At 42.9% G+C, this 144,179-nt stretch overlaps 2 protein-coding genes and 5 long non-coding RNA genes across 7 annotated transcripts in view; 6 read left to right on the top strand and 1 right to left on the bottom strand.

The window, feature by feature from the left end:
* The window catches only part of LOC139579779 (scavenger receptor cysteine-rich domain-containing protein DMBT1-like), a 260,129-nt gene extending 254,428 nt beyond the window's left edge, over positions 1–5,701 (top strand). Inside the window, exons 5-7 of the mRNA XM_071408600.1 lie at positions 4,927–5,247; positions 5,351–5,439; positions 5,567–5,701. Coding sequence (XP_071264701.1) covers positions 4,927–5,247; positions 5,351–5,439; positions 5,567–5,701 — 545 coding nt within the window. The remainder of the gene's footprint in view (positions 1–4,926; positions 5,248–5,350; positions 5,440–5,566) is intronic.
* On the top strand, positions 1,778–3,561 carry LOC139577766 (uncharacterized). The gene is made up of 3 exons (XR_011675400.1): positions 1,778–2,453; positions 2,685–2,993; positions 3,422–3,561. It is a non-coding gene; the product is annotated as an uncharacterized lncRNA (long non-coding RNA).
* A 33,445-nt stretch (positions 5,702–39,146) lies between the features above and the next one.
* On the top strand, positions 39,147–41,956 carry LOC139577751 (uncharacterized). The gene is made up of 3 exons (XR_011675384.1): positions 39,147–40,702; positions 40,934–41,233; positions 41,657–41,956. It is a non-coding gene; the product is annotated as an uncharacterized lncRNA (long non-coding RNA).
* A 129-nt stretch (positions 41,957–42,085) lies between these two features.
* On the top strand, positions 42,086–101,167 carry LOC139579778 (uncharacterized). Its single transcript, XM_071408599.1, has 10 exons — positions 42,086–42,366; positions 43,117–43,437; positions 90,336–90,656; positions 92,567–92,596; positions 92,828–93,130; positions 93,559–93,864; positions 93,990–94,118; positions 100,393–100,713; positions 100,817–100,905; positions 101,033–101,167. The coding sequence occupies exons 1-10, from the start codon at positions 42,327–42,329 to the stop codon at positions 101,165–101,167; spliced, it is 1,995 nt and encodes a 664-aa protein (XP_071264700.1). The 5' UTR covers positions 42,086–42,326.
* Positions 101,168–106,402: 5,235 nt separating this feature from the next.
* LOC139577745 (uncharacterized) lies at positions 106,403–112,123 on the bottom strand. Its single transcript, XR_011675378.1, has 2 exons — positions 111,325–112,123; positions 106,403–107,819 (listed from the first exon to the last, which is right to left on the bottom strand). It is a non-coding gene; the product is annotated as an uncharacterized lncRNA (long non-coding RNA).
* A 7,606-nt stretch (positions 112,124–119,729) lies between these two features.
* Positions 119,730–121,760, top strand: LOC139577758 (uncharacterized). The gene is made up of 3 exons (XR_011675392.1): positions 119,730–120,653; positions 120,885–121,190; positions 121,500–121,760. It is a non-coding gene; the product is annotated as an uncharacterized lncRNA (long non-coding RNA).
* Positions 121,761–125,808: 4,048 nt separating this feature from the next.
* Positions 125,809–126,953, top strand: LOC139577769 (uncharacterized). Its single transcript, XR_011675403.1, has 3 exons — positions 125,809–125,843; positions 126,075–126,377; positions 126,806–126,953. It is a non-coding gene; the product is annotated as an uncharacterized lncRNA (long non-coding RNA).
* The last annotated feature ends 17,226 nt before the right edge of the window (positions 126,954–144,179 follow it).

Genomic DNA, 144,179 nt, shown 5'->3' with positions numbered 1-144,179 from the left:
AAATGTGTTAAACTGGTACCGGGAGACCTTCAGACGAGTCTTGTAAAGCTTGTGGGCGTCCTAGATCAAACCAACCTGTACGTGTTCCTGAGAGACTCACCTTTCCATAGTGGGGTCATGTTAGTGTGTCCTAGATCAATACAACCTGTACGTGTTCCTGAGAGACTCACCTTTCCATAGTGGGGTCATGTTAGTGTGTCCTAGATCAATACAACCTGTACGTGTTCCTGAGAGACTCACCTTTCCATAGTGGGGTCATGTTAGTGTGTCCTAGATCAATACAACCTGTACGTGTTCCTGAGAGACTCACCTTTCCATAGTGGGGTCATGTTAGTGTGTCCTAGATCAATACAACCTGTACGTGTTCCTGAGAGACTCACCTTTCCATAGTGGGGTCATGTTAGTGTGTAGTCCAAACGGTTCTGACACTACAGACAGAAGTTGGCAGATTGACTGTACGACTTCAGACGATGCTTGAAATGGAAGAATATAACTTACTGTATCCTATATAATGTAACAATGACAATAATCCCTTCATATATACTGTAGTTGAAGGTTATTTTAGTGTCATAAAAAGTGTTCATTAAAACAAATCAGGATGTTTGGTGGATGGATTCAATGTAGATGTTCTGTTGTGTATCGAGGGGTTTATATGAGAGTGGGAGAGGAGGAGAGGGTGAGAAGAGGGGTGAGAAGAGGAGAAGAATGGGGCAGAAGAGGAAAAGGGGAGAAAAGGAGCGTGGGGAGAAGAGGAGCGTGGGGAGAAGAGGAGAGGGGGAGAAGAGAGGGCCACAAGAGGAGAAGAGAGGGTGAGAAGAGAGGGGGAGAAGAGGAGAGGAGAGGGAAGAAGTGGAGAGGAGGGGGAGAAGAGGGGAGAAGGGAGGAGAGGGGGAGAAGAGAGGGGCAGAAGAGGAGAAGAGAGGGGGAGAAGAGTAGAAGAGAGGGGGAGAAGAGAGGGGGTGAAGTGGAGAGCGGGAGAAGAGAGGGGGAAGAGTGGAGAGGAAGGATTATAGGATAAGAGGAGGGGAGAAGAGGAGATGGGGAGAAGAGGAGAGTGGGGAGGTGGGAGAAGAGGAGAGGAAAGGGGGAGAAGAGAAGAGGGGGAGAAGACTGGAAAGTGTGAGGAGAGGAGAGGGGGAGAAGAGGAGAGTTGGAGGGAGAGGGGAAGAAGAGTAGAGGAGAGGGGAGAATAGGAAAGGGGGGGAAGAGAGAGGCAGAAGAGAGAGGCAGAAGAGGAGAGGAGAGAGGTAGATGAGAAGAAGAGAGGGGGAGAAGAGGAGATGAGAGCGGGAGAAGAGTGGTGGGAGAAGGGGGAGAAGAGAGTGAGAGAAGGGGGGAGAAGAGGAGAGGGGTAAAAGAGTGGGGGAGAAGATGAGAGGAGAGGGGGACAAGAGGAAAGGGGAGAGAATTTGACAATCTGACTTGGAAAGGTGGCATCCTATGATGTTGCCATGTTGAAAGTCACTGATCTCTTCATTATGAACATTCTACTGCCAATGTTTGTCTATGGAGATTGCATGGCTGAGCATTTGATTTTATACATCTGTCAGGAAGGGGTGTGGCTGAAATAGAATCCACTAATTTGAAGGGGTGTCCACATACAATCAATCACTAATCAATCACATTTATTTATTTACTTCTTACATCAGGTGATGTCACAAAGTGTTGTACAGAAACCTAAAACCCAAGATGTTCAAATGTTCATAGATGACCAGCAGGGTCAAATAATAATAATCACAGTGTTGCAACAGGTCAGCACCTCAGGAGTTAATGTCAGTTGGCTTTTCATAGCCGATCATTCAGAGTATCTCTACCGCTCCTGCTGTCTCTAGAGAGTTGAAAACAGCAGGTCTGGGACAGGAAGCACGTCCGGTGAACAGGTCAGGGTTCCAGAGCCGCAGGCAGAACAGTTGAAACTGGAGCAGCAGCACGGCCAGGTGCGGACAGCATTTGAAGGGGTGTCCACATACTTTTGTATATATAGTGTTTGTACACATGGGTGTTGTTGCACCATACCAACGATAAGCCTGTCTTCCCCATCACATCATGAAAGGTCATGTTGATGTTCATTTAACCTCTGTCTCTCTCTTCCTCTGACTCCTCCCTTTCTCCTCTGTCTCTCTCTTCCTCTGACTCCTCCCTTTCTCCTCTGTCTCTCTCTTTCTCTGACTCCTCCCTTTCTCCTCTGTCTCTCTCTTCCTCTGACTCCTCCCTTTCTCCTCTGTCTCTCTCTTCCTCTGACTCCTCCCTTTGTCCTCTGTCTCTCTCTTCCTCTGACTCCTCCCTTTGTCCTCTGTCTCTCTCTTCCTCTGACTCCTCCCTTTCTCCTCTGTCTCTCTCTTCCTCTGACTCCTCCCTTTCTCCTCTGTCTCTCTCTTCCTCTGACTCCTCTCTTTCTCCTCTGTCTCTCTCTTTCTCCTCAGATCTCCAGGCTCAAAGCGTCAGTCCACCAGGTAGGTAGAGTATAAATCTACAGAGATTATAGCAGTTCAATATTAGTCAACTTTATTATCCCACATGGAGAAATTCATGTGTCCATACAAACCATTCTAAAACCCAATAACAAGTAGTGTTTTATGGAACTACTAATACTTGTCAACCACAAAGCATTACTGCTGTTAGAATAACAGAATCACTGTCATCATCTGTCCTCACCACTGTGTTTTCCTCTCTGCTGTTTACAGCTGAAGACTCAGTCAGACTGGTGGATGGGATCACTTCCTGTTCTGGGAAAGTGGAAGTCTTCCACAGAGGAGAGTGGTCAGGTCTATGTACTGATTGGTGGAGCATGAGAGAGACTAAGGTTGTGTGTAGAGAGCTGGACTGTGGGAATCCTGTAGCTGAATCTAGAGGACCTCTGATTGAAGATGGAAGAAGACGAGGATTCTTTCTTTATAGTTGTCGGGGAAATGAGTCATTTTTTAGACAGTGTGACATCAGAGGAGACTCTGGTTACTGTTATGGTGGATATTATCGTCATGTGATCTGTTCAGGTAAGAGACTGGTCATATTGAGAGATTTATTTATACATTAGACAATATTACCATGTATCATGTTTTATGTGTTTTAATTTCATTTAAATAGAGGGAGAGATGTCAGATGTATTTAAACATTATATTTGTGTTTGTCATATTGGTTTATGGGAGATGTTCATGGGCAGATCATTGTAGTTCAGATGGTACTGAAGTGAAGCTGCCTGATGGATGTCCAGCTGTTTATTTTCTATAAAGTGAAGTGAACTTATTCCTGTCTCCTGCCTGCATTATTCCCAACCCGATCCTGAGTGACTAAGAACCCATTTCTACCTCTTACAGTATCAAACATAGCAAACTACAATCTTTTATCCAACATATTTGTGTTTAGTCCTTGACAGTGTCATCAACAATACTGATTGAATGTTCATCCAACTCTTTTTCTCCAGAGTCTGTGCGGCTTGTGGATGGAGCTGGTCTCTGCTCTGGGAGAGTGGAGGTGAAGTCCAATCAGTCCTGGGCCTCAGTGTGTGAAGCTGACTTTGACCGGCAGGATGCAGAGGTAGTCTGTGGGGAGCTTGGCTGTAGGGCTCCTGCAGCTCTACAGGGGGGGCTCTATGGAGGAGGTGAGGGTCAGACTTGGGATAAAGAGTTCCATTGTAAAGGCAATGAGTCCCTTCTCCTGGACTGTGACACCTCAGACAGAGAAAACAACACCTGCCTACCTGGTAATGCTGTTGGACTCACCTGCTCAGGTAAGAAACAGTTTGTCACTCAATCAACATTGTTTCTCACCTGGAGTGAAGAATATGAGAGACAATATAGGTGTGTTTTAGTGAGTAAATAGTAAGATTACTGTCTCTCTCTTTTTCTTTTTTCAGAGCCTGATGATGTGAGGCTGGTGGGAGGAGGCAGTCGCTGTGCTGGTGGAGTGGAGTGGTACGACCAGGGAGAGTGGAGGACAGTGGGAACTCCATACAAGAAACATGAGAGTGTAGCTGCAGTAGTGTGTAGACAGCTGGGTTGTGGCTCCACTGTTTCAGTAATACCTGGAATCACCACTAGAGGGTTTGGAGTTTCCTGTTATGGGTCTGAGTCTTCACTGAGGGAGTGTTACAGAAGTTATCTCCTTCCTGTACTCACAGTGATCTGCTCAGGTAATAACAAGATACACTATACGGTTTTGTGGATTCGGCTATTTCAGCCACACATGTTGCTGACAGGTGTATGAAATTGAGAACACATGCAATCTCCATAGACAAACATTGGCAGTAAAATGTTCCTACTGAAGATCTGTGACTTTCAACGTGGCAAGTCTAGGAGCAACAACGGCTCAGCCGTGAAGTGGTAGACAACACAAGCTGACAGAACGGACCGCGGAGTGTTGAACCACGTAGAGCGTAAAAATAATCCTCTGTTGTAAAACTCACTGCTGAGTTCCACATACTTTTGTCCATGTATTATATCTCCTTCCTGGACTCACAGTGATCTGCTCAGGAAATAACAACATATTATAATTATATTCAACTGATTTCCTTCATTCATACAACTTCCTCTGCACCTCTCATGATGACTGTTTAGCTTGTCAGTCTGCTTTGCAAAATAGATCACTTAGTCAAGTAGGAATCAAATACAACTTAAATATCCCAGAATGCTTTTGTATTTGAGTGTTATCTCAGTGAACGTCTCTACTCACTACCACTGTCACATGTCATGTTATTGTCATATCTAAATGAGGAAAGTAGTTGAGGAGCTACGTTTTCTTTTTCTCTCCTCTTGTTCCAGATGTCCTGCTTAAGCCTGATATCAACATATGTTGTCTCAGTGACTGTAGGCCCACTACTCATGTTGCCCTGTGAGGGAGGGTGGCTAGCACTGTTACATGCTGATGTTATTGTCATATCTACAGGAAACTAGTTGAAGAGGTTTTTCTTCTTCTCTTTTATTGTTACAGATCTCCTGGTCCAGCCTGATATCTCCCTGACTGACTCAATGGGAGGGGTCTCCAGGGGCCACCAGGGGCCCGAGATGTTCAGGGGCTACAGCTTCACCATCACCTGCTCCACTCAGCCACAGTACCCAGGAGGCTCCTTCCTCCTCACGTTCACCGGCTCCAACAGAACACAGACCCAGACAGCTGTCAATCACTCTGCTGCCTTCCTCTTCCCTGCTGCAGATGACTCCCACCAAGGGAACTACAGCTGTGTTTATGACAATTATGTTTTCTCTCATAACTTCTCCTCTGAGAGTGAGCTCCTCTCCCTCACCATCACAGGTAACTGAACATGAACCAGACTTATAACTTTGTCATTGACAGATTTCCTACAGATCTATGTGATGATGATCAGTCCCCTCATCAAAGGTGTTTCTGTTTGCAGCCTCTCCTCTGCCAGCCTTCATCATCAGACACGTTGTAGTGCTGCTGCTCCTACTGACAGCCATCACCACCTCCTACCTGTACTACAAGGTAAAGACATTTACTCAGACGTTACAAGTCATTTAAACTAGAGGGAGAGGGTGAGGGGGAGAGGGAGGGAGAGAGAATGGAGATTCTAGAGAGTAAATGTCTGACTGTTGGTGCTGTGTCTCCCTAGCCCACCAGGAGGCAGAAGAGAGTGAACAGGGTGAGCAGCATGGATCTTGATGTCAATGCCATGGAGATGGTCTCTCTGAGCTCCAGAGCTGAAGCTGGACCGGGAGAGGAGAGAGCAGCCCAGGGGACGGAGTAGGAGTAGAATGAAGCTGACCCTACATGCTGATCTTAGGTCAGTTTTGTGTTTTAAATCGATGGTCAGCAGTGGACTGGTGTTTAAAATGTGGTGACAAACCTGAAGTGGATCTAATTTTAATAACAAGTTCAGAATTAGTTTATCTTTCTAGAACCTTGGAAGAAATCTAAAAGGAGTGACTGCAACCACCATTATGCCTTTTAGTTTGGTTTTTACCACCAGAGAAACATGGGGTTCTGGATAACATGGGGTTCTGGGTAACATGGGTTTGGGGTAACATGGGGTTTGGGGTAACATGGGGTTTGGGGTAACATGGGGTTTGGGGTAACATGGGGTTTGGGGTAACATGGGGTTCTGGGTAACATGGGGTTTGGTAACATTGGGTTTTGGGTAACATGGGGTTTTGCGTAACATGGGGTTTTGGGTAACATGGGGTTTTGGGTAACACGGGGTTTTAGTAACATGGGGTTTTGGGTAACATGGGGTTCAGGGTAACATGAGGTTTTGGCTAACATGGGGTTTGGGGTAACATGGGGTTCTGGTAACATGGGGTTTTGGTAACATGAGGTTTTGGGTAACATGGGGTTCTGGGTAACATGGGGTTCTGGGTAACATGGGGTTCAGGGTAACATGGGGTTTGGGGTAACATGGGGTTCTGGTAACATGGGGTTCTGGTAACATGGGGTTTTGGTAACATGAGGTTTTGGGTAACATGGGGTTCTGGTAACATGGGGTTTTAATTATTTTAAGCGAGTAGCTCAATTACGTCTGTTTTGTGTTCCAGAATGTATTGATTTTTGCTTTTGTCTTTATGTCTATCTCATTTAGTGTCTCTTGGATTCTTTATCTTATTTAGTGTCTCTTAGATTCTTTATCTTATTTAGTGTCTCTTAGATTCTTTATCTTATTTAGTGTCTCTTAGATTCTTTGTCTTATTTAGTGTCTCTTAGATTCTTAATCTTATTTAGTGTCTCTTAGATTCTTTATCTTATTTAGTGTCTCTTAGATTCTTTATCTTATTTAGTGTGTCTTAGATTCTTTGTCTTATTTAGTGTCTCTTAGATTCTTTATCTTATTTAGTGTCTCTTAGATTCTTTATCTTATTTAGTGTCTCTTAGATTCTTTGTCTTATTTAGTGTCTCTTAGATTCTTTATCTTATTTAGTGTCTCTTAGAATCTTTATCTTATTTAGTGTCTCTTAGATTCTTTATCTTATTTAGTGTCTCTTAGATTCTTTATCTTATTTAGTGTCTCTTAGATTCTTTATCTTATTTAGTGTCTCTTAGATTCTTTATCTTATTTAGTGTCTCTTAGATTCTTTATCTTATTTAGTGTCTCTTAGATTCTTTATCTTATTTAGTGTCTCTTAGATTCTTTATCTTATTTAGTGTCTCTTAGATTCTTTATCTTAGTGTCTCCATTATTAGTTCATGTATTATTATAATCATCTGTTCATTCTTTGTATTTTGAAACATTTTTTAATAAAGGGGTTTGTTGTTGTTGTTTACCTCTCATGATGTTATTGATTATAAATGTTATGATATTGATTATGAAGTAGATTATCGTTATGATGTTGTTAGTAGTATATAGATAATGATGTTATTGATTATAAATGTTATGATATTGATTATGATGTAGATTATTGTTATGATGTTGTTAGTAGTATATAGATAATGATGTTATTGATTATAAATGTTATGATGTAGATTATTGTCATGATGTTGCTCTCTAAACTGCCATGTAATCAACTGAATGCTTTTAATAAAATTACAGGCTGTCAGTCTTCTGTGATTTAACTATTAGACAGACTACAACACAGTATGAATTAACCTCCTGTTCAGTAGGATAATAGTAGACCAACCCAAGCTGTACTGTTCAGTAGGATAATAGTAGACCAACCCAAGCTGTACTGTTCAGTAGGATAATAGTAGACCAACCCAAGCTGTACTGTTCAGTAGGGTAATAGTAGACCAACCCAAGCTGAACTGTTCAGTAGGATAATAGTAGACCAACCCAAGCTGTACTGTTCAGTAGGATAATAGTAGACCAACCCAAGCTGTACTGTTCAGTAGGGTAATAGTAGACCAACCCAAGCTGTACTGGTCAGTAGGATAATAGTAGACCAACCCAAGCTGTACTGTTCAGTAGGATAATAGTAGACCAACCCAAGCTGTACTGTTCAGTAGGATAATAGTAGACCAACCCAAGCTGTACTGTTCAGTAGGATAATAGTAGACCAACCCAAGCTGTACTGTTCAGTAGGGTAATAGTAGACCAACCCAAGCTGAACTGTTCAGTAGGATAATAGTAGACCAACCCAAGCTGTACTGTTCAGTAGGATAATAGTAGACCAACCCAAGCTGTACTGTTCAGTAGGGTAATAGTAGACCAACCCAAGCTGTACTGTTCAGTAGGATAATAGTAGACCAACCCAAGCTGTACTGTTCAGTAGGATAATAGTAGACCAACCCAAGCTGTACTGGTCAGTAGGATAATAGTAGACCAACCCAAGCTGTACTGGTCAGTAGGATAATAGTAGACCAACCCAAGCTGTACTGTTCAGACTTTTTTTTTACAGAAAAACAATGCAATTGTTCTAAGTCCATAACAATATTTAAACCAATCAGGAGACCACTTTTGAGGTTTGGGGAAAATCTAAGAAATTTACATTTTTGACCCTAACCCCTTTAATTCAAGTGTGCAGGAACCTAGCACTATTGTTGGATTAGCAGTGTTTCTTTCGTGCAGGAACCTAGCACTATTGTTGGATTAGCAGTGTTAATATAGTACAGAAATCTTATGTTTATTTGACTCTGATGATAAAGAAATAGAAAATATTCCTGTAAAGGACTGTGTTAAATATTTAGGAATACATCTGTCAAAAAACCACAGTCAGACAACATATGAATTTCTCTCCTAAAATTAAGAAAACCAAAAATATATTTAATAATTGTCTACAAAGACATCTTTCTATACTTGGGAGAGTACTTCTGTCCAAGGCAGAGGGACTGTCTGGTTTTGTGTACCCCTCATCTTTGTTTGTAAATCCTGCTACTTGTAAAGAGATCAACAAGACCTTTCTTGACTTCATCTGGAAAAATAAGTCTCACAAACGGAAGAAGTCAGTCCTCTGTAATAAAAGACCTGAAGGAGGTCTGGAAGTGTTGGACTTTGTGACGTAAATAACACTTTCAAGATCAACTGGTTGACAAGATGTTTGATCAATACTGATTCAATATGGTATTTCATTCCAAATAATGTGTTTCATAAGGTGGGAGGTCTTCAATTTTTACTGAAATGTCATTATATTCCTGAAAGATTACCCGCTAAATTGGCTAGGTTTCAACAACAAGCTTTAAGGCCTGGAAAATATGTTTCCTACACAATTTTTCCCCACATAAAGCTCTTTTGTGGAATAATTCAGACATAACTGTCAGGAATAAGTCATTGTTCTACCCCAACTGGCATGAGAGGAATATTGACTTTGTTCTTGATGTTTTTGACAACAGAGGTAATATTCTTACATATGAACAATTTATAACAATGAAAGAGTTTCCAATTCCTTTCAGTGTTTATTTCTGTGATCAAAGCCGTTCCCAGTGGTCTAACTACACTCATGAAAACTCATCTTAGCTTTGGTAATGATCACAAAGTTTATCCAGAACTCAGATTGGAAGGCGTGGGCTTACTTGAGAAATCTTGTTGTAATAAATATATAAGACAAATTCTTCATTCACAAAACCAACTTCCACCGAGAGGAAAATGTTTCTGGAACATGCTTATTATTCCTGACATTGTCTGGAAAAATGCCTGGTTAAGGCCTTACAAATATTGTATACCAAACAAAGTTAAGGAAGCGCACTTTAAAATTTTACATAAGATACTGTATATCCATGTAATTCTATGATATCCAAATTTGTGGCTGTTGATGATATCTGCGTTTTCTGTGAAGAAAAGGTGAGAATCTGAGAATCTTTAATGTAAATTTGTGTCAGAATTTTGGGAAAACCTTGCAAAATACTTATTTACCATTATGAACACAACCCATGTTTTTGACATGAAAGATATAATATGTTACTATTGCAATGATAACAAGACCATTGAAATGATTGTTCTTTTTTTTTTTTATTCTTGTTGCCAAATACTTTATACACAAACAAAAATTCCAAAATTCTATACCAAAATTACACATTGAATTTAACTATTTTATTAAAACATTAATCCTAGTGAATAACAACAACAATAACATCTTCCTGAATCATTATATATTTTTTCAGAGTGATTACAACTACACTAGAATAGTTCATTATTTATATTTTTTGTATGTTTTAGTATTTTCTCGTTAATACCTGTGTTCTGTTCTGTATGATGTAACAATGTAAATTGTAGATCTGCATTTTGAATAAAAAAATATATAAATCAAATCAAATATAAAAAGAGGCACTTCTGCTGCGTCTCTTTCTGCTGACTGGAGTGGGCAACGCAGTTGAGGAACCAAAAGTTTATTTTCATTTATTTCAGAAAAGTGTAATATTATATTAAGTCGTTCAAAGAGAAGCATGTGTTGATTGATTCGTGTTTAATGAGTGATAATTTAAAACAAACTTTAGACCCACTACATATTTACATTGAACCATAGTTCTGACATGGATCATTTTGACCCCAGAGCCATATCTTTTATCAGAGCCAAAATGTGCTTTATTCCATTTTTCATGATTTGTCAATCAACTTGTTCTTAATACATCTAAATCATGGTTTAGTGTTTCTGTATCAATATGGACTTTTAACAAATTCAAATCCTTTGTATTCCTACTACAATGTTAAAACATTCTACATTGTGACATCATTCAAACATTCTACATTGTGACATCATTTCATTGATATCATGAAACAACTACTTCATGGATGTATTTTCTGATGTTTGATCAGAGATCTTTTATCAGAGTATCTCTTGTGACATTGATCACAGCTATGAGATTTCTCTCCTGTGTGTGTTCTCTGGTGTGATACCAGGCTGCTTGACTGAGTAAAACTCTTCCCACATTGATTACAGCTATAAGATTTCTCTCCTGTGTGTGTTCTCTGGTGTATAGTCAGATGGCTAGATGTAACAAATCTCTTCCCACATTGATCACAGCTATAAGGTTTCACTCCTGTGTGTGCTCTCAGATGTACTATCAGCCAGCTTGAGTGATTAAACCTCTTCCCACATTGAGTACAGTTAAAATGTTTCTCTACTATGTGTATTTTCTGGTGTGATTTTAAATCTGAACTAACAAAACTCTTTCCGCAGTCAGAGCAGTGGTAAGGTTTCTCTCCGTGTGCAGCTTGAGTGTGTAAAACTCTTCCCACATTGATCACAGCTATAAGGTTTCTCTTCAGTGTGTGCTCTCAGATGTACTATCAGGAAGCTTGAGTGAGTAAAAATATTCCCACATTGATCACAGCTATAAGGTTTCTCTCCAGTGTGAATTTTCATGTGTACTTTTAGTGATTCTGATCTTAAGTAACTCTTCCCACAATCAAAACAGTGGTGAGATTTCTCTCCTGTGTGTACTCGCTGGTGTATTTTAAGTTCTGATGAAGATTTGCAACCTTTCCCTGGTGTATTTTAAGTTCTGATGAAGATTTGCAACCTTTCCCACAGTCAGAGCAGTGAGATTTCTCTCCTGTGTGTACTCGCTGGTGTATTTTAAGTTCTGATGAAGATTTGCAACCTTTCCCACAGTCAGAGCAGTGAGATTTCTTCCCTGTGGGTCTCCTCTGGTGTTTCTTGAGGTGTTCTGATCGGGAGGGACTCTTCTCTGCCTCGTTAGCATCATGACGTTGAGGCTCCCCAGAGGATCCACGATAGTCACGTCTCTCTTCTGTGTGAACAACAAGTCAGACAGATGGTTAAAGGCCCACAACAGCAGAAATCCACTGTAAAAGGTGATGCCAACAGCGTAGCCATGATGTTGTACAACAATTGCCGTCTGTAATGAATGTTAAAATTACTTGACAATTGTCTTAAGACAGTCAAGTGAGCAACAATAGTCATATTTAGTCTTTTTTTTCACATTAGTAGTAACATCAATGATTTTAGGCTAGAAAAAAGTAAAAGTTGTTGAAATCCTAAGCAGTGTGCCAGATGACTTTTGGTCTCCAATATAGGCCCCTTTCTGTGTTTTCTAAAATTGCAACAAGGGCGATGCACATGCAATTTGGTTGCAGAAACACCTCCCTGATAATGCAGAAACCACTAGTTATGGATGTTGTATATCTGCCTGGAGCAAAAAAGGTGAGCAAAGATTTTAGTTTTTCCACAATATATTCTGAATATTATAACACACTATCAGTGCAAGATCAGGAGTGCTACTCAAGGAAACCCACATTAAGCTCTGTGTCTATTCACTAATTCACCCCCGTGGGGGAAAACTCAGGGGAGTTCTCATAGGCTGACAGCAGATATAGCCTCCATTTCCAGGTTGCTTATGAGTGCATTTCACACTACTTTGGATTATAATTGTAAGGTTCATTTGAATGTCCTGATTAATATAATGTTTATGTTTTTGTCGAAAATGTACTACTTTGTATTTAAAAACGACTTCAACCAGTAAAATGTTCTTTGGCTATTATTCTAAAATGGATGACATTTTTTTTTAAATGCTCTATCTTCAGACAATACCCCATAATGACATCACAATACCCCATAATGACATCACACCAAAATAGTACCCCATAACAGTGAATAAAGTTTAGAAATGCTTGCTTACCAGGGAACTTTTGGCTAAACCAACTATATCATACTACGACCAATAAGCATACTACAAACTCAATGTACGACACAAATAGTACAGTTAGTATGAGTATTCCAACACAGCTCAGGTCTCTGGGCTGCCATTTTGTTTCTGTTTAAAACCTAGGTTGCCCCTTTAAAAAAGCCACACAACAAACAACCAATCTGCAGTTGAAACAATAACAAAGCTGTCATTATTTTTTTACTCCAATGTTTAGAAACAAATTTCAGATTTCCCCTTTAACACCACACACATCAGTCCCACAACTGCCTCTGTTTTTAACACAGTAACGGTACCTAAAGTTGAAGTCGAAAGTTTACATACACCTTAGCCAAATACATTTAATCTCATCACAATTCCTGACATTTAATCCTAGTAAAAATTCCCTGTCTTAGGTCTGTTAGGATCACCACTTTATTTTAAGAATGTGAAATGTCAAAATAATGGTAGAGAGAATGATTTATTTCAGCTTTTATGTCATCAAATTCCCAGTGGGTCAGAAGTTTACATACACTCAATTAGTATTTGGTAGCATTGCCTTAAAATTGTTTAACTTGGGTCAAACGTGTCGGGTAGCCTTCCACAAGCTTCCCACAATAAGTTGGGTGCATTTTGGCCCATTCCTCCTGACAGAGCTGGTGTAACTGTGTCAGGTTTGTAGGCCTCCTTGCTCGCACTCACTTTTTCAGTTCTGCCCACAAATTTCTATACGATTGAGGTCAGGGCTTTGTGAGGGCCACTCCAATACCTTGACTTTGTTGTCCTTAAGCCATTTTGCCACAACTTTGGAAGTATGCTTGGGGTCATTGTCCATTTGGAAGACCCATTTGCGACCAAGCTTTAACTTCCTGACTGATGTCTTGAGATTTTGCTTCAATATATCCACATAATTTCCCCACCTCATGATGCCATCTATTTTGTGATGTGCACTACTCTCTCCTGCAGCAAAACACCCCCACAACATGATGCTGCCACCGCCATGCTTCACGGTTGGGATGGTGAGCTTTGGTTTGCAAGCCTCTCCCTTTTTCTTCCAAACATAATGATGGTCATTATGGCCAAACAGTTCTATATTTGTTTCATCAGACCAGAGGACATTTCTCCAAAAAGTACGATTCACTGATGTGGCCATCAACGTCCTCCTTCACATCTGACTCCTGATGATCAACCTCCTCCTTCACATCTGACTCCTGATGATCAACCTCCTCCTTCACATCTGACTCCTGATGATCAACCTCCTCTTTCACATCTGACTCCAGTGATCAATACAGAGCGTCTTCTTTTTTGGGGGGGAATCCCGATGGACGTCATCGAATAGGTCGTCATCACGACCACCAACAAGTTGATTGTCATTCAGGTTATCAATAGGAAGAGCATCAGCAATATGTCCTGTCTGGTAACTTGTCTCGTTCAATGGATTTACATTGGCAGGTGCACAGGGAGAAACCCCATTACAAAAACTCAGTCGATCTCAAACTGCGGAAAAACTTTTGGAAGTCTTTATCAAAGTCTGTGTCCTGTGATGTTGAGTCAAATGAAAGTCCCTTATTATACAAGAGACATAATCCACAGATTCTACAGCACAACGGCAGAGTCATGTCTTCAGTGTAAAACTAACAATGACTCAATAATCCTTCTGGGAATGTTATGACGTCATAAAGTTATGGGCGGAGTTAGAAAGGTGGCTGTCAGAAGTATTACAATGTAAAGGTAGTTTTAATCTGTCTGTCTGCATATTTAAAGACATGGCATTTGAGGGTGCAGTGAGATACCCCAGAGTTGGACAATACTTTTCTCATCAATCATCTTCTATACTAAAAAGTGGAAGTGAACCAATCCTCTGTAATCAACGCAATAGAAAGGTCCAATGCTTTATTATCTAAATATGTAAAGTGCTGGGCGATGGAGAGAAATAAAATGGTGCAGTTTGAGGCCATGTGGTGGAGAGTGATGCTGGAGATGGAGGTGTGTTCTAGTGGGTCTGGACAGGTGTGATGTAGTTAATGGAGATGGGGGTGTGTTCTAGTGGGTCTGGGCAGGTGTGATGTAGTTAATGGAGATGGGGGTGTGTTCTAGTGGGTCTGGGCAGGTATGATGTAGTTAATGGAGATGGGGGTGTGTTCTAGTGGGTCTGGGCAGGTGTGATGTAGTTAATGGAGATGGGGGTGTGTTCTAGTGGGTCTGGGCAGGTGTGATGTAGTTAATGGAGATGGGGGTGTGTTCTAGTGGGTCTGGGCAGGTGTGATGTAGTTAATGGAGATGGAGGTGTGTTCTAGTGGGTCTGGGCAGGTGTGATGTAGTTAATGGAGATGGGGGTGTGTTCTAGTGGGTCTGGGCAGGTGTGATGTAGTTAATGGAGATGGGGGTGTGTTCTAGTGGGTCTGGGCAGGTGTGATGTAGTTAATGGAGATGGGGGTGTGTTCTAGTGGGTCTGGGCAGGTGTGATGTAGTTAATGGAGATGGGGGTGTGTTCTAGTGGGTCTGGGCAGGTGTGATGTAGTTAATGGAGATGGGGGTGTGTTCTAGTGGGTCTGGGCAGGTGTGATGTAGTTAATGGAGATGGAGGTGTGTTCTAGTGGGTCTGGACAGGTGTGATGTAGTTAATGGAGATGGAGGTGTGTTCTAGTGGGTCTGGGCAGGTGTGATGTAGTTAATGGAGATGGAGGTGTGTTCTAGTGGGTCTGGGCAGGTGTGATGTAGTTAATGGAGATGGAGGTGTGTTCTAGTGGGTCTGGACAGGTGTGATGTAGTTAATGGAGATGGGGGTGTGTTCTAGTGGGTCTGGGCAGGTGTGATGTAGTTAATGGAGATGGGGGTGTGTTCTAGTGGGTCTGGGCAGGTGTGATGTAGTTAATGGAGATGGGGGTGTGTTCTAGTGGGTCTGGGCAGGTGTGATGTAGTTAATGGAGATGGAGGTGTGTTCTAGTGGGTCTGGACAGGTGTGATGTAGTTAATGGAGATGGAGGTGTGTTCTAGTGGGTCTGGGCAGGTGTGATGTAGTTAATGGAGATGGAGGTGTGTTCTAGTGGGTCTGGGCAGGTGTGATGTAGTTAATGGAGATGGGGGTGTGTTCTAGTGGGTCTGGGCAGGTGTGATGTAGTTAATGGAGATGGGGGTGTGTTCTAGTGGGTCTGGGCAGGTGTGATGTAGTTAATGGAGATGGGGGTGTGTTCTAGTGGGTCTGGGCAGGTGTGATGTAGTTAATGGAGATGGGGGTGTGTTCTAGTGGGTCTGGGCAGGTGTGATGTAGTTAATGGAGATGGGGGTGTGTTCTAGTGGGTCTGGGCAGGTGTGATGTAGTTAATGGAGATGGAGGTGTGTTCAGTTGGGTCTGGGCAGGTGTGATGTAGTTAATGGAGATGGAGGTGTGTTCTAGTGGGTCTGGGCAGGTGTGATGTAGTTAATGGAGATGGAGGTGTGTTCTAGTGGGTCTGGGCAGGTGTGATGTAGTTAATGGAGATGGGGGTGTGTTCTAGTGGGTCTGGGCAGGTGTGATGTAGTTAATGGAGATGGAGGTGTGTTTTAGTGGGTCTGGGCAGGTGTGATGTAGTTAATGGAGATGGGGGTGTGTTCTAGTGGGTCTGGGCAGGTGTGATGTAGTTAATGGAGATGGGGGTGTGTTCTAGTGGGTCTGGGTAGGTGTGATGTAGTTAATGGAGATGGAGGTGTGTTCAGTTGGGTCTGGGCAGGTGTGATGTAGTTAATGGAGATGGGGGTGTGTTCTAGTGGGTCTGGGCAGGTGTGATGTAGTTAATGGAGATGGGGGTGTGTTTTAGTGGGTCTGGGCAGGTGTGATGTAGTTAATGGAGATGGAGGTGTGTTTTAGTGGGTCTGGGCAGGTGTGATGTAGTTAATGGAGATGGGGGTGTGTTCTAGTGGGTCTGGGCAGGTGTGATGTAGTTAATGGAGATGGGGGTGTGTTCTAGTGGGTCTGGGCAGGTGTGATGTAGTTAATGGAGATGGAGGTGTGTTTTAGTGGGTCTGGGCAGGTGTGATGTAGTTAATGGAGATGGGGGTGTGTTCTAGTGGGTCTGGGCAGGTGTGATGTAGTTAATGGAGATGGGGGTGTGTTCTAGTGGGTCTGGGTAGGTGTGATGTAGTTAATGGAGATGGAGGTGTGTTCAGTTGGGTCTGGGCAGGTGTGATGTAGTTAATGGAGATGGAGGTGTGTTCTAGTGGGTCTGGGCAGGTGTGATGTAGTTAATGGAGATGGGGGTGTGTTCTAGTGGGTCTGGGCAGGTGTGATGTAGTTAATGGAGATGGGGGTGTGTTCTAGTGGGTCTGGGCAGGTGTGATGTAGTTAATGGAGATGGGGGTGTGTTCTAGTGGGTCTGGGCAGGTGTGATGTAGTTAATGGAGATGGAGGTGTGTTCTAGTGGGTCTGGACAGGTGTGACGTAGTTAATGGAGATGGAGGTGTGTTCTAGTGGGTCTGGGCAGGTGTGATGTAGTTAATGGAGATGGAGGTGTGTTCTAGTGGGTCTGGGCAGGTGTGATGTAGTTAATGGAGATGGAGGTGTGTTCTAGTGGGTCTGGACAGGTGTGATGTAGTTAATGGAGATGGGGGTGTGTTCTAGTGGGTCTGGGCAGGTGTGATGTAGTTAATGGAGATGGGGGTGTGTTCTAGTGGGTCTGGGCAGGTGTGATGTAGTTAATGGAGATGGGGGTGTGTTCTAGTGGGTCTGGGCAGGTGTGATGTAGTTAATGGAGATGGAGGTGTGTTCTAGTGGGTCTGGACAGGTGTGATGTAGTTAATGGAGATGGAGGTGTGTTCTAGTGGGTCTGGGCAGGTGTGATGTAGTTAATGGAGATGGAGGTGTGTTCTAGTGGGTCTGGGCAGGTGTGATGTAGTTAATGGAGATGGGGGTGTGTTCTAGTGGGTCTGGGCAGGTGTGATGTAGTTAATGGAGATGGGGGTGTGTTCTAGTGGGTCTGGGCAGGTGTGATGTAGTTAATGGAGATGGGGGTGTGTTCTAGTGGGTCTGGGCAGGTGTGATGTAGTTAATGGAGATGGGGGTGTGTTCTAGTGGGTCTGGGCAGGTGTGATGTAGTTAATGGAGATGGGGGTGTGTTCTAGTGGGTCTGGGCAGGTGTGATGTAGTTAATGGAGATGGAGGTGTGTTCAGTTGGGTCTGGGCAGGTGTGATGTAGTTAATGGAGATGGAGGTGTGTTCTAGTGGGTCTGGGCAGGTGTGATGTAGTTAATGGAGATGGAGGTGTGTTCTAGTGGGTCTGGGCAGGTGTGATGTAGTTAATGGAGATGGGGGTGTGTTCTAGTGGGTCTGGGCAGGTGTGATGTAGTTAATGGAGATGGGGGTGTGTTCTAGTGGGTCTGGGCAGGTGTGATGTAGTTAATGGAGATGGAGGTGTGTTCTAGTGGGTCTGGGCAGGTGTGATGTAGTTAATGGAGATGGAGGTGTGTTCTAGTGGGTCTGGGCAGGTGTGATGTAGTTAATGGAGATGGAGGTGTGTTTTAGTGGGTCTGGGCAGGTGTGATGTAGTTAATGGAGATGGGGGTGTGTTCTAGTGGGTCTGGGCAGGTGTGATGTAGTTAATGGAGATGGGGGTGTGTTCTAGTGGGTCTGGGTAGGTGTGATGTAGTTAATGGAGATGGAGGTGTGTTCAGTTGGGTCTGGGCAGGTGTGATGTAGTTAATGGAGATGGGGGTGTGTTCTAGTGGGTCTGGGCAGGTGTGATGTAGTTAATGGAGATGGAGGTGTGTTCTAGTGGGTCTGGGCAGGTGTGATGTAGTTAATGGAGATGGAGGTGTGTTCTAGTGGGTCTGGGCAGGTGTGATGTAGTTAATGGAGATGGGGGTGTGTTCTAGTGGGTCTGGGCAGGTGTGATGTAGTTAATGGAGATGGGGGTGTGTTCTAGTGGGTCTGGGCAGGTGTGATGTAGTTAATGGAGATGGGGGTGTGTTCTAGTGGGTCTGGGTAGGTGTGATGTAGTTAATGGAGATGGAGGTGTGTTCAGTTGGGTCTGGGCAGGTGTGATGTAGTTAATGGAGATGGGGGTGTGTTCTAGTGGGTCTGGGCAGGTGTGATGTAGTTAATGGAGATGGAGGTGTGTTCTAGTGGGGTCTGGGCAGGTGTGATGTAGTTAATGGAGATGGGGGTGTGTTCTAGTGGGTCTGGGCAGGTGTGATGTAGTTAATGGAGATGGAGGTGTGTTCTAGTGGGTCTGGGCAGGTGTGATGTAGTTAATGGAGATGGAGGTGTGTTCTAGTGGGTCTGGGCAGGTGTGATGTAGTTAATGGAGATGGAGGTGTGTTCTAGTGGGTCTGGGCAGGTGTGATGTAGTTAATGGAGATGGGGGTGTGTTCTAGTGGGTCTGGGCAGGTGTGATGTAGTTAATGGAGATGGAGGTGTGTTCTAGTGGATCTGTGCAGGTGTGATGTAGTTAATGGAGATGGAGGTGTGTTCTAGTGGGTCTGGGCAGGTGTGATGTAGTTAATGGAGATGGAGGTGTGTTCTAGTGGGTCTGGGCAGGTGTGATGTAGTTAATGGAGATGGAGGTGTGTTCTAGTGGGTCTGGGCAGGTGTGATGTAGTTAATGGAGATGGAGGTGTGTTCTAGTGGGTCTGGACAGGTGTGATGTAGTTAATGGAGATGGGGGTGTGTTCTAGTGGGTCTGGGCAGGTGTGATGTAGTTAATGGAGATGGGGGTGTGTTCTAGTGGGTCTGGGCAGGTGTGATGTAGTTAATGGAGATGGGGGTGTGTTCTAGTGGGTCGGGGCAGGTGTGATGTAGTTAATGGAGATGGGGGTGTGTTCTAGTGGGTCTGGGCAGGTGTGATGTAGTTAATGGAGATGGAGGTGTGTTCTAGTGGGTCTGGGCAGGTGTGATGTAGTTAATGGAGATGGAGGTGTGTTCTAGTGGGTCTGGGCAGGTGTGATGTAGTTAATGGAGATGGAGGTGTGTTCTAGTGGGTCTGGGCAGGTGTGATGTAGTTAATGGAGATGGGGGTGTGTTCTAGTGGGTCTGGGCAGGTGTGATGTAGTTAATGGAGATGGGGGTGTGTTCTAGTGGGTCTGGGCAGGTGTGATGTAGTTAATGGAGATGGGGGTGTGTTCTAGTGGGTCTGGGCAGGTGTGATGTAGTTAATGGAGATGGGGGTGTGTTCTAGTGGGTCTGGGCAGGTGTGATGTAGTTAATGGAGATGGGGGTGTGTTCTAGTGGGTCTGGGCAGGTGTGATGTAGTTAATGGAGATGGGGGTGTGTTCTAGTGGGTCTGGGCAGGTGTGATGTAGTTAATGGAGATGGGGGTGTGTTCTAGTGGGTCTGGGCAGGTGTGATGTAGTTAATGGAGATGGGGGTGTGTTCTAGTGGGTCTGGGCAGGTGTGATGTAGTTAATGGAGATGGAGGTGTGTTCTAGTGGGTCTGGGCAGGTGTGATGTAGTTAATGGAGATGGAGGTGTGTTCTAGTGGGTCTGGGCAGGTGTGATGTAGTTAATGGAGATGGAGGTGTGTTCTAGTGGGTCTGGGCAGGTGTGATGTAGTTAATGGAGATGGAGGTGTGTTCTAGTGGGTCTGGGCAGGTGTGATGTAGTTAATGGAGATGGGGGTGTGTTCTAGTGGGTCTGGGCAGGTGTGATGTAGTTAATGGAGATGGAGGTGTGTTCTAGTGGGTCTGGGCAGGTGTGATGTAGTTAATGGAGATGGGGGTGTGTTCTATTGGGTCTGGGCAGGTGTGATGTAGTTAATGGAGATGGAGGTGTGTTCTAGTGGGTCTGGGCAGGTGTGATGTAGTTAATGGAGATGGGGGTGTGTTCTAGTGGGTCTGGGCAGGTGTGATGTAGTTAATGGAGATGGGGGTGTGTTCTAGTGGGTCTGGGCAGGTGTGATGTAGTTAATGGAGATGGAGGTGTGTTCTAGTGGGTCTGGGCAGGTGTGATGTAGTTAATGGAGATGGGGGTGTGTTCTAGTGGGTCTGGGCAGGTGTGATGTAGTTAATGGAGATGGAGGTGTGTTCTAGTGGGTCTGGGCAGGTGTGATGTAGTTAATGGAGATGGGGGTGTGTTCTAGTGGGTCTGTGCTGGTGTGATGTAGTTAATGGAGATGGGGGTGTGTTCTAGTGGGTCTGGGCAGGTGTGATGTAGTTAATGGAGATGGGGGTGTGTTCTAGTGGGTCTGGGCAGGTGTGATGTAGTAAATATTTGTAGGATGTTGTCATTTGTATAGTTTATAAAATATCAAATGAAAAATATTTTGATTTGTTTAACACTTTTTTGGTTACTACATAATTCCATATGTGTCATTTCAGAGAATTGATGTCTTCGCTATTATTCTACATTGTAGAAAATAGTAAAAATAAAGAAAAACCCTTGAATGAGTAGGTGTCCTAACTTTTGACTGGTACCATTATTTTCTCATGCAAATACAGTAGATTGTATCCAATTGGTTTTATCTCTCTAGGTCATGCCAGTAGGTTACAGTAGGTTGTATCTCTCTAGGTCATGCCAGTAGGTTACTGTAGTTTGTATCTCTCTAGGTCATGCCAGTAGGTTACAGTAGATTGTATTCAAGTGGTTTTAACTCTGAAATTCATGCCAGTAGGTTACTGTAGTTTGTATCTCTCTAGGTCATGCCAGTAGGTTACTGTAGGTTGTAACTCTCTTGGTCATGCCAGTAGGTTACTGTAAGTTGTATCTCTCTTGGTCATGCCAGTAGGTTACTGTAAGTTGTATCTCTCTTGGTCATGCCAGTAGGTTACTGTAAGTTGTATCTCTCTTGGTCATGCCAGTAGGTTAGTGTAAGTTCTATCTTTCTTGGTCATGCCAGTAGGTTACTCTAGTTTGTATCTCTCTTGGTCATGCCAGTAGGTTACTGTAGGTTGTAACTCTCTTGGTCATGCCAGTAGGTTACTGTAAGTTGTATCTCTCTTGGTCATGCTAGTAGGTTACTGTAAGATGTATCTCTCTTGGTCATGCCAGTAGGTTACTGTAGGTTGTAACTCTCTTGGTCATGCCAGTAGGTTACTGTAAGTTGTATCTCTCTAGGTCATGCCAGTAGGTTACTGTAAGTTGTATCTCTCTAGGTCATGCCAGTAGGTTACTGTAAGTTGTATCTCTCTTGGTCATGCCAGTAGGTTACTGTAAGTTGTATCTCTCTTGGTCATGCCAGTAGGTTAGTGTAAGTTCTATCTCTCTTGGTCATGCCAGTAGGTTACTGTAGTTTGTATCTCTCTAGGTCATGCCAGTAGGTTACTGTAAGTTGTATCTCTCTTGGTCATGCCAGTAGGTTACTGTAAGTTGTATCTCTCTTGGTCATGCCAGTAGGTTAGTGTAAGTTCTATCTTTCTTGGTCATGCCAGTAGGTTACTGTAGGTTGTATCTCTCTTGGTCATGCCAGTAGGTTAGTGTAAGTTCTATCTTTCTTGGTCATGCCAGTAGGTTACTGTAAGTTGTATCTCTCTTGGTCATGCCAGTTGGTTACAGTAGGTTGTATCTCTCTTGGTCATGCCAGTAGGTTACTGTAAGTTGTATCTCTCTTGGTCATGCCAGTAGGTTAGTGTAAGTTCTATCTTTCTTGGTCATGCCAGTAGGTTACTGTAGGTTGTATCTCTCTTGGTCATGCCAGTAGGTTAGTGTAAGTTCTATCTTTCTTGGTCATGCCAGTAGGTTACTGTAAGTTGTATCTCTCTTGGTCATGCCAGTAGGTTACAGTAGGTTGTATCCAAGTGGAAACAATTATTTACCCAATGTGGAAAGTGTTGAATTTGGTCAACAACAAAATGAATGGCTTATTTGCTACATGAGGTTTACTTGATCTACAGAAGCGTCGTAATTCTTTAATCGTTATGTGGACACGTGACATACCGACAACTTTGATCAAAAACACTATAGGAGTTGTCTCCAGATCGCTATGCATATTCATGCTAGTAGCTTAGCATCTCTCTCCATTGAATACAGGCGGTTGACGACAACAACCCTCATAGAATATAAACAATAGATAACAATAATAATAAGATCCACCAATCCAAAGAAAGGATAGGCGGGAGCTAGACAACCCACAGTGTTGCTTTGTGGACAACGACTCCGCTTGTTAGGGCAGAGACTTATTGTCAGTATATCCATAATCGTTGGTGTAGCCAACCCAACTCTCGCATGGCACTATTGGGGGGCACTGTGTGTAGTAAATCATAACTACATTAAAATCACTACATGCCGTGGCCCCCAGATAGACCCTTCTCAAATATATATGTTAAGTCACTTTTTGAAAACGGAACGGAGAAAACAAGGGGTAGCTTGCTCTCTACGTCGTCTGATTCTAGACATATCAGTCATCATCCTAGGCCCTCCCTTGATGAGGTATTGACGAGACAACTCCGAATACCCAAAGTGAAAACCAAATTGAAGGTGGTACTTACTGATGTAAATCAGATCTCCTACCTCCACCTCTTCATCTTTCAATGTGACAGAAATCTCCCCTTCCTTCTTCACGTCAAAAACGGCATCCTCTTTCTCATCCTCCTCTTTCACTGTGCACACTTCTTCCTCTTTCACTGTAACAGCCTCGCCCTCAATTTATTTTTTAACGGTGACATCCTCCTCTTCCTTCTCCTCTTTCACGACAATGTTCAGCCCCAGAGCTTCTTTCTCCGTCCAGCAGACCTCTTCTTCTTTACCAGGAGGGGAGAAGCTTATTGACCTCATGGTCGGTTAGCTAGCTAGCTATCATTAGCGACTAAGCTAGTGCTAATTTAACCAGCCAGCTACTATATCTGACTAATAAAAAATAACGGCATATTAAATTAAATAGGTTAACAAGTACATACGATAGAAGTGTGTCTAAAACACAGCAGCTAATATACACCGAAAGCGTAAAAACAGCTTGAATCTTTCGGCTACGTTGGCTAGCAAGCTACCGAGGTGGTTGAATTGTTGTTTTTGAAGAACCGTCCACTACATTATACGTCACGATAGCATCATCGCCTGAACGACGCAAATCGCCGTCAGCTGACTGGAGTGGGAAACGCAGTTGAGGAAAATATTATTTTAAATGGATTTCATTAAATAATACTATTATATTGAGACATACAAAGACAGGAATGTGTTGATTGATTAGTGCGAATACATTTTATTTTACTACAGCACATTTAAGGCAGTTTCATTAAGTCAAACTAAACCTAAATAAGTAGCCAGCTACTGTCAGTCTATACTGCTCCAACATGGTGTAACAATACATCATGTAGATGTATATAATGAACAGACTAGGTCTATACTGCTCCTACAGGGTGTAACAATACATCATGTAGATGTATATAATGAACAGACTAGGTCTATACTGCTCCTACATGGTGTAACAATACATCATGTAGATGTATATAATGAACAGACTAGGTCTACACTGCTCCTACATGGTGTAACAATACATCATGTAGATGTACATAATGAACAGACTAGGTCTATACTGCTCCTACATGGTGTAACAATACATCATGTAGATGTATATAATGAACAGACTAGGTCTATACTGCTCCTACATGGTGTAACAATACATCATGTAGATGTATATAATGAACAGACTAGGTCTACACTGCTCCTACATGGTGTAACAATACATCATGTAGATGTATATAATGAACAGACTACATTTACATTTACATTTAAGTCATTTAGCAGACGCTCTTATCCAGAGCGACTTACAAATTGGACTAGGTCTATACTGCTCCTACACGGTGTAACAATACATCATGTAGATGTACATAATCAACAGACTAGGTCTATACTGCTCCTACATGGTGTAACAATACATCATGTAGATGTATATAATGAACAGACTAGGTCTATACTGCTCCTACAGGGTGTAACAATACATCATGTAGATGTATATAATGAACAGACTAGGTCTACACTGCTCCTACATGGTGTAACAATACATCATGTAGATGTATATAATGAACAGACTAGGTCTATACTGCTCCTACATGGTGTAACAATACATCATGTAGATGTATATAATGAACAGATTAGGTCTATACTGCTCCTACATGGTGTAACAATACATCATGTAGATGTATATAATGAACAGACTAGGTCTATACTGCTCCAACATGGTGTAACAATACAGCATGTAGATGTATATAATGAACAGACTAGGTCTATACTGCTCCTACATGGTGTAACAATACATCATGTAGATGTATATAATGAACAGACTAGGTCTATACTGCTCCTACATGGTGTAACAATACATCATGTAGATGTATATAATGAACAGACTAGGTCTATACTGCTCCTACATGGTGTAACAATACATCATGTAGATGTACACTACCGTTCAAAAGTTTGGGGTCACTTAGAAATGTCCTTGTTTTTGAAAGAAAATCAATTTTTTTGTCCATTAAAATAACATCAAATTGATCAGAAATACAGTGTAGATATTGTTAATGTTGTAAATGACTATTGCAGCTGAAAACGGCTGATTGTTTTATGGAATATCTACATAGACGTACAGAGGCCCATTATCAGCAACCATCACTCCTGTGTTACAATGGCATGTTGTGTTAGCTAATCCAAGTTTATCATTTTAAAATGCTAATTGATCATTAGAAAACCCTTTTGCAATAATGATAGCACAGCTGAAAACTGTTGTGCTGATTAAACAAAGCTTTTGTAAACAGTGTGCAGGTCTTCTTGTTCTTTAACAAAGCTTTTTTAACAATCAGGCAGTAGAACAACAATAATCATCACCTACATTTACATTTTACATTTAAGTCATTTAGCAGACGCTCTTATCCAGAGCGACTTACAAATTGGAAAGTTCATACATATTCATCCTGGTCCCCCCGTGGGGAATGAACCCACAACCCTGGCGTTGCAAGCGCCATGCTCTACCAACTGAGCCACACGGGACCTCTTGACCAATCTTGACCAATCTTCCCTCCCCTTAACATTCAGACCCTGTCAGTGTGCCAGGTGGTAATTTTGTTTGATTCAGACCCTGTCAGTGTGCCAGGTGGACATTGGGTTTGATTCAGACCCTGTCAGTGTGCCAGGTGGTCATTGGGTTTGATTCAGACCCTGCCAGCATGGCCAGAAATGTATTCCAAGGTCAGTAACTTATAACCACGGAATCACCGCAGACCTTTCATGCCTAAAAACACCTAAGTATTAGATTTACTGCATCAGCAAATCTAATTTTGTCACTGCATAAGACACCATTCACAATGATGGCTGAGGTACGTGTAAAACATGAAATATTATTTCCTCATTGTAAAAAATGTCCCGCTCCTTTAAAACATATTTGTAATGGCAAGGCTTTAGCTCAGTGGGCTGTTCCATTGTTGAGGAAAGCAGGGGGGGTGTTGTGAGTAACAGAACTGCCTGAGATGTAGGGGAAGGGAAGCTGTTCCATTGTTGAGGAAAGCAGGGGGGGTGTTGTGAGTAACAGAACTGCCTGAGATGTAGGGGAAGGGAAGCTGTTCCATTGTTGAGGAAAGCAGGGGGAGTGTTGTGAGTAACAGAACTGCCTGAGATGTAGGGGAAGGGAAGCTGCTCACTGATTGGCTGTAGGGACAAGGGTCCCTCCAAAAATCTACCACTAATAGGCCAAGCCTCCACAGACTCTGAGGCTGTGATAGCAGCAACGGGGGGACCAACAAAATGGTTGACGAGCAGGTGTCCACATACTTTTGTTGATTTAGTGTATATACTGCAGACAGACAGACAGACAGACAGACAGACAGACAGACAGACAGACAGACAGACAGACAGACAGACAGACAGACAGACAGACAGACAGACAGAAGTACTAGTCACCCCTCCACTCTCTCCATGAGTCCATGCCCCAGACAGACAGACAGACAGACAGACAGACAGACCAGACCAGACCAGACCAGACCAGACAGAACTACTAGTCACCCCTCCACTCTCTCCCTGAGTCCAGGCCCCAGACAGACAGACAGACAGACAGAACTACTAGTCACCCCTCCACTCTCTCCCTGAGTCCATGCCACAGACAGACAGACAGACAGACCAGACAGACAGACAGACAGACAGACAGACAGACAGACAGACAGACAGACAGACAGACAGACAGACAGACAGACAGACAGACAGACAGAAGTACTCGTCACCCCTCCACTCTCTCCATGAGTCCATGCCCCAGACAGACAGACAGACAGACAGACAGACAGACAGACAGACAGACAGACAGAACTACTAGTCACCCCTCCACTCTCTCCCTGAGTCCATCCCAGAGACAGACAGACAGACAGACAGAACTACTAGTCACCCCTCCACTCTCTCCCTGAGTCCAGGCCCCAGACAGACAGACAGACAGAACTACTAGTCACCCCTCCACTCTCTCCCTGAGTCCAGGCCCCAGACAGACAGAACAGCAACAGCGTCAGAACTATAGCAGTCTTCATTCTGAAATGACTCTGGTCTTCTTCAGAAGTAGTGCAGTAGTCTACAGGGTTCAGAACTCACCTTTTTAAACACTTCTTATCACTCATATCATGAGGTTTCACATGTGTTTGGTTACATAGTGTCCAATGTTCTTCTTAGTGATAAAACAGCAAACATTAAGAGTGTTTACTTATCAGACCCACATATATAATAAATATACTATAATATACTATATTCATATGCTTTTAGTAATACACATGAATCATATCATGTATGCAGGTCATGTGTTGTTTTGAGCCAGCAGTAAAAACACACTGACAGGACAGTTCCTCTTATGGCCACTAGGTGATAATCTGGTGACACAGACGCAGGACTGTAGACTAGAATTATCCAATTAGACTAGAATTAAACCAATTATCCCTCCTTTCTCCTAAAGTGTGCACTTGTTCCCTTCACTGAAATGACTGGTAAACTAAATATAGTGGAAACGCCCACTTGATAACAGAAGGTAGAGTCCTCTGAGTGGAACGGTGGGAGACAAACAGTACCTCCTCTCCCTTTCTCCCATCCTCCTCTTCTCTCCTCTCCTCTCCGATTTCTCCCATCCTCCTCTTCTCTCTCTCCTCTTTTCTCCCCCTCTCCTCCCTCTCCTCTCCCTTTCTCCCATCCTCCTCTTCTCTCTCTCCTCTTTTCTCCCCCTCTCCTCCCTCTCCTCTCCTCCTTCCTCTCCCCTTCATCTTTTATTCACAGACTTCTCACCGGTGATGTCATCATAACCAGTAACCTGTTCCTCTCTTGGCCCAGTCCAGCCTGACCCTGACATATAGCATCAGGCCTGTAGAGTTGACTTGGGTAACAGGCCTCTAGCTTCTACACCACATCCCCCCTTCTCCTGCTCTAACATAAGACCTCATCAGTACTCATTTTGGGTGCTGGTACTGTTTATATTGAGGTGCTGGAACATTAAGCCAATATTCTATAAGAGGTGAACTCAAGCAGTAGAAAGTTAGAGGTGATATTATAGGACACACTATGTGAACTTTTCTGCTCTGTCAGCAGTTTCCTGTGGAGTTTTTCAGTTTGCTGTAGTGTGTTCAACCACTGATCTAAGATAAGATGCTAAGAAGTTTATCTCACATCATTGACCTAACGAACTAATGACATAGAAGTCATATAGCCGAGCAGTATTTTCCACTCTTCAGTCCAAACCTTATGACAGTGACTTGTATATGTCAGTGGAGCCCCAGTTAGATACAGATATGATACCTGCAGTGATACTGACCATCCTTTTCTGGAGCACAGGTAGGATGCTGATATACACTTGTGACAGTTACTGAGATATGTTTTGATATTGTAAGATATATTACCATTTGCAGGGCTAGTAAAAGAACATGCAACTGGAAGCAGACAGTAAAAATGTGTCTCAAAGCAGGACAATGATGTGATCACCTGTAAATGTACTTTACTGTAGCCTAACTGTCCATCTGGGGACAGGCACTAATGTCAGTTAAGTTGTGATGGTGTCATGCATCTGACTGCTGTATATTCAGTGTGTCAATGATTGATTGTATCTGTCTCTATGTAAATGAATGAGAGTATATATTATATTGGTGTTATGTTAGAGTAGGAGAAGGGAGGGGTGTAGATGATAGAGGTCTATGAGCTGAGTCAAAATCAACAGGTCAAACACTATATGTCACAAAGAGAGAGAGAAAGAGAGAGAGCAAGAGAGAGCGAGAGAGAGAGAGATGAAAGAGAGAGGGGTGTGGAGAAATGTTTGTGGAGGAGGAGAGATAGAAGGGGAGGGGAGATAGGAGGATAGGGGAGAAAGGGTAGGGGAGAGAGAATGGGAGGGGAGGGGAGAAAGGACGGTAGGAGAGAGAGGAGGGTAGGAGAGAGAAAATGGTAGAGGAGAGAGCAGCGGAGGGGAGAGAGGAGTGTAGAGGAGAGAGGAGGGTAGGGGAGAGCGAGAAGTGCAGAGGAGAGAGGAGGTTAGGGGGTAGAGGGTAGGGAAGAGAGAAGGGGAGGGGAGAGAGGAGGGTAGGGGATAGAGTAGGGTGGAGGAGATAGGAGGGTAGAGAGAGAGGATTCAAGAGGAGAGAGGTGTGTAGGGGAGAGAGAGTTGTGGACGAGAGAGGATGGTAGGATAGTGAGATGGGTAGAGGAGAGATGAGGTTAGGGGGGAGAGAAGGGTAAAAGAGAGGAAGGAAGATAGAGTGAAAAGGGTATAGCAAAGAGTATTGTATGGGAGAGAGAAGGGTAGGGAGAGAGGATTTGAGAGGAGAGAGGATGAAGGGGAGAGAGAGATTTGTGAGGGAGAAAGGAGTGTTGATGTGAGAGAAGGGGAGGGGAGAGAGGAGTGTAGGGGAGAGAGAAGGGTGGAGGTGAGAGGAGGGTAGGGAGAGAGGAGGGTAGGGGAGAGAGTAGTGGAGAGAGATTTGTGAAGGAGAGAGGAGGGTAGGGGAGAGTGAGTAGTGGAGTAGAGAGAAACAGTAAAGGAAGGGAGATATATTTTGACTTCACACCAGTGATGTCATCCTACCCAGTAAACTTTTACGCTATTGGCCCAGCTCAGCTTGACCTCTGACCTCTGGAACTGAACTATTGAGAAAGTAACAGAAAGCTGATGTATTAAATGAGATATACTGTAAACTCATCTGCAAAGAGAGCTTCACATGGAAGGGGGATGTGTGTTCACGTGGGTGTTGTTGCACAATACCAATGATAAGCCTGTCTTCCCCATCACATCATGGAAGATCATGTTATGTTCATTTCTTATCTCCCTCAACAATCACAAACAGTTAACATTAAAAACATAAAACATTCAAAAGATAAATTATATATAAAATAAAATGTTAACAATATACAACAACAAAAAACACCCCACAAGGGCCCTCTCAGCCAGTCGGCTCCACTAGGACCCTCTCAGTCAGTCGGCTCCACAAGGGCCCTCTCAGACAACCGGCTCCACTAGGACCCTCTCAGTCAGTCGGCTCCACTAGGACCCTCTCAGTCAGTCGGCTCCACTAGATCCCTATCTGTCAGGTGGTTCCACTATGGCCCTATCAGTCAGCCGGCTTCACTAGGGCCCTCTCAGACTGCCGTCTCCACTAGGGCCCTATCAGACTGCCGTCTCCACTAGGGCCCTCCCAGGCAGCCAGCTCCATCAGAACATTCCAAGACAACCGGCTCCACTAGGGCCCTCTCAGTCAGCCGGCTCCACTAGGGCCCTCTCAGCCAGCCGGCTCCACTAGGGCCCATTCAGCCAGCTGGCTCCACTAGGGCCCTCTCAGCCAGCCGGCTCCACTAGGGCCCTCTCAGCCAGCCGGCTCCACTAGGGGCCTTTCTGTCAGCTGGCTCCACTAGGGCCCTCTCTGTCAGCTGGCTCCACTAGGGCCCTCTCTGTCAGCTGGCTCCACTAGGGCCCTCTCTGTCAGCTGGCTCCACTAGGACCCTCTCAGTCAGACGGCTCCACTATGTCCCTCTCAGACTGCCGGCTCCACTAGGGCCCTCTCAGTCAGTCGGCTCCACTATGTCCCTCCCAGCCAACCGGCTCCACTTGGGCCCATTCAGCCAGCTGGCTCCACTAGGGCCCTCTCAGCCAGCCGGCTCCACTAGGGCCCTCTCAGCCAGCCGGCTCCACTAGGGCCCTCTCAGCCAGCCGGCTCCACTAGGGCCCTCTCAGCCAGCCGTCTCCACTAGGGCCCTCTCAACCAGCAGGCTCCACTAGGGCCCTCTCAACCAGCAGGCTCCCCAAGGGCCCTCTCAGACAGCTGGCTCCACTAGGGCCCTCTCAGTCAGCCGGCTCCACTAGGGCCCTTTCTGTCAGCCGGCTCCACTAGGGCCCTCTCAGACAACCGTCTCTAGAGCCCTCTCAGTCAGCCGGCTCCACTAGGGCCCTCTCAGCCAGCCGGCTCCACTAGGGCCCTCTCAGCCAGCCGTCTCCACTAGGGCCCTCTCAGCCAGCCGGCTCCACTAGGGCCCTCTCAGCCAGCCGGCTCCACTAGGACCCTCTCAGCCAGCTGGCTCCAATCGAGCCCTCTATTTCAACCGGCTCCAGCAAGGCCTTCTCAGACAGCAGCCTCCACTAGGACCCTCTCAGCCAACCGGCTCCACTTGGGCCCATTCAGCCAGCTGGCTCCACTTGGGCCCTCTCAGCCAACCGGCTCCACTTGGGCCCATTCAGCCAGCTGGCTCCACTAGGACCCTCTCAGTCAGTCGGCTCCACTAGGACCCTCTCAGTCAGTCGGCTCCACTAGGACCCTCTCAGCCAGTCGGCTCCACTAGGACCCTCTCGGCCAGCTGCAGTTGTGATTGTAGCACGTAAATGTTTGTGAGGGCAACAACAACAACAACAAATGTGGGATGCAATCCAGCAAAGTCAGTACACAACAAAACACTAAACAATACATGAATTGCACTATACCAGTGCTACACCTGGCTGTCAGCGGAGCCTTGTCTGGCAGCGAAACAGTTCATTCAACCTCATTTACTGCCTTTTAGAAAAAAATTGCTTATATGGCTGACTTGCTAAAACAAATGTGGTTTCTACTGACAATTGAGATGCCCAAATGATGGCATATGGGGACTACAGGCGGATAAGAGGTAATCCGTCGATTAAGACATTAATGAGCATTCAACATTGGCCGTGCTGTCAATCCAATATGATTTCTGCTGCGCTCAAAACAACTCAGAACTGTGAAATCTGACTTCAGTGAGTTCAAGACAACTGGGAACTCTGGAAATAACGAGCTCCGACTGGGAAAATATAAGTTTTGAACGGTCAAGTCGGGAATTCGGGCCTCTTTCTAGAGTTACTACCTGACGTCATCATGAGCCGACCTTCAAGACATCTGAGTTGTCAGTTGTCTTGAAAGCACCATAAACACAGAGAATGCCAGACTTTGATGACAACATTTGCCCACCGTCACGTTGGTAGATGGGGCAAAACATTTCAAACTACTTATGTAATACAATGTTAGGTATTTTTCTAACGTAAATAATCGATTAAATTGAAGACGGGATGATTTGTGATCGATACAGGAGGAAAACAAACTGTAGCATGCTTTCTGGTCAAGCGCCTCTATCGAACAGTACACTTCAAGTTACCCTCGTTCAAGATGGCCGTACTTCTTCATTACACAAAGGAAAAACCTCAACCAATTTCTAAAGACTGGTGACATCCAGTGGAAGCGCTAGGAACTGCAAGAAGGTCCCTTAGAAATCTGGATTCCCAATGAAAACCCATTGAAAAGAGAGTGACCTAAAAAAAAAAATCTGAATGGTTTGTCCTCAGGGTTTCGCCTGCTAAATAAGTTCTGTTATACTCACAGACATGATGCAAACAGTTTTAGAAACTTCAGAGTGTTTTCTATCCAAATCTACTAATAATATGCATATCTTATCTTCTGGGGATGAGTAGCACGCAGTTGAATTTGGGCATGCATTTCATCCGGATGTGAAAATACTGTCACCAAGAAGTTAAAGGAAAAAGCTTCTTGCAGTTCGTTGTGTGCAATCACAGTTCTGGTGTCCAGAAGTTATTTTTAGTCATAAGAGACGGTGGCAGCAACATTATGTTCGAAGTAGAGTCGCAATTCAACGGCTCAGACACGAGACATACGTGGCAGGGTCTACAGTCAATCACGGACTACAAAAAGAAAACCAGCCCAGTCGCGGACACCAATGTCTTGCTCCCAGACAAACTAAACAACTTCTTTGCTCGCTATGAGGACAAGACAGTGCCAGTGACATGGCCCGCGAACAAAACCTACGGGCTCTCCTTCACCGCAGCCAACGTGAGTAAAACATTTAAACATGTTAACACTCGCAAGGCTGCCGGCCCAGACGGCATCCCTACCCATGTCCTCAGAGCATGCGCAGACCACCTGGCTGGTGTGTTTACGGACATATTCAATCAATCCCTATCCCTGTCTGCTATCCCCACGTGCAAGAGGGTCACCATTGTTCCTGTTCCCAAGAAAGCTAAAGTAACTGAGCTAAACGAATATCGCACCGTAGCACTCACTTCCGTCTTTATGAAGTGCTTTGAGAAACTAGTCAAGGATCATATCACCTCCAGCCTACCTGACACCCTAGACCCACTCCAATTTGCTTACCGCCCCAATAGGTATTCGCAATCACTCTGCACACTGCCCTAACCCATCTGGACAAGAGGAATACCTATGTAAGAATGCTGTTCATCAATTACAGCTCAGCATTTAACACCATAGTACCCTCCAAACTCGTCATTCAGCTCGAGACCCTGGGACCCTCCCGCCCTGTGCAACTGGGTCCTGGACTTTCTGACGGGCCGCCCCCAGGTGGTGAGGATAGGAAACAACATCTCCACCCCGCTGATCCTCAACACTGGGGCCCCACAAGGGTGCGTTCTCAGCCCTCTCCTGAGCTCACTGTTCACCCATGACTGCGTGGCCATGCACACCTCCAACTCAATCATCAAGTTTGCAGACGACACTACAGTGGTAGGCTTGATTACCAACAATGACGAGACGGCCTACAGGGAGGAGGTGAGGGCCCTCGGAGTATGGTGTCAGGAAAATAACCTCAAACTCAACGTCAACAAAACAAAGGAGATGATCGTGGACTTCAGGAAACAACAGAGGGAGCACGCCCCTATCCACATCGACGGGACAGTAGTGGAGAAGGTGAACAGTTTTAAGTTCCTCAGCGTACATTTCATGGACAAACTGAAATGGTCTACCCACACAGACAGCGTGTGGGTAGAGGCTGAAGAAATTTGGAATGTCACCAAAAACACTCACACACAGATGCACAATCGAGAGCATCCTGTCGGGCTATATCACCGCCTGGTACGGAAACTGCTCCGCCCACAACCGTAAGGGGCAAACTACCTGCCCTCCAGGACACCTACACCACCCGATGTCACAGGAAGGCCTGCCTGTTCACTCCGCTATCAACCAGAAGGCGAGGTCAGTACAGGTGCATCAAAGTTAGGACCGAGAGACTGAAAAACAGCTTCTATCTCAAGGCCATCAGACTGTTAAACAGCCATCACAAACATTCAGTGGCTGCTGCCAACATACAGACTCAATCTCTAGCCACTTGAATAATTAATAATTGGAGGTAATACATGTATTACTAGTCACTTAAACAATGCCACTTAATGTAATGTTTACATACCATACATTACTCATCGCATATGTATATACTGTACTCTATACCATCTACTGCATATTGCCTATGCTGTTCGGCCATCGCTCATCCATATATTTATATGTACATATTCTTAATCATTCCTTTACACCTGTGTGTATAAGGTAGTTGTTGTGAAATTGTTAGATTACTGCAAGGTCGGAACTAGAAGCACAAGCATTTCGCTACACTTGCATTAACATCTGCTAACCATGTGAATGTGACAAATGCAATTTGATTTGATTTGAGTAGGTTAAAAAATAAGTTACAAACAACGCAAAAAAATAAATAAATGGTTACGGGCAGGTAAAATGTCAGCCATCCTCTTCGGTGCCATCTTTTGTGTCAAAAAAAACGCGCCTATTTTTCCTCGAAGGTACGTAATTTCACAATTGCAATGCTATACGATACTAAAAAGAGCAAGTTAATTTTCTCACATCTCAGAAAAGATATGTAAATGTATACTTTTAGTTGACTAAATTCATGGTAATGATGGGTTTTTGAGCTGACGCCCAATAGAATCCCATTCACTCCTTGAAGTAGAGCACTCCTTGACCGAGAATCACCCAGAATGCACCGCGTGGCCCGTTGACGTTATATGGGCAACGTTTCCCTTCTCCTCAAAACTACATCTGTTATGTTAGACTCCACTCTGTGAGGCACATCGATCTGCAGGTTGAAATTGCAGATTTCAAAATTGATAGTGCAGTTTGTTTAGGTGATTTAACAGCTAGCTAGCTACTTCACATGCTGATATTGTTTTTAGTATTATTGTGTGTTGCTACGTTTGCTAGCTAGCTAGCCCATAGAGAGAGCATTGCATTGTATTATTGTGTGTTGCTACGTTTGCTAGCTAGCTAGCCCATAGAGAGAGCATTGCATGGTATTGTAATGACCCGGCTGGGTCATAAAGGGAAAAGAGACGGACTCTAGGTGTGCAGGTCAGAACACAGGTTTATTCATAAACTGGGCTATTGTTCCGGCCACAACCCACGCCGCTAAATGCCGAACGTACACAATGTTACCCTGTCGGGTTAAGAGTCACTCTCATAGGAACAGATCAAGGCCCGAACAGAAGAGAAAGAACAATGAGACAGTAATCCCTATTTATGCATTTCCAAATCCCGCGGTATTACCCATCATACCCCCCCAACCTTTCCATCTGTCCTGACATATTTAACCCCTGCTAGTAGCCATGAGAACCATAACACACCCACAAACACAGAACACAATACCGGGTCGTTACAGTATTATTGTTTGTTTATACGTTTGCTAGCTAGCTAGCCCTTAGAGAGAGTATTGCATGGTATTATTGTGTGTTGCTACGTTTGCTAGCCAGCTAGCCCTTAGAGAGAGCATTGCATTGTTATTGTGTAGTCGACTTGAGCTGCAACAGATTTCCAGAACAGTTTTCAATGTTGCTACCAATCTTATTATAACACCAAAATGAAACATTTGTTTTAAAAAATTGTTATCACACATTAGTGTTATTGAACACTGTAAAGTAAAGGAATGCGTGGCTTTCTGTGGATTTTTACATTAATGTGTAGATTTTCATTTTGTATATCATGATTTTATTCATTCTTTTCGGTTTGTCGTTATGCGTCCTTGTCGATTGAAGGCCTAATTAATTATTTTGATGTGTGCCTTTTATTTCAATACATATACAGGATTTATCTGGCATAGTTTATATTCACAGTCAGCTGCTTTATGCTCTGGTTACTTACACATTGGTGTGGGTATTTGAAGTCAGCATTGAAGTGTGTATAATTCATCTATTTCATTGTACTGTTCCACCAGTAGAATAAATGAGTCAATGTAGCCTCTGTATGATGAGGTTGGCTAAATGGGGTGTGTAGAAATGGATGTACGTTGTACATCCATTCCGCAGACCTTTAAACCTAATATAAACCTACTATTTGTCACGTTCCTGACCTATTTATGTTAGTTTTTGTGTGTTAGTTGGTCAGGACGTGAGGTTGGGTGGGCATTCTATGTTTTCTGTTTCTGTGTTGGTTTTGGGTTGCCTGGTATGGCTCTTAATTAGAGGCAGGTGTTTGGCGTTCCTCTAATTAAGAGTCATATTTAGGTAGGCGTTGTCACAGTGTTCGTTGTGGGTGATTGTCTCCTGTGTCTGTGTTATGTCTTACACCATACGGGATTATTTCGGTTGTTCGTTTCGTTTCGATGTCGTCTGTTACCTGTACGTAAGTTTATGTTTAGTTATGTAAGTTTATGTTCAGGTCTCGTCAATGTCGTTTTGTTATTTTGTAGTTTGGAAAGTGTTTTGTTTCGTTTCGTGTGCCATCGTAATTTATAATAAAGATGGCTTATTTCCCTGAGCCTGCGTTTTGGTCTGAAGATCCTTCTCTCCTCACCTCTTCCGAGGATGAGGAGAGCGTCACCCGTTACAGAATCACCCACCAAGCTAAGACCAAGCGGCAAAGGGAAACTAAACAGAGTAAGGGACAGGAGAGAAAGGATTTCTGGACATGGGAGCAAATAATGAATGGAGAAGGTCCCTGGGCTAAGGCAGGAGAAAATCGCCGTCCCAAAGCTGAGCTGGAGGCACGGAGGAGAGCAGAGGCTACCGGGGAGAGGAACCGGAGCTATGAGGGAACGCGTCTGGCACGGAAGCCAAAAAAGCCCGTGAGTAATTCCCAAAAATTTCTTGGGGGGGGGCTAGGAGATAGTGGGCCAAGGGCAGGTAGGAGACCTGCGCCCACTTCCCAGGCTTACCGTGGAGAGCGGGAGTACGGGCAGGCGCCGTGTTACGCAGTAGAGCGCACGGTGTCTCCTGTACGAGTGCATAGCCCAGTGCGGGTTATTCCACCTCCCCGCACTGGTAGGGCTAGATTGAGTATTGAGCCAGGTGTCATGAGGCCGGCTCAACGCGTCTGGTCTCCAGTGCGTCTCCTCGGGCCGGCATACATGGCACCTGCCTTACGCATGGTTTCCCCGGTTCGCTTACATAGCCCGGTGCGGGTTATTCCACCTCCCCGCACTGGTCGGGCAACCGGGAGTATTCAACCAGGTAAGGTTGGGCAAGCTCAATGCTCAAGAGTGCCAGTACGCCTCCACGGTCCGGTATTTCCGGCACCACCTCCCCGCCCCAGCCTAGTACCTACAGTGTCTACACTACGCACTAGGCTACCAGTGCGTATCCTGAGCCCTGTTCCTCCTCCACGCACTCTCCCTATAGTGCGTGTATCCAGTTCGGTGCCTCCAGTTCCGGCCCCACGCACTAAGCCACCTGTGCGTCTCCTAAGTCCTGTACACACTGTCACTTCTCCCCGTACTAGTCCTGAGGTGCGTGCCCTCAGCCCGGTGCCACCAGTGCCGGTACCACGCACCAGGTATAGAGTACGCTTTGAGAGTTCAGTGTGCCCTGTCCCTGCTCCCCGCACTAGTAGGAAGGTGCTTATCATTAGCACGGTGCCTCCAGTTCCGGCACCACGCACCAGGTCTACAGTGCGCCGTATCCGGCCAGAGCCATCCGTCTCACCAGCGCCATCTGAGCCATCCGTCTCCCCAGCGCCATCTGAGCCATCCGTCTCCCCAGCGCCATCTGAGCCATCCGTCTCCCCAGCGCCATCTGAGCCATCCGTCTCCCCAGCGCCATCTGAGCCATCCGTCTCCCCAGCGCCATCTGAGCCATCCGTCTCCCCGGAGCCTGCAAAGCCGCCCGTCTGCCATGAGCCTGCAAAGCCGCCCGTCTGCCATGAGCCTACAGAGCCATCCGCCAGACAGGAGCCGCTAGAGCCGTCAGCCAGACAGGAGCCGCTAGAGCCGCCCGCCAGACAGGATCTGCCAGAGCCGCCAACTAGACAGGATCTGCCAGAGCCGCCAACCAGACAGGATCTGCCAGAGCCGCCAACCAGACAGGATCTGCCAGAGCCGCCAACCAGACAGGATCTGCCAGAGCCGCCAATCAGACAGGATCTGCCAGAGCCGTCAGAGAGCCATGAGCAGCCAGAGCCGTCAGAGAGCCATGAGCAGCCAGAGCCGTCAGAGAGCCATGAGCAGCCAGAGCCGTCAGAGAGCCATGAGCAGCCAGAGCCGTCAGAGAGCCATGAGCAGCCAGAGCCGTCAGAGAGCCATGAGCGTCGAGAGCCGTCAGAGAGCCATGAGCGTCGAGAGCCGTCAGCCTGCCATGAGCGTCGAGAGCCGTCAGCCTGCCATGAGCGTCGAGAGCCGTCAGCCAGCCATGAGCATCGAGATTCGTCAGTCAGCCATGAGCTGCCCTTCAGCCTGAAAAGGCTGGATACCCAGAACTGCCCATCAGTCCAGAGCTGTCTCTCTGTCCGGAGCTGCCTTTCAGTCCGGAGTTGCCCCTCTATCCTAATCTCCCTCTCTATCTTCATCTATCTCTATATTCTTATCTATCCCTCTTTCTTGATTTATCTCTCTGTCCCGGGGTTGTCCCTATTAGATATGTTGTTAAGGGAATTTTGTGGGGGTCAAAAGAGGGTGGACATTCTTGGAGGGAGGAAGTTAGGATGGATTATGGTGGGGTGGGAACCGCGCCCCGAGCCTGAACCACCACCGTGGTTAGATGCCCACCCAGACCCTCCCCTAGATTTTGTGCTGGTGCGTCCGGAGTTCGCACCTTGTGGGGGGGGTACTGTCACGTTCCTGACCTATTTATGTTAGTTTTTGTGTGTTAGTTGGTCAGGACGTGAGGTTGGGTGGGCATTCTATGTTTTCTGTTTCTGTGTTGGTTTTGGGTTGCCTGGTATGGCTCTTAATTAGAGGCAGGTGTTTGGCGTTCCTCTAATTAAGAGTCATATTTAGGTAGGCGTTGTCACAGTGTTCGTTGTGGGTGATTGTCTCCTGTGTCTGTGTTATGTCTTACACCATACGGGATTATTTCGGTTGTTCGTTTCGTTTCGATGTCGTCTGTTACCTGTACGTAAGTTTATGTTTAGTTATGTAAGTTTATGTTCAGGTCTCGTCAATGTCGTTTTGTTATTTTGTAGTTTGGAAAGTGTTTTGTTTCGTTTCGTGTGCCATCGTAATTTATAATAAAGATGGCTTATTTCCCTGAGCCTGCGTTTTGGTCTGAAGATCCTTCTCTCCTCACCTCTTCCGAGGATGAGGAGAGCGTCACCCGTTACACTATTGCAGTGATAATTCATGTCTGGGGGCATTTTTGTTAATTTTGCATTTCTCCAAATAGTATTATAGAGTTTTTAAGTACAGTAAATTATCTGGTGGGGGGATTTCTACACACCCCATTTAGCCATACCCTAGGTTTAGCTGTATTTCTACACATCCCATTTAGCCATACCCTAGGTTTAGCTGTATTTCTACACACCCCATTTAGCCATACCCTAGGTTTAGCTGTATTTCTACACACCCCATTTAGCCATACCCTAGGTTTAGCTGTATTTCTACACACCCCATTTAGCCATACCCTAGGTTTAGCTGTATTTATACACACCCCATTTAGTCATACCCTAGGTTTAGCTGTATTTCTACACACCCCATTTAGTCATACCCTAGGTTTAGCTGTATTTCTACACACCCCATTTAGCCATACCCTAGGTTTAGCTGTATTTCTACACACCCCATTTAGCCATACTCTAGGTTTAGCTGTATTTATACACACCCCATTTAGCCATACCCTAGGTTTAGCTGTATTTCTACACACCCCATTTAGCCATAACCTAGGTTTAGCTGTATTTATACACACCCCATTTAGCCATACCCTAGGATTAGCTGTATTTCTACACACCCCATTTAGCCATACCCTAGGTTTAGCTGTATTTCTATACACCCCATTTAGCCATACCCTAGGTTTAGCTGTATTTATACACACCCCATTTAGCCATACCCTAGGTTTAGCTGTATTTCTATACACCCCATTTAGCCATACCCTAGGTTTAACTGTATTTCTACACACCACAAACTACTTTGTGTGGCTATTGGATGAGGGGAGATGGAGAGAGAGGGAGATATCAACAGAGATGGGGCTGACAGACTAACATGCAGTCAACTCAATATCTTTTCATAACTGACTTCTCACCAGTGATGTCATCACAATCAGTAACCTTTTCCACTCTTGGATCAGCTCAGCTTGACCCTGTCCTATGAAATTAATGATTTAAAAAACAGAGGAAAGCAAGTGTAATAAATGATATATAAACTAATCTGCGTCAATACATTAACCTTTCCATGGAAGAGGAATGTATGGGCAGACATTTGACAAACTGACTTGTTGGAAGGTGGCATCCTTCGATGGTGCCATGTTGAAAGTCACTGAGATCTTCATTAAGGCCGTTCTACTGATAATGTTTGTCTATGGAGATTGCATGGCTGAGTGCTTGATTTAATACATCTGTCAGGAAGGGGTGTGGCTGAAATAGAATCCACTAATTTGAAGGGGTGTCCACATACTTTTGTATATATAGTGTATGTACACGTGGGTGTTGTTGCGCCATACCAACGATAAGCCTGTCTTCCCATCACATCATGAAAGGTCATGTTGATGTTCATTTAACCTCTGTCTCTCTCTTCCTCTGACTCCTCCCTTTCTCCTCTGTCTCTCTCTTCCTCTGACTCCTCCCTTTCTCCTCTGACTCCTCTGCCTCTATCTTCCTCTGTCTCCTCCCTTTCTCCTTTGTTTCTCTCTGTCTCTTTCTCTCTCTTTCTCCTCAGATCTCCAGGCTCAAAGCGTCAGTCCACCAGGTAGGTAGAGTATAAATCTACAGTGATTATAGCAGTTCAATATTAGTCAACTTTATTATCACACATGGAGAAATTCATGTGTCCAAACACACCATTCTAAAACCCAATAACAAGTATTGTTTTATGGAACTACTAATACTTGTCAACCACAAAGCATTACTGCTGTTAGAATAACAGAATCACTGTCACCATCTGTCCTCACCACTGTGTTTTCCTCTCTGCTGTTTACAGCTGCAGGATCAGTCAGACTGGTGAATGGGACCAGTTCCTGTTCTGGGACAGTGGAAGTCTTCTACAGAGGAGAGTGGTCAGGTCTATGTTCTAGGTGGTGGAGAGTGATAAGAGATGTTAAGGTGTGTAGACAGCTGGACTGTGGGGATGTTGTAGCTGAATCTAGAGGACCTCTGGTTGAAGATGGAAGAGTCACACTATTGAGATGTGATGGAGATGAGTCTTCTGTTAGACAGTGTGACATCACAGGAGGACCTGGTTTCTGTAATGGTGGATATTATCATCATGTGACCTGTTCAGGTAAGAGACTGGTCCTATTGAGAGATTTATTTGTAGATTAGACATTATTACCATGTATCATATTTTATGTGTTTTTAATTTAAATAGAGGGAGAGATGTCAGATGTATTTAAACATTTATTTGTGTTTGTCATATTGGTTTATGGGAGATGTTCATGGGCAGATCATTGTAGTTCAGATGGTACTGAAGTGAAGCTGCCTGATGGATGTCCAGCTGTTTATTTTCTATAAAGTGAAGTGAACTTATTCCTGTCTCCTGCCTGCATTATTCCCAACCCTATCCTGAGTGACTAAGAACCCATTTCTACCCCTTGCAGAATCAAACATAGTAAACTACAATCTTTTATCCAACATATTTGTGTTTAGTCCTTGACAGTGTCATCAACAAAACTGATTGAATGTTCAACCAACTCTTTTTCTCCAGAGTCTGTGCGTCTTGTGGATGGAGCTGGTCTCTGCTCTGGGAGAGTGGAGGTGAAGTCCAATCAGTCCTGGGCCTCAGTGTGTGAAGCTGACTTTGACTGGCAGGATGCAGAGGTAGTCTGTGGGGAGTTTGGCTGTGGGGCTCCTGCAGCTCTACAGGGGGGGCTCTATGGAGGAGGTGAGGGTCAGACCTGGGATAAAGAGTTCCAGTGTAAAGGCAAAGAGTCCCTTCTCCTGGACTGTGACACCTCAGACAGAGAAAACAACACCTGCCTACCTGGTAATGCTGTTGGACTCACCTGCTCAGGTAAGAAACAGTTTGTCACTCAATCAACATTGTTTCTCACCTGGAGTGAAGAATATGAGAGACAATATAGGTGTGTTTTAGTGAGAAAATAGTAAGATTACTGTCTCTCTCTTTTCTTTTCTCAGAGCCTGATGATGTGAGGCTGGTGGGAGGAGGCAGTCGCTGTGCTGGTGGAGTGGAGTGGTACGACCAGGGAGAGTGGAGGACTGTGGGAACTGAGGACGAGGACCAGGAGTATGTAGCTGCAGTAGTGTGTAGACAGCTGGGTTGTGGCTCCACTGTTTCAGTAATACCTGGAAACACCACCAGAGGGTTTGGAGTTTCCTGTTCTGGGTCTGAGTCTTCACTGAGGGAGTGTTCCAGAATGTATTATCTCCTTCCTGGACTCACAGTGATCTGCTCAGGTAATAACAAGACACACTATGTGGCCAAAAGTATGTGGACATGTGTGGATTCTGCTATTTCAGCCACACTCATTGCTGACAGGTTTATACAATTGAGCACACAGCCATGCAATCTCCATAGACAAACATTGCCAGTAGATTGGACTTACTGAAGATCTCAGTGACTTAAAGTGGCACGTCTAGGAGCAACAACGGCTCAGCCGTGAAGTGGTAGACAACACAAGCTGACAGAACGGACCACCGAGTGTTGAACCACGTAGAGCGTAAAAATAATCCTCTGTTGTAAAACTCACTGCTGAGTTCCACATACTTTAGTCCATGTATTATATCTCCTTCCTGGACTCACAGTGATCTGCTCAGGAAATATCAACATATTATAATTATATTCAACTGATTTCCTTCATTCATACAACTTCCTTCATTCAAATGCAACTTAAATATCCCAGAATGCTTTTGAATTTGAGTGTTATCTCAGTGAACGTCTCTACTCACTACCACTGTCACATGTCATGTTATTGTCATATCTAAATGAGGAAAGTAGTTGAGGAGCTACGTTTTCTTTTTCTCTCCTCTTGTTCCAGATGTCCCGCTTAAGCCTGATATCAACATATGTTGTCTCAGTGACTGTAGGCCCACTACTCATGTTGCCCTGTGAGGGAGGGTGGCTAGCACTGTTACATGCTGATGTTATTGTCATATCTATAGGAAACTAGTTGAAGAGGTTTTTCTTCTTCTCTTTTATTGTTACAGATCTCCTGGTCCAGCCTGATATCTCCTTGACTGACTCAATGGGAGGGGTCTCCAGGGGCCACCAGGGGCCCGAGGTGTTCAGGGGCTACAGCTTCACCATCACCTGCTCCACTCAGCCACAGTACCCAGGAGGCTCCTTCCTCCTCACGTTCACCGGCTCCAACAGAACACAGACCCAGCCAGCTGTCAATCACTCTGCTGCCTTCCTCTTCCCTGCTGCAGATGACTCCCACCAAGGGACCTACAGCTGTGTTTATGACAATTATGTTTTCTCTCATAACTTCTCCTCTGAGAGTGAGCTCCTCTTCCTCACCATCACAGGTAACTGAACATGAACCAGACTTATAACTTTGTCATTGACAGATTTCCCACAGATCTATGTGATGATGATCAGTCCCCTCATCAAAGGTGTTTCTGTTTGCAGCCTCTCCTCTGCCAGCCTTCATCATCAGACACGTTGTAGTGCTGCTGCTCCTACTGACAGCCATCACCACCTCCTACCTGTACTACAAGGTAAAGACATTTACTCAGACGTTACAAGTCATTTAAACTAGAGGGAGAGGGAGAGGGTGAGGGGGAGGGAGAGAGAATGGAGATACTAGAGAGTAAATGTCTGACTGTTGGTGCTGTGTCTCACTAGCCCACCAGGAGGCAGAAGAGAGTGAACAGGGTGAGCAGCATGGATCTTTATGTCAATGCCATGGAGATGGTCTCTCTGAGCTCCAGAGCTGAAGCTGGACCGGGAGAGGAGAGAGCAGCCCAGGGGACGGAGTAGGAGTAGAATGAAGCTGATCCTACATGCTGATCTTAGGTCAGTTTTGTGTTTTAAATCGATGGTCAGCAGTGGACTGGTGTTTAAAATGTGGTGACAAACCTGAAGTGGTTCTAATTTTAATAACAAGTTCTGAATTATTTTATCTTTCTAGAACCTTGGAAGAAATCTAAAAGGAGTGACTGCAACCACCATTATTCCTTTTAGTTTGGTTTTTACCACCAGGGTAACATGGGGTTCTGGGTAACATGGGGTTTTGGGTAACATGGGTTTTGAGTAACATGGGGTTCTGGGTAACGTGGGGTTCTGGGTAACATGGGCTTTTGGGTAACATGGGGTTCTGGGTAACATGGGGTTCTGGGTAACATGGGGTTTTGGGTAACATGGGGTTCTGGGTAACATGGGGTTCTGGTAACATGGGGTTCTGGGTAACATGGGGTTCCGGGTAACATGGGGTTTGAGTAACATGGGGTTCTGGGTAACATGGGGTTCTGAGTAACATGGGGTTCTGGGTAACATGGGGTTTTGGGTAACATGGGGTTTTGGGTAACATGGGGTTTTGGGTAACATGGGGTTTTGGGTAATATGGGGGTTTTGGTAACATGGGGTTTTGGTAACATGGGTTTTGATTATTTTAAGCGAGTAGCTCAATTACGTCTGTTTTGTGATCCAGAATGTATTGCTTCTTGCTTTTGTCTTCATGTCTTTATCTTATTTAGTGTCTCTTAGATGCTTTGTCTTATTTAGTGTCTCTTAGATTCTTTATCTTATTTAGTGTCTCTTAGATTTTTTATCTTATTTAGTGTCTCTTAGATTCTTTATCTTATCTAGTGTCTCTTAGATTCTTTATCTTATTTAGTGTCTCTTAGATTCTTTGTCTTATTTAGTGTCTCTTAGATTCTTTATCTTATTTAGTGTCTCTTAGATTCTTTATCTTATTTAGTGTCTCTTAGATTCTTTATCTTATCTAGTGTCTCTTTGTAACAGTCCTGACCTGTTTTATGTTGTTTTTATGTGTTTATGGTCAGGGCATGTGTTTTGGGTGGGCAGTCTATGTTATTCGTTTCTATGTTGGTTTTGGTTTGCCTGGTATGGCTCTTGATTAGAGGCAGGTGGTTTGCGTTTTTCTCTAATCAAGAGTCATATTTAGGTAGGGCATTCTCACTGTTTGTTGGTGGGTGATTGTCTCCTGTGATGTCTTTCGTCGTTGTCGATGTGTTTTCACTTTCGGAGCTGTTTGGCTGTTCGTGTGTTCGATGTATTCACAACCTGCTGCGCCTTGGTTCGATCACTATTCCTCCTCTTCGTATGAAGAGAGAGAGGAGGAGGACTGCCGTTACACTTAGATTCTTTATCTTGAAGTGTCTCCATTATTAGTCCAGGTATTATTAAAATCATCTGTTCATTCTTTGTATTTTGAAAAAAATAATAATAAAGGGTTTGTTGTTGTTTACCTCTCATGATGTTGATTATAAATGTTATGATATTGATTATGATGTAGATTATTGTTATGATGTTGTTAGTAGTATAGAGATAATGATGTTTTTGATTATAAATGTTATGATATTGATTATGATGTAGATTATTGTTATGATGTTGTTAGTAGTATAGAGATAATTATGTTATTGATTATAATTGTTATGAGATTTATTATTATGTAGATTTTTGTTAAGATGCTCTTTCAACTGCCATGTAATCAACTGAATGCTTTTAATAAAATAACAGGCTGTCAGTCTGTGTGATTCCCCTCTTGGACAGACTACAACATACAGTATGAATTAACTGAGATCAGTCTGTATGATTCCCCTCTTGGACAGACTACAACATACAGTATGAATTAACTGAGATCAGTCTTGTGTGATTCCCCTCTTGGACAGACTACAACATACAGTATGAATTAACTGAGATCAGTCTGTGTGATTCCCCTCTTGGACAGACTACAACATACAGTATGAATTAACTGAGATCAGTCTGTGTGATTCCCCTCTTGGACAGACTACAACATACAGTATGAATTAACTGAGATCAGTCTGTGTGATTCCCCTCTTGGACAGACTACAACATACAGTATGAATTAACTGGTCATACATTTGGCAGGAGGTTAGGAAGTGCATCTCAGTTTCCACCTCATTTTGTGGGCTGTGTGCACATAGCCTGTCTTCTCTTGAGAGCCAGGCACCCACCTGTATATAGTCTTGCTATTGTTATTTTACTATTGCTCTTTAATTACTTTTTACTCTTTAATTACTTGTTACAGGCCAACATAAGCTGTACTGTTCAGTAGGATAATAGTAGACCAACCCAAGCTGTACTGTTCAGTAGGATAATAGTAGACCAACCCAAGCTGTACTGGTCAGTAGGATAATAGTAGACCAACCTAAGCTGTATTGTTCAGTAGAATAATAGTATACCAACCCAAGCTGTATTGTTCAGTAGGATAATAGTAGACCAACCCAAGCTGTACTGTTCAGTAGGATAATAGTAGACCAACCCAAGCTGTACTGTTCAGTAGGATAATAGTAGACCAACCCAAGCTGTACTGTTCAGTAGGATAATAGTAGACCAACCCAAGCTGTACTGTTCAGTAGGATAATAGTTGGCCAACCCAAACTGTACTGTTCAGTAGGATAATAGTAGACCAACCCAAGCTGTACTGTTCAGTTGGATAATAGTAGACCAACCCAAGCTGTACTGGTCAGTAGGATAATAGTAGACCAACCCAAGCTGTACTGTTCAGTAGGATAATAGTAGACCAACCCAAGCTGTACTGTTCAGTAGGATAATAGTAGACCAACCCAAGCTGTACTGGTCAGTAGCATAATAGTAGACAAACCCAAGCTGAACTGTTCAGTAGGATAATAGTAGACCAACCCAAGCTATACTGTTCAGTAGGATAATAGAAGGCCAACCCAAGCTGTACTGGTCAGTAGGATAATAGTAGACCAACCCAAGCTGTACTGTTCAGTAGGATAATAGTAGACCAACCCAAGCTGTACTGTTCAGTAGGATAATAGTAGACCAACCCAAGCTGTACTGTTCAGTAGGATAATAGTAGACAAACCTAAGCTGTACTGTTCAGTAGGATAATAGTAGACCAACCCAAGCTGTACTGGTCAGTAGGATAATAGTAGACCAACCCAAGCTTTACTGTACAGTAGGATAATAGTAGGATAATAGTAGACCAACCCAAGCTGTACTGTTCAGTAGGATAATAGTAGACCAACCCAAGCTGTACTGTTCAGTAGGATAATAGTAGACCAACCCAAGCTGTACTGTTCAGTAGGATAATAGTAGGACAATAGTAGACCAACCCAAGCTGTACTGTTCAGTAGGATAATAGTAGACCAACCCAAGCTGTACTGTTCAGTAGGATAATAGTAGACCAACCCAAGCTGTACTGTTCAGTAGGATACTAGTAGGATAATAGTAGACCAACCCAAGCTGTACTGTTCAGTAGGATAATAGTAGACCAACCCAAGCTGTACTGTTCAGTAGGATAATAGTAGACCTACCTTAGCTGTACTGTTCAGTAGGATAATAGTAGGCCAACTCAAACTGTACTGTTCAGTAGGATAATAGTAGACCAACCCAAGCTGTACTGGTCAGTAGGATAATAGTAGACCTACCTTAGCTGTACTGTTCAGTAGGATAATAGTAGGCCAACTCAAGCTGTACTGTTCAGTAGGATAATAGTAGACCAACCCAAGCTGTACTGTTCAGTAGGATAATAGTAGACCAACCCAGCTGTACTGTTCAGTAGGATAATAGTAGACCAACCCAAGCTGTACTGTTCAGTAGGATAATAGTAGGCCTTTTATTAAAACAGAGAAACTGAGTCACAAATTCACAGGTTTCATATTTTTATTTTTTTTCTAGGTTTTTGTTCTCAAATTCAGACGTTTTTAAACTTAATGGTTTGAAACCTGGACGTTTTTCTACATGCTGTATTATGAGGCATGTCTTACCTTGCTTCAAAGTAGCGTTTTGCCAAAATCCCAATGGTTTTCTTTAAACTATGTTTCATTATCTGTCAGGCAAAGACATTATCCTAAATAATCACATTATCAACACATGATAGTTGTTGTATCTTTAAACCCTCCTCTTTCTAACTGATATTTCCATCTCTGTCCATGAAACCTCTTCCATGGGCCCTGTGCATTTTAGAACACGGTTTTCCCCCAAACTGCATGCTGGAACATTCAGGAGTAGGAACATTCAGGAGAAGGAACATTCAGGAGTAGGAACATTCAGGAGTAGGAACATTCAGGAGTAGGAACATTCAGGAGTAGGTCTACTGCCATGTGGACATTGCTGCTCCTACAATGTCAAGACATAATAGTTAATCGCCATTTGAAGCTAAACATTCTGATCTGTTCCATCAGCCCTATTAATTGATATGACGTAAACCTCCACTACAATACTTTGATATGTATCAGTGGGGATTAAGAAGTGAGTTACACAATGCCCACTGAAAAACAAGTGGTTAAACAGAGTATACCTGAGTATACCCTCCACTACACCACTGGTGTAGGCTACATTTAAAGAAATATACCTTTAATAAAATACAAATATATGTTATTGGAATTAGTCAATATAGTCTGTAAAATGTAAATGGGTCTCTTGTGCTGGACAACGTGTTTAATACAGACTACTGATGACTCCTTACTCAACCCACTCCATTCACTGTAATGCAACACACAGTATATGGGATACTTATTGACTAATAGAGAGAAAGCTCTTCTACCTGTCTCAGCTAAGGTGGGATGGAAATACTCAGTAGGGTCTCTACTAACCAGATATGGTTGGTTTTGGAGTAGAGACGGGTAGGTGCACCTGATTCAGCTGCCCTGCGCCCAGGAAAAGCCCTACTGTTGTCATTCTGAAGCATTTCATGTGTCTGAATGTACAAACTGCCTCCCTGTTGGACCAGAGAGCAAATCAAGTGCACTATAGTTTTACCGCTGGCCAATGGGATGGCTCAGATAACCGTAACACCATAAAACAAAGGTTTAAAACCAGGACAAGGGGAAACTGTCAACAATACAGCAAACTAGTAGCGACTAGTAGCGAAAGGTTGCCAGATCAAATCCCCGAGCTGACAAGGTAAAAACTTGTTGTTCTTTCCCTGAACAAGGCAGTTAACCGACTGTTTCTAGAACGTCATTGAAAATAAGAATTTGTTCTTTACTGACCTGCCTAGTTAAATAAAGGTTAAAACAACCTACTCAGTCAACACTGTCAACACTTTGTATTCAACACTGTCAACACTGTCAACACTTTGTATTCAACACTGTCAACACTTTGTATTCAACACTGTCAACACTTTGTATTCAACACGTTTAGAAGGTATAAAATGAGCGTTCTTCCTGTTTCCTCTCAGCGCTACAACAATGAGCAGGAAAGTGTCTCTACAGGCTTGTGTTGTTGTTATTAGCGTCTTGGTTATTTTTAATATGGAGGAATATTAACTTTCTCTGTTCATAGCAGTAACATGAATTTGTTCCTGAGGCAGAAATAATGAGGTGAGACTGGAGTTTCTCCATCAGATGGAAGACTGTGTGTCTTTATGGTCAGAGTCACTGGAGGAAAGGAACAGAGGAGGGATGTTGAGAGGAGGACCCTCAGTCTGCTGCTCTCTCCGTCCTCTGAGACTGACCATCAGATGCAGGCCCCATCAGCCCTGTAAAATAAAAATAAAAAAGTTAATTATTTAAATGTATGCTCACTCAGCTGTGCCTCACAAGTAATACAACTATTACCGGTGTAATCATATAGCCTACCTCAACTTTAAAATATGGCATAGTCATAGTAACCAGGAGTGGTATGGTGTTGATATCATGTAGTCATAGTAACCAGGAGTGGTATGGTGTTGATATGGTGTAGTCATAGTAACCAGGAGTGGTATGGTGTTGATATGGTGCAGTCATAGTAACCAGGAGTGGTATGGTGTTGATATGGTGCAGTCATAGTAACCAGGAGTGGTATGGTGTTGATATCATGTAGTCATAGTAACCAGGAGTGGTATGGTGTTGATATCATGTAGTCATAGTAACCAGGAGTGGTATGGTGTTGATATCATGTAGTCATAGTAACCAGGAGTGGTATGGTGTTGATATGGTGTAGTCATAGTAACCAGGAGTGGTATGGTGTTGATATCATGTAGTCATAGTAACCAGGAGTGGTATGGTGTTGATATCATGTAGTCATAGTAACCAGGAGTGGTATGGTGTTGATATGGTGCAGTCATAGTAACCAGGAGTGGTATGGTGTTGATATGGTGCAGTCATAGTAACCAGGAGTGGTATGGTGTTGATATGGTGTAGTCATAGTAACCAGGAGTGGTATGGTGTCGATATCATGTAGTCATAGTAACCAGGAGTGGTATGGTGTTGATATGGTGCAGTCATAGTAACCAGGAGTGGCATGGTGTTGATATGGTGCAGTCATAGTAACCAGGAGTGGTATGGTGTTGATATGGTGTAGTCATAGTAACCAGGAGTGGTATGGTGTTGATATGGTGCAGTCATAGTAACCAGGAGTGGTATGGTGTTGATATGGTGCAGTCAAAGTGACCAGGAGTGGTATGGTGTTGATATGGTGCAGTCATAGTAACCAGGAGTGGTATGGTGTTGATATGGTGCAGTCAAAGTAACCAGGAGTGGTATGGTGTTGATATGGTGCAGTCATGGTAACCAGGAGTGGTATGGTGTTGATATGGTGCAGTCAAAGTAACCAGGAGTGGTATGGTGTTGATATGGTGCAGTCAAAGTAACCAGGAGTGGTATGGTGTTGATATGGTGCAGTCAAAGTAACCAGGAGTGGTATGGTGTTGATATGGTGCAGTCATAGTAACCAGGAGTGGTATGGTGTTGATATGGTGTAGTCATAGTAACCAGGAGTGGTATGGTGTTGATATGGTGCAGTCAAAGTCAAGGTATCAATATCTTAGACATAAAATTCCAGTAGTAGTTAATGGACGTCTCTTGACCCCTATGGAGAATGTAGCTGTTTATCTGTATTATTGACCCCTATGGAGAATGTATCTGTTTATCTGTATTATTGACCTCTATGGAGAATGTAGCTGTTTATCTGTATTATTGACCTCTATGGAGAATGTAGCTGTTTATCTGTATTATTGACCTCTATGGAGAATGTAGCTGTTTGTCTGTATTATTGACCCCTATGGAGAATGTAGCTGTTTATCTGTATTATTGACCCCTATGGAGAATGTAGCTGTTTATCTGTATTATTGACCTCTATGGAGAATGTAGCTGTTTATCTGTATTATTGACCCCTATGGAGAATGTAGCTGTTTATCTGTATTATTGACCCCTATGGAGAATGTATCTGTTTATCTGTATTATTGACCCCTATGGAGAATGTAGCTGTTTATCTGTATTATTGACCCCTATGGAGAATGTAGCTGTTTATCTGTATTATTGACCCCTATGGAGAATGTAGCTGTTTATCTGTATTATTGACCCCTATGGAGAATGTAGCTGTTTATCTGTATTATTGACCCCTATGGAGAATGTATCTGTTTATCTGTATTATTGACCCCTATGGAGAATGTAGCTGTTTATCTGTATTATTGACCCCTATGGAGAATGTAGCTGTTTATCTGTATTATTGACCCCTATGGAGAATGTAGCTTTTTATCTGTATTATTGACTCCTATGGAGAATGTAGCTGTTTATCTGTATTATTGACCCCTATGGAAAATGTATCTGTTTATCTGTATTATTGACCCCTATGGAGAATGTAGCTGTTTATCTGTATTATTGACCCCTATGGAGAATGTAGCTGTTTATCTGTATTATTGACCCCTATGGAGAATGTAGCTGTTTATCTGTATTATTGACCCCTATGGAGAATGTAGCTGTTTATCTGTATTATTGACCCCTATGGAGAATGTAGCTGTTTATCTGTATTATTGACCCCTATGGAGAATGTAGCTGTTTATCTGTATTATTGACCCCTATGTAGAATGTAGCTGTTTATCTGTATTATTGACCCCTATGGAGAATGTAGCTGTTTATCTGTATTATTGACCCCTATGGAGAATGTATCTGTTTATCTGTATTATTGACCCCTATGGAGAATGTAGCTGTTTATCTGTATTATTGACCCCTATGGAGAATGTAGCTGTTTATCTGTATTATTGACCCCTATGGAGAATGTAGCTGTTTATCTGTATTATTGACCCCTATGGAGAATGTAGCTGTTTATCTGTATTATTGACCCCTATGGAGAATGTAGCTGTTTATCTGTATTATTGACCCCTATGGAGAATGTAGCTGTTTATCTGTATTATTGACCCCTATGGAGAATGTAGCTGTTTATCTGTATTATTGACCCCTATGGAGAATGTAGCTGTTTATCTGTATTATTGACCCCTATGGAGAATGTAGCTGTTTATCTGTATTATTGACCCCTATGGAGAATGTAGCTGTTTATCTGTATTATTGACCCCTATGTAGAATGTAGCTGTTTATCTGTATTATTGACCCCTATGGAGAATGTAGCTGTTTATCTGTATTATTGACCCCTATGGAGAATGTATCTGTTTATCTGTATTATTGACCCCTATGGAGAATGTAGCTGTTTATCTGTATTATTGACCCCTATGGAGAATGTAGCTGTTTATCTGTATTATTGACCCCTATGGAGAATGTAGCTGTTTATCTGTATTATTGACCCCTATGGAGAATGTAGCTGTTTATCTGTATTATTGACCCCTATGGAGAATGTAGCTGTTTATCTGTATTATTGACCCCTATGGAGAATGTAGCTGTTTATCTGTATTATTGACCCCTATGGAGAATGTAGCTGTTTATCTGTATTATTGACCCCTATGGAGAATGTAGCTGTTTATCTGTATTATTGACCCCTATGGAGAATGTAGCTGTTTATCTGTATTATTGACCTCTATGGAGAATGTAGCTGTTTATCTGTATTATTGACCCCTATGGAGAATGTAGCTGTTTATCTGTATTATTGACCTCTATGGAGAATGTAGCTGTTTATCTGTATTATTGACCTCTATGGAGAATGTAGCTGTTTATCTGTATTATTGACCTCTATGGAGAATGTAGCTGTTTATCTGTATTATTGACCCCTATGGAGAATGTAGCTGTTTATCTGTATTATTGACCTCTATGGAGAATGTAGCTGTTTATCTGTATTATTGACCGCTATGGAGAATGTAGCTATTTATCTGTATTATTGACCCCTATGGAGAATGTATCTGTTTATCTGTATTATTGACCTCTATGGAGAATGTAGCTGTTTATCTGTATTATTGACCCCTATGGAGAATGTATCTGTTTATCTGTATTATTGACCTCTATGGAGAATGTAGCTGTTTATCTGTATTATTGACCCCTATGGAGAATGTAGCTGTTTATCTGTATTATTGACCTCTATGGAGAATGTAGCTGTTTATCTGTATTATTGACCCCTATGGAGAATGTAGCTGTTTATCTGTATTATTGACCCCTATGGAGAATGTAGCTGTTTATCTGTATTATTGACCCCTATGGAGAATGTAGCTGTTTATCTGTATTATTGACCTCTATGGAGAATGTAGCTGTTTATCTGTATTATTGACCTCTATGGAGAATGTAGCTGTTTATCTGTATTATTGACCTCTATGGAGAATGTAGCTGTTTATCTGTATTATTGACCCCTATGGAGAATGTAGCTGTTTATCTGTATTATTGACCCCTATGGAGAATGTAGCTGTTTGTCTGTATTATTGACCCCTATGGAGAATGTAGCTGTTTGTCTGTATTATTGACCCCTATGGAGAATGTAGCTGTTTATCTGTATTATTGACCTCTATGGAGAATGTAGCTGTTTGTCTGTATTATTGACCCCTATGGAGAATGTAGCTGTTTATCTGTATTATTGACCTCTATGGAGAATGTAGCTGTTTATCTGTATTATTGACCCCTATGGAGAATGTATCTGTTTATCTGTATTATTGACCTCTATGGAGAATGTAGCTGTTTGTCTGTATTATTGACCCCTATGGAGAATGTAGATGTTTATCTGTATTATTGACCCCTATGGAGAATGTAGCTGTTTATCTGTATTATTGACCCCTATGGAGAATGTATCTGTTTATCTGTATTATTGACCCCTATGGAGAATGTAGCTGTTTATCTGTATTATTGACCTCTATGGAGAATGTAGCTGTTTATCTGTATTATTGACACCTATGGAGAATGTATCTGTTTATCTGTATTATTGACCTCTATGGAGAATGTAGCTGTTTATCTGTATTATTGACCCCTATGGAGAATGTAGCTGTTTATCTGTATTATTGACCCCTATGGAGAATGTAGCTGTTTATCTGTATTATTGACCCCTATGGAGAATGTAGCTGTTTATCTGTATTATTGACCCCTATGGAGAATGTAGCTGTTTATCTGTATTACTGACCCCTATGGAGAATGTATCTGTTTATCTGTATTATTGACCTCTATGGAGAATGTAGCTGTTTATCTGTATTATTGACCTCTATGGAGAATGTAGCTGTTTATCTGTATTATTGACCCCTATGGAGAATGTAGCTGTTTATCTGTATTATTGACCCCTATGGAGAATGTAGCTGTTTATCTGTATTATTGACCCCTATGGAGACTGTAGCTGTTTATCTGTATTATTGACCTCTATGGAGAATGTAGCTGTTTATCTGTATTATTGACCTCTATGGAGAATGTAGCTGTTTATCTGTATTATTGAACTCTATGGAGAACGTAGCTGTTTATCTGTATTATTGACCCCTATGGAGAAAGTAGCTGTTTATCTGTATTATTGACCCCTATGGAGAATGTAGCTGTTTATCTGTATTATTGACCTCTATGGAGAATGTAGCTGTTTATCTGTATTATTGACCCCTATGGAGAATGTAGCTGTTTATCTGTATTATTGACCTCTATGGAGAATGTAGCTGTTTATCTGTATTATTGACCTCTATGGAGAATGTATCTGTTTATCTGTATTATTGACCCCTATGGAGAATGTAGCTGTTTATCTGTATTATTGACCTCTATGGAGAATGTAGCTGTTTATCTGTATTATTGACCTCTATGGAGAATGTATCTGTTTATCTGTATTATTGACCCCTATGGAGAATGTAGCTGTTTATCTGTATTATTGACCCCTATGGAGAATGTAGCTGTTTATCTGTATTATTGACCCCTATGGAGAATGTAGCTGTTTATCTGTATTATTGACCCCTATGGAGAATGTATCTGTTTATCTGTATTATTGACCTCTATGGAGAATGTAGCTGTTTATCTGTATTATTGACCCCTATGGAGAATGTATCTGTTTATCTGTATTATTGACCCCTATGGAGAATGTAGCTGTTTATCTGTATTATTGACCCCTATGGAGAATGTAGCTGTTTATCTGTATTATTGACCTCTATGGAGAATGTAGCTGTTTATCTGTATTATTGACCCCTATGGAGAATGTAGCTGTTTATCTGTATTATTGACCCCTATGGAGAATGTAGCTGTTTATCTGTATTATTGACCCCTATGGAGAATGTAGCTGTTTATCTGTATTATTGACCCCTATGGAGAATGTAGCTGTTTATCTGTATTATTGACCCCTATGGAGAATGTAGCTGTTTATCTGTATTATTGACCTCTATGGAGAATGTAGCTGTTTATCTGTATTATTGACCCCTATGGAGAATGTAGCTGTTTTTCTGTATTATTGACCTCTATGGAGAATGTAGCTGTTTATCTGTATTATTGACCCCTATGGAGAATGTAGCTGTTTATCTGTATTATTGACCCCTATGGAGAATGTAGCTGTTTATCTGTATTATTGACCCCTATGGAGAATGTAGCTGTTTATCTGTATTATTGACCTCTATGGAGAATGTAGCTGTTTATCTGTATTATTGACCTCTATGGAGAATGTAGCTGTTTATCTGTATTATTGACCTCTATGGAGAATGTAGCTGTTTATCTGTATTATTGACCCCTATGGAGAATGTAGCTGTTTATCTGTATTATTGACCCCTATGGAGAATGTAGCGGTTTATCTGTATTATTGATCTCTATGGAGAATGTAGCTGTTTATCTGTATTATTGACCCCTATGGAGAATGTAGCTGTTTATCTGTATTATTGACCCCTATGGAGAATGTAGCTGTTTATCTGTATTGGTGTTTGATGAGTATTTACCACTCTATGTAAAGCTGGGATATACAAGATACGCCATAAGAGCGTTTGTGTAAAAAGTGTAAGAAGTTTGTCTGTGTCAAGTGTTTTCAGACTGAAGGAATATGTTCTAGAAGAGTCTGTGAATGTAAAATGTTGTAACTGTGGTAGGGATCATATTTCTGAATTCCCAGAATGCCCTGTTAGGGTGAAAGAGGTTGAGGAGTCAAGGATCAGGGCTGTACAACAAGTCTCCCATGTGGAGGTGGTGAAGAGAGTTGAAGGGAAAAGAGGCCAGTTCTGAAGAAGAGATGGAGGTGGATGTACCACAACCAGTTGTAAATGTTATACGTCAATCAAGTGTTCTGGATGCACTTATTGTGGAAAAGGAGGATTTTGTAGCATTTACAGCCACAGTTATTCATTGTACTGGACATTATTATAACTGCAGCCGATAAGTTTTTGTGCCTCCAAGACTTATGGCAGAAGCACTTCAAGGACTACTGTCACCAGGAAATGTCCCTCCATCACATGATCCTTCTGAGCCTGTGTAGGACCTGATTAAAATAGAAAAGCAGGCAGATTTTGTTTAATTAACAAATTCAATACAAACTATCTTGTTATTTTAGTTTGATTAAGTTAAATGTTTATCTTGTTTGGAGACGTATTGTCCACCTGAACAGTAGGTGGCGGAAGGCACATATAATTGTTGCGAACGCAATTATACCACAGAAGAAGAAGCTCGTTTCCGTATTCCAGCAAACCCGAAAGTTACAGAGACGGAGAGGAACAGAAACAATCAAACAGAGCGCTACTCCAAAACATAGATAAGTACAATAAACGTCACATGAATCAAACATGAATGATTGTCTGTTTATTCCTTATACCATATTGTTACTGAAGGAAGGTAAGAAAAATGTGTGTATTGTATGAACTGAGATCGCTAAATGAACTGTGTCGACACACATTGTTAACGGAGCTGAAAACGGAGCAGGGAGGGGTGTGTTAGTTTACCAAATGCTGTCCGCGGCCAGTGACTGACTTCTCCGTCAAACGGTGATAATGTATTGGGCATGTAACTTACTCAGGGGCGAAAATCTGATATCAACCTTGGAGGGGACAATTACATTACATTTTCTCAAGAGCAATTCCTGAGGGGGACACCAAAAGTAGTGCTGTAACACATAGCCTACGTTGTAATATGTTAAATGTATATTGAGGAACCATAATTCCTACAACTGAATAATTGATAGGTACAGTAGTTAACTGAAGGGTTTAACCAACTTGTTCAAATGTTTAAATCATTATAATACTACTACTAATAATAGTTATAGCAGTGCTCCTTACCAGTCCAGTATGTATGCAGGTATTCGGACTTACAACTAGCAATATCAAGAAAGGCCAGTAGGTAACAATGGTACTGTACACTGTATGGGTGCAGTTTTCATAAATACAATGAACATGGTGTGATCTCATCTAAAAGAGTCTCCATTGAGAACCATCACAAAGTTAGTCTCCGTATTGAATTGACCTTTTAATTTTACTTTTTCTGATACATTTATATAGTCATTAAATGTGCCACTGGCCTGAGTCTACTACAATATCTTTACAAGAACAAAAAGCTTAAAATAAGTACAGTTCTAAAAGCAAAATAACTACTTCAATGAAAAACCCAAATAAATCAAACAAAATATCCTTCAGTCAGTGTCTCAACTCTTCAAACAGCAGCTATGGACAAGTATGTCGCACAAAGTATGCAATTTTAAATAAAATAACATGAAATAAATAATTTGTAAGTGTACTGTCATGTACTAAAAACTACTCTCCTCTAGGCTGCTTAGTACCCGCTCATACTGCCCTAGCACAGCTCTAATAGCAGTATTCCGCACAGTCCACCTTGTTGGACATAGGGGTTTCCGGGTGGGCAGATGTGTTTCTTTGGACGTGGCAATTGATTCAAACATGCTCTTAAACCTTCCTGACTGGCCATAGAGGACACCTAACTGATGGACCCAAGAAAGGGAATCCCGGATCAGTGGGGAGGCTGAGCAGCAAGCCTGTGTAATCAGATTTACACAGTGTGCTCCACAATCGACATAGAGGGCTAATGGCTGCTGCCTTCTCACAATTGCCTGTGCACCTGTGTATTTTCCTGCCATGTTTGAGGCACCATCGTAACTCTGCCCACGTAAGCCAGACATGGGCAAATTGAGCCTCAACAACACTTCAGTTGCCACTTTCGCAATGCCCTCGCCTGTTGTCTCCGACACCCTGTATAGCCCAATAAACTCCTCGTGAGGGACAAGGTCATGGTCAACATAATGCAAAAAGACACTGTCCTGTTCAGCACCAGAGACATCTTGAGTACCATCAACAATTAATGGAAATTGTACAATCGGAAGAGACCTAATCTCAGCTGCAATGCCTCGAATGATTGTATTGGCCATGATGTTCAGAATTTCATTCTGTGCTTTGGGGCCTCTTGAAACGTCAACACTCTGTTGGCAAGAGTTTGCGGTTCAAAAATTGTGGGTGTGGCTGATATGGTTTTGTGCCATCACTGAGGTAACTGGACAATGCTGTGCCACTGTCCCCTATACTGGTGCTGCTGGCAACAAGGGTGACACCTGGTCCTGCCGTGGCTGTGACATTGTTCTCTGAAGTCTCTCTCCCTGGCTCTTTCCCTTTCACCACCCTCACTGACTCAGTCTGTCTCCTAGAAAAGAAATAAGGTGTTTGCCGTACTCCTAACTACCGGTACCCAAAACTACACAATTAATCACAACAGCAATACCATTGCCGTAAACAAATCTTAGTTTAGTCATCAGTTTAAGTTGAGAGCGGGGGTATCCATGGCATTTTCCAATTATGTCCCTATTTTACAAGTCAAAAAAATTGAGAACCTTTCATAATGTTGCCAAACAAAGACTCAACAAACTTACCTGAGACTCCCTGTCTCTGCCAATCTGTCCCTGCATATCTGTCCCCAACTCTGCTGTCTGTGTGCCATCTGTTGCCTGCTCTGCCTAACGACATCATTGTGAAACTTTTCCATTAGCATTTCACTTCTTTCTTATGAACATTTTATCAACTCGTCTTTGAGATATTAGGCTACTAGAGTTCTTACTATGCGTTTTGGTGTACTGAAAAATACTGCCATTTTTCTACCTGGCTGGCTGGCCGGTCTAGCTGCACACACACACATTTACACAACATATGCTACAACCTTTTCTAATTCTAGTTTGTTTCATATTGGCTGGCTTCCAACAATAGCTGAATTTGTAAAGCTAGCGAGCACCAATTCCGTTTCTGTGGTGTTTGCTATAATCTAAAAAATTAAAAAATAAAAAGTGAAATAAAATAAATTTAAAAAAGTTCACCAGCGACAATTTAGCTTTTGCGACGAGACCATTAAATATATTTAAGACAATGGTATAAGAGAGTGTAGTTCTGTTCAGTTTGGACTTCAGTTTATCGCTAACCTTATCACAGGGACTTTGAAGCACTACAGCTGAATGATGATCTTGGAATAAAATGACGATAGCAAAGATTCCATCTTTGACGACGCCACATAAATGGAATAGGTACTAGCTAGCTTGATAGTTAATGTTTGCTTTAGTTTGCGCGCTAGCTCTGCAAATTCAGCTAGTGTGTGAACCCTGCCAACATAAAAATGTAAACATTACTATGGCGCGATTGACTGGATTAACCTCACGTCAGTTACGTACATTGAGTGCCTTTCGGACAGTAGATACGAACCCTCTATTACCTTGCCAGCTAAAGAACTGGCAGTGGATCAAACCATTGTGAGGCAAAGGGCGGGGGGGTCGCAATCTTTTGAAACTTAAAAAGGCGCTATTAAGTGTCTATAATCAGCACAACTGCTTTCATTGCTTATTATTAATATTATTGAAATTACATAGTTATGTTTACAGTGATAGATTGGGGGGGACAAATCATATTTTTCCCAGGATGGGGGGGTCGTGTCCCCCCCGTCCCCCCTGGGATTTCCGCCTATGAACTTACTGCACAAAACTCATTGCTACAGTACTGTTTTTAATTGGTTAATGTTGCATAGGCGTACGTGTTAAGTCATGTTAAAAGGAAAAGCTGATTGGTAGATCTCGGCTTGCATTTTGACTCCATTTTTGGTGACCACTGTTCTAGAGTTTCCCCTGTTAACACCATCACTGTTCTAGAGTTTCCCCTGTTAACACCATCACTGTTCTAGAGTTTCCCCTGTTAACACCATCACTGTTCTAGAGTTTCCCCTGTTAACACCATCACTGTTCTAGAGTTTCCCTGTTAACACCATCACTGTTCTAGAGTTTTCCCTGTTAACACAATCAAATCAAATCAAATCAAATCAAATTTTATTAGTCACATACACATGGTTAGCAGATGTTAATGCGAGTGTAGCGAAATGCTTGTGCTTCTAGTTCCGACAATGCAGTAATAACCAACAGTAATCTAACCTAACAATTCCACGCTACTACCTTACACACACACACAAGTGTGAAGGGATAAAGAATATGTACATAAAGATATATGGATGAGTGGTGGTACAGAACGGCATGGCAGATGCAGTAGATGGTATAGAGTACGGTATATACATATGAGATGAGTACTGTAGGGTATGTAAACATAAAGTGGCATAGTTTAAAGTGGCTAGTGGTACATGTATTGCATAAAGATGGCAAGATGCAGTAGATGATATAGAGTACAGTATATACATATGAGATGGGTAATGTAGGGTATGTAAACATTGTATTAAGTGGCATTGCTTAAAGTGGCTAGTGGTACATTTTTACATAATTTCCATCAATTCCCATTTTTAAAGTGGCTGGAGTTGAGTCAGTATGTTGGCAGCGGCCGCTAAATGTTAGTGGTGGCTGTTTAACAGTCTGATGGCCTTGAGATAGAAGCTGTTTTTCAGTCTCTCGGTCCCTGCTTTGATGCACCTGTACTGACCTCGCCTTCTGGATGATAGCGGGGTGAACAGGCAGTGGCTTGGGTGGTTGTTGTCCTTGATGATCTTTATGGCCTTCCTGTGACATCGGGTGGTGTAGGTGTCCTGGAGGGCAGGTAGTTTGCCCCTGGTGATGCGTTCTGCAGACCTCACTACCCTCTGGAGAGCCTTACGGTTGTGGGCGGAGCAGTTGCCGTACCAGGCGGTGATACAGCCCGACAGGATGCTCTCGATTGTGCATCTGTAGAAGTTTGTGAGTGCTTTTGGTGACAAGCCGAATTTCTTCAGCCTCCTGAGGTTGAAGAGGCGCTGCTGCGCCTTCTTCACAACGCTGTCTGTGTGGGTGGACCAATTCAGTTTGTCCGTGATGTGTACACCGAGGAACTTAAAACTTTCCACCTTCTCCACTACTGACCCGTCGATGTGGATAGGGGGGTGCTCCCTCTGCTGTTTCCTGAAGTCCACAATCATCTCCTTTGTTTTGTTGACGTTGAGTATGAGGTTATTTTCCTGACACCACACTCCGAGGGCCCTCACCTCCTCCCTGTAGGCCGTCTCGTCGTTGTTGGTGATCAAGCCTACCACTGTAGTGTCATCCGCAAACTTGATGATCGAGTTGGAGGCGTGCATGGCCACGCAGTCGTGGGTGAACAGGGAGTACAGGAGAGGGCTCAGAACGCACCCTTGTGGGGCCCCAGTGTTGAGGATCAGCGGGGTGGAGATGTTGTTACCTACCCTCACCACCTGGGGGCGGCCCGTCAGGAAGTCCAGGACCCAGTTGCACAGGGCGGGGTCGAGACCCAGGGTCTCGAGCTTGATGACGAGTTTGGAGGGTACTATGGTGTTAAATGCTGAGCTGTAATCGATGAACGTGTCCCTTTACTGTTTCAAATGGGATCAATGGAATATTATCCATTTTCACTGCAACAAACCAAAACAAACCCAACTACGTAAGAGATGTTGTAGACAGAACGCATCGGAGTAGGATTCTATTACATTGACACGACTCATCCCGTACTCTACACAGACCGGGGCGGCAGAACCAATCAGAGCTGCAGTAGGCCTACATGCAAATAGAACATTACCATATTTTTTATTTATCTCCTTTGCTAGTTAGTGAGTTATTAGCCCAGTTATAGATCATCTGTAGTCAGCAATAGGGGAGTGATTACTTCCTACAAACCATGTACATTTCTAGACTCTGAAAATCGTCAGGAAAATAGTTTTTTGTTTTGTCTTAAAGGGGCAGTGTTGTATTTTGGGACACCTTCGTAAACTTGCATCAAACACAACAGCATTTTCAGTCACCTCCTTGTCTGAAGGAGAAGTGGACAAACAGGATAATGTCAAGCCCTGCATGTTTCTTTCAAAAGTCTCATGGAATGTAGGTCTACGTTGAACACCACACATTGGCTGCTACTGTAGGCTGAACGATAGAACAGCTATTTCCATGTTAAAATGTTATGGGATGTATTTTATCCATTGTTTTTGATGGTAGGTCACTCTGGTAGATCTACATTATGATCAAATAGCCACAGTAGCCTACTTGTCCACTGTTAACTGTAACTTAAAGGGGGTACAGCCTCTGTGTTCACAGTAAACACACCCTGGAAGTTGCACAGAATTTTCACAACATTAAAAGTTTGAGCTCAGCAGACCTGAAACCTGCTCAGTGACGGAGAAAGTTAGAGGGAACATTGGTGATGGTGTCATGCATCTGACTGTTGTATATTCAGTGTGTCAATGATTGATTGTATCTGTCTCTATGTAAATTAATGAGAGTATATATTATATATTATATTGGTCTTATGTTAGATCAGGAGGAGGGGGGGGGGGGGGGGGTCAATGCTAGATGTCTGTGACCTGAGTCAAGATCAACAGGCCTGATTCTATATGTCAGGAAGAGAGAGGGAGAGGAGTAGAGAGAGGAGGGGATGGGGAGGAGAGAGGAAGGGTGAGAGAGGAGGAGGGGGGGTGTAGAAGCTAGAAGTCTGTCATCTGATTCAAGCTCTATAGGCCTGATGCTATATGTCAGGAAGAGAGAGAGAACAGGACAGCATCACAATTAGACCCAACTAAATCATGAAAAAACTAAAATATAATTACTTGACACATTGGAAAGAATTAACAAAAAAACAGAGCAAACTAGAATGCTATTTGGCCCTAAACAGAGAGTACACAGTGGCAGAATACCTGACCACTGTGACTGACCCAAACTTAAAGAAAGCTTTGACTATGTACAGACACAGTGAGCACAGCCAGCAAGATGTGTGACCTGTTGCCACAAGAAAAGGGCAACCAGTGAAGAACAAACACCATTGTAATACAACCCATATTTTTATTTTTATTTTCCCTTTTGTACTTTAACCACTTGCACATCGTTACAACACTGTATATATACATAATATGACATTTGAAATGTCTTTATTCTTTGGGAACTTCTGTGAGTGCAATGTTTACTGTTCATTTACATTTACATTTACATTTAAGTCATTTAGCAGACGCTCTTATCCAGAGCGACTTACAAATTGGTGCATTCACCTCATTTTTATTGTTTAGTTCACTTTTGTATATTAACTAGTTAACTTGCTTTGGCAATGGTAACATATGTTTCCCATGCCAATAAAGCCCCTTGAATTGAATTGAGAATGAGAGAGAGGAGCAGAGAGAGAGGAGGGGGTGTGGAGGACGAGAGATAAGGGGAGGAGAGGGAGGGAGGTTTGAAGGAGATAAGATCAGAGGGAGGGAGGTTTGAAGGAGATAAGATCAGAGAGAGAGGGGGGGAGGTTTAAAGGAGAGGGGGGGAGATAAGGGGAGGAGAGGGAGGGAGGTTTGAAGGAGATAAGATCAGAGAGAGAGGGGGGGAGATAAGGGGAGGAGAGGGAGGGAGATTTGAAGGAGATAAGGCTGACAGACTAACATGCAGTCAACTGAATATCTTTTCATTACTGACTTCTCACCAGTGATGTCATCATAACCAGTTGTGATGTCATCATAACTAGTAACCTTTTCCACTCTCCGCTATTGGCTCAGCTCAGCTTGACCTCTGACCTATGGAACTGAACGATTGAGAAAACAAAAATAGATGAAAGCAAATATATTAAATGATATATAATCTCCTCTGCAGAGAGATGTTCACCTTTCCACATTGTGACTTTTGTGGTGAGGTCTTGTTGAGAAATGTCACACCATTTCTCAGTGCTCAATGTCTCAACACTGTTTCTCAAAGGAAACACAACCATTTGTCCTGTTCGTCTCTCACAGTTTAGTTCAGTCTACTGCTAAATAACAGGATATGGAGAAACAGCATTTGGCTGTGAGTCCAGAACCATGAGTCAGTCATGTAGACAAAGGGGAAGTGTTCTAGGAGAGGGAGCAAGTCTCATCAGTACATCATGTGACTTTAGTTAAATACAGAGATACACTGGATAAACATTATAACAGACTAATTAAATACATAAATACACTAGATAAACATTATAACAGACTAATTAAATACATAGATACACTGGATAAACATTATTACAGACTAATTAAATACATAGATACACTGGATAAACATTATAACAGACTAATTAAATACATAAATACACTAGATAAACATTATAACAGACTAATTAAATACATAGATACACTGGATAAACATTATTACAGACTAATTAAATACATAGATACACTGGATAAACATTATTACAGACTAATTAAATACATAGATACACTAGATAAACATTATTACAGACTAATTAAATACATAGATACACTGGATAAACATTATTACAGACTAATTAAATACAGAGATACACTAGATAAACATTATAACTACTATAATTAAATATATAGCTACATTATTACAGACATTAATTAAATACATAGATACACTAGATAAACACTATACCATACTATAATTAAATATATATATACATTATTACAGACTTTAATTAAATATATAGATACGTTATTACAGACTTTAATTAAATACATAGATACATTATTACAGACATTAGTTAAATACATAGATACATTATTACAGACTAATTAAATACATAGATACACTAGATAAACAATATTACAGACTAATTAAATACATAGATACATTATAACAGACTAATTAAATACATAGATACACTAGATAAACATTATTACAGACTAATTAAATACATAGATACACTAGATAAACATTATTACAGACTAATTAAATACATAGATACACTAGATAAACATTATTACAGACTAATTAAATACATAGATACACTAGATAAACAATATTACAGACTAATTAAATACATAGATAAATTATTACAGACTAATTAAATACATAGCTACACTAGATAAACAATATTACAGACTAATTAAATACATAGATAAATTATTACAGACTAATTAAATACATAGCTACACTAGATAAACATTTGACAGGGGAGGAGGGAGGAAGAGAGCAACTGGGGGAGACAGGGGAGAAGGAAGGAAGAGAGCAAATGGGGGAGACAGGGGAGAAGGGGAAGAGACAGGGGAGAAGGGAGGAAGAGAGCAACTGGGGGAGACAGGGGAGGAGGGAGAGAGAGGGTGAGGAACATAGTGTGTAAAAGGTGACGTTGACAGCAAGAGGGTTCAACCGTCTAGCGTTACCACAGCTCACACTATTCTCTGATCCGTTCTCCATGTTTCCACATAGCTGATTTCCTGCAGATAATGAAAAACTGGGAAAAACAGGATGTGTCACACCCAAATGGCCCTTGGCTGTACGCCCAGACTTATCACACAAGTAAAGAGGTGAACTCAAGCAGTAGAACGTTAGAGGTGATATTATAGGACACACTATGTGTAACTTTGCTGCTCTGTCAGCAGTTTCCTGTGGAGTTTTTCTAATGTCAGTGTTTCCTGTAGGTAGGTGGGTTTAACTGATCTTATCTGCTTAAAAGTTTGTCACTTCATAGAAGTAAGGAAGTAATGCGATAGAAGTCATAAAGCCTAGCAGTATTTCTCACTCTTCAAGACAGTAGACTTGTTTCGCTCAGTGGAGCCCCAGTTAGAGACAGACATGATACCTGCTATGAAATTGATGATTATGTTCTGGAGCACAGGTAGGATGCTGTTATACTGATATATACTTGTGACAGTTACTGAGCTGTGTTTTAACATTGTAAGATATATTATAATTTGCAGGGCTAGTAAAATAACATGCAACTGGAAGCAAAGAGTACAAATGTGTCTCAAAGCAGGAAAATTATGTGATCACCTGTAAATTAATTTATTGTAGCATAATTGTCCATCTGGGACAGGCACTAATGTACAGTGTATTCCGAAAGTATTCAGACCCCTTGAATTTTTCCACATTTTGTTACAGCCTTACTTTAAAATTGATTGCATTATTTATTTTTCTCATCAATCTACACACAGTACCCCATAAAGACAAAGCAAAAACATGTTTTTAGAATTGTTCATATTTATAACACATCAAAAACAGAAATACCTTATTCACATAAGTTTTCAGACCCTTTGCTATGAGACTCGAAATTGAGGTTGGGTTCATCCTGTTTCCAGTGATCATCCTTGAGATGTTTCTACAACTTGATTGGAGTCCACTTGTGGTAAATTCAATTGATTGGACATGATTTGGAAATGTACACACCTGTCTGTATAAAAGTGGATAGAGTCAAAGTAACAAAGACTGTTATGCAGTGGTGTAAAGTACTTAAGTAAAAATACTTGAAAGTACTACTTAAGTAGTTTTTTGGGTGTCTGTACTTTACTTTTTATATTTTTGACAACTTTTACTTCACTACATTCATAAAGAAAATTATGTACTTTTAATCCATACATTTTCCCTGACACCCAAAAGTATTTGTTACATTTTGAATGCTTAGCAGGACAAGGGTCTAATTCATACTTATCAAGAGAACATTCTGTCACGTTCTGACCTTTATTTTCCTTTGTTTTGTCTTTAGTTAGTATGGTCAGGGCGTGAGTTGGGGTGGGCAGTCTATGTTATGTGTTTCTATGTTTAGGGTTGTCATTTGGCCTAGTATGGTTCTCAATCAGCATTGTCTCTGATTGGGAACCATATTTAGGTTGCCTGTCTTCACTGTTGGTTTGTGGGTGTTTGGTTCCTGTGTCTGTGTTCGTGCCACATGGGACTGTTTCGGTTAGGTTACTTTGTTATTTTGTATTTTTTTGTCGTGTTCAGTGGATTATATTAAAACATGGACACTTACCACTCTGCGTCTTGGTCCGATCCCTGCTACACCTCCTCTTCAGACGAAGAAGAGGATGACAGCCGTTACACATTCCTGGTCATCCCTACTGCCTCTGATCTTGCAGACTGACTAATCACATGCTTTTTTTGAAAATGATCTCTGAATGTTGGAATGTGCCATTGACTATCTGTAAATAAAATAGAAAATGTGGCTGTCTGCTTAATATAAGGCATTTTAAATTATTTGTACTTGTACTTTTACTTTTGATACTTAACTATATTTAAAACCAAATACTTTTAGACGTTTAACTTCACTAGGGTGGGGGCAGCATTTGGAATTTTGGATGGAAAGCGTGCCCAAAGTAAACTGCCTGCTACTCAGGCCCAGAAGCTAGGATATGCATATAATTGGTAGATTCGAATGGAAAACCCTCTAAAGTTTCCAAAACTGTTAAAATAATGTCTGTGAGTATAACAGAACTGATATGGCAGGTGAAAACCTGAGGAAAATCCATCCAGGAAGTACTATTATTTTGAAAGACTGTTTTTCCATTGAAAGCCTATCCACCATACAAAGACTTGGGACCCAGTTCACGATCCCTATGGCTTCCACTACATGTGCCCAGTCGTTAGGTATTGTTTCAGACTTTTACTCTGAAAAATGAGGGAGATACAGTACTTTCAATGAGAGGACAGTGGAAATTTTCCAGACATGAGTCCAGTGCGCGATTGGGAGCGCGCCTTTCTTGTTTCTCCTTTTCTATTGACAAAGCTTTTGTCCGGTTGAAATATTATTGATTATTTATGACAAAAACAACCTGAGGATTGATTTTAAACATCGTTTGACATGTTTCTACAAACTTTTATTGTACTTTTTTGATTTTTCGTCTGTCTGTTGTGACCGCGCTTTGTTCCAATGGATTGCTGAACAAAACGCACCAACAAAACTGAGGTTTTTGGACATAAAGAGGGACATTTTTGAACAAAACAAACATTTATTGTGTAACATGGAGTCTTCGGAGTGCAACCTATGAAGATCATCAAATGTAAGTGATACATTTTATCGCTATTTCTGACTTTTGTTACTCCTCTTCTTGGCAGCTAACTGTTTGCAATGATTTGTCTGCTGGGCGCTGTTCTCAGATAATCTCATGGTTTGCTTTCGCCGTAAAGCCTTTTTGAAATCTGACACAGCGGTTGGATTAACAAAAAGTTTATCTTTAAGCTGGTGTATAACATTTGTATCTTTTATCTATGTTTATTATGAGAATTTCTGTTTTGTTGAGTTTCACGCTCTGCAATTTCACCGGATGTTGTTTGAGACAGTGGATTATTGAACAAAACGCGCTAACAAAACAGAGGTTTTTGGATATAAACATGGACTTTATCGAACAAAACAAACATTTATTGAGTAAATGGGAGTCTTGTGAGTGCAAACATATGAAGATCATCAAAGGTAAGTGATTAATTTTATCACTATTTCTGACTTGTGTAACTCCTCTACTTGGCTTGTTACGGTTTGTAATGATTTGTCTGCTGTGCTCTGCGTGGTATGCTTTCGCCGTAAAGCCTTTTTGAAATCTGACACCGTGGTTGGATTAACAAGAAGTTTATATTTAAAACACTTGTATGTTTTATACATTTTTATAATGAGTATTTCTGTTTTTGAATTTGGCGCTCTGCAATTTCACTGGATGTTGGCCAGGTGGGACGCTAGCGTCCCACAGACCCCTAGAGAGGTTTTTAATCATGTAGTGTTTTACTGGGTGACTGTCACTTTTACTTGAGTCATGTTCTTTACTTTACTCAGGACAGGGTACTTTTCCCCCCACTGGTGGTATGGTGTTGATATCATGTGTATCTATAGAGAAAAGAGCATGAGTGGTAGTTCTCAGCTTGAATTTAGACTCAAAGTGAAACCTTACAGTTAGATCTCAGGCTTGTATCTTGACTCAAAGGTTGGTGACCACTGTTCTAGAGTTTTCCCTGTTAACACCATCACTGTTCTAGAGTTTCCCCTGTTAACACCATCACTGTTCTAGAGTTTCCCCTGTTAACACCATCACTGTTCTAGAGTTTCCCCTGTTAACACCATCACTGTTCTAGAGTTTCCCCTGTTAACACCATCACTGTTCTAGAGTTTCCCCTGTTAACACCATCACTGTTCTAGAGTTTCCCCTGTTAACACCATCACTGTTCTAGAGTTTCCCCTGTTAACACCATCACTGTTCTAGAGTTTCCCCTGTTAACACCATCACTGTTCTAGAGTTTCCCCTGTTAACACCATCACTGTTCTAGAGTTTCCCCTGTTAACACCATCACTGTTCTAGAGTTTCGCCTGTTAACACCATCACTGTTCTAGAGTTTCCCCTGTTAACACCATCACTGTTCTAGAGTTTTCCCTGTTAACACCATCACTGTTCTAGAGTTTCCCCTGTTAACACCATCACTGTTCTAGAGTTTCCCCTGTTAACACCATCACTGTTCTAGAGTTTCCCCTGTTAACACCATCACTGTTCTAGAGATTTCCCTGTTAACACCATCACTGTTCTAGAGTTTCCCCTGTTAACACCATCAACGTGTCCCTTTACTGTGGTAAATGTGATCAATGGAATATTATCCACTTTCACTGCAACAAAGCGAAACAAACCCAACTATGTAAGAGATGTTATAGACAGAACGCATCGGAGTAGGATTCTATTACATTGACACGACTCATCCCGTACTCTACACAGACCGGGGCGGCAGAACCAATCAGAGCTGCAGTAGGCCTACATGCAAATAGACCAGTGCATATATGGATCAGGTAACTGGATTGTTTACAGCTGTGGTCGGGACTAGATGTTGTTTGAGTTCAAAGTGAGAGCTGCATGTGGGCACATTTTGTTCATCTCCTTTGCTAGTTAGTGAGTTATTATCCCAGTTATAGATCATTTGTAGTCAGCAATAGGGGAGTGATTACTTCCTACAAACTGTGTACATTTCTAGACTCTTTGAAAATCAGTCAGGTAAATAGCTTTTTTTCTCTTAAAGGGGCAGTGTTTCATTTTGGGACACCTTCGTAAGCTTGCATCAAACACAACAGCATTTTCAGTCACCTCCTTGTCTGAAGGAGAAGTGGATGAACAGGTTAATGTCAAGCCCTACATGTTTCTTTCAAAAGTCTCATGGAATGTAGGTCTACGTTGAACACCACACATTCCTGCTACTGTAGGCTGAATGATATAACAGCTGTTTCCATGTTAAATATTATGAGACGTATTTTATCTATAGTTTTTGATGGTAGGTCACTCTGGTAGATCTACATTATGATCAAATAGCCACAGTAGCCACTTGGCCACTGTTAATCAGGACAACAGTTTTCAGCTGTGCTAACATTCTTGAAAAAGGGTTTTGTAATGTCGTGGATAATCGGTTCAAAACATAACACTTACAAGAACTTGTAAATTCAAATAGACTTTTAATACAATGTATCACAATACGTGTCAGTCCGCGGAAAGACCACCTTTCCTAAGCCCTGGCTCTGTTTTTATACACATACAGTATATCAGTCCATTACATATGCACATTAAGTTACTTCTCATACATCATGTGTTACCATTGTCTTTCATTTTCAGGCTTTCTGCTTGTTCGTGCCCCATAACGCCTGTATCCGCTCTTGATTAGATTACAATGGTGCCAGGACCTTCTCAGTGTCCTAATATAAATATGTATTATGCCTATAGTCCATCTGTTGGTCATTTGGCCCCCTCTTTTGTATGTCCCTCTGACCTTGGAATTTCCAGCTTGTCTATGCACTTATGGCCTTTCTTTATTTTCCTGTCCTCTACAATAGACAATGTACTTTAAGCTTACCTAAGCCTTTATAATGGCTTAGTTTCCTGTTTTTACCAGCCTGTATCCATTCACTACTACAGTAATGATCAATTAGCCTTTTAAAATGATAAACTTGGATTAGCTAACATAACGTGCCATTGGAACACAGGAGTGATGGTTGCTGATAATGGGCCTCTGAACACCTGTGTAGATATTCCAAAAAGAATCTGCCGTTTCCAGCTACAATAGTCATTTACAACATTATCAATGTCTACACTGTATTTCTGATCAATTTGATGTTATTTTAATGGACAACAAATGTGCTTCTCTTTCAACAACAAAGACATTTCAAAGTGACCCCAAACTTTAGAACGACAGTGTTTTTCTGCTTTTTACTTTTAATAAATTACCAAAAATGTCTAAATACCTGTTTTGCTTTGTCATTATGGGGTATTGTGTGTAGATTGATGAGGATTGTTTTTAAATTAATATTAGAATAAGACTGTAACGTAACAAAATGTGGAAAAAGACAAGGGGTCTGAATACTTTCCTAATGCACTGTATGTACATGAAGGCAGGGTAAAGTGTCTAGACATCAGGATAGATAATAATAAGGTATTTGAGGTAGATATGTACATGAAGGCAGGGTAAAGTGACTAGACATCAGGATAGATAATAATAAGGTATTTGAGGTAGATATGTACATGAAGGCAGGGTAAAGTGACTAGACATCAGGATAGATAATAATAAGGTATTTGAGGTCGATATGTACATGAAGGCAGGGTAAAGTGACTAGACATCACGATAGATAATAATAAGGTATTTGAGGTAGATATGTACATGAAGGCAGGGTAAAGTGACTAGACATCAGGATAGATAATAATAAGGTATTTGAGGTAGATATGTACATGAAGGCAGGGTAAAGTGACTAGACATCAGGATAGATAATAATAAGGTATTTGAGGTAGATATGTACATGAAGGCAGGGTAAAGTGACTAGACATCAGGATAGATAATAATAAGGTATTTGAGGTAGATATGTACATGAAGGCAGGGTAAAGTGACTAGACATCAGGATAGATAATAATAAAGTATTTGAGGTAGGTATGTACATGAAGGCAGGGTAAAGTGGCATATATTGAATGTAAAATATGTGTGTGTTTAGTCTTGTCACGTCCTGACCAGAGTTCTTATGTGTTGTGCTTGTTTTAGTGTTGGTCAGGACGTGAGCTGGGTGGGCATTCTATGTTGTGTGTCTAGTTTGTCTGTTTCTGTGTTCGGCCTAATATGGTTCTCAATCAGAGGCAGCTGTCAATCGTTGTCCCTGATTGAGAATCATATATAGGTGGCTTGTTTTGTGTTGGGGATTTGTGGGTGGTTGTTTCCCGTGTCAGTGTTTGTGCCACACGGGACTGTGACGGTTGGTTCGTTTGTTGTTTTGTATTTTGTCTAGTTTTTGTGTTATTAAATCATGGAAACTTATCACGCTGCATATTGGTCCTCCCATCCTTCTCGCCTCTCCTCGTCCGATGAGGAGGACGACTTAGACTGCCGTTACAGAACCACCCACCAAACCCGGACCAAGCAGCGTGGCAATGGGCAGCAGTGACAGCAGCAGCGGTACCAGGAGGAATGGACATGGGAGGAAATTCTAGACGGTAAAGGACCCTGGGCAGAGCCAGAGGAGTGTCGCCGCCCCAAAGCGGAGCTGGAGGCAGCAAAAGCGGAGAGGCGGCATTATGAGGCGCTAGCATGGCAGAGCGGCTGGAAGCCCGAGAGGCTCACCCAAAAATTTATTGGGGGGGGGGGGTTAAAGGGGAGTGTGGCGAAGTCAGGTAGGAGACCTGCGCCAACTTCCCGGGCTTACCGTGGAGTGAGAGGACGTCGTACTGGTCAGGCACCGTGTTATGCGGTGGAGCGCACGGTGTCCCCAGTATGCGTGCTTAGCCCAGTGCGGGCTATTCCACCTCGCCGCACTGGCCGGGCTAGGTTGGGCATCGAGCCGGGTGCCATGAAGCCGGCTCAACGCATCTGGTCTCCAGTGCGTCTCCTCGGGCCGGTGTACATGGCACCAGCCTTACGTATGGTGTCCCCGGTTCGCCAGCATAGCCCAGTGCGGGCTATTCCACCTCGCCGCACTGGCAGGGCTACGGGGAACACTCAACCAGGTAAGGTTGGGCAGGCTCGGTGCTCACGAGCTCGTGTACTCCTTCACGGTCCGGTATATCCGGCGCCACCTTCCCGCCCCAGCCCAGTACCACCAGTGCCTACACCACGCACCAGGCTTCCTGTGCGTCTCCAGAACTCTGTTCCTCCTCCACGCACTCTCCCTATGGTGCGTGTCTCCAACCCAGTACCTCCAGTGCCGGTACCACGCACCAGGCCTACTGTGCACCTCAGCAGGTCAGAGTCGGCCGTCTGTCCAACGCCGCCTGCACTGCCTGCCTGCCCAGCGCCGCCTGCACTGCCTGCCTGCCCAGCGCCGTCTGTACTGCTCGTCTACCTAGCGCCGTCTGAGCTGCCTGCCAGCCCAGCGCCGTCTGAGCCATCCGTCTGCCCAGCGCCATCTGAGCCATCCGTCTGCCCAGCGCCGTCTGAGCTGCCTGCCTGCCCAGCGCCATCTGAGCCATCCGTCTGCCCAGCGCCATCTGAGCCATCCGTCTGCCCAGCGCCATCTGAGCCATCCGTCTGTCCCGAGCCTTCAGAGCCGCCCGTCTGTCCCGAGCCATTAGAGCCGTCCGGTCAGTCAGGAGCTGCCAGAGCCGCCAGCCAGTCAGGAGCTGCCAGAGCCGCCAGCCAGTCAGGAGCTGCCAGAGCCGCCAGCCAGTCAGGAGCTGCCAGAGCCGCCAGCCAGTCAGGAGCTGCCAGAGCCGCCAGTCAGTCAGGAGCTGCCAGAGCCGCCAGCCAGTCAGGAGCTGCCAGAACCGCCAGCCAGTCAGGAGCTGCCCTCCAGTCATGAGCTGCCCTCCAGTCATGAGCTGCCTTCCAGTCATGAGCTGCCCTCCAGTCATGAGCTGCCCTCCAGTCATGAGCTGTCCTCCAGTCATGAGCTGCCGTCCAGTCATGAGCTGCCCTCCAGTCATGAGCTGTCCTCCAGTCATGAGCTGCCCTCCAGTCATGAGCTGCCCTCCAGTCATGAGCTGTCCTCCAGTCATGAGCTGCCGTCCAGTCATGAGCTGCCCTCCAGTCATGAGCTGTCCTCCAGTCATGAGCTGCCTTCCAGTCATGAGCTGCCCTCCAGTCATGAGCTGCCCTCCAGTCATGAGCTGCCCTCCAGTCATGAGCTGCCTTCTAGTCATGAGCTGCCCTCCAGTCATGAGCTGCCCTCCAGTCATGAGCTGCCTTCCAGTCATGAGCTGCCTTCCAGTCATGAGCTGCCCTCCAGTCATGAGCTGCCCCTCAGCCCGGAGCTGCCCCTCAGTCCGGAGCTGCCATTAGTCCGGAGCTGCCCTTCAGTCCAGAGCTGCCTCTCTGTCCGGAGCTGCCCTTCAGTCCGGAGTTGCCCCTCTGTCCTGAGCTACCTCTATGTCCTGAGCTACCTCTCTGTCCTGAGCTACCTCTCTGTCCTGAGCTGTCTCCTAAATCTAGGGGGGACCTTTGTGAAGGTTCCTAGACCAGGGTCGAGGGCGAGGGTCGCCACTCAAAGGACGCTAAGGAGGGGGACAAAGACAATGGTGGAGTGGTGTCCTCGTCCTGCGCCGGAGCCGCCACCGCGGACAGATGCCCACCCAGACCCTCCCCTTGAGTTTTAGGGGTGCGTTCGGAGTCCGCACCTCAGGAGGGGGGTACTGTCACGTCCTGACCAGAGTTCTTATGTGTTGTGCTTGTTTTAGTGTTGGTCAGGACGTGAGCTGGGTGGGCATTCTATGTTGTGTGTCTAGTTTGTCTGTTTCTGTGTTCAGCCTAATATGGTTCTCAATCAGAGGCAGCTGTCAATCGTTGTCCCTGATTGAGAATCATATATAGGTGGCTTGTTTTGTGTTGGGGATTTGTGGGTGGTTGTTTCCTGTGTCAGTGTTTGTGCCACACGGGACTGTGACGGTTGGTTCGTTTGTTGTTTTGTATTTTGTCTAGTTTTTGTGTTATTAAATCATGGAAACTTATCACGCTGCATATTGGTCATCCGATCCTTCTCGCCTCTCCTCGTCCGATGAGGAGGACAACTTAGACTGCCGTTACAAGTCTATGTAATTTCTGAGTGTTTATATAGTGTGTATGTGTAGTCTGGTGAGTGTTTATATAGTGTGTATGTGTAGTCTAGTGAGTGTTTATATAGTGTGTATGTGTAGTCTAGTGAGTGTTTATATAGTGTGTATGTGTAGTCTAGTGAGTGTTTATATAGTGTGTATGTGTAGTCTTGTGAGTGTTTGTGGTGTCAGTGCAGACAGTCCAGGTAACCATTAATGAACTATTTAACAGTCTTATGGCTCATCTGTGAAGTGGTAGGTCACACAGAACGGGACCACAGAGTGATGAACGCTTAAAAATGGTCTGTCCTCGGTTGCAACACTCACTAAACTCACTACCAAGTTTCAAACTGAAGAGGAGAGGGGAGAGAATAGGAGAGGGGAGAGAATAGGAGAGGGGAGAGAATAGGAGAGGGGAGAGAAGAGGAGAGGGGAGAGGGGAGAGGAGGAGAAGAGGAGAGGAGGAGAGTGGGAGAAGAGGAGAAGAGGAGGAGAGGGGGAGAAGAGGAGAGTGGGAGAAGAGGAGAAGAGGGGGAGAAGAGAATAGGAGAAGGGGAGAAGAGGAGAGGGGTGAGAAGAGGAAAGGGGGAGAAGATTGAGGTGGAGGAGAGGAGAGGGGAAGAAGTAAAGGGGAAAGGGAGAGAAGGAGAAGAAAGTGGGAGAAGAGAGGGGGAGAAGAGGAGAAGAGAGAGGGGAGAAGAGGAGAGGGGAGAAGAGGAGAAGAGGGGGAGAAGAGGAGAGGGGGAGAAGAGGAGAGTGGGAGAAGAGGAGAAGAGGGGGAGAAGAGAATAGGAGAGGGGTGAGAAGAAGAAAGGGGGGGAGAAGAGAAGGGGGAGAAGAGAAGATGACAGAGGGAGAATATTAAAGGGAGAAAATAGGAGATGGGGAAAAGGGGAGAAGGGGAGAAGGGGGATAAGAGGAGAGGGGGAGGAGAGGAGAGGGGGAGAAGTGGAGAAGAGAGTGGAAGAAGAGAAGAGGGGGAGAAGATTAAAGGGGGAGAAGATTAAAGGGGGAGAAGATTAAAGGGGGAGAAGAGGAGAGGGCGAGAAGAGGAGAGGGCGAGAAGAGGAGAGGGGGAGAAGTGGAGATGAGGAGAGGGGGAGAAGAGAAGAGGGGAGAAGAGAAGATGAGAGGGGGAGAAGAGGGAAGGGTGAGAAGAGGAGAGGGGCAGAAGAGGAGAAGAGAGGGGGAGGAGAAGAGAGGGGGGAGAAGAGGAGAAGAGAGGGGGAGGAGAAGAGGAGAGGGGGAGAAGAGGAGAGGGGGGAGAAGAGAAGAGGTGAGGAGGAGAAGATGAGAAGAGAGTGTTGGGGAGAAAAGGAGAGGACAATTGGGGAGAACAGTAGAAGTGGAGAGGGGGAGAAGAAGAGAGAGGGGAGGAGAGGGGAGAAGAGGAGAAGAAAGGGAGAGGAGGAGAAGAAAGGAGGAGAAGAGAGGTGTAGAAGAGGAGAGGTGGAGAGGGGGAGAAGAGGAGAGGGGAGGGGGAGAAGAGGAGAGGGGAGGGGGAGAAGAGGAGAGGGGAGGGGGAGAAGAGGAGAGGAGGAGAGGAGTAGAAGGGGAGAGGAGGTACTGTTTGTCTCCCACCGTTCCACTCAGAGGACTCTACCTTCTGTTATCAAGTGGGCGTTTCCACTATATTTAGTGTACCAGTCATTTCAGTGAAGGGAACAAGTGCACACTTTAGGAGAAAGGAGAGATAATTGGGGCAATGCTTCTTTCTAGTCTACAGTCCTGTGTCTGTGACACCAGATTATCACCTAGTGGCCATAAGAGGAACTGTCCTGTCAGTGTGTTTTTACTGCTGCCTCAAAACAACACATGACCTGCATAAATGATATGATTCATGTGTGAGTACTAAAAGCATATGAATATAGTATATTATAGTATATTTATTATATATGTGGGTCTGATAAGTAAACACTCTTAATGTTTGCTGTTTTATCACACAGAAGAACATTGGACACTATGTAACCAAACACATGTGAAACCTCATGATGTGAGTGATAAGAAGTGTTTAAAAAGGTGAGTTCTGAACCCTGTAGACTACTGCACTACTTCTGAAGAAGACCAGAGTCATTTCAGAATGAAGACTGCTATAGTTCTGACGGTGTTGCTGTTCTGTCTGTCTGGGGCCTGGACTCAGGGAGAGAGTGGAGGGGTGACTAGTAGTTCTGTCTGTCTGTCTGTCTGGGGCCTGGACTCAGGGAGAGAGTGGAGGGGTGACTAGTAGTTCTGTCTGTCTGTCTAGGGCATGGACTCAGGGAGAGAGTGGAGGGGTGACTAGTAGGTCTGTCTGTCTGTCTGTCTGGGGCCTGGACTCAGGGAGAGAGTGGAGGGGTGACTAGTAGTTCTGTCTGTCTGTCTGTCTGGGGCCTGGACTCAGGGAGAGAGTGGAGGGGTGACTAGTAGTTCTGTCTGTCTGTCTGTCTGGGGCCTGGACTCAGGGAGAGAGTGGAGGGGTGACTAGTAGTTCTGTCTGTCTGTCTGTCTGTCTGTCTGGGGCCTGGACTCAGGGAGAGACTGGAGGGGTGACTAGTAGTTCTGTCTGTCTGTCTGTCTGTCTGTCTGGGGCCTGGACTCAGGGAGAGAGTGGAGGGGTGACTAGTAGTTCTGTCTGTCTGGGGCCTGGACTCAGGGAGAGAGTGGAGGGGTGACTAGTAGTTCTGTCTGTCTGTCTGGGGCCTGGACTCAGGGAGAGAGTGGAGGGGTGACTAGTAGTTCTGTCTGTCTGTCTGTCTGTCTGTCTGGGGCCTGGACTCAGGGAGAGACTGGAGGGGTGACTAGTAGTTCTGTCTGTCTGTCTGTCTGTCTGTCTGTCTGTCTGTCTGTCTGTCTGTCTGTCTGTCTGTCTGTCTGTCTGTCTGTCTGTCTGTCTGTCTGTCTGTCTGTCTGTCTGTCTGTCTGTCTGTCTGTCTGTCTGTCTGCCAGCCAGCCAGCCAGCCAGCTGCAGAATATACACTAAATCACCAAAAGTTTGTGGACACCTGCTGTTCAAACATCTCAATACAAAATCATGGGTATTAATATGGAGTTGGTCCCCCCTTTCTGCTATAACAGCCTCCAGTCTTCTGGGAAGGTTTTCCACTAGATGTTGGAACATTGCTGCTGGGACTTGCTTCCTCTGACTCCTCCCTTTCTCCTCTGTCTCTGTCTTCCTCTGACTCCTCCCTTTCTCCTCTGTCTCTCTCTTCCTCTGACTCCTCCCTTTCTCCTCTGTCTCTCTCTTCCTCTGACTCCTCCCTTTCTCCTCTGTCTCTCTCTTCCTCTGACTCCTCCCTTTCTCCTCTGTCTCTCTCTTCCTCTGACTCCTCCCTTTCTCCTCTGTCTCTCTCTTCCTCTGACTCCTCCCTTTCTCCTCTGTCTCTCTCTTCCTCTGACTCCTCCCTTTCTCCTCTGTCTCTCTCTTCCTCTGACTCCTCCCTTTCTCCTCTCTCTCTCTTCCTCTGACTCCTCTCTTTCTCCTCTGTCTCTCTCTTCCTCTGTCTCTCTCTTTCTCCTCAGATCTCCAGGCTCAAAGCGTCAGTCCACCAGGTAGGTAGAGTATAAATCTACAGTGATTATAGCAGTTCAATATTGGTCAACTTTATTATCCCACATGGAGAAATTCATGTGTCCATACAAACCATTCTAAAACCCAATAACAAGTAGTGTTTAATGGAACTACTAATACTTGTCAACCACAAAGCATTACTGCTGTTAGAATAACAGAATCACTGTCATCATCTGTCCTCACCACTGTGTTTTCCTCTCTGCTGTTTACAGCTGAATACTCAGTCAGACTGGTGGATGGGACCACTTCCTGTTCTGGGACAGTGGAAGTCTTCTACAGAGGAGAGTGGTTGGGTCTATGTCCTAGTTGGTGGAGCATAATGAAAGAGGCCAAGGTTGTGTGTAGACAGCTGGACTGTGGGAATCCTGAAGCTGAATCTATTGGACCTCTGGTTAAGGATGGAAGAAGAAGAGGATTCTTTCTTTATAGTTGTAGTGGACATGAGTCATTTTTTAGACAGTGTGACATCAGAGGAGGACCTGGTTACTGTTTTGGTGAATATTATCTTCATGTGATCTGTTCAGGTAAGAGACTGGTCATATTGCGAGATTTATTTGTACATTATACATTATTATCATGTATCATGTTTTATGTGTTTTTATTTCATTTAAAGAGAGGGAGATATGTCAGATGTGTTTAAACATTATATTTGTGTTTGTCATATTGGTTTATGGGAGATGTTCATGGGCAGATCATTGTAGTTCAGATGGTACTGAAGTGAAGCTGCCTGATGGATGTCCAGCTGTTTATTTTCTATAAAGTGAAGTGAACTTATTCCTGTCTCCTGCCTGCATTATTCCCAACCCGATCCTGAGTGACTAAGAACCCATTTCTACCTCTTACAGTATCAAACATAGCAAACTACAATCTTTTATCCAACATATTTGTGTTTAGTCCTTGACAGTGTCATCAACAAAACTGATTGAATGTTCAACCAACTCTTTTTCTCCAGAGTCTGTGCGGCTTGTGGATGGAGCTGGTCTCTGCTCTGGGAGAGTGGAGGTGAAGTCCAATCAGTCCTGGGCCTCAGTGTGTGAAGCTGACTTTGACCGGCAGGATGCAGAGGTAGTCTGTGGGGAGCTTGGCTGTGGGGCTCCTGCAGCTCTACAGGGGGGGCTCTATGGAGGAGGTGAGGGTCAGACCTGGGATAAAGAGTTCCAGTGTAAAGGCAAAGAGTCCATTCTCCTGGACTGTGACACATCAGACAGAAAACACAACATCTGCCTACCTGGTAATGCTGTTGGACTCACCTGCTCAGGTAAGAAACAGTTTGTCACTCAATCAACATTGTTTCTCACCTGGAGTGAAGAATATGAGAGACAATATAGGTGTGTTTTAGTGAGAAAATAGTAAGATTACTGTGTCTCTCTTTTCTTTTCTCAGAGCCTGATGATGTGAGGCTGGTGGGAGGAGGCAGTCGCTGTGCTGGTGGAGTGGAGTGGTACGACCAGGGAGAGTGGAGGACTGTGGGAGCTCTCTCTGACGTGAAGGCTATAGCTGCAGTAGTGTGTAGACAGCTGGGTTGTGGCTCCACTGTTTCAATACTACCTGGAAACACCACTAGAGGGTTTGGAGTTATCTGTTCTGGGTCTGAGTCTTCACTGAGGGAGTGTTACAGAAGCTATGATCTCCTTGCTGGACTCACAGTGATCTGCTCAGGTAATAACAAGATATTATAATTATATTCAACTGATTTCCTTCATTCATACAACTTCCTCTGCACCTCTCATGATTAATGTTTAGCTTGTAAATCTGCTTTACTAAATAGATCAATCAGTCAAGTAGGAATCAAATACAAGTTAAATATCCCAGAATGCTTTTGTATTTGAGTGTTATCTCAGTGAACGTCTCTACTCACTACCACTGTCACATGTCATGTTATTGTCAAGATACACTATTGTCAGGACCCGGTTACGAACTCCGGTCTCCGGTGTGAGAAACAGTCACTTAGTAAACTGAGCCATTAATAGTCGGCAGAACCCAGAAGATGAGGCAGACACAGCAGTACTTGAGACGGTGATTTAATAAAGTAAAAAGGAATATAAATCCACAACGTCAAAAGTAATTCCAAGAGAAAAAATGTATATCCTCCAAGACACAAGGAAAATCCACAAAGTGGTAAGAACAGCAGGGAAAAACAAACCTCAAAAGAATAATCAAAAATAAACAAGAACAAAACCAGAGTACCTCAAGAAAATCCAACTGGAGAAACAAAAGTTCACAGCATGGCTGGGGCTGGGTGCTAACATACAAACACAGAGCAAAGAACTGAGGAACACTAAGGGTTTAAATACACTCAAGGGAAATGAGGCACAGGTGCAAATAATAACCGGAACAAGGGAAAAAACAAAAGAGTCAAAAAAGCACAATGGGGGCATCTAGTGACCAAAACCTGAACAATCCTGGCCAAATCCTGACAGAAGCCTCCCCTAGGAACGGCTCCTGATGTTCCTACCAGCCTTCTCAGGGTGGAGGACCCTGAACTGACGAATGAGGTCAGGGTCCAGTATGTCTTTGGCAGGAACCCAGGAGCGCTCCTCGGAACCGTAGCCTTCCCAGTCCACCAGATACTGCCAGGACCGCTGCACCCGGAGGAGGAGGTCTGCCTGCCGGGATAAGGGGAGAAAAAACAACAGGTTTTAATAAAGAAATGTGAAACGTGGGATTAATCTTAAGGGATCTGGGTAAGTGCAGGCGATAAGTAACGGGATTCACTCTCCTGGCAACCTTAAAGGGACCGATGTATTTCTGGGACAGCTTGCGAGACTCCACCCGTAGCGGTAAGTTCTTTGTTGAGAGCCAGACTCTCTGGCCGAGGCGCAGGGTAGGCCCGGGACGGCGACGTCTGTTGGCTTGTCGTTGGTACCGCTGTGAGGAACGCAGAAGATTAAGACTTTTGAATTTGCAGACGTGTTGCTGTGCGTTTTGTTGCCAACTTTACTTTGCTAGCTTTGCTTTGCTAGCTGACAACTTTACGTTTATACTTTTAGTTTTTCCATCACAACTTTTTTCCCTCATTCAACTTTTTCACTCCGGACGCTTTATCTGGACATGGTTCTTCAGCACCTTCAACAGCCGAAGCTAAGTAGTAACTTTAACATGATGTCTTCTAACTGCATTCGCTGTACTCATAATATACAGGAGAATGATCGCCTAACGGCGAGGATAGCTGTGCTGCAAGCCCAGCTTCAGACGCAATCGTTAGGCAAGGGTAATTTCAGTGTAGGAAAGGGTGAAACAGCGTCTGTGCCACCAGTAAGTACAGATAGTAACGTTATTATAAATCCCCCCGCACTGTCCCCGCAGCCGGACAATTTTCTCATGGCTTCTGGAGGGAAATGTTGTTGGAATGCTCAACCGGTGTCGCTCATTCAGCCGACAGAAACTTTCAACCGGTTTTCCCCATTGAGTAGCGAGTCGGAGTCTGAGGCCGAGTCTTCTCTTGTCTCTACTCCTCCCGTTACGGGGTCTGAGACGCCGAAGGCTCCCACCATTAGCTCTGACAAATTGAAAACCCTAGTCATTGGCGACTCCATTACCCGCAGTATTAGACTTAAAACGAATCACCCAGCGATCATACACTGTTTACCAGGGGGCAGGGCTACCGACGTTAAGGCTAATCTGAAGATGGTGCTGGCTAAAGCTAAAACTGGCGAGTGTAGAGAGTATAGAGATATTGTTATCCACGTCGGCACCAACGATGTTAGGATGAAACAGTCAGAGGTCACCAAGCGCAACATAGCTTCAGCCTGTAAATCAGCTAGAAAGATGTGTCGGCATCGAGTAATTGTCTCTGGCCCTCTCCCAGTTAGGGGGAGTGACGAGCTCTACAGCAGAGTCTCACAACTCAATCGCTGGTTGAAAACTGTTTTCTGCCCCTCCCAAAAGATAGAATTTGTAGATAATTGGCCCTCTTTCTGGGACTCACCCACAAACAGGACCAAGCCTGACCTGCTGAGGAGTGACGGACTCCATCCTAGCTGGAGGGGTGCTCTCATCTTATCTACAAACATAGATAGGGCTCTAACTCCACTAGCTCCACAATGAAATAGGGTGCAGGCCAGGCAGCAGGCTGTTAGCCAACCTGCCAGCTTAGTGGAGTCTGCCAATAGCACAGTCAGTGTAGTCAGCTCAGCCATCCCCATTGAGACTGTGTCTGTGCCTCGACCTAGGTTGGGCAAAACTAAACATGGCGGTGTTCGCCTTAGCAATCTCATTAGGATAAAGACCTCTTCCATTCCTGCCATTATTGAAAGAGATTGTGATACCTCACATCTCAAAATAGGGTTACTTAATGTTAGATCCCTCACTTCAAAGGCAGTTATAGTCAATGAACTAATCACTGATCATAATCTTGATGTGATTGGCCTGACTGAAACATGGCTTAAGCCTGATGAATTTACTGTGTTAAATGAGGCCTCACCTCCTGGTTACACTAGTGACCATATCCCCCGTGCATCCCGCAAAGGCGGAGGTGTTGCTAACATTTACGATAGCAAATTTCAATTTACAAAAAAAAAAATGACGTTTTCGTCTTTTGAGCTTCTAGTCATGAAATCTATGCAGCCTACTCAATCACTTTTTATAGCCACTGTTTATAGGCCTCCTGGGCCATATACAGCGGTCCTCTCTGAGTTCCCTGAATTCCTATCAGACCTTGTAGTCATAGCAGATCATATTCTAATTTTTGGTGATTTTAATATTCATATGGAGAAGTCCACAGACCCACTCCAAAAGTCTTTCGGAGCCATCATCGACTCAGTGGGTTTTGTCCAACATGTCTCTGGACCTACTCACTGCCACAGTCATACTCTGGACTTAGTTTTGTCCCATGGAATAAATGTTGTAGATCTTAATGTTTTTCCTCATAATCCTGGACTGTCGGACCACCATTTTATTACGTTTGCAATCGCAACAAATAATCTGCTCAGACCCCAACCAAGGAGCATCAAAAGTCGTGCTATAAATTCTCAGACAACACAAATATTCCTTGATGCCCTTCCAGACTCCTTCTGCCTACCCATGGACGTCAGAGGACAAAAATCAGTTAACCACCTAACTGAGGAACTCAATTTAACCTTGCGCAATACCCTAGATGCAGTTGCACCCCTAAAAACGAAAAACATTTGTCATAAGAAACTAGCTCCCTGGTATACAGAAAATACCCGAGCTTTGAAGCAAGCTTCCAGAAAATTGGAACGGAAATGGCGCCACACCAAACTGGAAGTCTTCCGACTAGCTTGGAAAGACAGTACCGTGCAGTACCGAAGAGCCCTCACTGCTGCTCGATCATCCTACTTTTCCAACTTAATTGAGGAAAATAAGAACAATCCAAAATTTCTTTTTGATACTGTTGCAAAGCTAACTAAAAAGCAGCATTCCCCAAGAGAGGATGGCTTTCACTTCAGCAGTAATAAATTCATGAACTTCTTTGAGGAAAAGTTAATGATCATTAGAAAGCAAATTATGGACTCCTCTTTAAATCTGCGTATTCCTCCAAAGCTCAATTGTCCTGAGTCTGCACAACTCTGCCAGGACCTAGGATCAAGGGAGACACTCAAGTGTTTTAGTACTATATCTCTTGACACAATGATGAAAATAATCATGGCCTCTAAACCTTCTAGCTGCATACTGGATCCTATTCCTACTAAACTACTGAAAGAGCTGCTTCCTGTGCTTGGCCCGCATATGTTGAACATAATAAACGGCTCTCTATCCACCGGATGTGTACCAAACTCACTAAAAGTGGCAGTAATAAAGCCTCTCTTGAAAAAGCCAAACCTTGACCCGGAAAATATAAAAAACTATCGGCCTATATCGAATCTTCCATTCCTGCACAGCAACTCACTGCCTTCCTGAAGACAAACAATGTATACGAAATGCTTCAGTCTGGTTTTAGACCCCATCATAGCACTGAGACTGCACTTGTGAAGGTGGTAAATGACCTTTTAATGGCGTCAGACCGAGGCTCTGCATCTGTCCTCGTGCTACTAGACCTTAGTGCTGCCTTTGACACCATCGATCACCACATTCTTTTGGAGAGACTGGAAACCCAAATTGGTCTACACGGACAAGTTCTGGCCTGGTTTAGATCTTACCTGTCGGAAAGATATCAGTTTGTCTCTGTGAATGGTTTGTCCTCTGACAAATCAACTGTACATTTCGGTGTTCCTCAAGGTTCTGTTTTAGGACCACTATTGTTTTCACTATATATTTTACCTCTTGGGGATGTTGTTCGAAAACATAATGTTAACTTTCACTGCTATGCGGATGACACACAGCTGTACATTTCAATGAAACATGGTGAAGCCTCAAAATTGCCCTCGCTAGAAGCCTGTGTTTCAGACATAAGGAAGTGGATGGCTGCAAACTTTCTACTTTTAAACTCGGACAAAACAGAGATGCTTGTTCTAGGTCCCAAGAAACAAAGAGATCTTCTGTTAAATCTGACAATTAATCTTGATGGTTGTAAAGTCGTCTCAAATAAAACTGTGAAGGACCTCGGCGTTACTCTTGACCCTGATCTCTCTTTTGACGAACATATCAAGACTGTTTCAAGGACAGCTTTTTTCCATCTACGTAACATTGCAAAAACCAGAAATTTTCTGTCCAAAAATGATGCAGAAAAATTTATCCATGCATTTGTTACTTCTAGGTTAGACTACTGCAATGCTCTACTTTCCGGCTACCCGGATAAAGCACTAAATAAACTTCAGTTAGTGCTAAATACGGCTGCTAGAATCCTGACTAGAACCAAGAAATTTGATCATATTACTCCAGTGCTAGCCTCCCTACACTGGCTTCCTGTTAAGGCAAGGGCTGATTTCAAGGTTTTACTGTTAACCTATAAAGCGTTACATGGGCTTGCTCCTACCTATCTTTCCGAGTTGGTCCTGCCGTACATACCTACACGTACGCTACGGTCACAAGACGCAGGCCTCCTAATTGTCCCTAGAATTTCTAAGCAAACAGCGGGAGGCAGGGCTTTCTCCTATAGATCTCCATTTTTATGGAATAGTCTGCCTACCCATGTGAGAGACGCAGACTCGGTCTCAACCTTTAAGTCTTTACTGAAGACTTATCTCTTCAGTAGGTCATATGATTGAGTGTAGTCTGGCCCAGGAGTGTGAAGGTGAACGGAAAGGCTCTGGAGCAACGAACCGCCCTTGCTGTCTCTGCCTGGCCGGTTCCCCTCTCTCCACTGGGATTCTCTGCCCCTAACCCTATTACAGGGGCTGAGTCACTGGCTTACTGGTGCTCTTTCATGCCGTCCCTAGGAGGGGTGCGTCACTTGAGTGGGTTGAGTTACTGACGTGATCTTCCTGTCTGGGTTGGCGCCCCCCCCTTGGTTTGTGCTGTGGTGGAGATCTTTGTGGGCTATACTCGGCCTTGTCTCAGGATTGTAAGTTGGTGGTTGAAGATATCCCTCTAGTGGTGTGGGGGCTGTGCTTTGGCAGAGTGGGTGGGGTTATATCCTTCCTGTTTGGCCCTGTCCGGGGGTATCATCGGATGGGGCCACAGTGTCTCCTGACCCCTCCTGTCTCAGCCTCCAGTATTTATGCTGCAGTAGTTTATGTGTCGGGGGGCTAGGGTCAGTTGGTTATACCTGGAGTACTTCTCCTATCTTATCCAGTGTCCTGTGTGAATTTAAGTATGCTCTCTCTAATTCTCTCGTTCTCTCTTTCTTTCTCTCTCTCGGAGAACCTGAGCCCTAGGACCATACGTCACGGCAAACCGGGCATGATGACTCCTTGCTGTCCCCAGTCCACCTGGCCTTGCTGCTGTTCCAGTTTCAACTGTTCTGCCTGCTGTTATGGAACCCCTACCTGTTCAACTCTTAATGATCGGCTATGAAAAGCCAACTGACTTTTATTCCTGATTATTATTTGACCATGCTTGTCATTTATGAACATTTTGAAAATCTTGGCTCTCTCTAATTCTCTCCTTCTCTCTTTCTTTCTCTCTCTCGGAGGACCGGAGCCCTAGGACCATACGTCAGGACTACCGGGCATGATGACTCCTTGCTGTCCCCAGTCCGCCTGGCCCTGCTGCTATTCCAGTTTCAACTGTTCTGCCTGCGGTTATGGAACCCCTACCTGTCCCAGACCTGCTGTTTTCAATTCTTAATGATCGGCTATGAAAAGCCAACTGACATTTATTCCTGATTATTATTTGACCATGCTTGTCATTTATGAACATTTTGAAAATCTTGGCTCTCTCTAATTCTCTCCTTCTCTCTTTCTTTCTCTCTCTCGGAGGACCTGAGCCCTGGGACCGTGCGTCGGGGCTGCCGGGCGTGATGGCTCCTTGCTGTCCCCAGTCCACCTGGCCTTGCTGCTATTCCAGTTTCAGCTGTTCTGCCTGCGGTTATGGAACCGCCACCTGTCCTGGACCTGCTATTTTCAACTCTTGATGATCGGCTATGAAAAGCCAACTGAAAATTATTCATGATTATTATTTGACCATGCTTGTCACTTATGAACATTTTGAACATCTTGGCCATGTTCTGTTATAATCTCCACCCGGCACAGCCAGAAGAGGACTGGCCACCCCTCATAGCCTGGTTCCTCTCTAGGTTTCTTCCTAGGTTTTGGCCTTTCTAGGGAGTTTTTCCTAGCCACCGTGCTTCTACACCTGCATTGCTTGCTGTTTGGGGTTTTAGGCTGGGTGTCTGTACAGCACTTCGAGATATTAGCTGATGTACGAAGGGCTATATAAAATAAACTTTATTTGATTTGATTTTACAGCGAAAACACATTATAACGTTATATTAGCTTACCACAATAGCAAACATCACAACAGCATTGATTCAAGCAAAAACATAGCGATAAGTATAAGCCACCAAAAGATATTAATTTTTTCACTAACCTTCTCAGAATTCTTCAGATGACAATCCTATAACATCATATTACACAATGCATATAGAGTTTGTTCGAAAATGTGCATATTTAGCGGCACAAATCGTGGTTATACAATGAGAATAGTGGCCAAAACTTAGAGCAACCTGCCCGGCGCCATCTTGGAGAAGCACCTATTCTAATCGAAAACTATTCATAAACTTGACTAGAAAATACAAGTTGGACAGCAAATGAAAGATAAATTAGTTCTTAATGCAACCGCTGTGTTAGATTTTTAAAATTAACGTTACTGCGCAATACAGCGTGCGCTAAAGCGAGACCGCACCATAATTCATGGCGGAATTATTATTTGACATTTGTCAACATAAGTACGAATTAACAGCATAAAGACTGCTTACTATTAGCTGAGCTTCCATCAGAATCTTGGGCAAGGTGTCCTTTCTCCAGAACAATCGTCTTTGGGTTGAAAGATGTCCTCTTGTCCTGTCGAAATAGCAGCCAACGATAGCCACCCACTGGAGAGGTGTCCAACTCGTGAAAGCGCGTCACAAAGAAATCCAGGAAAATCGCAATAAACTGCTATAAGTCGGTTTAAATTAACTACCTTATGAAGTTTTTAAGACAAAAAACAAATGAAATCAGAGCCGGAGATAAAGAACTGCTAAACCGAAAGCTTTTGAAGAAGCCATGCCGGTGTCCCTGCTGCGTCAGGCGCCTCGTCGAAAAGGTCGATACTTCCGTTCCAAGAGGTTTTATACTCCCCCAGATGGTGCTATCCGCTCCATTCAAAGTCTCACCGCTTACTGACATCTAGGGGAAGGCGTATGCAGTGCATGTAGCCCCATACCTTATAAGGGAATTTATAAACCGACCCTGGAACAGAGACCTCAATTTCAGAAATCTCACTTCTTGACAGGAAGTGAGCTGCAGAATGACTTCTGTTTCACTCAGAGAAATAATTCAAACAGTTTTAGAAACTAGAGAGTGTTTTCTATCCAATAGTAATAATAATATGCATATTGTACGAGCAAGAATTGAGTATGAAGCAGTTTAATTTGGTAACAATATTTTCCAAAGTGGAAACAGCACCCCCTAGATTGACAAAAGGTTAACTGCCACGGGCACTTGAATCTGATGTACTGGGGCAGGAGCGGTTGCCGGGGGAAGTCGATTAGATATCTGCTTTATGGAAGTCAGCATCTACGACAGAAGTTGAGAATGTCTACCCATTAAGGCCTCAGAGCAGCTTCGTGGCGTTGGACAGTCCCCTCGTGGTGGGACAGCATGGAAAAAAGGTCCTGGGTACTGGCTGCCTCTGGGTTCATTTTGTTGGCTCTGTGTTTCTGTCAGGACCCGGTTACGAACTCGGGTCTCCGGTGTGAGAAACAGTCACTTAGTAAACTGAGCCATTAATAGTCGGCAGAACCCAGAAGATGAGGCAGACACAGCAGTACTTGAGACGGTGATTTAATAAAGTAAAAAGGAATATAAATCCACAACGTCAAAAGTAATTCCAAGAGAACAAATGTATATCCTCCAAGACACAAGGAAAATCCACAAACTGGTAAGAACAGCAGGGAAAAACAAACCTCAAAAGAATAATCAAAAATAAACAAGAACAAAACCAGAGTACCTCAAGAAAATCCAACTGGAGAAACAAAAGTTCACAGCATGGCTGGGGCTGGGTGCTAACATACAAACACAGAGCAAAGAACTGAGGAACACTAAGGGTTTAAATACTTTCAAGGGAAATGAGGCACAGGTGCAAATAATAACTGGAACAAGGGAAAAAACAAATGAGTCAAAAAAGCACAATGGGGGCATCTAGTGACCAAAACCTGAACAATCCTGGCCAAATCCTGACACACTATATTGCCAAAAGTAAGTGGACTTTAGTGGATTCGGCTTTTTCAGTCACACCTGTTGCTGACAGGTGTATAAAATCAAGCACACAGCCATGCAATCTCCATAGACAAACCTTGACAGTAGAATGTTCTTACTGAAGAGCTCAGTGACTTTCAACGTGTCAAGTCTAGGAGCAACAACGGCTCAGCCGTGAAGTGGTAGACAACACAAGCTCACAGAACGGACCGCCGAGTGTTGAACCACGTAGAGCGTAAAAATAATCCTCTGTTGTAAAACTCACTGCTGAGTTCCACATACTTTTGTCCATGTATTATATCTCCTTCCTGGACTCACAGTGATCTGCTCAGGAAATATCAACATATTATAATTATATTCAACTGATTTCCTTCATTCATACAACTTCCTCTGCACCTCACATGATGACTGTTTAACTTGTCAGTCTGCTTTGCAAAATAGATCACTCAGTCAAGTAGGAATGAATTACAAGTTAAATATCCCAGAATGCTTTTGTATTTGAGTGTTAATTCAGTGTACGTCTCTACTCACTACCACTGTCACATGTCATGTTATTGTCATATCTAAATGAGGAAAGTAGTTGAGGAGCTACGTTTTCTTTTTCTCTCCTCTTGTTCCAGATGTCCATGCTTAAGCCTGATATCAACATATGTTGTCTCAGTGACTGTAGGCCCACTACTCATGTTGCCCTGTGAGGGAGGGTGGCTGGCACTGTTACATGCTGATGTTATTGTCATATCTATAGGAAACTAGTTGAAGAGGTTTTTCTTCTTCTCTTTTATTTACATTTACATTTAGTTTTATTGTTACAGATCTCCTGGTCCAGCCTGATATCTCCCTGACTGACTCAATGGGAGGGGTCTCCAGGGGCCACCAGGGGCCCGAGGTGTTCAGGGGCTACAGCTTCACCATCACCTGCTCCACTCAGCCACAGTACCCAGGAGGCTCCTTCCTCCTCACGTTCACCGGCTCCAACAGAACCCAGACCCAGCCAGCTGTCAATCACTCTGCTGCCTTCCTCTTCCCTGCTGCAGATGACTCCCACCAAGGGAACTACAGCTGTGTTTATGACAGTTATGTTTTCTCTCATAACTTCTCCTCTGAGAGTGAGCTCCTCTCCCTCACCATCACAGGTAACTGAACATGAACCAGACTTATAACTTTGTCATTGACAGATTTCCCACAGATCTATGTGATGATGATCAGTCCCCTCATCAAAGGTGTTTCTGTTTGTAGCCTCTCCTTTACCAGCCTCTCACGATGACTGTATAGCTTAGGGAGAGGGAGAGGGAGAGGGAGAGGGAGAGGGAGAGGGTTGAGGATAGGATAGGAGAGGAGGAGAAGGGGAGAGGAGGTACTGTTTGTCTCCCACCGTTCCACTCAGAGGACTCTACTTTCTGTTATCAAGTGGGCGTTTCCACCATATTTAGTGTACCAGTCATTTCAGTGAAGGGAAGGGAACAAGTGTACACTTTAGGAGAAAGGAGAGATAATTGAGACAATGCTTCTCTTTAGTCTTCAGTCCTGCGTCTGTGACACCAGATTACCACCTAGTGGCCATAAGAGGAACTGTCCTGTCAGTGTGTTTTTACTGCTGGCTCAAAACAACACATGACCTCCAAACAGGATATGATTCATGTGTGAGTACTAAAAGCATATGAAGATAGTATATTATAGTATATTTATTATATATGTGGGTCTGATAAGTAAACACTCTTAATGTTTGCTGTTTTATCACTCAGAAGAACATTGGACACTATGTAACCAAACACATGTGAAACCTCATGATGTGAGTGATAAGAAGTGTTTAAAAAGGTGAGTTCTGAACCCTGTAGACTACTGCACTACTTCTGAAGAAGACCAGAGTCATTTCAGAATGAAGACTGCTATAGTTCTGACGGTGTTGCTGTTCTGTCTGTCTGGGGCCTGGACTCGGGGAGAGAGTGGAGGGGTGACTAGTAGTTCTGTCTGTCTGTCTGTCTGGGGCCTGGACTCAGGGAGAGAGTGGAGGGGTGACTAGTAGGTCTGTCTGTCTGTCTAGGGCATGGACTCAGGGAGAGAGTGGAGGGGTGACTAGTAGTTCTGTCTGTCTGTCTGTCTGTCTGTCTGTCTGTCTGTCTGTCTGTCTGTCTGTCTGTCTGTCTGTCTGTCTGTCTGTCTGTCTGTCTGTCTGTCTGCCAGCCAGCCAGCCAGCCAGCTGCAGAATATACACTAAATCACCAAAAGTTTGTGGACACCTGCTGTTCAAACATCTCAATACAAAATCATGGGTATTAATATGGAGTTGGTCCCCCCTTTCTGCTATAACAGCCTCCAGTCTTCTGGGAAGGCTTTCCACTAGATGTTGGAACATTGCTGCTATAACAGCCTCCACTCTTCTGGGAAGGTTTTCCACTAGATGTTGGAACATTGCTGCAGGGACTTGCTTCCATTCAGCCACAAGAGCATTAGTGAGGTCGGGCGATTCGACCTGACTCGAAGTCGGCGTTCCAATTCATCCCAAAGGTGTTCGATGGAGTTGAGGTCAGGGCTTTGTGAAGTTTTACCACACAATTTGAAGGGGTGTCCACATACTTTTGTATATATAGTGTATGTACACATGTGTGTTGTTGCACCATACCAACGATAAGCCTGTCTTCCCATCACATCATGAAAGGTCATGTTGATGTTCATTTCTCCTCTGTCTCTCTCTTCCTCTGACTCCTCCCTTTCTCCTCTGTCTCTCTCTTCCTCTGACTCCTCCCTTTCTCCTCTGTCTCTCTCTTCCTCTGACTCCTCCCTTTCTCCTCTGTCTCTCTCTTCCTCTGACTCCTCCCTTTCTCCTCTGTCTCTCTCTTCCTCTGACTCCTCCCTTTCTCCTCTGTCTCTCTCTTCCTCTGACTCCTCCCTTTCTCCTCTATCTCTCTCTTCCTCTGACTCCTCCCTTTCTCCTCTGTCTCTCTCTTCCTCTGACTCCTCCCTTTCTCCTCTGTCTCTCTCTTCCTCTGACTCCTCCCTTTCTCCTCTGTCTCTCTCTTCCTCTGACTCCTCCCTTTCTCCTCAGATTTCCAGGCTCAAAGTGTCAGTCCACCAGGTAGGTAGAGTATAAATCTACAGTGATTATAGCAGTTCAATATTAGTCAACTTTATTATCCCACACGGAGAAATTCATGTGTCCATACAAACCATTCTAAAACCAAATTACTAGTAGTGTTTTATGGAACTACTAATACTTGTCAACCACAAATCATTACTGCTGTTAGAATAACAGAATCACTGTCATCATCTGTCCTCACCACTGTGTTTTCCTCTCTGCTGTTTACAGCTGAACTCTCAGTCAGACTGGTGGATGGAACCACTTCCTGTTCTGGGACAGTGGAAGTCTTCTACAGAGGAGAGTGGTCAGGTCTATGTTCTAGGTGGTGGAGAATGATAGAGACTAAGGTTGTGTGTAGAGAGTTGGACTGTGGGAATCCTGTAGCTGAATCTAGAGGACCTCTGGTTGAAGAGGGAAGAAGAGGAGTCACACTAAGTTGTGATGGACATGAGTCTTCTATTCGACAGTGTGACATCATAGAAGAACTTGGTGTCTGTGATGGTGGATATTATCATCGTGTGACCTGTTCAGGTAAGAGACTGGTCATATTGAGAGATGTATTTGTACATTATACAATATTACCATGTATCATGTTTTATGTGTTTTTATTTCATTTAAATAGAGGGAGAGATGTCAGATGTATTTAAACATTATATTTGTGTTTGTCATATTGGTTTATGGGAGATGTTCATGGGCAGATCATTGTAGTTCAGATGGTACTGAAGTGAAGCTGCCTGATGGATGTCCAGCTGTTTATTTTCTATAAAGTGAAGTGAACTTATTCCTGTCTCCTGCCTGCATTATTCCCAACCTGATCCTGAGTGACTAAGAACCCATTTCTACCTCTTACAGTATCAAACATAGCAAACTACAATCTTTTATCCAACATATTTGTGTTTAGTCCTTGACAGTGTCATCAACAAAACTGATTGAATGTTCAACCAACTCTTTTTCTCCAGAGTCTGTGCGGCTTGTGGATGGAGCTGGTCTCTGCTCTGGGAGAGTGGAGGTGAAGTCCAATCAGTCCTGGGCCTCAGTGTGTGAAGCTGACTTTGACCGGCAGGATGCAGAGGTAGTCTGTGGGGAGCTTGGCTGTGGGGCTCCTGCAGCTCTACAGGGGGGGCTCTATGGAGGAGGTGAGGGTCAGACCTGGGATAAAGAGTTCCAGTGTAAAGGCAAAGAGTCCCTTCTCCTGGACTGTGACACCTCAGACAGAAAACACAACACCTGCCTACCTGGTAATGCTGTTGGACTCACCTGCTCAGGTAAGAAACAGTTTGTCACTCAATCAACATTGTTTCTCACCCGGAGTGAAGCATATGAGAGACACTATAGGTGTGTTTTATTGAGAAAATAGTAAGATTACTGTCTCTCTCTTTTCTTTTCTCAGAGCCTGATGATGTGAGGCTGGTGGGAGGAGGCAGTCGCTGTGCTGGTGGAGTGGAGTGGTACGACCAGGGAGAGTGGAGGATTGTGGGAGTTGATATCTGGTACCAGGAGGATATAGCTGCAGTAGTGTGTAGACAGCTGGGTTGTGGCTCCACTGTTTCAGTACTTCCTGGAAACACCACTAGAGGGTTTGGAGTTTCCTGTTTTGGGTCTGAGTCTTCACTGAGGGAGTGTTCCCGAAGTTATGATCTCCTTCCTGGACTCACAGTGATCTGCTCAGGTAATAACAACATATTATAATTATATTCAACTGATTTCCTTCATTCATACAATTATCTGACTTATAGATTGTCTGTCTGCTTTGCAAAATAGATCACTCAGTCAAGAAGGAATCAAATACAACTGAAATATCCCAGAATGCTTTTGTATTTGAGTGTCATCTCAGTGAACGTCTCTACTCACTACCACTGTCACATGTCATGTTATTGTCATATCTAAATGAGGAAAGTAGTTGAGGAGCTACGTTATCTTTTTCTCTACTCTTGTTCCAGATGTCCTGCTTAAGCCTGCTTTCAACATATGTTGTCTCAGTGACTGTAGGCCCACTACTCATGTTGCCCTGTGAGGGAGGGTGGCTAGCACTGTTACATGCTGATGTTATTGTCATATCTATAGGAAACTAGTTGAAGAAGTTTTTCTTCTTCTCTTTTGTTGTTATAAAATATAATGGCGCCTGAAGACATGGCAGCAGTTTTACGGGCGACTAACCAGTTGTACTCTTATGAGGGGGTGTTTTTGTTATTTGTAACTTACTTTGTACATAATGTTTCTGCCACCATCTCTTACGGCAAGAAAGATCTTCTGGACATCAGGACAGCGATCACTCATCTCTGATTAGACTGAGATTTTTTCTTCAACAAGCAGAAAGCACAGGATATACTGCAACACCCGACAAGGCCGACATCCCCATTATTGGCAATAGAAAGAGACGCAGGTACAGAGGACACCGAGGTAACTCGTAAGGATCCGCAGAAGGCGAGTGGGAAAGCTCCCGTTACCGTTAATATTATTCGCCAACATACAATCACGGGACAAAAAATTAGACGACGTACGAACACGAATATCCAACTGCACATCAATAACTGTAACATCTTATGTTTCACGGAATCGTGGCTGAATGATGATATGGATACTCAGATAGCAGGATATACGCTGCACCGGCTAGATAGAACAGCACACTCCGGTAAGACGAGGGGGGCGGTCTGTGCATATCTGTGAACAACAGCTGGTGCACGAAATCTAAGGAAGTCTCTAGATTTTGCTCGCCTGAAGTAGAGTATCTTATGATAAACTGTAGACCACATTGTTTGCCAAGAGAGTTTTCATCTATACTCTTCGTGGCTGTTTATTTACCACTACAGACGGATGCTGGTACTAAGACCGCACTCAGTCAGCTGTATAAGGAAAAGAGCAAACAAGGAAACCACTCACCCAGAGGCGGCGCTCCTAGTGGCCGGAGACTTTAATGCAGGGAAACTTAAATCAGTTTTACCTAATTTCTATCAACATGTTAAATGCGCAACCAGAGTGAAAAAAATCTAGATCACCTCTACTCCAGACACAGAGACACATACAAAGCTCTCCCTCGCCCTCCATTTGGTAAATCTGACCACAATACTATCCTCCTGATTCCTGCTTACAAGCTAAAATTAAAGCAGGAAGCACCAGTGACTCGGGTTTTTAAAAAAGTGGTCAGATGAAGCAGATGCTAAACTACAGGACTGTTTTGCTATCACAGACTGGAACATGTTCCGGGATTCTTCCGATTGCATTGAGGAGTACACCACATCATTCACTGGCTTTATAAATATCTTCATCAGGGACATCATCCCCACAGTAGCTGTACGTACATACCCCAACCAGAAGCCATGAATTACAGGCAGCATTCGCACTGAGCTAAAGTGTAGAGCTGCCACTTTCAAGGTGCTGGACTCTAACCCGGAAGCTGATAAGAAATCCTGCTATGCCTCCGACGAACCATCAAACAGGCAAAACGCCAATACAGGGCTAAGACTGAATCGTACTACACCAGCTCCAACGCAGGGCTTGTGGCAGGGCTTGCAAACTATTACAGACTACAAAGGAAGCACAGCCACGAGCTTCCCAGTGAGACGAGCCAAATCGCTTCTGTGCTCGCTTCGAGGCAAGCAACACTGAGGCATGCATGAGAGCACCAGCTGTTCTGGATGACTGTGTGATCACGCTCTAGTCGATGTGAGTAAGACATTTAAACAGGTCAACATTCACAAGGCCACAGGGCCAGACAGATTACCAGGACGTGTGCTCTATGCTTGTGCTGACCAACTGGCAGGTGTCTTCACTGACATTTTCAACATGTACCTGATTGAGTCTGTAATGCCAACATGATTCAAGCAGACCACCATAGTCCCTGTGCCCAAGAAGACTAAGGCAACCTGCCTAAATGACTACAGACCCGTAGCACTCAAATCCGTAGCCATGAAGTGCTTTGAAAGGTTGGTCATGGCTCACATCAACACCATTATCCCAGAAACCCTAGACCCACTCCAATTTGCATACCGCCCAAACAGATCCACAGATGATGGAATCTCTATTACACTTAACACTGCCCTTTCCCACCTGGACAAAAGGAACACCTACGTGTGGTGGTACAGGTGGTGAGGGTAGGTAGCAACACATCTGCCACGCTGATCCTCAACACTGGAGCCCCTCAGGGGTGCGTGCTCAGTCCCCTCCTGTACTCCCTGTTCACCCACGACTGCGTGGCCAGGCACGACTCCAACACCATCATTAAGTTTGCAGACGACAGAGACAACGACAAGCCTATAGGGAGGACGTCAGAGACCTGGCCGGGTGGTGTCAGAATAACAACCTGTCCCTCAACGTAACCAAGACTAAGGATATGATTGTGGACTAAAGGAAAAGGAGGACCGAGCACGCCCCCATTCTCATCGACGGTGCTGTAGTGGAGCTGGTTGAGAGCTTCAAGTTCCTTGGTGTCCACATCACCAACAAACTAGAATGGTCCAAACACACCAAGACAGTCGTAAAGAGGGCACGACAAAACCTATTCCCACTCAGGAAACTAAAAAAGATTTGGCATGGGTCCTCAGATCCTCAAAAGGTTCTACAGCTGCAACATCGAGAGCATCCTGACTGGTTGCATCACTACCTGGTATGGTAACTGCTCAGGTTCCGACCGCATGGCCCTACAGAGGGTAGTGCGAGTACGGCCCAGTACATCACTGGGGCTAAGCTGCACGGTGTCAGAGGAAGGCCCTAAACAATAATCAAAGACCCAGCCACCCCAGTCATAGACTGTTCTCTCTACCACCGCACGGCAAGCGTTACCGGAGGGCCAAGTCTAGGACCAAAAGGCTTATCAACAGTTTTTACCCCCAATCCGTAAGACTCCTGAACAGGTCATCAAATGGATACCCGGACTTTTACGCTGCTGGTACTTTCTGTTTATCATATGTGCATAGTCACCTTAACCTGTCTGACCCCCCCGTTCCGCTAGCGGAACTCCGCCCACATTCCACTGAAAAGGAAGAGCGGCAAATTCAAAAAAACAAAAATTTGAAATATTTAACTTTCACACATTAACAAGTCCAATACAGCATTTGAAAGATAAACATCTTGTGAATTCAGCCAACATGTCCGATTTTTAAAATGTTTTACAGAGAAAACACCACATATATTTATGTTAGCTCACCACCAAATACAAAAGACAGACAGACACAGCAACGGTAGCATGCAGGTAGCATGCACAAGCCAACCTAACTAACCTAGAACCAACCTAAATAACCTAGAAAAAACTACCTCAGATGACAGTCCTATAACATGTTACACAATAAATCTATGTTTTGTTTGAAAAATGTGCATATTTTAGCTATAAATCAGTTTTACATTACTGCTACCATCATAGCTACAGTCAGAAATCGCATGGGAGTAGCCAGAGTAAATACAGACACCAACGTCAACTACCTAATTACTCATCATAAAACATTTCAGGCAAATATATGGTGGATAGCGAATGAAAGACAAATATCTTGTGAATATAGCCAATATTTCCGATTTTTGAAGTGTTTTACAGCGAAAACACAATATATCGTTATATTAGCTTACTACAATAGCTAGCACACAGCAGCATTGATTCTAGTCAAACGGTAGCATAGCACAGTTCGACAGATATATGAAAAAGCATCCCAAATTGGGTCCTTATCTTTGTTGATCTCCCATCAGAATGTTCTCCAAGGGGTCCTTTGTTCAGAAACGTCTTTATTTCGATCCAGAACGAACGATTTCCCTCTTGAATTAGCAAGCACACTGGCCGTGCGATGCTAACCTCTCATTCTTGAACCAAATCTTGCGTCGCATCACGTCTAAAGTCCAGAATAAAATTCAATAATATAATTAAACTATATTGAAAAAACATACTTTAGGATGATATTGTGACATGTATCAAATAAAATCGAAGCCAGAGATCATATTCACCTTTAACAAGGTTCTTCCATGAGCCGAGTACAGGTCCAACTTCGCTTCCAGGAAAAAATATAAAGTGCGCACGTCTCAGTCCAAGAGGTTGTGTTCAATCCCAGGACGAGATAATCAAGTGATTTCTTTTCTCACTTCCGCATGACACCCAGGGGAAGGCGTATGACGTGTTTCTACAGTCATAAGTGACATGCCCTTTTATAGACAAGCTCTTAAAGAGAGACTTCGCTTTTGGAAATCTCACTTCCGGTTAGGAAATGGTCTGTAAAAAGAGTTCTGTTTCACTTAGAGAAATAATTCAAACGTTTTTAGAAACTAGAGACTGTTTTCTATCCAATAGTAATAATAATATGCATATTGTACAAGCAAGAATTGAGTACGAGGCCGTTTAAAAATCATACGATTTTCCCCAAAAGTGAAAATAGCACCCCCTGGTCCTCAACATACATTCTTGCACATACAACCTCAATTAGCCCGACTAACCAGTGCCTGTATATAGCCTCGCTACTGTATATAGCCTCTCTACTGTATATAGCCTCTCTACTGTATATAGCCTCTCTACTGTATATAGCCTCACTACTATATATAGCCTCTCTACATATAGCCTCTCTACTGTATATAGCCTCACTACTCTATATAGCCTCTCTACTGTATATAGCCTCTCTACTGTATATAGCCTCTCTACTGTATATAGCCTCTCAACTGTATATAGCCTTACTACTGTATATAGCCTCTCTACTGTATATGGCCTCACTACTGTATATAGCCTCTCTACTGTATATAGCCTCACTACTGTATATAGCCTCACTACTGTATATAGCCTCTCTACTGTATATCGCCTCACTACTGTATATAGCCTCACTACTGTATATAGCCTCTCTACTGTATATCGCCTCACTACTGTATATAGCCTCACTACTGTATATAGCCTCACTACTGTATATAGCCTCTCTACTGTATATAGCCTCACTACTGTATATAGCCTCTCTACTGTATATAAAATCTCTACTGTCTATCGTCTCTCTACTGTGTATAGTCTCACTACTGTATATAGCCTCTCTGCTGTATATAGCCACGCTACTGTTATAGCCTCCCTACTGTATATAGCCTCTCTACTGTATATAGCCTCACTACTGTATATAGCCTCACTACTGTGTATAGCCTCTCTACTGTATATAGCCTCACTACTGTGTATAGCCTCTCTACTGTATACAGCCTCTCTACTGTATATAGCCTCGCTACTGTTATCGCCTCCCTACTGTATATAGCCTCTCTACTGTATATAGCCTCGCTACTGACATAGCCTCCCTACTGTATTTAACCTCTACTGTATATAGCCTCTCTACCGTATATAGCCTCTCTACTGTATATAGCCTCACTACTGTATATAGCCTCTCTACTGTATATAGCCTCACTACTGTATATAGCCTCTCTACTGTATATAGCCTCGCCACTGTATATAGCCTCTCTACTGTATATAACCTCTCTACTGTATATAGCCTCACTACTGTATATAGCCTCACTACTATATATAGCCTCTCTACTGTATATAGCCTCACTACTATATATAGCCTTGCCACTGTATATAGCCTCTCTACTGTATATAGCCTCTCTACTGTATATAGCCTCTCTACTGTATATAGCCTCTCTACTGTATATAGCCTCACTACTGTATATAGCCTCACTATTATTCACTGTCTTTTTACTGTTGTTTTTTCCCCTTACTAATCTATTGTTCACATAATATCTATTATTTACTTAAAAATTGCACTGTTGGTTAGGGCCTGTAAATAAGCATTTCACTGTCAGGTCTACACCTGTTCTATTCGGTGCGCCTGACAAATAAACTTTGATTTGATTTGTTACAGATCACCTGGTTCAGCCTGATATCTCCCTGACTGACTCAATGGGAGGGGTCTCCAGGGGCCACCAGGGGCCCGAGGTGTTCAGGGGCTACAGCTTCACCATCACCTGCTCCACTCAGCCACAGTACCCAGGAGGCTCCTTCCTCCTCACGTTCACCGGCTCCAACAGAACCCAGACCCAGCCAGCTGTCAATCACTCTGCTGCCTTCCTCTTCCCTGCTGCAGATGACTCCCACCAAGGGAACTACAGCTGTGTTTATGACAATTATGTTTTCTCTCATAACTTCTCCTCTGAGAGTGAGCTCCTCTCCCTCACCATCACAGGTAACTGAACATGAACCAGACTTATAACTTTGTCATTGACAGATTTCCCACAGATCTATGTGATGATGATCAGTCCCCTCATCAAAGGTGTTTCTGTTGGCAGCCTCTCCTCTGCCAGCCTTCATCATCAGACACGTTGTAGTGCTGCTGCTCCTACTGACAGCCATCACCACCTCCTACCTGTACTACAAGGTAAAGACATTTACTCAGACGTTACAAGTCATTTAAACTAGAGGGTGAGGGGGAGGGGGAGAGGGAGGGAGAGAGAATGGAGATACTAGAGAGTAAATGTCTGACTGTTGGTGCTGTGTCTCCCTAGCCCACCAGGAGGCAGAAGAGAGTGAACAGGGTGAGCAGCATGGATCTTGATGTCAATGCCATGGAGATGGTCTCTCTGAGCTCCAGAGCTGAAGCTGGACCGGGAGAGGAGAGAGCAGCCCAGGGGACGGAGTAGGAGTAGAATGAAGCTGACCCTACATGCTGATCTTAGGTCAGTTTTGTGTTTTAAATCGATGGTCAGCAGTGGACTGGTGTTTAAAATGTGGTGACAAACCTGAAGTGGTTCTAATTTTAATAACAAGTCCAGAATTAGTTTATCTTTCTAGAACCTTGGAAGAAATCTAAAAGGAGTGACTGCAACCACCATTATTCCTTTTAGTTTGGTTTTTACCACCAGAGAAACATGGGGTTCTGGGTAACATGGGGTTTTGGGTAACATGGGTTTTGAGTAACATGGGTTTTGGGTAACATGGGGTTTTGGGTAACATGGGGTTTGGGTAACATGGGTTCTGGGTAACATGGGGTTTTGGGTAACATGGGGTTTTGGGGAACATGGGGTTTTGGGTAACATTGGGGTTTTGGGTAACATTGGGGTTCTGGGTAACATTGGGGTTCTGGGTAACATGGGGTTTTGGGTAACATGGGGTTCTGGGTAACATGGGGTTCTGGGTAACTTGGCGTTTTGAATAATTTAATTAATTTGATTAATTACGTCTGTATTACTTTTTTATTACTTTTTGCTTTTGTCTTCATGTCTTTATCTTATTTAGTGTCTCTTAGATTCTTTATCTTATTTAGTGTCTCTTAGATTCTTTATCTTATTTAGTGTCTCTTAGATTCTTTATCTTATTTAGTGTCTCTTAGATTCTTTATCTTATTTAGTGTCTCTTAAATTCTTTATCTTATTTAGTGTCTCTTAGATTCTTTATCTTATTTAGTGTCTCTTAGATTCTTTATCTTATTTAGTGTCTCTTAGATTCTTTATCTTATTTAGTGTCTCTTAGAATCTTTATCTTATTTAGTGTCTCTTAGATTCTTTATCTTATTTAGTGTCTCTTAGAATCTTTATCTTATTTAGTGTCTCTTAGATTCTTTATCTTATTTAGTGTCTCTTAGATTCTTTATCTTATTTAGTGTCTCTTAGATTCTTTATCTTATTTAGTGTCTCTTAGAATCTTTATCTTATTTAGTGTCTCTTAGATTCTTTATCTTATTTAGTGTCTCTTAGATTCTTTATCTTATTTAGTGTCTCTTAGATTCTTTATCTTATTTAGTGTCTCTTAGATTCTTTATCTTGAAGTGTCTCCATTATTAGTTCATGTATTATAATCATCTGTTCATTCTTTGTATTTTGAAACATTTTTTAATAAAGGTGTTTGTTGTTGTTGTTTACCTCTCATGATGTTATTGTTTATAAATGTTATGATATTGATTATGATGTAGATTATTGTTATGATGTTGTTAGTAGTATATAGATAATGATGTTATTGATTATAAATGTTATATTGATTATTGATTATGATGTAGATTATTGTTATGATGTTGCTCTCTAAACTGCCATGTAATCAACTGAATGCTTTTAATAAAATTACAGGCTGTCAGTCTTCTGTGATTCCCCTCTTAGACAGACTACAACACAGTATGAATATATGAATATATATACAGTATGAATTAACCTACTGTTCAGTAGGATAATAGTAGACCGACCCAAGCTGTACTGGTCAGTAGGATAATAGTAGACCAACCCAAGCTGTACTGTTCAGTAGGATAATAGTAGACCAACCCAAGCTGTACTGTTCAGTAGGATAATAGTAGACCAACCCAAGCTGTACTGGTCAGTAGGATAATAGTAGACCAACCCAAGCTGTACTGTTCAGTAGGATAATAGTAGACCAACCCAAGCTGTACTGGTCAGTAGGATAATAGTAGACCAACCCAAGCTGTACTGGTCAGTAGGATAATAGTAGACCAACCCAAGCTGTACTGTTCAGTAGGATAATAGTAGACCAACCCAAGCTGTACTGTTCAGTAGGATAATAGTAGACCAACCCAAGCTGTACTGTTCAGTAGGATAATAGTAGACCAACCCAAGCTGTACTGGTCAGTAGGATAATAGTAGACCAACCCAAGCTGTACTGTTCAGTAGGATAATAGTAGGATAATAGTAGACCAACCCAAGCTGTACTGTTCAGTAGGATAATAGTAGACCAACCCAAGCTGTACTGGTCAGTAGGAAAGTAGTAGACCAACCCAAGCTGTACTGTTCAGTATGATAATAGTAGACCAACCCAAGCTGTACTGTTCAGTAGGATAATAGTAGACCAACCCAAGCTGTACTGTTCAGTAGTCTAATAGTAGACCAACCCAAGCTGTACTGTTCAGCAGGATAATAGTAGACCAACCCAAGCTGTACTGTTCAGTAGGATAATAGTAGACCAACCCAAGCTGTACTGTTCAGTAGGATAATAGTAGACCAACCCAAGCTGTACTGTTCAGTAAGATAATAGTAGACCAATCCAAGCTGTACTGTTCAGTAGGATAATAGTAGACCAACCCAAGCTGTACTGGTCAGTAGGATAATAGTAGACAAACCCAAGCTGTACTGTACAGTAGGATAATAGTAGACCAACCCATGCTGTACTGGTCAGTAGAATAATAGTAGACCAACCCAAGCTGTACTGTTCAGTAGGATAATAGTAGGATAATAGTAGACCAACCCAAGCTGAACTGGTCAGTAGAATAATAGTAGACCAACCCAAGCTGTACTGTTCAGTAGGATAATAGTAGGATAATAGTAGACCAACCCATGCTGTACTGGTCAGTAGAATAATAGTAGACCAACCCAAGCTGTACTGTTCAGTAGGATAATAGTAGGATAATAGTAGACCAACCCAAGCTGAACTGTTCAGTAGGATAATAGTAGACCAACCCAAGCTGTACTGGTCAGTAGGATAATAGTAGACCAACCCAAGCTGTACTGTTCAGTATGATAATAGTAGACCAACCCAAGCTGTACTGGTCAGTAGGATAATAGTAGACCAACCCAAGCTGTACTGTTCAGTAGGATAATAGTAGACCAACCCAAGCTGTACTGGTCAGTAGGATAATAGTAGACCAACCCAAGCTGTACTGGTCAGTAGGATAATAGTAGACCAACCCAAGCTGTACTGTTCAGTAGGATAATAGTAGACCAACCCAAGCTGTACTGTTCAGTAGGATAATAGTAGACCAACCCAAGCTGTACTGTTCAGTAGGATAATAGTAGACCAACCCAAGCTGTACTGGTCAGTAGGATAATAGTAGACAAACCCAAGCTGTACTGTACAGTAGGATAATAGTAGACCAACCCATGCTGTACTGGTCAGTAGAATAATAGTAGACCAACCCAAGCTGTACTGTTCAGTAGGATAATAGTAGGATAATAGTAGACCAACCCAAGCTGTACTGTTCAGTAGGATAATAGTAGACCAACCCAAGCTGTACTGGTCAGTAGGATAATAGTAGACCAACCCAAGCTGTACTGTTCAGTATGATAATAGTAGACCAACCCAAGCTGTACTGTTCAGTAGGATAATAGTAGACCAACCCAAGCTGTACTGTTCAGTAGTCTAATAGTAGACCAACCCAAGCTGTACTGTTCAGCAGGATAATAGTAGACCAACCCAAGCTGTACTGTTCAGTAGGATAATAGTAGACCAACCCAAGCTGTACTGTTCAGTAGGATAATAGTAGACCAACCCAAGCTGTACTGTTCAGTAGGATAATAGTAGACCAACCCAAGCTGTACTGTTCAGTAGGATAATAGTAGACCAACCCAAGCTGTACTGTTCAGTAGGATAATAGTAGACCAACCCAAGCTGTACTGGTCAGTAGGATAATAGTAGACCAACCCAAGCTGTACTGTTCAGACTTTTTTTTTACAGAAAAACAATGCAATTGTTCTAAGTCCATAACAATATTTAAACCAATCAGGAGACCACTTTTGAGGTTTGGGGAAAATCTAAGAAATTTACATTTTTGAGAGTAGTTCCCCTTTAATTCAAGTGTGCAGGAACCTAGCAATATTGTTGGATTAGCAGTGTTAATATAGTACAGAAATCTTATGTTTATTTGACTCTGATGATAAAGAAATAGAAAATATTCCTGTAAAGGACTGTGTTAAATATTTAGGAATTCATCTGTCAAAAAACCACAGTCAGACAACATATGAATTTCTCTCCTAAAATTAAGAAAACCAAAAATATATTTAATAATTGTCTACAATGAGATCTTTCTATACTTGGGAGAGTACTTCTGTCCAAGGCAGAGGGACTGTCTGGTTTTGTGTACCCCTCATCTTTGTTTGTAAATCCTGCTACTTCTAAAGAGATCAATAAGACCTTTCTTGACTTCATCTGGAAAAATAAGTCTCACAACCTGAAGAAGTCAGTCCTCTGTAATAAAAGACCTGAAGGAGGTCTGGAAGTGTTGGACTTTGTGACATAAATAACACTTTCAAGATCAACTGGTTGACAAGATGTTTGATCAACACTGATTCAATATGGTATTTCATTACAAATAATGTGTTTCATAAGGTGGGAGGTCTTCAATTTTTACTGAAATGTCATTATATTCCTGAAAGATTACCCGCTAAATTGGCTAGGTTTCACCAACAAGCTTTAAGGCCTGGAAAATATGTTTCCTACACAATTTTTCCCCACATAAAGCTCTTTTGTGGAATAATTCAGACATAACTGTAAGGAATAAGTCATTGTTCTACCCCAACTGGCATGAGAGGAATATTGACTTTGTTCTTGATGTTTTTGACAACAGAGGTAATATTCTCACATATGAACAATTTATAACATTGAAAGAGTTTCCAATTCCTTTCAGTGTTTATTTCTGTGATCAAAGCCGTTCCCAGTGGTCTAACTACACTCATGAAAACTCATCTTAGCTTTGGTAATGATCACAAAGTTTATCCAGAACTCAGATTGGAAGGCGTGGGCTTACTTGAGAAATCTTGTTGTAATAAATATATAAGACAAATTCTTCATTCACAAAACCAACTTCCACCGAGAGGAAAATGTTTCTGGAACATGCTTATTATTCCTGACATTGTCTGGAAAAATGCCTGGTTAAGGCCTTACAAATATTGTATAACAAACAAAGGAAGTGCACTTTAAAATGTTACATAAGATACTGTATATCCATGTAATTCTATGATATCCAAATGTGTGGCTGTTGATGATATCTGCGTTTTCTGTGAAGAAAAGGTGAGAATCTGTCCCACTTGTTCTTTAATGTAAATTTGTGTCAGAATTTTGGGAAAACCTTGAAAAATACTTATTTACCATAATGAACACGACCCATGTTTTTGACATGAAAGATATAATATGTTACTATTGCAATGATAACAAGACCATTCAAATGATTGATCATTTTTTTATTCTTGTTGCCAAATACTTTATACACAAACAAAAATTCCAAAATTCTATACCAAAATTACAAATTTTTCTGATTGAATTTAACTATTTTATTAAAACATTAATCCTAGTGAATAACAACAACAATAACATCTTCCTGAATCATTATAGATTTTTTCAGAGTGATTACAACTACACTAGAATAGTTCATTATTTATATTTTTTGTATGTTTTAGTATTTTCTTGTTAATACCTGTGTTCTGTTTTGTATGATGTAACAATGTAAATTGTAGATCTGCATTTTGAATAAAAAAATATATAAATCAAATCAAATATAAAAAGAGGCACTTCTGCTGCGTCTCTTTCTGCTGACTGGAGTGGGCAACGCAGTTGAGGAACCAAGGTTATTTTCATTTATTTCAGAAAAGTGTAATATTATATTAAGTCGTTCAAAGAGAAGCATGTGTTGATTGATTCGTGTTTAATGAGTGATAATTTAAAACAAACTTCAGACCCACTACATATTTACATTGAACCATAGTTCTGACATGGATCATTTTGACCCCAGAGCCATATCTTTTATCAGAGCCAAAATGTGGTTTATTCCATTTTTCATGACTTTGTCAATCAACTTGTTCTTAATATATCTAAGTCATGGTTTAGTGTTTCTGTATCAATATGGACTTTTAACAAATTCAAATCCTTTGTATTCCTACTACAATGTTAAAACATTCTACATTGCGACATCATTCAAATATTCTACATTGTGACATTTCATTGATATCATGAAACAACTACTTCATGTATGTATTTTCTGATGTTTGATCAGAGATCTTTTATCAGAGTATCTCTTGTGACATTGATCACAGCTATGAGATTTCTCTCCTGTGTGTGTTCTCTGGTGTGATACCAGGCTGCTTGACTGAATAAAACTCTTCCCACATTGAGTACAGCTATAAGATTTCTCTCCTGTGTGTGTTCTCTGGTGTATAGTCAGATGGCTAGATGTAACAAATCTCTTCTCACATTGATCACAGCTATTAGGTTTCTCTCCAGTGTGTGCTCTCAGATGTACTATCAGGCAGCTTGAGTGAGTAAAATGTTTCCCACATTGATCACAGCTATAAGGTTTCTCTCCAGTGTGAATTCTCATGTGTACTTTTAGTGATTCTGATCTTAAGTAACTCTTCCCACAATCAAAACAGTGGTGAGATTTCTCTCCTGTGTGTACTCGCTGGTGTATTTTAAGTTCTGATGAAGATTTGCAACCTTTCCCACAGTCAGAGCAGTGAGATTTCTTCCCTGTGGGTCTCCTCTGGTGTTTCTTGAGGTGATATGATCGGGAGAGACTCTTCTCTGCCTCGTCAGCTTCATGATGTTGTTGAGGCTCCCCAGAGGATCCACGATAGTCACGTCTCTCTCCTGTGTGAACAACAAGTCAGACAGATGGTTAAAGGCCCACAACAGCAGAAATCCACTGTAAAAGGTGATGCCAACAGCGTAGCCATGATGTTGTACAACAATTGACGTCTGTAATGAATGTTAAAATTACTTGACAATTGTCTTAAGACAGTCAAGTGAGCAACAATAGTCATATTTAGTCTTTTTTTCACATTAGTAGTAACATTGATGATTTTAGGCTAGAAAAAAGTAAAAGTTGTTGAAATCCTAAGCAGTGTGCCAGATGACTTTTGGTATCCAATATAGGCCCCTTTCTGTGTTTGCTAAAATTGCGACAAGGGTGATGCACATGCAATTTGGTTGCAGAAACACCTCCCTGATAATGCAGAAACCACTAGTTATGGATGTTGTATATCTGCCTGGAGCAAAAAAGGTGAGCAAAGATTTGAGTTTTTCCACAATGTATTCTGAATGACAACACACTATTAGTGCAAGATCAGGAGTGCTACTCAAGGAAACTCACATTAAGCTCTGTGTCTATTCACTAATTCACCGCCGTGGGGGAAAACTCAGGGGAGTTCTCATAGGCTGACAGCAAATATAGCCTCCATTTCCAGGTTGCTTATGAGTGCATTTCACACTACTTTGGATTACAATTGTAAGGTTCATTTGAATGTCCTGATTAATATAATGTTTATGTTTTTGTCAAATGTACTACTTTGTATTTAAAAACAACTTTAACCAGTAAAATGTTCTTTGGCTATTATTCTAAAATGGATGACATTTTTTTTTAATGATCTATCTTCAGACAATACCCCATAATGACATCACAATACCCCATAATGACATCACACCAAAATAGTACCCCATAACAGTGAATACAGTTTAGAAATGCTTGCTTACCAGGGAACTTTTGGCTAAACCAACTATATCATAATACGACCAATAAGCATACTACAAACTCAATGTACGTCACAAATAGTACAGTTAGTATGAGTATTCCAACACAGCTCAGGTCTCTGGGCTGCCATTTTGTTTCTGTTTAAAACCTAGGTTGCCCCTTTAAAAAAGCCACACAACAAACAACCAATCTGCAGTTGAAACAATAACAAAGCTGTCATTATTTTTTTACTCCAATGTTTAGAAACAAATTTCAGATTTCCCCTTTAACACCACACACATCAGTCCCACAACTGACTCTGTTTTTAACACAGTAACAGTACCTACAGTTGAAGTCAAAAGTTTACATACACCTTAGCCAAATACATTTAATCTCATCACAATTCCTGACATTTAATCCTAGTAAAAATTCCCTGTCTTAGGTCAGTTAGGATCACCACTTTAATTTAAGAATGTGAAATGTCAAAATAATGGTAGAGAGAATGATTTATTTCAGCTTTTACATCATCAAATTCCCAGTGGGTCAGAAGTTTACATACACTCAATTAGTATTTGGTAGCATCGCCTTTAAATTGTTTAACTTGTGTCAAACGTTTCAGGTAGCCTTCCACAAGCTTCCCACAATAAGTTGGGTGCATTTTGGCCCATTCCTCCTGACAGAGCTGGTGTAACTGTGTCAGGTTTGTAGGCCTCCTTGCTCGCACACGCTTTTTCATTTCTGTCCACACATTTTCTATACGATTGAGGTCAGGGCTTTGTGAGGGCCACTCCAATACCTTGACTTTGTTGTCCTTAAGCCATTTTGCCACAACTTTGGAAGTATGCTTGGCGTCATTGTCCATTTGGAAGACCCATTTGCGACCAAGCTTTAACTTCCTGACTGATGTCTTGAGATTTTGCTTCAATATATCCACATAATTTCCCCACCTCATGATGCCATCTAATTTGTGAAGTGCACTAGTCTCTCCTGCAGCAAAACACCCCCACAAACATGATGCTGCCACCACCATGCTTCACAGTTGGGATGGTGAGCTTTGGCTTGCAAGCCTCCCCCTTTTTCTTCCAAACATAACGATGGTCATTATTGCCAAACAGTTCTATATTTGTTTCATCAGACCAGAGGACTTTTCTCCAAAAAGTACAATTCACTGATGTGGCCATCAACCTCCTCCTTCACATCTGACTCCTGATGATCAACCTCCTCCTTCACATCTGACTCCTGATGATCAACCTCCTCCTTCACATCTGACTCCTGATGATCAACCGCCTCCTTCACATCTGACTCCTGATGATCAACCTCCTCCTTCACATCTGACTCCAGTGATCAATCCAGAGCGTCTTCTTTTTTGGGGGGGAATCCCGATGGACGTCATCGAATAGGCCGTCATCACGACCACCACCACAAGTTAATTGTCATTCAGGTTATCAATAGGAAGAGCATCAGCAATATGTCCTGTCTGGTAACTTGTCTCGTTCAATGGATTTACATTGGCAGGTGCACAGGGAGAAACCCCATTAAAAAAACTCAGTCGATCTCAAACTGTGGAAAAACTTTTGGAAGTCTTTATCAAAGTCTGTGGCCTGTGATGTTGGGACAAATGATAGTCCCTTATTATACAAGCGACAAAATTCACAAATTCTACAGCACAACGGCAGAGTCATGGAGACTTTTGACTGGTACCATTATTTTCTCATGCAATTACAGTAGGTTGTACCCAATTGGTTTTCTCTCTAGATCATGCCAGTAGGTTACAGTAGGTTGTACCCAATTGGTTGTCTCTCTAGGTCATGCCAGTAGGTTACAGTAGGTTGTACCCAATTGGTTCTCTCTCTAGGTCATGCCAGTAGGTTACAGTAGGTTGTACCCAATTGGTTCTCTCTCTAGGTGATGTCAGTAGGTTACAGTAGGTTGTACCCAATTGGTTTTCTCTCTAGTGGAAACAATTATCAACCCAATGTGGAAAGTGTTGAATTTGGTCAACAACAAAGTGAATGGCTTATTTGCTACGTGAGGTTTACTTGATCTAACAGAAGTGTCGTAATTCTTAAATTGTTATGTGGACACCTGACATACCGACAACTTTGATAAAAAACACTATAGGAGTTGTCTCCAGATCGCTATGCATATTCATGCTAGTAGCTTAGCATCTCTCTCCATTGAATACAGGCGGTTGACGACAACAACCCTCATAGAATATAAACAATAGATTACAATAATAAGCTGAATCCACCAATCCAAAGAAAGGATAGGCGGGAGCTAGACAACCCACAGTGCTGCTTTGTGGACAACGACTCCGCTTGTTAGGGCAGAGACTTCTTGCAGTATATCCATCATCTTTGGTGTAGCCAACCCAACTCTCGCATGGCACTATTGGGGGGCACGGTGTTTAGTAAACCATAACTACATTAAAATCACTACATGCCGTGGCCCCCAGATAGACCCTTCTCAAATATATATGTTAAGTCACTTTTTGAAAACGGAACGGAGAAAACAAGGGGTAGCTTGCTCTCTACGTCGTCTGATTCTAGACATATCAGTCATCATCCTAGGGCCCTCCCTTGATGAGGTATTGACGAGCCAACTCCGAATACCCAAAGTGAAAACCCAATTTAAGGCGGTACTTACTGATGTAAATCAGATCTCCTACCTCCACCTCTTCATCTATCAATGTGACAGTAATCTCCCCTTCCTTCTTCACGAAAAAAAACGGCATCCTCTTTCTCATCCTCCTCTTTCACTGTGAACGCGTCTTCCTCTTTCACTGTAACAGCCTCACCCTCAATTTATTTTTTAACTGTGACATCCTCCTCTTCCTTCTCCTCTTTCACTACAATGTTCAGCCCCAGAGCTTCTTTCTCCGTCCAGCAGACCTCTTCTTTAGCAGGAGGGGAGAAGCTTACTGACCTCATGTTCGGGGATATTAGCTAGCTAGCTATCATTAGCGACTAAGCTAGTGCTAATTTAACCAGCCAGCTACTATATCTGACTAATAAAAAATAACGTAACATTAAATTAAATAGGCTAACAAGTATATACGATAGAAGTGTGTCTAAAACACAGCAGCTAATTTACACCGAAAGCGTAAAAACAGCTTGAATCCTTCGGCTACGTTGGCTAGCAAGCTACCGAGGTGGTTGACTTGTTGTTTTTGATGAACCGTCCACTAGATTATACGTCACGATAGCAGCATCGCCTGAACGACGCAAATCGCCGTCTGCTGACTGGAGTGGGAAACGCAGTTGAGGAAAATATTATTTTAAATGGATTTCATTAAATAATACTATTATATTGAGACATACAAAGACAGGATTGTGTTGATTGATTAGTGCGAATACATTTTCTTTTACTACAGCACATTTAAGGCAGTTTCATTAGGTCAAACTAAATCTAAATAAGTAGCCAGCTACTGTCAGTCTATACTGCTCCTACAGGGTGTAACAATACATGATTTATATGTATATAATGAACAGACTAGGTCTATATTGCTCCAACATGGTGTATCAATACATCATGTAGATGTATATAATGAACAGACTAGGTCTATACTGCTCCTACATGGTGTAACAATACATCATGTAGATGTATATAATGAACAGACTAGGTCTATACTGCTCCTACAGGGTGTAACAATACTTCATGTAGATGTATATAATGAACAGACTAGGTCTATACTGCTCCTACATGGTGTAACAATACATCATGTAGATGTATATAATGAACAGACTAGGTCTATACTGCTCCTACATGGTGTAACAATACATCATGTAGATGTATATAATGAACAGACTAGGTCTATACTGCTCCTACATGGTGTAACAATACATCATGTAGATGTATATAATGAACAGACTAGGTCTATACTGCTCCTACATGGTGTAACAATACATCATGTAGATGTATATAATGAACAGACTAGGTCTATACTGCTCCTACATGGTGTAACAATACATCATGTAGATGTATATAATGAACAGACTAGGTCTATACTGCTCCTACAGGGTGTAACAATACATCATGTAGATGTATATAATGAACAGACTAGGTCTATACTGCTCCTACAGGGTGTAACAATACATCATGTAGATGTATATAATGAACAGACTAGGTCTATACTGCTCCTACATGGTGTAACAATACATCATGTAGATGTATATAATGAACAGACTAGGTCTATACTGCTCCTACATGGTGTAACAATACATCATGTAGATGTATATAATGAACAGACTAGGTCTATACTGCTCCTACATGGTGTAACAATACATCATGTAGATGTATATAATGAACAGACTAGGTCTATACTGCTTCTACATGGTGTAACAATACATCATGTAGATGTATATAATGAACAGACTAGGTCTATACTGCTCCTACATGGTGTAACAATACATCATGTAGATGTATATAATGAACAGACTAGGTCTATACTGCTCCTACATGGTGTAACAATACATCATGTAGATGTACACTACCGTTCAAAAGTTGGGGTCACTTAGAAATGTCCTTGTTTTTGAAAGAACATCACATTTTTTGTCCATTAAAATAACATCAAATTGATCAGAAATACAGTGTAGACATTGTTAATGTTGTAAATGACTATTGTAGCTGGAAACGGTTGATTTTTTAATGGAATATCTACATAGACGTACAGAGGCCCATTATCAGCAACCATCACTCCTGTGTTACAATGGCACGTTGTGTTAGCTAATCCAAGTTTATCATTTTAAAATGCTAATTGATCATTAGAAAAACCTTTTGCAATTATGTTAGCACAGCTGAAAACTGTTGTGCTGATTTAACAAAGCTTTTGTAAACAGTGTGCGGGTCTTCTTGTTCTTTAACAAAGCTTTTGTAAACAGTGTGCAGGTCTTCTTGTTCTTTAACAAAGCTTTTGTAAACAGTGTGCAGGTCTTCTTGTTCTTTAACAAAGCTTTTGTAAACAGTGTGCAGGTCTTCTTCTTCTTCACCTCTTGACCAATCTTCCCTCCCCTTAACATTCAGACCCTGTCAGTGTGCCAGGTGTACATTGGGTTTGATTCAGACCCTGTCAGTGTGCCAGGTGGACATTGGGTTTGATTCAGACCCTGTCAGTGTGCCAGGTGTACATTGGGTTTGATTCAGACCCTGTCAGTGTGCCAGGTGGACATTGGGTTTGATTCAGACCCTGTCAGTGTGCCAGGTGGACATTTGTTTGATTCAGACCCTGTCAGTGTGCCAGCTGGTCATTGGGTTTGATTCAGACCCTGTCAGTGTGCCAGGTGGACATTGGGTTTGATTCAGACCCTGTCAGTGTGCCAGGTGGTCATTGGGTTTGATTCAGACCCTGTCAGTGTGCCAGGTGGACATTGGGTTTGATTCAGACCCTGTCAGTGTGCCAGGTGGACATTGGGTTTGATTCAGACCCTGTCAGTGTGCCAGGTGTACATTGGGTTTGATTCAGACCCTGTCAGTGTGCCAGGTGGACATTGGGTTTGATTCAGACCCTGTCAGTGTGCCAGGTGGACATTGGGTTTGATTCAGACCCTGTCAGTGTGCCAGGTGGACATTGGGTTTGATTCAGACCCTGTCAGTGTGCCAGGTGGACATTGGTTTGATTCAGACCCTGTCAGTGTGCCAGGTGGTCATTGGGTTTGATTCAGACCCTGTCAGTGTGCCAGGTGGACATTGGGTTTGATTCAGACCCTGTCAGTGTGCCAGGTGGACATTGGGTTTGATTCAGACCCTGTCAGTGTGCCAGGTGGACATTGGGTTTGATTCAGACCCTGTCAGTGTGCCAGGTGGACATTGGGTTTGATTCAGACCCTGTCAGTGTGCCAGGTGGACATTGGGTTTGATTCAGACCCTGTCAGTGTGCCAGGTGGACATTGGGTTTGATTCAGACCCTGTCAGTGTGCCAGGTGGACATTGGGTTTGATTCAGACCCTGTCAGTGTGCCAGGTGGACTTTTTTTTTTAGGAAAGCAGGGGAAGTGTTGTGAGTAACAGAACTGCCTGAGATGTAGGGGAAGGGAAGCTGTTCCATTGTTGAGGAAAGCAGGGGGGGTGTTGTGAGTAACAGAACTGCCTGAGATGTAAGGGAAGGGAAGCTGTTCCATTGTTGAGGAAAGCAGGGGGGTGTTGTGAGTAACAGAACTGCCTGAGATGTAGGGGAAGGGAAGCTGTTCCATTGTTGAGGAAAGCAGGGGGAGTGTTGTGAGTAACAGAACTGCCTGAGATGTAGGGGAAGGGAAGCTGTTCCATTGTTGAGGAAAGCAGGGGGGGTGTTGTGAGTAACAGAACTGCCTGAGATGTAGGGGAAGGGAAGCTGTTCCATTGTTGAGGAAAGCAGGGGGGGTGTTGTGAGTAACAGAACTGCCTGAGATGTCGGGGAAGGGAAGCTGTTCCATTGTTGAGGAAAGCAGGGGGAGTGTTGTGAGTAACAGAACTGCCTGAGATGTAGGGGAAGGGAAGCTGTTCCATTGTTGAGGAAAGCAGGGGGAGTTTTGTGAGTAACAGAACTGCCTGAGATGTAGGGGAAGGGAAGCTGTTCCTTTGTTGAGGAAAGCAGGGGGAGTGTTGTGAGTAACAGAACTGCCTGAGATGTAGGGGAAGGGAAGCTGTTCCATTGTTGAGGAAAGCAGGGGGGGTGTTGTGAGTAACAGAACTGCCTGAGATGTAGGGGAAGGGAAGCTGCTCCATTGTTGAGGAAAGCAGGGGGAGTGTTGTGAGTAACAGAACTGCCTGAGATGTAGGGGAAGGGAAGCTGTTCCATTGTTGAGGAAAGCAGGGGGGTGTTGTGAGTAACAGAACTGCCTGAGATGTAGGGGAAGGGAAGCTGCTCCATTGTTGAGGAAAGCAGGGGGAGTGTTGTGAGTAACAGAACTGCCTGCGATGTAAGGGAAGGGAAGCTGCTCCATTGTTGAGGAAAGCAGGGGGGTGTTGTGAGTAACAGAACTGCCTGAGATGTAGGGGAAGGGAAGCTGTTCCATTGTTGAGGGAAGCAGGGGGAGTGTTGTGAGTAACAGAACTGCCTGAGATGTAGGGGAAGGGAAGCTGCTCCATTGTTGAGGAAAGCAGGGGGAGTGTTGTGAGTAACAGAACTGCCTGAGATGTAGGGGAAGGGAAGCTGTTCCATTGTTGAGGAAAGCAGGGGGGTGTTGTGAGTAACAGAACTGCCTGAGATGTAGGGGAAGGGAAGCTGCTCACTGATTGGCTGTAGGGACAAGGATCCCTCCAAAAATCTACCACTAATAGGCCAAGCCTCCACAGACCCTGTCTTGTACTGACAAACAAATCATTTGACATTCAAATACGTCATTTTAAATCCAGCTGGGCCTTTTAACACAGACAGTTGTTCCTGCTGTAGATGTTATGCCTTTGTACAGATCTAGGATCAGTTCGTTTTATATGCTCTCTAACACAGACAGTTGTTCCTGCTGTAGATGTTATGCCTTTGTACAGATCTAGGATCAGTTTGTTTTATATGTTCTCTAACACAGACAGTTGTTCCTGCTGTAGATGTTATGCCTTTGTACAGATCTAGGATCAGTTCGTTTTATATGTTCTCTAACACAGACAGTTGTTCCTGCTGTAGATGTTATGCCTTTGCACAGATCTAGGATCAGTTCGTTTTATATGTTCTCTAACACAGACAGTTGTTCCTGCTGTAGATGTTATGCCTTTGCACAGATCTAGGACCAGTTCACCTCCACAATGCATATACAGTACCGATCAATTGTTTGGACACACCTACAAATTCAATGTTTTTTCTTTATTTTAACTATTGTCTACATTGTACAGATCTAGGATCAGTTTTAACTATTGTCTACATTGTAGAATAATAGTGGAGACATTGAAACTATGAAATAACACATATGGAATCATGTAGTAACCAAACAAGTGGCAGTAGAATGGCTTTACTGAAGATCTCCGTAACTTTCAACGTGGCACCGTCAGAGGATGGCACCTTTCCAACAAGTCAGTTTGTCAAGTTTCTGACCTGCTAGAGCTTCTCCGGTAAACTGTAAGTGCTGTTACTGAGAAGTGGAAACATCTAGGACCAACAACGGCTCAGCCAAGAAGTAGTGGGCCACACATGTTCACAGAACGGGACCGCCGAGTGCTGAAGCGTGTAACGTGTAAAAATCATCTGTACTTGGTTGCAACACTCACTAACAAGTTCCAAACTGCCTCTGGAAGCAACATCAGCACAATAAACTGTTTGTCAGGAGCTTCATGAAATGGGTTTCCAGGGCCGAGCAGCTGCATACAAGCCTAAGATCACCATGTGCAATGCCAAGTGTAGGCTTGAGTGGTGTAAAGCTAGCTGCCATTGGACTCTGGAGCAGTGGAAACGTATTCTCTGGAGTAATGAATCATGCTTCACCTTCTAGCAATCTAAAGGACTATTCTGGGTTTGGCGGATGCCAGGAGAATGCTACCTGCCCCAATGCATAGTGCCAACTGTAAAGTTTGGTGGAGGAGGAATAATGGTCTGGGGTTGTTTTTCATGGTTCGGGCCCCTTAGTTTCAGTTAAGGGAAATCTTAACCCTACAGCATTCAATGACATTCTAGAAGATTCTGTGCTTCCAACTTTGTGGCAACAGTTTGGGGAAGGCCCTTTCCTGTTTCAGCATGACAATGCCCTTGTACGCAAAGCAAGTTCCATACATGAATGGTTAGTCGAGATTGGTGTGGAAGAACTTCACAAAGCCGACCGACCGACCGACCGACCGACCGACCGACCGACCGACCGACCGACTGACCGACCGACCGACCGACCTACCGACCTACCGACCTACCTACCTACCTACTAGTCACCCCTCCACTCTCTCCCTGAGTCCAGGCCCCAGACAGAACAGCAACACCGTCAGAACTATAGCAGTCTTCGTTCTGAAATGACTCTGGTCTTCTTCAGAAGTAGTGCAGTAGTCTACAGGGTGCAGAACTCACCTTTTTAAACACTTGTTATCACTCATATCATGAGGTTTCACATGTGTTTGGTTACATAGTGCCCAATGTTCTTCTGAGTGATAAAACAGCAAACATTAAGAGTGTTTACTTATCAGACCCACATATATAATAAATATACTATAATATACTATATTCATATGCTTTTAGTACTCACACATGAATCATATCCTGTATGCAGGTCATGTGTTGTTTTGAGCCAGCAGTAAAAACACACTGACAGGACAGTTCCTCTTATGGCCACTAGGTGATAATCTGGTGACACAGACGCAGGACTGTAGACTAGAAAGAAGCATTGCACCAATTATCTCTCCTTTCTCCTAAAGTGTGCACTTGTTCCCTTCACTGAAATGACTGGTAAACTAAATATAGTGGAAACGGCCACTTGATAACAGAAGGTAGAGTCCTCTGAGTGGAACGGTGGGAGACAAACAGTACCTCCTCTCCCTTTCTCCCATCCTCCTCTCCTCTCCTCTCCTCTCCTCTCTCCTCTCCTCTCCCATCCTCCTCTTCTCTCTCTCCTCTCTCCTCCCTCTCCTCTCCTCCTTCCTCTCCCCTTCATCTTTTATTCACTGACTTCTCACCAGTGATGTCATCATAACCAGTAACCTGTTCTTCTCTTGTCCCAGCCCAGCCTGACCCTGACATATATTATCAGGCCTGTTGAGTTGACTTGGGTAACAGACCTCTAGCTTCTACACCACATCCCCCCTTCTCCTGCTCTAACATGAGACCTCATCAGTACTCATTTTGGGTGCTGGTACTGTTTATATTGAGGTGCTGGAACATTAAGCCAATATTCTATAAGAGGTGAACTCAAGCAGTAGAAAGTTAGAGGCGATATTATAGGGCACACTATGTGTAACTTTGCTGCTCTGTCAGCAGTTTCCTGTGGAGTTTTTTTAACATATCAGTTTGCTGTAGTGTGTTCAACCACTGATCCAAGATAAGTTGCTAAGAAGTTTATCTCACATCATTGAAGTTAGGACGTAATGAGATAGAAGTCATAAAGCCTAGCAGTATTTCTCACTCTTCAGTCGACTCTTCATGACAGTAGACTTGTTTCGCTCAGCGGAGCCCCAGTTAGAGACAGATATGATACCTGCAGTGGTACTGACCATCCTGTTGTGGAGCACAGGTATGATGCTGTTTTACTGATATACACTTGTGCCAGTTACTGAGATATGTTTTGATATTGTAAGATATATTACCATTTGCAGGGCTAGTAAAATAACATGCAACTGGAAGCAGACAGTAAAAATGTGTCTCAAAGCAGGACAATGATGTGATCACCTGTAAATGTACTTTACTGTAGCCTAACTGTCCATCTGGGGACAGGCACTAATGTCAGTTAAGTTGTGATGGTGTCCTGCATCTGACTGTTGTATATTCAGTGTGTCAATGATTGATTGTATCTGTCTCTATGTAAATGAATGAGAGTATATATTATATTGGTGTTATGTTAGAGTAGGAGAAGGGAGGGGTGTAGATGATAGAGGTCTATGAGCTGAGTCAAGATCAACAGGTCCAACACTGTATGTCACGAAGAGAGAGAGAAAGAGAGAGAGAGAGATGAGAAGAGAGAGAAGGGGTGGGGAGAGAGATTTGAGGAGGAGGAGAGAGAGAGAGGAGGGTAGGGAGAGAGGAGGAGAGAGGAGGGTAGAGGAGAGAGAAGTGGAGAGGGGAGAGGAGGGTGGGGGAGAGAGGAGGGTAGAGGAGAGAGATAAGTGTATTGGAGAGAGTAGGGTAGGGGAGAGAGGAGGGTAGGGGAGAGAGAAAGGGAAGAGGAGAGAGAAAGGGAGGGGAGAATGGAGGATAGGGGAGAGAGAAGTGGAGAGGAGAGAGGAAGGTAGAGGAGAGAGATAAGTGTATTGGAGAGAGTAGGGTAGGGGAGAGAGGAGGGTAGAGGAGAGAGAAGTGGAGAGGAGAGAGTAGGGGAGGGGAGAGAGGAGGGTAGAGGAGAGAGAAGTGGAGAGGAGAGAGGAGGGGAGGGGAGAGAGGCTAAGGTAGAGAGAAAGGGAAGGTAGGGGAGAGAAAGGGTATACGAGAGAGTGTGTGTACACGTGGTTGTTGGTGTGGCTGAAATAGAATCCACTAATTTGAAGGGGTGTCCACATACTTTTGTATATATAGTGTATGTACACATGGGTGTTGTTGCACAATACCAACAATAAGCCTATCTTCCCATTCACATCATGAAATGTCATGTTGATGTTCATTTAACCTCTGTCTCTCTCTTCCTCTGACTCCTCCCTTTCTCCTCTGTCTCTCTCTTCCTCTGACTCCTCCCTTTCTCCTCTGTCTCTCTCTTCCTCTGACTCCTCCCTTTCTCCTTTGTTTCTCTCTTCCTCTGACTCCTCCCTTTCTCCTCTGTCTCTCTCTTCCTCTGACTCCTCCCTTTCTCCTCGGTCTCTTTCTTCCTCTGACTCCTCCCTTTCTCCTCTGTCTCTCTCTTCCTCTGACTCCTCCCTTTCTCCTCTGTCTCTCTCTTCCTCTGACTCCTCCCTTTCTCCTCTCTCTCTCTTCCTCTGACTCCTCCCTTTCTCCTCTGTCTTTCTCTCTTCCTCTGACTCCTCCCTTTCTCCTCTGTCTCTCTCTTCCTCTGACTCCTCCCTTTCTCCTCTGTCTCTCTCTTCCTCTGACTCCTCCCTTTCTCCTCTGTCTCTCTCTTCCTCTGACTCCTCCCTTTCTCCTCTGTCTCTCTCTTCCTCTGACTCCTCCCTTTCTCCTCTGTCTCTCTCTTCCTCTGACTCCTCCCTTTCTCCTCTGTCTCTCTCTTCCTCTGACTCCTCCCTTTCTCCTCTGTCTCTCTCTTCCTCTGACTCCTCCCTTTCTCCTCTATCTCTCTCTTCCTCTGACTCCTCCCTTTCTCCTCTGTCTCTCTCTTCCTCTGACTCCTCCCTTTCTCCTCTGTTTCTCTCTGTCTCTCTGTCTCTGTCTCTCTTTTTCTCCTCTGTCTCTCTCTTTCTCCTCAGATCTCCAGGCTCAAAGCGTCAGTCCACCAGGTAGGTAGAGTATAAATCTACAGTGATTATAGCAGTTCAATATTAGTCAACTTTATTATCCCACATGGAGAAATTCATGTATCCATACAAACCATTCTAAAACCCAATAACAAGTAGTGTTTTATGGAACTACTAATACTTGTCAACCACAAAGCATTACTGCTGTTAGAATAACAGAATCACTGTCATCATCTGTCCTCACCACTGTGTTTTCCTCTCTGCTGTTTACAGCTGAATACTCAGTCAGACTGGTGGATGGGACCACTTCCTGTTCTGGGACAGTGGAAGTCTTCAACAGAGGAGAGTGGTCAGGTCTATGTTCTAGGTGGTGGAGCATGAGAGAGACTAAGGTTGTGTGTAGAGAGTTGGACTGTGGGAATCCTGTAGCTGAATCTAGAGGACCTCTGATTGAAGATGGAAGAAGAGGAGTCATACTATTGAGATGCAGTGGAAATGAGTCTTCATTTAGACAGTGTAACATCATAGGAAGACCTGGTGTCTGTGATGGTGAATATTATCATCATGTGATCTGTTCAGGTAAGAGACTGGTCATATTGAGAGATTTATTTGTACATTATACAATATTACCATGTATCATGTTTTATGTGTTTTAATTTCATTTAAATAGAGGGAGAGATGTCAGATGTATTTAAACATTATATTTGTGTTTGTCATATTGGTTTATGGGAGATGTTCATGGGCAGATCATTGTAGTTCAGATGGTACTGAAGTGAAGCTGCCTGATGGATGTCCAGCTGTTTATTTTCTATAAAGTGAAGTGTGTTTAGTCCTTGACAGTGTCATCAACAAAACTGATTGAATGTTCAACCAACTCTTTTTCTCCAGAGTCTGTGCGGCTTGTGGATGGAGCTGGTCTCTGCTCTGGGAGAGTGGAGGTGAAGTCCAATCAGTCCTGGGCCTCAGTGTGTGAAGCTGACTTTGACCGGCAGGATGCAGAGGTAGTCTGTGGGGAGCTTGGCTGTGGGGCTCCTGCAGCTCTACAGGGGGGGCTCTATGGAGGAGGTGAGGGTCAGACCTGGGATAAAGAGTTCCAGTGTAAAGGCAAAGAGTCCCTTCTCCTGGACTGTGACACCTCAGACAGAAAACACAACACCTGTCTACCTGATAATGCTGTTGGACTCACCTGCTCAGGTAAGAAACAGTTTGTCACTCAATCAACATTGTTTCTCACCTGGAGTGAAGAATATGAGAGACAATATAGGTGTGTTTTAGTGAGAAAATAGATAGATTACTGTCTCTCTCTTTTCTTTTCTCAGAGCCTGATGATGTGAGGCTGGTGGGAGGAGGCAGTCGCTGTGCTGGTGGAGTGGAGTGGTACGACCAGGGAGAGTGGAGGATTGTGGGATCTTTCTCTGACGTGACGGCTGTAGCTGCAGTAGTGTGTAGACAGCTGGGTTGTGGCTACACTGTTTCAGTACTACCTGGAAACACCACTAGAGGGTTTTTAGTTCACTGTTCTGGGTCTGAGCGCGCACTGAGAGAGTGTTCCAGAAGCTATGATCACCTTCCTGGACTCAAAGTGATCTGCTCAGGTAATAACAATATACACTATATGGCCAAATGTATGTGGACATCAGTGGATTTGGCTATTTCAGCCACACCTGTTGCTGACAGGTGTATAAACTCGAGCATGCAGCCATGCAATCTCCATAGACAAACATCGGCAGTAAAATGTCCTTACTGATAATCTCAGTGACTTAACGTGGCACGTCTTGGAGCAACAACGGCTCAGCCGTGAAGTGGTAGACAACACAAGCTGACAGAACGGACCGCCGAGTGTTGAACCACGTAGAGCGTAAAAATAATCCTCTGTTGTAAAACTCACTGCTGAAACTCATATTAATATTTTACATGTATTTCACCCTTATTTTCTACACTAAACAATCTCCATATATACTTCCATAAATGTGTTAAACTGGTACCAGGAGACCTTCAGACGAGTCTTGTAAAGCTTGTGGGCGTCCTAGATCAAACCAACCTGTACGTGTTCCTGAGAGACTCACCTTTCCATAGTGGGGTCATGTTAGTGTGTCCTAGATCAATACAACCTGTACGTGTTCCTGAGAGACTCACCTTTCCATAGTGGGGTCATGTTAGTGTGTCCTAGATCAATACAACCTGTACGTGTTCCTGAGAGACTCACCTTTCCATAGTGGGGTCATGTTAGTGTGTCCTAGATCAATACAACCTGTACGTGTTCCTGAGAGACTCACCTTTCCATAGTGGGGTCATGTTAGTGTGTCCTAGATCAAACCAACCTGTACGTGTTCCTGAGAGACTCACCTTTCCATAGTGGGGTCATGTTAGTGTGTCCTAGATCAATACAACCTGTACGTGTTCCTGAGAGACTCACCTTTCCATAGTGGGGTCATGTTAGTGTGTAGTCCAAACGGTTCTGACACTACAGACAGAAGTTGGCAGATGGACTGTATGACTTCAGACGATGCTTATGGGGTTGTAGTGCAAAACGGAGAACATCATCGTGTTCCTGAGTCTCATCTTTCCACAGTTTAAAGGCCAAACTGATCGGACGTTACAGATTTCCACACGGCCGCAGAAATGGTAGACTAAGGGTTAAATTGTAAATGAAAAGAGCATCTACCAAACATGGATTGTGTGTGGGGGGGTACAGAGATGTGGTAGTCATATAATAATCATGCTGTGGTCTACATTTTGTTCATCATCAAGCAGACCAGATCATTAGAGATGGTGGGAGAGCCTGTTAGGCTGTTTCAAATGGAACAATATCATTTATATACTGTAGCATGAGAGTAATACCTCTATATACATTTAACAGGATTTGAGTGACGTTTTCTAAATTGTTTTTAATAATATATATATATATATATATACAGTGGGGAGAACAAGTATTTGATACACTGCCGATTTTCCAGGTTTTCCTACTTACAAAGCATGTAGAGGTCTGTAATTTCTGCAAAAATCCAGAAAATCACATTGTATGATTTTTAAGTAATTAATTTGCATTTTATTGCATGACAAAAGTATTTGATCACCTACCAACCAGTAAGAATTCCGGCTCTCACAGACCTGTTAGTTTTTCATTACCTGTATTAACTGCACCTGTTTGAACTTGTTACCTGTATAAAAGACACCTGTCCACACACTCAATCAAACAGACTCCAACCTCTCCACAATGGCCAAGACCAGAGAGCTGTGTAAGGACATCAGGGATAAAATTGTAGACCTGCACAAGGCTGGGATGGGCTACAGGACAATAGGCAAGCAGCTTGGTGAGAAGGCAACAACTGTTGGCGCAATTATTAGAAAATGGAAGAAGTTCAAGATGACGGTCAATCACCCTCGGTCTGGGGCTCCATGCAAGATCTCACCTCGTGGGGCATCAATGAACATGAGGAAGGTGAGGGATCAGCCCAGAACTGCACGACAGGACCTGGTCAATAACCTGAAGAGAGCTGGGACCACAGTCTCAAAGAAAACCATTAGTAACACACTACACCGTCATGGATTAAAATCCTGCAGCGCACACAAGGTCCCCCTGCTCAAGCCAGCGCATGTCCAGGCCCGTCTGAAGTTTGCCAATGACCATCTGGATGATCCAGAGGAGGAATGGGAGAAGGTCATGTGGTCTGATGAGACAAAAATAGAGCTTTTTGGTCTAAACTTCACTCGCCGTGTTTGGAGGAAGAAGAAGGATGAGTACAACCGCAAGAACAACATCCCAACCGTGAAGCATGGAGGTGGAAACATAATTCTTTGGGAATGCTTTTCTGCAAATGGGACAGGACGACTGCACCGTATTGAAGGGAGGATGGATGGGACCATGTATCGCGAGATCTTGGCCAACAACCTCCTTCCCTCAGTAAGAGCATTGAAGATGGGTCGTGGCTGGGTCTTCCAGCATGACAACGACCCGAAACACACAGCCAGGGCAACTAAGGAGTGGCTCCGTAAGAAGCATCTCAAGGTCCTGGAGTGGCCTAGCCAGTCTCCAGACCTGAACCCAATAGAAAATCTTTGGAGGGAGCTGAAAGTCCGTATTGCCCAGCGACAGCCCCGAAACCAGAAGGATATGGAGAAGGTCTGTATGGAGGAGTGGGCCAAAATCCCTGCTGCAGTGTGTGCAAACCTGGTCAAAAACTACAGGAAACGTATGATCTCTGTAATTGCAAACAAAGGTTTCTGTACCAAATATTAAGTTCTTCTTTTCTGATGTATCAAATACTTATGTCATGCAATAAAATGCAATAAAATGCTAATTAATTACTTAAATATTATACAATGTGATTTTCTGGATTTTTGTTTTAGATTCCGTCTCTCACAGTTGAAGTGTACCTATGATAAAAATTACAGACCTCTACATGCTTTGTAAGTAGGAAAACCTGCAAAATTGTCAGTGTATCAAATACTTGTTCTCCCCACTGTATATATACACTGCTCAAAAAAATAAAGGGAACACTTTTGGACTAGATCCATGTTGAGGCGAGACACGTCTGATTGGACTAGATCCATGTTGAGGTGAGACACGTCTGATTGGACTAGATCCATGTTGAGGTGAGACACGTCTGATTGGACTAGATCCATGTTGAGGGGGGAGGGGGTAAAGACAAGAGGGTGAGAAGAGGAGTAGAGATGGGGAGAAGAGGAGTAGAGAGGACGATAAGAGGAGAAGTGAGGGGGAGGAGAGGAGAGGAGAGGGGGAGAGGAATAGGAGAGGGGGGAGAAGAGGAGAGGAATAGGAGAGGGGAGAGGAAGAGGAGAGGGGAGAGGGGAGGAGAGGAGAGGAGAGAAGAAGGGAGATGAGGAGTTGGGGGATTATGAAATTTGACCATCTGACTTGGAAAGGTGGTATCCTATGATGTTGCCATGTTGAAAGTCACTGAGCTCTTCATTAAGGCCATTCTACTGACAATGTTTGTCTATGGAGATTGCATGGCTGAGTGCTTGATTATACATCTGTCAGGAAGGGGTGTGGCTGAAATAGAATCCACTAATTTGAAGGGGTGTCCACATACTTTTGTATATATAGTGTTTGTACACATGGGTGTTGTTGCACCATACCAACGATAAGCCTGTCTTCCCATCACATCATGAAAGGTCATGTTGATGTTCATTTAACCTCTGTCTCTCTCTTCCTCTGACTCCTCTCTTTCTCCTCAGATCTCCAGGCTCAAAGCTTCAGTCCAACAGGTAGGTAGAGTATAAATCTACAGTGATTATAGCAGTTCAATATTAGTCAACTTTATTATCCCACATGGAGAAAGTCATGTGTCCATACAAACCATTCTAAAACCCAATAACAAGTAGTGTTTTATGGAACTACTAATACTTGTCAACCACAAAGCATTACTGCTGTTAGAATAACAGAATCACTGTCATCATCTGTCCTCACCACTGTGTTTTCCTCTCTGCTGTTTACAGCTGAAGACTCAGTCAGACTGGTGGATGGGACCACTTCCTGTTCTGGGACAGTGGAAGTCTTCTATGAAGGAGAGTGGTTGGGTCTATGTTCTGGGAGGTGGAGAATGAGAGAGACTAAGGTTTTGTGTAGAGAGCTGGACTGTGGGAATCCTGTAGCTGAATATAGAGGACCTCTGATTGAAGATGGAAGAGGAGTCGCACTATTGAGATGTAGTGGAATTGAGTCTTCTATTAGACAGTGTGGCTTCATAGGAGAACCTGGTGTCTGTGATGGTGAATATTATCGTCATGTGACCTGTTCAGGTAAGAGACTGGTCATATTGAGAGATTTATTTATACATTATACAATATTACCATGTATCATGTTTTATGTGTTTTTATTTCATTTAAATAGAGGGAGAGATGTCAGATGTATTTAAACATTATATTTGTGTTTGTCATATTGGTTTATGGGAGATGTTCATGGGCAGATCATTGTAGTTCAGATGTTACTGAAGTGAAGCTGCCTGATGGATGTCCAGCTGTTTATTTTCTATAAAGTGAAGCGAACTTATTCCTGTCTCCTGCCTGCATTATTCCCAACCCGATCCTGAGTGACTAAGAACCCATTTCTACCTCTTACAGTATCAAACATAGCAAACTACAATCTTTTATCCAACATATTTGTGTTTAGTCCTTGACAGTGTCATCAACAAAACTGATTGAATGTTCAACCAACTCTTTTTCGCCAGAGTCTGTGCGGCTTGTGGATGGAGCTGGTCTCTGCTCTGGGAGAGTGGAGGTGAAGTCCAATCAGTCCTGGGCCTCAGTGTGTGAAGCTGACTTTGACCGGCAGGATGCAGAGGTAGTCTGTGGGGAGCTTGACTGTGGGGTCCTGCAGCTCTACAGGGGGGGCTCTATGGAGGAGGTGAGGGTCAGACCTGGGATAAAGAGTTCCAGTGTAAAGGCAATGAGTCCCTTCTCCTGGACTGTGACACCTCAGACAGAAAACACAACACCTGCCTACCTGATAATGCTGTTGGACTCACCTGCTCAGGTAAGAAACAGTTTGTCACTCAATCAACATTGTTTCTCACCTGGAGTGAAGAATATGAGAGACAATATAGGTGTGTTTTAGTGAGAAAATAGTAAGATTACTGTCTCTCTCTTTTCTTTTCTCAGAGCCTGATGATGTGAGGCTGGTGGGAGGAGGCAGTCGCTGTGCTGGTGGAGTGGAGCGGTACGACCAGGGAGAGTGGAGGATTGTGGGATCTTTCTCTGACGTGAAGGCTGTAGCTGCAGTAGTGTGTAGACAGCTGGGTTGTGGCTACACTGTTTCAGTACTACCTGGATACACCACTAGAGGGTTTTTAGTTCACTGTTCTGGGTCTGAGCGCGCACTGAGAGAGTGTTCCAGAAGCTATGATCACCTTCCTGGACTCAAAGTGATCTGCTCAGGTAATAACAATATACACTATATGGCCAAATGTATGTGGACATCAGTGGATTTGGCTATTTCAGCCGCACCTGTTGCTGACAGGTGTATAAACTCGAGCACACAGCCATGCAATCTCCATAGACAAACATTGACAGTAGAATGGCCTTACTGAAGATCTCAGTGACTGTTGTAAAACTCACTGCTGAGTTCCACATACTTTTGTCCATGTATTATATCTCCTTCCTGGACTCACAGTGATCTGCTCAGGAAATATCAACATATTATAATTATATTCAACTGATTTCCTTCATTCATACAACTTCCTCTGGACCTCTCATGATGACTGTTTAGCTTGTCAGTCTGCTTTGCTAAATAGATCACTCAGTCAAGTAGGAATCAAATACAACTTAAATATCCCAGAATGCTTTTGTATTTGAGTGTTATCTCAGTGAACGTCTCTACTCACTACCACTGTCACATGTCATGTTATTGTCATATCTAAATGAGGAAAGTAGTTGAGGAGCTACGTTTTCTTTTTCTCTCCTCTTGTTCCAGATGTCCTGCTTAAGCCTGATATCAACATATGTTGTCTCAGTGACTGTAGGCCCACTACTCATGTTTCCCTGTGAGGGAGGGTGGCTAGCACTGTTACATGCTGATGTTATTGTCATATCTATAGGAAACTAGTTGAAGAGGTTTTTCTTCTTCTCTTTTATTGTTACAGATCTCCTGGTCCAGCCTGATATCTCCCTGACTGACTCAATGGGAGGGGTCTCCAGGGGCCACCAGGGGCCCGAGGTGTTCAGGGGCTACAGCTTCACCATCACCTGCTCCACTCAGCCACAGTACCCAGGAGGCTCCTTCCTCCTCACGTTCACCGGCTCCAACAGAACCCAGACCCAGCCAGCTGTCAATCACTCTGCTGCCTTCCTCTTCCCTGCTGCAGATGACTCCCACCAAGGGAACTACAGCTGTGTTTATGAGAATTATGTTTTCTCTCATTACTTCTCCTCTGAGAGTGAGCTCCTCTCCCTCACCATCACAGGTAACTGAACATGAACCAGACTTTTAACTTTGTCATTGACAGATTTCCCACAGATCTATGTGATGATGATCAGTCCCCTCATCAAAGGTGTTTCTGTTTGCAGCCTCTCCTCTACCAGCCTTCATCATCAGACACGTTGTAGTGCTGCTGCTCCTACTGACAGCCATCACCACCTCCTACCTGTACTACAAGGTAAAGACATTTACTCAGACGTTACAAGTCATTTAAACTAGAGGGAGAGGGTGAGAGGGAGAGGGAGAGAGAGAGAATGGAGATACTACAGAGTAAATGTCTGACTGTTGGTGCTGTGTCTCCCTAGCCCACCAGGAGGCAGAAGAGAGTGAACAGGGTGAGCAGCATGGATCTTGATGTCAATGCCATGGAGATGGTCTCTCTGAGCTCCAGAGCTGAAGCTGGACCGGGAGAGGAGAGAGCAGCCCAGGGGACGGAGTAGGAGTAGAATGAAGCTGATCCTACATGCTGATCTTAGGTCAGTTTTGTGTTTTAAATCGATGGTCAGCAGTGGACTGGTGTTTAAAATGTGGTGACAAACCTGAAGTGGTTCTAATTTTAATAACAAGTTCAGAATTAGTTTATCTTTCTAGAACCTTGGAAGAAATCTAAAAGGAGTGACTGCAACCACCATTATTCCTTTTAGTTTAGTTTTTACCACCAGGGTAACATGGCGTTTTGGTAACTTGGGGTTCTGGGTAACATGGGGTTCTGGGTAACGTGCGGTTCTGGGTAACGTGGGGTTCTGGGTAACGTGGGGTTCTGGGTAACGTGGGGTTCTGGGTAACGTGGGGTTTGGGGTAACGTGGGGCTTTGGGTAACGTGGGGCTTTGGGTAACGTGGGGTTTGGGTAACATGGGATTTTGTTAACATGGGGTTTTGGGTAACATGGGGTTCTGGGTAACATGGGGTTCTGGGTAACATGGAGTTTTGGGGTAACATGGAGTTTTGGGTAACATGGGGTTTGGGGTAACATGGTGTTTGGGGTAACATGGGGTTTTGGGTAACATGGGTTTTGGGGTAAAATGGTGTTTTGGTAACATGGGGTTTGGGGTAACATGGGGTTTGGGGTAACATGGGGTTTGGGTAACATGGGGTTTTGGGGTAACATGGGGTTTTGGGGTAACATGGGGTTTGGGGTAACATGGGGTTTGGGGTAACATGGGGTTATGATTATTTTAAGTGAGTAGCTCAATTACGTCTGTTTAGTGTTCCAGAATGTATTGCTTTTACTTTTGTCTTTATCTTATTTAGTGTCTCTTAGATTCTTTATCTTATTTAGTGTCTCTTAGATTCTTCATCTTATTTAGTGTCTCTTAGATTCTTTGTCTTATTTAGTGTCTCTTAGATTCTTTATCTTATTTAGTGTCTCTTAGATTCTTTATCTTATTTAGTGTCTCTTAGATTCTTTATCTTATTTAGTGTCTCTTAGATTCTTTATCTTATTTAGTGTCTCTTAGATTCTTTGTCTTATTTAGTGTCTCTTAGATTCTTTATCTTATTTAGTGTCTCTTAGATTCTTTATCTTATTTAGTGTCTCTTAGATTCTTTATCTTATTTAGTGTCTCTTAGATTCTTTATCTTATTTAGTGTCTCTTAGATTCTTTATCTTGAAGTGTCTCCATTATTAATCCATGTATTATTATAATCATCTGGTCATTCTTTGTATTTTGAAAAATTCTTTGATAAAGGGGTCATCTTTTTCTCAAATCATTTTGGTTGTTGTTGTTTACATCCCATGATGTTATTGATTATAAATGTTATGATGTAGATTATTGTTTGAATGTTGTGAGTAGTCTAGAGATAATAATTGAATTGATTATAAATGTTATGATATAGATTATTGATTATGAAGTAGATTACTGTTATGATGTTGCTCTCTAAACTGCCATGTAATCAACTGAATGCTTTTAATAAAATTACAGGCTGTCAGTCTTGTGTGATTCCCCTCTTGGACAGACTACAACATACAGTATGAATTAACTTCTCTGGGATAGGCGGACGCTAGCGTCCCACTTGGCCAAATGCCAGTGAAAATGCAGAGCACCAAATTCAAATAAATTACTATAAAAATCTAACTTTCATTAAATCACACATGAAAGATACCAAATTAAAGCTACACTTGTTGTGAATCCAGCCAACATGTCAGAATTCAAATAGGCTTTACGACGAAAGCACACCAAACGATTATGTTAGGTCAGAGCCAAGTCACAGAAAAACACAGCCATTTTTCCAGCCAAAGAGAGGAGTAACAAAAAGCAGAAATAGAGATAAAATTAATCACTAACCTTTGATGATCTTCATCAGATGACACTCATAGGACATCATGTTACACAATACATGTATGTTTTGTTCGATAATCTGCATATTTATATCCAAAAATCTCAGTATACATTGGCGCCATGTTCAGAAATGCCTCCAAAATATCGGGAGAAATTGCAGAGAGCCACATCAAATAACAGAAATACTCATAATCTTTGATGAAAGATACATGTTTTACATAGAATTAAAGATACACTTGTTCTTAATGCAACCGCTATGTCAGATTTCCCAAAAACTTTACGGAAAAAGCGAACCATGCAATAATCTGAGACGGTGCTCAGAAAAAAATAAAATAATATCTGCCATGTTGGAGTCAACATAAATCAGAAATTACAATATAAATATTCCCTTACCTTTGATGATCTTCATCAGAATGCACTCCCAGGAATCCTAGTTCCACAATAAATTGTTGTTTTGTTCGATAATGTCCAAGTAGCTACTTTTGTTAGCGTGTTTAGTTCACATATCCAAACGCTCGTGCAGGTCCCCGCATAACTTCGGACAAAAACTTCAAAAAGTTATATTACAGGTCGAAGAAACATTTCAAACCAAGTATAGAATCAATCTTTAGGATGTTGTTATCATAAATCTTCAATAACGTTCCAACCGGAGAATTCCTTTGTGTCTGTAGAAGTAATGGAACGCAAGTCGCTACCATGTGAAATGTGCATGACCAGGACTTGGCTCTCTGCCAGACCACTGACTAATTCAGCTCTTATTCAGCCCCACAACATAGTAGACGCCTCATTCAAGTTTCTATAGACGGTTGACATCTAGTGGAAGCCGTAGGATGTGCAAACAGATCCATATCCTACTGTGTTTTCAATAGGCGATGAGTTGAAAATCGACCAGCCTCAGATATCCCACTTTCTGTTTGGATTTCTTCTCAGGATTTCGCCTGCCATATGAGTTCTGTTATACTCACAGACATCATTCAAACAGTTTCACTTCAGAGTGATTTCTATCCAATAGTAATACTAATATGCATATATTAGCATCTGAGACAGAGTAGGAGGCAGTTCACTCTGGGCACGCTATTCATCCAAAAGTGAAAATGCTGCCCCCTATCCCAAAAAAGTTAACTGAGATCAGTCTTGTGTGATTCCCCTCTTGGACAGACTACAACATACAGTATGAATTAACTGAGATCAGTCTGTGTGATTCCCCTCTTGGACAGACTACAACATACAGTATGAATTAACTGAGATCAGTCTGTGTGATTCCCCTCTTGGACAGACTACAACATACATTATGAATTAACTGAGATCAGTCTGTGTGATTCCCCTCTTGGACAGACTACAACATACAGTATAACATACAGAACGAACTGGTCATACATTTGGCAGGAGGTTAGGAAGTGCATCTCAGTTTCCACCTCATTTTGTGGGCTGTGTGCACATAGCCTGTCTTCTCTTGAGAGCCAGGTACCCACCTGTATATAGTCTTGCTATTGTTATTTTACTGCTGCTCTTTAATTACTTGTTACTTTCATTTCTTATTCGTATTCATATTTTTTTTACTACATTGTTGGTTAGGGGCTCGTAACTAATACAATTTGATTTGATTCGAGGTCTGCCTATGGCGGCCAATCTCAATAGCAAGGCTATGCTCACTGAGTCTGTACATAGTCAAAGCTTCCTTAAGTTTGGGTCAGTGACAGTGGTCAGGTATTCTGTGTACTCTCTGTTTAGGGCTAAATAGCATTCTAGTTTGCTCTTTTTTTGTTAATTCTTTAAAATGTGTCAAGTAATTATCTTTTTGTTTTCTCATGATTTGGTTGGGTCTATGTTTGCTATCCTAGGGCTTAAATATTTAATTGTTTTTGTTCATTTCTGAGTGATGTTCTATCGATTCCCTGCGTCATTTCATGTTTTCATGTGTATCTGAGTTATTTGCCTTCAAGCAGGCAGAAATATGTCCGGTATGACGTATCACCGTGATAAAGTCTCTCACTACACTGGAAGTTAATAGGAATATGACTTTTAGATCGCCAAAACGTTATTCATACATGTCAGATTTCAATAATGGACGATATAACTCGGGAGGTCGTCTGTCGACTGAGCCATTGATCATATTTTTGTGATATTCCTGCCTTGAGAAACTGTTAATTTAACGGATGGTCTAACAGGTTTCTCCTATTTGTCTGCCTCTTTAGTCCAGGATGCATTGCGTGGTGCCTTTGCCAGATACATTATAGAAAGGAGATAGGAATCCAATTTAATGGAACAGTGTATAACGCCCTTCTCAGCAGACTGTCGACCAATCACGTTCAGGTTGTCATGCTGCGTCACGCGGTTGTTAAGATAATCGTCACGCAATCCCTTCTCATAGTCAGTATACTGTATGTCGAGAAATATGGCTATTTTCTTCGAAGGTACGTAATGCCACGATTCCAAAGCTATACGATACTACAGATAGCAAGTTAATTACCTCACATCTCGGAAAAGATTAGTAATGTTGTACTTCTTGTTGACTAAATTCGTGTTAATGTTGGATTTTTGAGTGCCCAGTAGACTCCCATTCACTCCGTGAAGGAGAGCGCCCCCTGTGCCAGAATTATGAAACGCCGTTTGGGCTTTGCGTGTCAAAAAGATACACGTCAAATAACACTATTTGACACGTCAAATAAGCTTCTTTACCAATCAGGACCTGAATATGACTCCACGTCACACAATAATTTAACACGTTCATTAATTTAGAGGGACTGTCTCGTTTTTGTGTATCCCTCATTATCGTTATGTGTAAATCCAGCTACTTGTAAAGAGATCAATAAGACCTTTCTTGACTTCATCTGGAAAAATAAGTCTCACAAACTGAAGAAGTCAGTCCTCTGTAATAAAAGAGCTGAAGGAGGTCTGGAAGTGTTGGACTTTGTGACATAAATAACACTTTCAAGATCAACTGGTTGACAAGATGTTTGATCAATACTGATTCAATATGGTATTTCATTCCAAATAATGTGTTTCATAAGTTGGGAGGTCTTCAATTTTTACTGAAATGTCATTATATTCCTGAAAGATTACCCGCTAAATTGGCTAGGTTTCACCAACAAGCTTTAATGGCCTGGAAAATATGTTTCCTACACAATTTTTCCCCACATAAAGCTCTTTTGTGGAATAATTCAGACATTACTGTAAGGAATAAGTCATTGTTCTACCCCAACTGGCATGAGAGGAATATTGACTTTGTTCTTGATGTTTTTGACAACAGAGGTAATATTCTCACATATGAACAATTTATAACATTGAAAGAGTTTCCAATTCCTTTCAGTGTTTATTTCTGTGATCAAAGCCGTTCCCAGTGGTCTAACTACACTCATGAAAACTCATCTTAGCTTTGGTAATGATCACAAAGTTCATCCAGAACTCAGATTGGAAGGCGTGGGCTTACTTGAGAAATCTGGTTGTAATAAATATATAAGACAAATTCTTCATTCACAAAACCAACTTCCACCGAGAGGAAAATGTTTCTGGAACATGCTTATTATTCCTGACATTGTCTGGAAAAATGCCTGGTTAAGGCCTTACAAATATTGTATACCAAACAAAGTTAAGGAAGAGCACTTTAAAATTTTACATAAGATACTGTATATCCATGTAATTCTATGATATCCACATTTGTGGCTGTTGATGATATCTGCGTTTTCTGTGAAGAAAAGGTGAGAATCTGTCCCACTTGTTCTTTAATTTAAATTTGTGTCAGAATTTTGGGAAAACCTTGAAAAATACTTATTTACCATTATGAACACGACCCATGTTTTTGACATGAAAGATATAATATGTTACTATTGCAATGATAACAAGACCATTGAAATGATTGTTCATTTTTTTTTATTCTTGTTGCCAAATACTTTATACACAAACAAAAATTCCAAAATTCTATACCAAAATTACACATTTTTCTGATTGAATTTAACCATTTTATTAAAACATTAATCCTAGTGAATAACAACAACAATAACATCTTCCTGAATCATTATAGATTTTTTCAGAGTGATTACAACTACACTAGAATAGTTAATTATTTATATTTTTTGTCTGTTTTAGTATTTTCTTGTTAATACCTATGTTCTGTTTTGTATGATGTAACAATGTAAATTGTAGATCTGCATTTTGAATAAAAAAATATATAAATCAAATATAAAAAGAGGCACTTCTGCTGCGTCTCTTTCTGCTGACTGGAGGGGCAACGCAGTTGAGGAACCAAAAGTTTATTTTCATTTATTTCATAAAAGTGTAATATTATATTAAGTCGTTCAACGAGAAGCATGTGTTGATTGATTCGTGTTTAATGAGTGACAATTTAAAACAAACTTTAGACCCACTACATATTTACATTGAACCATAGTTCTGACATGGATCATTTTGACCCCAGAGGCATATCTTTTATCAGAGCCAAAATGTGGTTTATTCCATTTTTCATGACTTTGTCAATCAACTTGTTCTTAATACATCTAAATCATGGTTTAGTGTTTCTGTATCAATATGGACTTTTAACAAATTCAAATCCTTTGTATTCCTACTACAATGTTAAAACATTCTACATTGTGACATCATTCAAATATTCTACATTGTGACATTTCATTGATATCATGAAACAACTACTTCATGGATGTATTTTCTGATGTTTGATCAGAGATCTTTTATCAGAGTATCTCTTGTGACATTGATCACAGCTATGAGATTTCTCTCCTGTGTGTGTTCTCTGGTGTGATACCAGGCTGCTTGACTGAATAAAACTCTTCCCACATTGACTACAGCTATAAGATTTCTCTCCTGTGTGTGTTCTCTGGTGTATAGTCAGATGGCTAGATGTAAACAAATCTCTTCCCACATTGATCACAGCTATAAGGTTTCTCTCCAGTGTGTGCTCTCAGATGTACTATCTGGCAGCTTGAGTGAGTAAAACTCTTCCCACATTGATCACAGCTATAAGGTTTCTCTCCAGTGTGTGCTCTCAGATGTACTATCAGGCAGCTTGAGTGAGTAAAACTCTTCCCACATTGATCACAGCTATAAGGTTTCTCTCCAGTGTGTGCTCTCAGATGTACTATCAGGCAGTTTGAGTGAGTCAAATTTTTCCCACATTGATCACAGCTATAAGGTTTCTCTCCAGTGTGAATTCTCATGTGTACTTTTAGTGATTCTGATCTTAAGTAACTCTTCCCACAATCAAAACAGCGGTGAGATTTCTCTCCTGTGTGTACTCGCTGGTGTATTTTAAGTTCTGATGAAGATTTGCAACCTTTCCCACAGTCAGAGCAGCAGTGAGATTTCTTCCCTGTGGGTCTCCTCTGGTGTTTCTTGAGGTGATATGATCGGGAGAGACTCTTCTCTGCCTCGTCAGCTTCATGATGTTGTTGAGGCTCCCCAGAGGATCCACGATAGTCACATCTCCCTCCTGTTAGCATCATGATGTTGTTGAGGCTCCCCAGAGGATCCACGATAATCACGTCTCTCTCCTGTTAGCATCATGATGTTGTTGAGGCTCCCCAGAGGATCCACGATAGTCACGTCTCTCTCCTGTTAGCATCATGATGTTGTTGAGGCTCCCCAGAGGATCCACGATAGTCACGTCTCTCTCCTGTGTGAACAACAAGTCAGACAGATGGTTAAAGACCCACAACAGCAGAAATCCACTGTAAAAGGTGATGCCAACAGCGTAGCCATGATGTTGTACAACAATTGACGTCTGTAATGAATGTTAAAATTACTTGACAATTGTCTTAAGACAGTCAAGTGAGCAACAATAGTCATATTTAGTCTTTTTTTCACATTAGTAGTAACATCAATGATTTTAGGCTAGAAAAAAGTAAAAGTTTTTGAAATCCTAAGCAGTGTGTCAGATGACTTTTGGTCTCCAATATAGGCCCCTTTCTGTGTTTTCTAAAATTGCGACAAGGGCGATGCACATGCAATTTGGTTGCAGAAACACCTCCCTGATAATGCAGAAATCACTAGTTATGGATGTTGTATATCTGCCTGGAGCAAAAAAGGTGAGCAAAGATTTTAGTTTTTCCACAATGTATTCTGAATATGACAACACACTATCAGTGCAAGATCAGGAGTGCTACTCAAGGAAACTCACATTAAGCTCTGTGTCTATTCACTAATTCACCACCGTGGGGGAAAACTCAGGGGAGTTCTCATAGGCTGACAGCAAATATAGCCTCCATTTCCAGGTTGCTTATGAGTGCATTTCAAACTACTTTGGATTATAATTGTAAGGTTCATTTGAATGTCCTATATAATGTTTATGTTTTTGTCGAAAATGTACTACTTTGTATTTAAAAACGACTTCAACCAGTAAAATGTTCTTTGGCTATTATTCTAAAATGGATGACATTTTTTTTTAAATGATCTATCTTCAGACAATACCCCATAATGACATCACAATACCCCATAATGACATCACAATACCCCATAATGACATCACAATACCCCATAATGACATCACACCAAAATAGTACCCCATAACAGTGAATAAAGTTTAGAAATGCTTGCTTACCAGGGAACTTTTGGCTAAACCAACTATATCATACTACGACCAATAAGCATACTACAAACTCAATGTACGTCACAAATAGTACAGTTAGTATGAGTATTCCAACACAGCTCAGGTCTCTGGGCTGCCATTTTGTTTCTGTTTAAAACCTAGGTTGCCCCTTTAAAAAAGCCACGCAACAAACAACCAATCTGCAGTTGAAACAATAACAAAGATGTCATTATTTTTTTACTCCAATGTTTAGAAACAAATTTCAGATTTCCCCTTTAACACCACACATCAGTCCCACCACTGCCTCTGTTTTTAACACAGTAACGGTACCTACAGTTGAAGTCGAAAGTTTACATACACCTTAGCCAAATACATTTAATTTCATCACAATTCCTGACATTTAATCCTAATAAAAATTCCCTGTCTTAGGTCAGTTAGGATCACCACTTTATTTTAAGAATGTGAAATGTCAGAATAATAGTAGAGAGAATGATTTATTTCAGCTTTTATGTCATCAAATTCCCAGTGGGTCAGAAGTTTACCTACACTCAATTAGTATTTGGTAGCATTGCCCTTAAATTGTTTAACTTGGGTCAAACGTTTCGGGTAGCCTTCCACAAGCTTCCCACAATAAGTTGGGTGCATTTTGGCCCATTCCTCCTGACAGAGCTGGTGTAACTGTGTCAGGTTTGTAGGCCTCCTTGCTCGCACACGCTTTTTCAGTTCTGCCCACAACTTTTCTATACGATTGAGGTCAGGGCTTTGTGAGGGCCACTCCAATACCTTGACTTTGTTGTCCTTAAGCCATTTTGCCACAACTTTGGAAGTATGCTTGGGGTCATTGTCCATTTGGAAGACCCATTTGCGACCAAGCTTTAACTTCCTGACTGATGTCTTGAGATTTTGCTTCAATATATCCACGGAATTTCCCCACCTCATGATGCCATCTATTTTGTGATGTGCACTACTCTCTCCTGCAGCAAAACACCCCCACAACATGATGCTGCCACCGCCTTGATTCACAGTTGGGATGGTGAGCTTTGGCTTGCAAGCCTCTCCCTTTTTCTTCCAAACATAACGATGGTCATTATGGCCAAACAGTTCTATATTTGTTTCATCAGACCAGAGGACATTTCTTCAAAAAGTACGATTCACCGATGTGGCCATCAACCTCCTCCTTCACATCTGACTCCTGATGATCAACCTCCTCCTTCACATCTGACTCCTGATGATCAACCTCCTCCTTCACATCTGACTCCTAATGATCAACCTCCTCCTCCACATCTGACTCCTGATGATCAACCTCCTCCTTCACATCTGACTCCACGACCACCACCAACAAGTTAATTGTCATTCGGGTTATCAATAGGAAGAGCATCAGCAATATGTCCTGTCTGGTAACTTGTCTCGTTCAATGGATTTACATTGGCAGGTGCACAGGGAGAAACCCCATTAAAAAAACTCAGTCGATCTCAAACTGTGGAAAAACTTTTGGAAGTCTTTATCAAAGTCTGTGGCCTGTCATGTTGGGACAAATGATAGTCCCTTATTATACAAGCGACAAAATTCACAAATTCTACAGCACAACGGCAGAGTCATGGAGACTTTTGACTGGTACCATTATTTTCTCATGCAATTACAGTAGGTTGTACCCAATTGGTTCTCTCTCTAGGTCATGTCAGTAGGTTACAGTAGGTTGTACCCAATTGGTTTTCTCTCTAGGTCGTGTCAGTAGGTTACAGTAGGTTGTACCCAATTGGTTTTCTCTCTAGGTCATGCCAGTAGGTTACAGTAGGTTGTACCCAATTGGTTGTCTCTCTAGTGGAAACAATTATCAACCCAATGTGGAAAGTGTTGAATTTGGTCAACAACAAAATGAATGGCTTATTTGCTACATGAGGTTTACTTGATCTAACAGAAGTGTCGTAATTCTTCAATTGTTATGTGGACACGTGACATACCGACAACTTTGATAAAAAAACACTATAGGAGTTGTCTCCAGATCGCTATGCATATTCATGCTAGTAGCTTAGCATCTCTCTCCATTGAATACATGCGGTTGACGACAACAACCCTCATAGAATATAAACAATAGATAACAATAATAATAAGATCCACCAATCCAAAGAAAGGATAGGCGGGAGCTAGACAACCCACAGTGCCGCTTTGTGGACAACGACTCGGCTTGTTAGGGCAGAGACTTATTGTCAGTATATCCATAATCGTTGGTGTAGCCAACCCAACTCTCGCATGGCACTATTGGGGGGCACGGTGTTTAGTAAATCATAACTACATTAAAATCACTACATGCCGTGGCCCCCAGATAGACCCTTCTCAAATATATATGTTAAGTCACTTTTTGAAAACGGAACGGAGAAAACAAGGGGTAGCTTGCTCTCTACGTCGTCTGATTCTAGACATATCAGTCATCATCCTAGGGCCCTCCCTTGATGAGGTATTGACGAGACAACTCAGAATATCCAAAGTGAAAACCCAATTTAAAGCGGTACTTACTGATGTAAATCAGATCTCCTATCTCCACCTCTTCATCTTTCAATGTGACAGAAATCTCCCCTTCCTTCTTCACGTCAAAAACGGCATCCTCTTTCTCATCCTCCTTTCACTGTGAACGCGTCTTCCTCTTCTTTCACTGTAACAGCCTCGCCCTCAATTTATTTTTTAACCATGACATCCTCCTCTTCCTCCTCCTCTTTCACTACAATGTTCAGCCCCAGAGCTTCTTTCTCCGTCCAGCAGACCTCTTCTTTAGCAGGAGGAGAGAAGCTTAGTGAGCTCATGTTCGGGGATATTAGCTAGCTAGCTATCATTAGCGACTAAGCTAGTGCTAATTTAACCAGCCAGCTACTATATCTGACTATAAAAAATAACGTCATATTAAATTAAATAGGTTAACAAGTAGATACGATAGAAGTGTGTCTAAAACACAGCAGCTAATATACACCGAAAGCGTAAAAACAGCTTGAATCTTTCGGCTACGTTGGCTAGCAAGCTACCGAGGTGGTTGACTTGTTGTTTTTGAAGAACCGTCCACTACATTATACGTCACGATAGCAGCATCGCCTGAACGACGCAAATCGCCGTCTGCTGACTGGAGTGGGAAACGCAGTTGAGGAAAATATTATTTTAAATGGATTTCATTAAATAATACTATTATATTGAGACATACAAAGACAGGAATGTGTTGATTGATTAGTGCGAATACATTTTATTTTACTACAGCACATTTAAGGCAGTTCATTAAGTCAAACTAAATCTAAATAAATTGCCAGCTACTGTCAGTCTATACTGCTCCAACATGGTGTAACAATACATCATGTAGATGTATATAATGAACAGACTAGGTCTATACTGCTCCTACACGGTGTAACAATACATCATGTAGATGTATATAATGAACAGACTAGGTCTATACTGCTCCTACAGGGTGTAACAATACATCATGTAGATGTATATAATGAACAGACTAGGTCTATACTGCTCCTACATGTTGTAACAATACATCATGTAGATGTATATAATGAACAGACTAGGTCTATACTGCTCCATCATGTAGATGTATATAATGAACAGACTAGGTCTATACTGCTCCTACATGGTGTAACAATACATCATGTAGATGTACACTACCGTTCAAAAGTTTGGGGTCACTTAGAAATGTCCTTGTTTTTGAAAGAAAATCAAAAAATGTTGTCCATTAAAATAACATCAAAATGATCAGAAATACAGTGTAGACATTGTTAATGTTGTAAATGACTATTGCAGCTGGAAACGGCTGATTGTTTTATGGAATATCTACATAGACGTACAGAGGCCCATTATCAGCAACCATCACTCCTGTGTTACAATGGCATGTTGTGTTAGCTAATCCAAGTTTGTCATTTTAAAATGCTAATTGATCATTAGAAAACCCTTTTGCAATAATGATAGCACAGCTGAAAACTGTTGTGCTGATTAAACAAAGCTTTTGTAAACAGTGTGCGGGCCTTCTTGTTCTTTAACAAAGCTTTTTTAACAATCAGGCAGTAGAACAACAATAATCATCACCCTCTTGACCAATCTTCCCTCCCCTTAACATTCAGACCCTGTCAGTTTGCCAGGTGGTCATTGGGTTTGATTCAGACCCTGTCAGTGTGCCAGGTAGACATTGGGTTTGATTCAGACCCTGTCAGTGTGCCAGGTGGACATTGGGTTTGATTCAGACCCTGTCAGTGTGCCAGGTGGACATTGGGTTTGATTCAGACCCTGTCAGTGTGCCAGGTGGACATTGGGTTTGATTCAGACCCTGTCAGTGTGCCAGGTGGACATTCCCTGCCAGTGTGCCAGGTGGTCATTGGGTTTGATTCAGACCCTGTCAGTGTGCCAGGTAGACATTGGGTTTGATTCAGACCCTGTCAGTGTGCCAGGTGGACATTGGGTTTGATTCAGACCCTGTCAGTGTGCCAGGTAGACATGGGGTTTGATTCAGACCCTGTCAGTGTGCCAGGTGGTCATTGGGTTTGATTCAGACCCTGCCAGCATGGCTGGAATCACCGCAGACCTTTCAGGCCTAAAAACACCTAAGTATTAGATTTACTGCATCAGCAAATCTAATTTTGTCACTGCATAAGACACCATTCACAATGATGGCTGAGGTACGTGTAAAACATGACATATTATTTCCTCATTGTAAAAAATGTCCCGCTCCTTTAAAACATATTTGTAATGGCAAGGCTTTAGCTCAGTGGGCTGTTCCATTGTTGAGGAAAGCAGGGGGAGTGTTGTGAGTAACAGAACTGCCTGAGATGTCGGGGAAGGGAAGCTGTTCCATTGTTGAGGAAAGCAGGGGGGTGTTGTGAGTAACAGAACTGCCTGAGATGTAGGGGAAGGGAAGCTGTTCCATTGTTGAGGAAAGCAGGGGGAGGGTTGTGAGTAACAGAACTGCCTGAGATGTAGGGGACGGGAAGCTGTTCCATTGTTGAGGAAAGCAGGGGGAGTGTTGTGAGTAACAGAACTGCCTGAGATGTAGGGGAAGGGAAGCTGTTCCATTGTTGAGGGAAGCAGGGGGGTGTTGTGAGTAACAGAACTGCCTGAGATGTAGGGGAAGGGAAGCTGCTCACTGATTGGCTGTAGGGACAAGGGTCCCTCCAAAAATCTATCACTAATAGCCCAAGCCTCCACAGACCCTGTCTTGTACTGACAAACAAATCATTTGACATTCAAATATGTCATTTTAAATCCAGCTGGGCCTTTTAACACAGACAGTTGTTCCTGCTGTAGATGTTATGCATTTGTACAGATCTAGGATCAGTTCGTTTTATATGTTCTCTAACACAGACAGTTGTTCCTGCTGTAGATGTTATGCATTTGCACAGATCTAGGATCAGTTCGTTTTATATGTTCTCTAATACAGACAGTTGTTCCTGCTGTAGATGTTATGCCTTTGCACAGATCTAGGACCAGTTCACCTCCACAATGCATATACAGTACCGGTCAATTGTTTGGACACACCTACAAATTCAATGTTTTTTCTTTATTTTAACTATTGTCTACATTGTACAGATCTAGGATCAGTTTTAACTATTGTCTATATTGTAGAATAATAGTGGAGACATTGAAACTATGAAATAACACATATGGAATCATGTAGTAACCAAACAAGTGGCAGTAGAATGGCTTTACTGAAGATCTCCGTAACTTTCAACGTGGCACCGTCATAGGATGGCACCTTTCCAACAAGTCAGTTTGTCAAGTTTCTGACCTGCTAGAGCTTCCCCGGTCAACTGTAAGTGCTGTTACTGAGAAGTGGAAACATCTAGGACCAACAACGGCTCAGCCAAGAAGTAGTGGGCCACACAAGCTCACAGAACGGGACCGCCGAGTGCTGAAGCGTGTAACGTGTAAAAATCATCTGTACTTGGTTGCAACACTCACTAACAAGTTCCAAACTGCCTCTGGAAGCAACATCAGCACAAGAAACTGTTTGTCAGGAGCTTCATGAAATGGGTTTCCAGGGCCGAGCAGCTGCATACAAGCCTAAGATCACCATGTGCAATGCCAAGTGTCGGCTTAAGTGGTGTAAAGCTAGATGCCATTGGACTCTGGAGCAGTGGAAACGTATTCTCTGGAGTGAGGAATTATGCTTCACCTTCTAGCAATCTGACGGACTAATCTGGGTTTGGCGGATGCCAGGAGAATGCTACCTGCCCCAATGCATTGTGCCCACTGTAAAGTTTGGTGGAGGAGGAATAATGGTCTGGGGTTGTTTTTCATGGTTCGGGCTAGGTCCCTTAGTTCCAGTGAAGGGAAATCTCAATGCTACAGCATAGAATGACATTCTAGAGGAATCTGTGCTTCCAACTTTGTGGCAACAGTTGGGGGAAGGCCCTTTCCTGTTTCAGCATGACAATGCCCCTGTACGCAAAGCGACATGAATGGTTAGTCGAGATTGGTGTGGAAGAATTTCACAAATCCCTTACCTCAACAACGTCGAACGCCTTTGGGATGAATTGGAACGCAGACTGTGAGCCAGGCCTAATCGCCCAACATCAGTGCCTGACCTCACTAATGCTCTTGTGGCTGAATGGAAGCAAGTCCCCGCAGTAATGTTTCAACATCTAGTGGAAAGCCTTCCCAGAAGAGTGGAGGCTGTTATAGCAGCAACGGGGGACCAACTCCATGCAAATGCCCATGATTTTGGAATGAGATGTTTGACGAGCAGGTGTCCACATACTTTTGGTGATATAGTGTATATACTGCAGACAGACAGACAGACAGGCAGGCAGACAGACAGACAGACAGGCAGGCAGACAGACAG

The sequence above is a fragment of the Salvelinus alpinus genome, chromosome 6 (genome assembly GCF_045679555.1).
Source record: "Salvelinus alpinus chromosome 6, SLU_Salpinus.1, whole genome shotgun sequence".
Taxonomy (NCBI): Eukaryota; Metazoa; Chordata; class Actinopteri; order Salmoniformes; family Salmonidae; genus Salvelinus; species Salvelinus alpinus.
This window is presented reverse-complemented; position numbering and strand designations above follow the sequence as displayed.

Coding starts and splice junctions, on each gene's coding strand:
- LOC139579778 (XM_071408599.1), top strand. CDS start 42,327: ATGTATTATCTCCTTCCTGGACTCACAGTGATCTGCTCAG. Junction 93,131..93,558: donor TCATCGTGTGACCTGTTCAG/GTAAGAGACTGG, acceptor CTTTTTCTCCAG/AGTCTGTGCGGCTTGTGGAT. Junction 100,906..101,032: donor CCTCCTACCTGTACTACAAG/GTAAAGACATTT, acceptor GTGTCTCCCTAG/CCCACCAGGAGGCAGAAGAG.